This window comes from Tasmannia lanceolata, unplaced genomic scaffold, assembly GCF_043159265.1.
Source record: "Tasmannia lanceolata isolate RefF3 unplaced genomic scaffold, GAP_Taslan_0.1 ptg000025l, whole genome shotgun sequence".
In the NCBI taxonomy this organism is placed as follows: domain Eukaryota; kingdom Viridiplantae; phylum Streptophyta; class Magnoliopsida; order Canellales; family Winteraceae; genus Tasmannia; species Tasmannia lanceolata.
The window spans coordinates 6,001,705-6,108,676 of record NW_027518702.1 but is presented as its reverse complement, the minus strand read 5'-3'; the positions used below and the strand labels follow the sequence as shown (position 1 = coordinate 6,108,676).

The window sequence follows — 106,972 nt, the reverse complement described above, 5'->3', positions numbered from 1 at the left end:
GGGATTGGGTTGGGTTGAGGCCAACCCGATCCGTCCCGAGGAACCCATTTTTCCAACCCGAACCCAACCCGACGAGGTTCAACGAACCCGACTCGAGTAACCCTTTTTTCCAACCCGAACCCTGTCGACTTCAACCCGGCCCAACCCGACATTGCTGTGTTGTTTTTGTCCCATATTATAGTGGGACTTCTTTTGGCTTTTGTTGTCTCCCCTTCTCTTTGAAGTTGGAGTGGCTTTTGGTTTCCCTGTATATCTTTATTTTCTTATATCAAATCTTTTTTTTTTGGAAATAGATTTTCTTATATCAAATCTGGTAGGAGTCTGCCTAACCCAAGATTACCCATCAAAATATTTTTTTGTTTTACTTGATTGTTGTTAATTTCTTGATTTCTGTCATTTCTACTGTTCTTTTCAGTCTTGCTGCTGTCTATGTATCTGTAACACATGGGTGAAGATGATGTATTTAAATGGCGTGTTTATTATTAATAAAGGGGAGAAGAAAACCAGTTTTAGTTCTAATGGAGGTTTAGCTTCCCTCGAAGCAAGCTTACGTGTTAAAATAAGTCGAAAGAAGAACCACGAAACAAATTTGGTATCAAAGCCAAACGATTCAACAATGGCGGACGGTACGAGGATGAGGCAGTGGTTTAGTTTAAGGAGACAACGATACAGCAAGGTCAACAACTCTCAAACATCATAGAAACGGTTGCCGGGCAAAGTCGATTGCTAGGTGAAATAATTCACAAGATCTCATCAATAGATGCCAAGTATGATCAGTTGTACCACCGGGCAAAGTCAATTGCTAGGTGAAATTCTTCACAAGATCTCATCAGTTGTACCACCGGCGGCAACCTGATAAGGAACATTCATCTACGCGGTTAATGCTCCTCCCAACACCTCCATCGGGACCATCCAGGCTCGTTCCATGCGATTGGATTTTCCCAGATTTGATGGGAGCAATCCGCACAGGTGGATTTACAAGGCAGATCAAATTTTTTATTATCGTCAATTTCCAAATAATCACCGGGTGATGATTTCTTCATTACACCTAAAAGACAATGCGTCGCAATGTTATCAGTGGATGAGAAAATTTGGAGCCTTCATAGACTGGGAAGACTTCAAAAGGGCCTTGGAAATTCGTTTTGGGCCCGGTGTATGAGGATCCAACTATGTCTCTATCAAAGCTCTGCCAAACTACCTCTGTTCAAGATTATCAATCTCAGTTTGAGGCACTCGCCAACCGAACGAATGGCGTCAATGAGTATTTCATGGTGAGTTGTTTCATCTCAGGTCTTAAAGATGAAATTTGGATTGTCCAGATGTTTAGGCCTACTTCCCTTTCTGCAGAAATTGGGCTTGGTTGGTTGCAAGAAGAAAAAATTGAGGATGAGTGCATCTCCCATTATTCCTCTTCTTTAACAGAATCAGTCCCTTGCTCAGGGAAGGGATAAAAAAAGAAGAAAATTCTGCCCAAAAGTTGATATTTCACCATCAAGCAACCAAAAAAAAAAAAAAAACTGTCGTGGGGCGCTCAGCAACTGCAAGTATAGTACGAGTAAAACGGAAAAATAGTCCAAACAATCAAAGCTGAATTTACAAGGCGATCCATGTGTTAAAAACGAGCATAACGCTTTACAACGATCCCAATCACCAAATCATTCAGCTCCCAAGATGTTAAGCTAAAAAAATGAGAAAAAAAGAAGAAGAGAATAACTTAGCAATTTTACCAGTCATCCATAATGATCAAACGGGGCATTATCCAAGTACTAAATAGAGGAATAGGACAGTCAAAATGCAACTTCCAATTGCTAAATGACTAACCTACATGTGATGTTTGCCCCAACTTTGATTTTTATCTTTACGTCGCATCATCATCTATCACCGTCGCATCATCCATCACCGTTCTCCTCCGGCTTCTACGCCGCCGCCTCTCAGAATTCCCCGTCCCCATGAGTCGTCTTCTCACTCTTCTAGCTGGAGTGTCATCCTCTCCTTCAGATGTCACAGCAACAGTAGCCCTTGAAGTGGCAATGGGAGGAGGGACACTGCCTCCATCCTCCAAAGTGCGAAAACCCCTCTCAAGCCTCCTAAAACGCGAACTCGAACCCAAAGCAGGCCCAAATGCTTGCAAGAGGAAAAGAACGTTGAGCCAATTCCCCTCATCGACACCCAGATCATGATCCCCACCTTCGTGGACCTCCCCCTCATCGCCCATATCAATGCTATTATTATTAGTACTTCGCTCTATCACGTAATCCCCCAACACAATTGCTCCGGGCATTGACGACCTTATTGTGCTCATCACATCGTCGTGCTCTCTCTCGCGCTCAAGCCTTCTCCATTTCTGTTCAAGTATGGGGTCCACTTTGTGGGGCCGTGCACGTGGGTGTTGGGCCGGTACGTGCTTCCTGAGTTGTTTGTACGTCCCGACGAATGAACATTCATCTTGTATACAGCTTCTCTTCTTGGCGTTGAGATACTCACGTGCACCTTCAACCACGGTCCATCCCTTAACCTGCCCTCTACACAAGGGGCATGGTGGCTCCAATGATCCAGACTTCTCGCCCACCCAACTACGATCCAAACGGAAACCCAGGTTTTCCCTTGATTCATGCCACATGCCATCGCGAACCTGGCTTGGCTCATGGGGTGGTGATATCACTTTGGTATATGCCTTGATAAACTGATTAAGACAATTGGAATAGCGATAGCTTGTGGCGCAAATGTAGGGACGGCAGCCCTTGTCGTGAGAAGAACAGAGGAGGAGCACAGCATTGTGAGGGAAGTCCATGCACACTGAACAGATGCCATCTTCCCAGTCTTTCTTCTCTGACGTTTTGGATGATTTCTTTGGGTTCACTGCCTTCTCTAGACGCTCCCGACCACGAGATGGCAATGGGTATGGGGTTGACCTGTATTGGCGGGAAGAAAGCCTGCGTCGGACCCGGGTAGCTCTCGCCATTTTCGAGTAAAACCTGAACAATATTCAGAGCACATCCAAGCTTGAGACAGACCAATCAAATAAGATAAAACTATGAGTTTCAAACTCAACTGCCAGACTACAGAGAGCTAATGAATTGGGAAATACAAGTAACCAGTGGCAAGAAGTGAAAGTGCACGAATAAAGTAGTTTTTAGACATAATGTTTGTTAGTGCATTCTTTTGTAGTTTGTCCTTAGCAAAGAAACAGAATCTCAAATCAAAATATTTATTAAACCACAATTCAAAATTACAACAAAAAAAAAATCTACTAAGCCACTTCTCAATGCCTCAGTTCAAGAACTTTCAGCTTTTAAATCCCTTATACTTGTCCCAGCAATTCAATACCCCGGAACGAAATCCACCCCATTTCCAAAACACAGATGTGAGGTTCAAAAGTATAGTTATAACATGTGTGCACCACTAATCGCCAAGCAAAATTCTTGTCCTATGTAATATGAGAATCGCAGAATTGAACTTTTGCATGGATAATACTAAGGTATCTTTCTCTTTTTTATCTTTTCCCATTGTTAGAAAGTCCAAACCATAAATATCTTCCCGTCCTTGAATTTAAAAGGAGCAACTTAGTATTTGATCCAAGACACGATTTGCATAAGAATTATTTTTTGATGATATCCCCTACATCAGGGTTACTCATCAAGACAGCAAAGAAAACCCATATGCTCCAAAGTATTCCACAATTCAAAGTCTTGGACCATATAAAGGCCCCAAGTTTATTGAGTCCCAGATTTAGGCTGAAATGAATTGTTTCTTGAATCGTTAATGATAAGAAGCCCAGGCATAAGGATCCAAAGAATATGTGTTTTAAGTTGTTAAATAAGCACAAGTAGGTATAATCGTCATATGAAAATATAAATACGTACTATAGAAATTTGGAATTTGCTAGGCAATTTCTCAGAAAGCCATTTCACGGTTGGATTTTGCACGTGAGAACAGCCCACAGGTTGAATTTTTGGCAGATTTTGTCTTGTTCATCTGAGGTGGCTGTTCTATCATGCAAAAGTCAGCTGCGAAATGGCTTTCTGCAAAACTGCCAAGAAAATCCCTAGAAATATATGTAAAATCTACATCTTAGAAAGGAAATTATCATCACATTATAGCACTCAGTTAAAATGGCGATAAACATGTGCCAGGTTTAAACGCAAGCTCCTGGGTCCAGCAAGGAGCCAACTACTCATATGTTAAACTGCACGTCTGTTTTTTTTTTAATTCGGTATAAAAGTACGGTTGTATCCTCTGGCTTGGTGAAGGAAGGGCCTGGAAGTGCTTATCCTATATCGTTATCATAGTGGAAAACTGAACAGTGTAACTTGAGAAAATTCAGGAGATTTTTTGGTGAAGCAAATGGTGTAGAAAAGTAGTCCATGGCTAACTAAAAAATTAAAGTGTGGACACAGAGAAACTAAAAAAAAACCTTGTGATTGGAAGGCAGATTCCGTTTCAAAAGCTACATCCTCAGAGAGTATATTCGTAGGTACAGATCATAATACACCCTTTTAGTATGCATACAAAAGTTGGTACATGTTGAAGTTTCACAGGGAAACACTGTTGGTACAGGTGCAAAGCTCCACCGCATGTCTTTCAATTCTCTACCAAGAAGCAATATTTTTTAAACATGTTCCAAATATATTAATGTAGGTAGAAAAAAATCCTTCAAGAAGTGAACGTACCTTTGCCATTCAAAACCAAAATAAAAAAGAAGTGAACATCCCTTTGTTGCCATACTGATTGTCTGTGGATTTTCACATTCGGATAACAAAAGGATGGAAACAAAGAAAAGACTAATAATAATAATCATATGTATAATGGTCCCACATCGGAAGCGGAGAAAGAAAGTTCCTGGGTTATATGTGTAGACCCCCATTCCCTGTGTAGACGCGTTTTCTGCGGGAAAAACTGGGGAGGGCTGCAGCCTAGAATCGGACAATATCTACATGGATGGTCGAGGCGTTACAAAAAAATGGTATTAGAGCTGCACCTCCTCTAGTACGATGTGCCAGCGAGGACAATGGGCCCTTTAAGGGGGGTGGATTATAATAGTTCCACATCGGAAGTGGAGAAAGAAGGTTCCTGGGTTATATGTGTAGACCCCCATTCCCTGTATAGACGCGTTTTCCACGGGAAAACCAAAACCAGGGAAGGCTGCGGCCTAGAACCGGACAATAGCTACATGGATGGTCGGGGCGAGACAATATGCACTTCCGCCTGAACATAATTAGAAACGAAATGGTCCAAAAAGGTAATTTTTGTGGGCATTTTTTTGGATTTTCTTTCTTTATACCTTTTTAGTAGTGATTATTTGGCATTTGTTTGAAGGCATTTGATATTTTGATGTCTTTTAACCCTCCCAAACGAATGGCAGGTATGAAAACACATCAAGACTAATTGTTACACTTCTACAGAACCCAATTCTTTCGAGACCCTCAATTTTACAATTTTTTTTTCAAAACTCATTTGTTCCCTAAAACCCTACCCATTTCCCTATTTTCGAATTTTCAACTATTTAAAATAAATTCCATTGGCCGTCACATTGCGAAGGCCCTTCCCTTGGTGGTTAAAGGTGTGCTGGCATAGGTTACTTGATGCAGATATTAGGATTTTATTTCCATGTTATTTAGTTTCTAGGTTTTTATTTTCCATGTTATTTAGAATTAGGGAATTTATTTATTTTCCATGGAATTTTAGTTTAATTGGCTATATATAGGCCTCATGAATTAGGGATTTTAAGTTTTGATGAATTAAAGATTTCTCCCCTCTAATATTCTCTTCTTTCTAGTTCGGTGGATGAGTGGTCACGTGAGATATTTTAATCATCAAGTTACATGTAACTTGTTAAAAGTTATTGTACTCGTGTTTCCACAAGAAAAAAGAAGCACCAACAATATGCTTGTATGAAAGAGGTAATGAGTCCCACATAAGAATGGTAATAGCATCTTTCCTTTTACCTTTGAAGTACCTGTAACTACAGTTTAACAGTTACAAAAAGGCAAAAGTAGGATGTTGCTCTGTTACCTACTATTGTAGATTGATAAGAAGAATAGGGGAAGAAGAGAACTAGAAAGAGAGACTCCTTCTGGTTTCTTGTGAAGGTTTTAGTTGTTCAAGGTTTCAGGTTTCTTGTTCTGTTTTACTTGTTCTAGTTGTTCTAGGCTTTACATGAGATGGCATGGCACGGTGATATGCTTAATGGAATGGAGGTCCGTACAGATGTTATATGTTTTAGATGAGATGAGGGTTTTTTTTTTTTATCTTGATGATGTTGCTTAAATATCGGATGAAACGTTAGGTTTGTTTGATTCAAATTTTTCTTCTTTTATGATCTTGATGTAATTCTACTGTTTTGTTTGATTCAAAAAAAAAAAAAAATTTAATAAAAAAAAAGAGGTAAAAAAAGGTAAAGGTTACGTGCAAACAGTAACTTGCTTTGGAGGGTTATCGTATCCTACACGTTACGTACATATCCATTAGAAACTTGCTACTTCAGTAAGTCGGTACTCCTTTACCAATTAGTTCTCATATCTTCCCATATCTGATTCATTACTAACCTACAATTGTAGGTAACAAAGCAGCATCCTACTTTTGCCTTTTCGTAACTGTTAAACTGTAGTTGTAGGTACTTCAAAGGTAAAAGGAAAATCGATATTACCATTCTTATGTGGGACCCATTAACTCTTTCATACAAGCATATTGTTCGTGCTTCTTTTTTCTTTTGGAAACACGAGTACAGTAACTTTTAACAAGTTAAATGTAACTTGATGATTAAAGTATCTTACATGACCACTCATCCACCGAACTAGAAAGAAGAGAATATTGGAGGGGAGAAATCTCAATCAATCTTTAATTCATCAAAACTTAAAATCCCTAATGCATGAAGGCCTATATATAGGCAATTAAACTACAATTCCATGGAAAATAAATAAATTCCTAATTCTAAATAACATGAAAAATAAAATCCTAGAAACTAAAAAACATGGAAATAAAATCCTAATATCTGTATCACTACTAGAACTATGATCATTATTATATGAAAAACCAAAGGCCATTTTCATTATAAGGTGAAAGCATAACCCCAAAACCGAACCCATCTAGCACCCTTAGCTCTCCTTTCCTCTAATTATAAACAAGGTATTAAATTTCGGGTTCTGTTTCAATTCAGCCATCATGGAAATCAAAATATTTAGGTTTCGGTGGAAATTTCAGCCAAAATCTAGTAAAAAATTCAGTGGAAATATTTCGGTGGATCTAAAATTTCGGTGGAAATCTTGTAAATAGGTTGTACCCCACGTGAAAACAAAATTTCAGCGAAATTTGGGACTTTCCAATTCAATGTATATTTTGTTTCGATTCTGGCCAAAACCAACATTTTTCGGCTGATATTTTAAACCATGATTATAAATTTAACCCTTTTTCATTTTTTTTTCTAAATGGCTCTTAAAGAACTTTGTTAATGATTGAAAGGAAAGAAAACAAACAAATAATCGAGATGGCCACAAACAAAAACAACCAAAAGAAAACAAGAAATTGCAAGGAAGTCAATACCAAAAAAGTTCAAATGTCACTCTCCTCAAAGAGCTTGAAAAAAATATATATATACCACTATTAACACCCCAAGTCTGGTCACTCCCTTTATGCTAGGGATTTCGATTCCACATTAGCTCTCAACCCACAAGCTCGAAAGTTATTTGAAATCTAACCTCAAGAGCCAGTCCACCGATCTCCATGGTTACTCTTTCCCCCCTTTCGTCCATGTAATCACGTTGAGGGAATAACCCTCATCCCTCAATGATGGAATGGACATCAAATGAAGAAGTAAATATCCTACTTAATCCATTTTGCTTCAAGCCTCCACCTTTGCCTAGATTGAGTCCTTAACCCCGATATGACTGAAGAAAGCCAGCCCTCACAAAACCAGTGTTGATGCTATCAACACCCATTTGGGCTCAGATCACAAACTGGAACTGTGAAAGTTCAATTTGATTCATCTAAAGCTCCCATATCTGAATGTATCTCACTGGACCAAAAGTACTCCAAAATCTGCTGAAGTTAGATTTGAATACCCTCTTGAATTCTTTCTTAGAGGTCTCCCACCCACCACACAATCCTATTAAAATGTCACCTTTCAAATTGCAACGCTTTTGCTCTTGCCACTAAATATGCAACTCATCTGTATTTTTTTTCAAATGCACTAAACAGGGCCAAGAAGCAAAGGTTCTATTGCACCCCGCCCCTAGGACTCCATGGACAAAGAGCCCAGCCTTCCAATAATGCCCCTACAAAACATAGGTGTCACCAGACACACTCAAATATAAGAAAGATAAGTACCACAGACAAGACACAAATGACTAGCAATGTAGTAAATGAAGGTGTAGTCCACCGACTCCTTGATAGTGAAACACAAAACACCAATTTGGAAAATGCCATCGGCGAAGGATCTGAGGGTTTATGGCATTATCTAAGCATGTAGTCCAGCAGAGGGTGGAAACTCTCGTCGTCCTCAAGATGGACCAAATCATGTTTGAGGAAGTCAGCCAGTCATCTCTCATAAGGCTTAAATAAAATGATCTCAAGCTCACTATAGAATCAAGCTTCCTATAAAAAAAAATTTATGCAAAACAAGGGCTTCCAAATCTGATGTGATCTAGCCTTAGGATTAGTTTATTTATGTGAACATGTTTGTGCAAAATGTTTATGCTACGTTGGCCCTCCGGAGCAGTAGCCCCAAATATGGCGGCAAAGTTGGACTCGGTCGGAATTGACATGGCAAGGAGAGAGGTCAAGAATGACCCTTTATTGGGCAAATAACAACCATTAAGCGAGATAGCAAATGCATCACATGTAGTGGAGGAGATGACTGATCAGCAAATGGGAATGGATTTCAAGTACTACAGTACCTAATATCGAAGCTACCCTAACCATCAAGAAGGTTTTTTTTCCTAAATGGAGATAAATTTAGTCAAAAAGTAGGGAACACCTAAAGCTCGAACTAAGGAGGTCACACAATAAAAAGGGCAGCCCAGTGCACGAGGCTCCGGCCATTGCGGGGTCTGCGAGGCCTAGATGTACGTAGCCTTACCCCTGCTTTGCAGAGAGGCTGTTTCCGTGTGACTCGAACCCGTGACCACCAGGTCACAATGGAGCAACCTTACTGCTGCGCCAGGTCACAATACAAACTAAAAATATAATTGCCCTGAGGAGTTAGAAAGTATTATAGAGTTCCTGGATGACAGAAAGAAGAAAGGTAAAACTATTTGTATGATTATGGTAATTCTTCTGCCTCTCCTAAGATAAATTAAGACCCAATGACTTGCCTTCAACTAGCTTCATTGTGGGGCCCACCCCCGCCCCAAAAGAAGTTTTGCCAAATCGACATCAATGAATATTACTCATAATAAAGAAGTTTGTCCTCCGAATAGTTCAGGAACATCTCATTTCTCATTGTCTACTTGTTTTTGCTTCCTTTTGGGACTAAAATTTCTCTAAAAAGAAACGAGCAGCAATTGTTGCATCCCAGTCCATCTGGCCCTAGGAAGCAAACCAACTTCAGCCATACTAGGGCCAGAGGTGGTTTTAAATTTCCACTGAAACCGACATGAAAAGACCATAATATTTCTGTTACTATCCCCACCGAAACGAATACCGAAGCCAAAACACACTGAAACCCAAATCGTTAGTGTATCTGTATCAGTATGAGTTATATAATTATATTTATATGAATTGCTTGTGAATTGTTGTGTATGTATTATGCATAAATATTTATATGGATTACATGTGAAATGCGGTATGTACTGAATTATCAGACATGCGTGATAACAAGTGCCACTAGGTGTTGATGTTATTTAACTACTATGGATAGTTGTCTTGCTTATTTGATGGTTTCTAAGTGTGTATTTGGGCTTATTCTAGCATCTCCTGAAATCATTTGCATATGTTTCCATACATTTCTATAATTTTACAGGACTTCCATCGAAATTTACAACTGGAAACGAAACGTTTACATTTCCACGGCGACTGAAACCGAGATTTAAAACTTTCTAGAAGGCAAATAGTCGGGTTACACGAGTTCATAAAATAGCTATAGCTACAGAGGCAATGTTCCATATTCATCTTCTGGGAACTTTGATGTAAGTTTTGCATATTTGTGTTCCAACCCAAACTGCTGAAACCAGGCTAGATCCCTTAACGGCAACAATCATTTGCTAAGGGTAGGAGAGATGATCGGCATCAAAGTTCAGGAGAATAGAGACCAAGCCATCAGCCCTCCTAAGAATCTTGAGAACAAGGGTAAAAGTCTCAGTACCAACCCAAAAAGGAGCCTCAAGTGCTACTCCAAGGGAAAGGAGGTCAAAGACCTCACCTCTAATTTCAACTATGAATGCAAGATTATGGCCATATAAGAGAAGATGGAGGGAAAGATTGTTACCCAAACCATTTAGTTTTCCAATGAAAACTGGAGTTCGAAACAATTGAGGGCAGAAATCCAATGAAAAAAAAAAAAAAGAGGGTTGTGTTGGAACTTGGGCAAAACAGAAATCTGGATGTGCATATTATCGTGGAGTCAAAAATCAAGAAGATGCATGGTGCCCTCATCAAACAAATATGGGGTACTGACCAAATGGATAGCAACTATTTCCCAGAAATTGGTTCTTCGGGTGGTATCATCTTGATTTGGAAGGAGAAATGGGTGGCCCTAGATCACTTTATTGGTATCATCTCCATCTCAGTGCAATTTAGATCGCTCAATGAAGACTTTGAGTGGCTGCCATTGAAGACCGAGGGACCCGAGAAGAAGAGATTATTTGTGGGCAGAGATGATATTGATATCGGATAGTTGGAACCTCCCATGACGCATTGGAGGGGAATTTAAACCAATTAGGTTCATCCATAAGAAGAGTAATGGGGATAGATATACTAATAGCTTGAGGAGATTCTCCTAGATTATTCAAAAGCAGGAGCTGATCGAGCTTTCGAAGGCTAGTGCAACGAATAACCGGACCAATAATCAGATCCCTCGATTATGATTAGTCTAGACATGTTCCTCGTATCAAAAGATTGCAAGGAACATTTCTAAAATATTGGGCCGTAGCACTAGCGAAACCTATTTCAGACCAATGCACTCTCCTGCTGGCCACAGAGAACCAAAGTCATAGGCCAAGATCATTAAGATTTTAATTTGGCTTGGCTAGAGGTGCCAAGACTAAGGAAGGAAATTAAGAAACTAATGAAGGAATGCATGGTTGAGGAAAGGAAAGGTTTTCAGTATGCCTGCAAGATGAAGCTGTTGAAAGAAAAATTGAAGAGTTGGAACAGTACTTCCAAAGCCACGTTAAATACGATGAAACATGTTCGGAAATCCATATCCATGATAGATGAGGCAAGCGAAAATAGACTCCCGACAAGGAGATCGAGTCAAGAGTAGAGGCATAGAAATAGTGCAACAACATCCTCAAGTGGGAGGAGATCAGCACGAGACAGAAGTCTAGTGCCACTTGGCTCAAGGAGGGAGACAAACACCGCATTCTTTCATAGAATAGTGAATGCTCATAACAATGTTGATAGCATTCAATGTGTTACAGATAGATCTACCCTAGTGGAGAAGAAGGAAGAAATAAACAGTATGCCTTTCTTATTATACCTTGCTTTATTCAAGCAAAAAGTTGTTGAAGACCTAGGTAAGAGGGTGTTAATTTTCAGTCTATCTCTGTAGACGCATGATCTAAAATTGAGAGGTGTTTCAATGAGGAAGTAACGAAGGCCATCTTCAGTAAGGCTAGAGAAAAATCCCCGATGAATTTCTTATGGAATTTTACTAGGAATTTTGGGATCCGGTATGTGTGGATCTTATGGATGTATGTGAGGAGTTCCATGACCATGGATACTTCAATAAAAGCATGAGTTCTACCATCATTGCCCTTATTAGTTGTTCCTGAAAAAGAGGGAGTGATGGAGGCAAAAGATAACAGACCAATCAATTTGGCGGACAGTCTCTACAAGGTTATCCCCAATGTCTTGTTCGTAAAGCTTTAGAAAAGTGCTGCCTAGGATTATCTCCCCCATCCAAGGTGTGTTCGTGGAAGATAGGCAGTTCTTAGATGGGGTGCTGATCACACGGGATTGCATCAACTCTCTCCATTGTGGGAAGAGTAGCGGTTCCCTATGTAAAGTCGATCTAGAGAAGGCCTATGACCACTTGGAATGGTCCTTCCCATTGTTTAAAGCCTCCATGCAGAAGTAAACCCCCTTTTACATTGGTCAACTTCTAGTCTAAGTCCGAGCTTTTCCCTATCTAAAGTCTAAACTCACTTGACTCACCTGAGTCCAGAGTCGTCTTCCTTTTACCTTGGACAAGCTCTCGTCTGGGTCGGAGTTTTGAAAGACTAGTCCTTTCTAGATTGCCTCCTTAAAATGGGATTTAGACGGAAGTGGAGAAGCTGCACTCTCCGTTGCACCTCATCGACCCATTTCTTGACTTTGGTCAAAAGCAAACCAGTTAGGTTCTTTAGCAGCAGTAGAATTATCAGGCAAGGAGAACCCCTTGATTTTTTAGGTTATCGGGAAGGCGTTTGAGTTAAATGCTCTCCAAGGGAGAAGCAAATGGGCTATTCAATGGGGTTACCGTCGACCAAGATGCCCCTTGATTACTCACATGCAATAAATTGGTGACATGATTATTTCCACCAAAACAAGTGACTTTAACCTCGTTATATGAGGATGATCCTTAGGTGGTCCAAAGTACTGGCAGGCTGATCTATTAAAGAGCCCCCTGGTTGTCAACAATATAGATTCTATAAGACGTGCGAAGATGGCAAACTTTTTCAGTTGCAAGATGGAATCTCTCCCAATTAGTATTTCAGCCTTCCTCTTGGCATAGGTTCTCACTCAAAAAAAGCTATGGATCACATTTGTTGAAACGGTTGAGAAGAAGCTTGCATTGTGGGAAAAAAAGGTATATCACTTTTAGCCGAAGGATTACAATTACCTCTCAGTCTACATTATGTCCATTTTTAAAATCCCTATGGTGTTGTCGGTAAATATCCTTTAGGGTGGAGAAGAGTCCAAGAAGAACAAGCTCCTCATTAATTGGCAAGAGGTCTGTAGATGAAAGCAAAATGGAGGACTACGAAACGGAAATATTAAGTGGAGGGATTGGGCTTTCCTTGGTAAGAAGATGTAGAGATACGAAAAAGATAGAATTATTTTATGGAGGAGACTAATCCATTCAAAGTACGATCTCCCAGGGAATCCTAAAAGCAAAAATGGATCTAATGTTTGGCAGTCCATCCGATCGATCATGGAAAAGTTCATGGATGAGATCAGAGTCAGTGTAGGCAACAGCAAAGATAACATGTTTTCAAAGGACAGCTGGTCGGATGACCTCCAGTTGATGGAACGACACCCAAGTTTGTACATAATCACTTCTAGTTCTAGTAAATATTCGTGGGTTGAAAACAATATCAATTGGGTCGACTTGAAGATTGAACAATTTTGGGCTCATTCTTCAAGAAGTATGAAGAGATTTGCTTTTTTGAACTGGGTGAAAGGCTAGATCATGTCTATATCTCCTCAACTCAGAAGGATGGGAGATGTTGGATCCGGGAATCTAGTGAAAATTTCTGCCTACATTGTTTTTTCGATTGCTTGCTCGGGTTGACTGTACACCTATTCATAGGGATTTGGCTTGGAAAGCTCCTATCCCTCCATGTGTCTCGGCTTTTAAGTGGAATTCAATTTCTAACAGCATCAATTCCCGTGACATGTTGCAACAGAAAATATTCAAAATGGCCAATTCGTATGTTGTGTAAGGCTGCAGAGGATTCGTCAAACCACCTTTTCATCCACTGTAATGTTGCCTTTGTGATGTGGACTAACAACCTTAAGAGCTTCAACGTGTCTTGGGTTTTTCTAGCATCAATTGGGGAGCTGATTTTATAGCTGGAACCACAAAAGGTTAGGGAAGAGAGGAGTATCATGTGGCATACCAATACGCTTGCAGCCATATGGGGAATTTGGAAAGAGAATAATGCGAGTATTCAAGAAGGAAACCATATCGGCTTGATGATCTTAAACATCAAGGCCTCCATCATCTTATGGGCAATGGCTTACCATCACCGGTGACCTTTTACTATGTCTGATATGCTCACGAAATGGAAGTAGCATTAGACGGATCCTTTACATTTAAAAAAAGTAGCAAGTTGTGTTCCTTCCCCCCCAGCCAACTCGGTTAAGATGAATGTCGAAGTTCTAGGGGCAACCTTAGCCTGGCAAGCATCAACAGTGTATTTAGAGGGACTTGGGATCTATTATATTCTCTTTCTCTGGCCCCATTGGTGTAAATGATTCCAATAAGGCCAAAATTAGAGCTTTCCTTGAAGGGCTAAAACTTGATCGCAATCATCTGGGTAGGCACTTACGAATGGAAGAAGATTCGGCCATTGTTATATAGCGGAGGCTCCCTACAAATTTTCAGGGCCCTGGAAGTTTGGCAATTACATATCTCAAATCAGAAACATCAGTTGAGGCTTGATGCCTCTTTTTCCCACACTGCCCGGCTTGCCAACACTATGGCAGACGGGCTCACTAATATTTGAGTCATTTAAGGAAAATATTGTCATCTCTAACTCCTTCCCCATTGACTAATTGGTTTTTGTACTGATTATATTTTATTTCTTTTATAGTATGCTCTTTGGAGTTTCCTGACACGTTCCCCTATTCGGCTTTAATTTAAATTATATTTTCAAAAAATAAAAAACAGCCACCCCACATCGCATTCCAAACGCCTGAACTGCCCAACCTATTGGCCCTACAATGCCAGCAGCTTCCCTGTTCTACACCATATTTGTGATGCAAGCCGTTCAAAAACTTTCTGAATCCTTCATAAATCTTCAATTCTATTTGTCTAACATAACTATGACCATATCTTTCACTCTCCCTAAATCCCTTGGAAAGAGCAGGTTACCGAACATGTTGAGCAAATTTCTCATGATGGACATTGTTAACTTACCAACTTCTCCAATAGCTTAAGCTGTTGGAGAAAGGCGTTATTTATCTTTTATACTTTAACACTCCCCCGCACGTGTGGCCCACTTGGCAAACACGTGGCACACATGTGGTCCCACTTTGGGCCAACCATCGCATGTGGATTTTTGCTATCCGGGAGGTTTGAACTTGAAACCTTTGGCTCTGATACCATGTTAACTTACCAACTTCTCCAATAGCTTAAGCTGTTGGAGAAAGGCGTTATTTATCTTTTATACTTTAACAGACATCTTTGTTACAGCTCGAGGAAATGTTCCAACATGTTCTAACAAGGTTGCATAGCATGGTCCCCATCATTTGTTTAGGAACTTCTTGTCTTCTTCGCCATTAGTAGGGTCAACTGTAATTACACCATTTCTCAATAACTAGTAAAATATGTCAATCGCATTGAAGCCATAATTCTTGCTTCAGAATCATAATACTCTTCCGACTTACAAATCAATTTCTGAAGATGCCAAATTGGCTGCAAAACTCAAGTGTTGTTTTCTATCCACATTCCAAACCAACTTCTCTAGTCACTTTGGAAAGAAAGAGATAGAGCTTGTTGAAGAAATCACTTGAATGATAATCCGCTAAAAAGAAGAAATATGAGATGTGGGTTATCTCTCTCTTTTCTCGGTTGATATCAGGGCACAGGAAAACAAGAAAATTAGGTTTGATAGCTACTCAACAAAGTGAAGCACCCAACACCAAATATTTTCTATTTGTCTTCGTAAAGAGACACAGATACAAAGCATTTGGAAAATGAAAAATCCATGTAGACATTTGGTCCCCCTGATTTATAGGGAAGGCCTTTTAGTTGAGCTTCTTTTTCTTTTCTTTTTTTGAATGATACCTTTTAGTTGAGCTTCTCTTATTTTGTAGATTTTGTATGGCCCTCCATTAGGGCTCAGAGAAAACCATATCTTTCATTCCATTAGACAAGAATATCTCAGACAAGGACCAAATTTTTCTCCTTTGCATGCCTCCTATATTATTAGTAATGCCCTTTGTTTAAAACAAAAAAAATAAACACAAAAAAAATACAATTATATGATGCTTACACATGACAGGACTTCAGAGAGAGAGAAAAACCAACAGAGTAACACATGCATGAGTAGTTTCTACTAGGTTGTATTTGACTAGGGTTGGTCTGAAACACAGGTGCATTATGTTATGGGATTAATGAAGTTACCGTTTATCAAAAAAATGGCTTGCAAAAAGGGACTCTAGTAGGAATCGACTGATGATTTCTAATGCTTTCCATCTCTCTTAAGTTTTGATCTTAGTGAAGCCATTTGTAATTCTCGCTTGTATTTTCAAGACTTCTCATCACTCTTTACCTTTTAATAAATCTTCCTTTCTCTCAAACAAAAAATTAATGAGGTACGTGCTTGGTTTTGCTTTTAGTTGAATTTAAGTTCAAAACTCATGATTTCTATTCTATTCATGCTCATTTCTGGATATAATTTCTTACTTTCATCTCACACTAATAGAGAACAAGACATTGAAATAAAGATGTATATCTAGATGCTATATTTTTCTCCATTTGGGCGAGAACTCAAGCATGTAATTATAGTGAAATAAATATACCATGCAAAGAATTGCTACATTGTCATGGCCCCAATTACAGGATATGAGCAAAGATTGGGCTTGTCAACAGACTCAATTTGGGTCAGGTCCAAATGTCTAGGTCATGATCCATTTGGCTCCTAATTAGCCGGATCCTAATCGGAGAATTCCTTGGATCCTACTTTCGGTGTCTAGGTCAGTCCGTTTCAAATCGTACAGTCCATCAAATTGCCTAGATCCAACAATAACAAGTTCAGATCGAAATGATGTAGTCTATCAAACAATGAAAGTGAAATTCAAGACCAACTTTTGACTTACAATGGAGGTATTGGGTTCAAAATTTTTTGGAACCATTGTGTGCCCATAGAACTCTTTCTCCATATGTGCTAATTTAATATGAAAAACACACTTTCATTACGAGGTTAAGCCTAAGCCAAAATGTGACAGCACTACAACAATACATTGACTGTTTGTTAACACATTAGATTGTTTTTTTTATAAAAGAAAGTCTAGGTCATTATTTGTCGAGGCTATCTCAGAGCCCACAGAGATAAAATCTGTTATGGAGTACAAAATGTACTACATCAGCTTCCCAAATCCATTAATGCACTCAATGAAGAAAACCAAATAGTACAAGTACTCTCCATGCACAAGAAGCTAAATTAACAACAGTTACCTGAAAGCAAAGAAACACACTCTTCTACGAAATTCTGGATGTGCTTTCTAAACAAGCTGAACAGATTAAACAACATGAAAAGAAGTTTTAGTCCAACATTGCAGTGTAAAAATAGAGAAACAAAGGCAAACATGTGAAGATGTAAAATGAATATATATACATGCAAAAAGTAACTGAAGTTCCAAAATATATCCAGCTTCCCTTAGCTAAAGCACTGCGATGAAAGTAAAACGATAGTAAAGCTGTGATCATTAAGAGCTAGTTTTGAGACATTCAAGAGAGAGAGAGAGAGAGAGAGAGAGAGCTACTTTTGATAGATTCAACTCTGTTGAAGATATGACGAACCAATTCTGACAAAATCGAGTTTGTGATGTACAAATAAATTCAATAAATTGCTATGCAAACAAGTGTATGGATAAATGGCCATAACTATATGTAGTGAAAGTGGGCATTCTAATCACAAATATTTTGGACTAGCAATAACTAGATTTAATGAAAAAAATTAAAAAGACACTAAATGCACAACTTAAAACATCAAACTACCATCCATCAGTAGAACTAAATAGGAAAATTTTGGTTGAAACAACCTTCTAGAAATTACATCAAGGAAATCGTAGTCCTGGAAACCTCAAGCACAATCTATCCCCCCCCCCCCCCCCCCCAACAAAGAATGCCCACCATTCTTGGTTCGGCTTGGGTTGTTCACGGCTTCTGCCTCGTCTCGGTTGATGAGCTTTCCAAGTACGTCTCCATTTCTTCTGCTAAGGGTCTTAGGACCTCTTTTCGATTGGATGGGCTGGGTCTTTGGTGCGTCCGTCATTTGCGAACTACTGGACTTTGGGCCTGTCATGAGCGTACTACTGGACTTGGGGCCTGTCATGAGCGTCACAAATTTTCCACTAGCATTCACCAATCGTTTCGCTTGAGTAGCAGAGATGAGTGATTTGGCACCTTCTGTTGGTTGATTCGCCTTGATGATATAATCTTTCCCATCCTTGACGACCCAATAATTTCTCTCTTTACAATAGAAAATAGCATTGTGGTCACACAGATACGGACTACCAAGAATAACCTTGCAAACATCTAACGATACCACCTCACAGGTGACATTGTCAACGTACTTGTCAGTAATGGCGAACTTGAATGTACATTGACATGTGATCTTCCTTTCCACGTCTTTTTGGATCCATCCAAGTGGATACGGCCGTGGATGTGGAGTGATCGTCAATCCCATCTTGGCGACAAGTCTTTCAGAGATCAAATTCTTCTGGCTTCCTAGATTGATGATCGCCTCCACCAAGTTTTGCTTCACTTGGATCTGAACATGAAAAAGCTCCTCATGTTCGTCTTGAATATAAGGTGTTTCATCAGATCTGGTCATGAGTGTCAGCTTCTCATCTACGGATGTCATCTCCTGGAGTTTCTCGGCTTCTACGACATGAAGGGTAGCCTTAGATTCTTCCTTCGTGCTTGTGTTTTGGAATCTCGTCAGTTGTAGCTCAGGCTGTAGTATCCAACACTCCTTGTTTGTGGCTCTCGACGTTTGCAATGATCACACAATGCCTTACGAACCGTGTTGGGGTACTTGCTCGGTTTTGGATTGGATTTTAAGTCTTCTCTTGTTTTGTCCTCTTTCTCCTTCTGCCTCCGATCTTGTTTCTTGATCGCCATGGCTTTGGTGCTCGCCTCCTAAATATTGGCGATGTGAAGGAGATTTAACTCTTCCCGAATGTACTCATGTAGTCAAACTAGGTATTTCATAAAGGTTTCTCGCTCCTCTAGAGAGATCCCAAGCAGTATGGCTTGTTTGTGAAACTATGTGGTGTACTCTTGCACCGTTTGCTCGAATCGTTGCCGTAGGTATTGCCATCGTACCCATCGGTCTTTCTTGTATCCGAGGGGGTAGGACAGCTTCCGAATCAATGTCTGGAACTGCTGCCCGGTCACGGCCGCTAAGCCCTTACTCCTCGTGTAAGAATTCCACCTTGTAAAAGCGTGACTAGGGAGCTTTAGACGAGCAAAATTTAACTTCTGCATGTCTGTGTACTGGTGGATCGAGAAATATGCCTCAAGCCTATCGATCCAATCGTTCAATATTTCCGCGTCGACTTTACCATTGTACACCGGCATGTCGATCCTTGTGTCACGGGAAAACAGTTCAGGACACAACCGGTATTAAAATCCAAACTTACCTCGTCTCGTTGCGTCTTGAGAAGTCGTCATTTACAGCACATTTGTTTGCCACTGGTGGTTAAAGGGGTTGGTCAGCCAAACTCTATAGGGAGAGTTGGCCCTGTGACCTGTTGACTCCTTCCCCGTTAGGCCCAGCAGGTGTGGGTAGGAACCTTGGCGGTTTGCTCATGGGTTGCAAGAGGACTTGCTTGTGCATCTGACGCACAAAGCAGGAAATCATGCATCAACTCGTAGGCGTGCCCTAAGGGAGCTTTGGGTGCGGACTGCGAGCTATCCACAGGGATGCTCTAGTTTCTTTGGTCGAGGATGGGGGCCAAAGACAGTGCATGTTGGGTTGGGTTCCCACATGCATTGTGTAACGACCCGGCTTCCATTACCTGAGGTCATTACCAAAACCACTGAAACTTCTTTTTTTTAAAGAACAGATAACAAATAGCGGAAGCGATTAATTAAAACTAAATAAACTAAAACCTTCCCATCATCATTATTCTCGTGAACAACTAACAATAAAAAAAATGTCTCCAAATTTGAGACCCACTAACATAATTAAACCGAAAGTCTGAATAACCAAAATAATAAATCCTAAATCCAAAACCACGGAAGTGACCATGATGTCAATCCGCACTATGACTAGTACCCCAAATGCCCGCATTGGTCTCATCAAATGTCTTCATTCGCAAAAGCTCCCTCCTCTTCACCTACCATTCCTGTAGGATATGAGGGTTAGAAGCAAGTAAAAGAAACTCTCTGAATAATGAAATTAAGCGACATGCATTTCACCATAATATTTTCTACAACAATGGAACAATAATAAAACAGAAACTATAGCAGTCTTATTATCAACTTATAACTAAAACAAATAATTGTAAAATGCAATGCACGTGTGAAACTTTAAATGATCTCTCCTTTTCCCCAATGATCATGCGGCAGTTCCCATTGATTTTCTCCTCATGTACTGCGGTGGCTTTCTAGCCTGGCCGGTGATCATTGACCATCAAGGACCCTTCGTTCCCTAATGGAACGTGATCCACTTTAGGATTTCGATCGGTTCACCACAAGGGTTCCTCCCAATGCATCGCCCACCAGCTGTCGTACGCTCTCGGACTGGTTGGCTTTTGGCTTTCCGCCCAAGGTTGGATCTAAGGGTTCTCCTTAGTCCTCCCTCCCATTATTCTCAATCCTAAATATGTGTACAATTATTTTCCAATAAAGCCTTTCTTTTACAATCCATATCTCAATTTTCCAATCATTATCCAATTCCAAGCATTAAATAATTAAAATCGGAATAACATGCCTAGAACAATCCACTCTTATTACACATGCTAAATTATTCATTTCATTATTATGGAAAATAGAATAATAAAACCACATCAACATTAAAAACATTATTAAGTGAGTAACCAAAACTTGCCTTGATGCCTGAACTTGGAAATTTCGAAGTACCTCTAACAAGGATCAGATGGAAACAAATCCTGAAATCATAGAATTACAAACAACTAAGCTTTCCATTTGAATGTTAAGTTTTATCCCAAGGTGAGGTTCATCCCCTACTTATACATAGTTATCCCCCCTCCCTTTTTATTTTTTTATTTTTCCAAACTTATCTGTAAGAGGTCTTACTTATCTCTAAGATGAAAGTACTGATTTAAACTTTTGAATTATTGGACTCATATACGTTTACAAAAATTAAAACACTTAGTGGTAGTACTAATCTTAATGTAAAATAAAATTTGTATGAAATCTCATACTTGATAACATACAGCATACTTAAGAAAATATCATGATTTTCATAAACTTAATATAACATGATGTTGAGATGAAAAACTTTCAAATTTCCATGTACCTACTTCTTACACAACAATACTGTCATAAAGAAAACTTTGAAATTCTATTTATCTAATATATTAATACCATTGACATGAAATTAATTAGATAAAATGAAATTCACCTATGTCTTTTAAGGTACTATACCTTACCAACTTTTTTATTAACAATCCTTTACTTCAAGTCAAGTACTGTCTTGACGAAATTTCTTTAAGTAACTAAGGTATAATGGTATAAGACATAAACACAATTTCTTTTGAATACTTAGTTATTAATTAAATAGATATACATATAATACAGTAGTCCGATATTAATTTCATCATACACAATTTCTCACATAAAATTTTTCTTTTTTAACTAGTACTGACATTCACCCATAACTATAATTTCACTGACATTCACCCACTTATGGGGTGGCATAAGTGCACACGTCCCCACTTGGGAAAGTATACACGCCCAAAATACTTTGTAGAGATTTGTAATTCTCCACTTTTACAATCTTCCTTTAATTCCTTTTATTGGCTTTCCTTCTTTATAAGATTAGATCTTTTAGTCCTTTTTTTTTGTAAATCTTTGCAAAAGAAATATAGTTATCTAAATATGTATATAATACACAAAAATAAAGTTTAACATCAAGATGAACATATGCAGGATAGAAATATAATTATGTCGCTGAAATTATAATTATGGGTGAATGTCAGTACTAGTTAAAAAAGAAAATTTTTATGTGAGAAATTGTGTGTGATGAAATTAATATCGGACTACTGTATTATATGTATATCTATTTAATTAATAACTAAGTATTCAAAAGAAATTGTGTTTATGCCTTATGCCATTATACCTTAGTTACTTAAAGAAATTTCGTCAAGACAGTACTTGACTTGAAGTAAAGGATTGTTAATAAAAAAGTTAGTAAGGTATAGTACCTTAAAAGACATAAGTGAATTTCATTTTATCTAATTAATTTCATGTCAATGGTATTAATATATTAGATAAATAGAATTTCAAAGTTTTCTTTATGACAGTATTGTTGTGTAAGAAGTAGGTACATGGAAATTTGAAAGTTTTTCATCTCAACATCATGTTATATTAAGTTTATGAAAATCATGATATTTTCTTAAGTATGCTGTATGTTATCAAGTATGAGATTTCAAACAAATTTTATTTTACATTAAGATTAGTACTACCACTAAGTGTTTTAATTTTTGTAAACGTATGTGAGTCTAATAATTCAAAAGTTTAAATCAATACTTTCATCTTAGATATAAGTAAGACCTCTTACAGATAAGTTTGGAAAAATAAAAAAATAAAAAGGGGTGGAATAACTATGTATAAGTAGGGGATGAACCTCACCTTGGGATAAAACTTAACATTCAAATGGAAAGCTTAGTTGTTTGTAATTCTATGATTTCAGGACTTGTTTCCATCTGATCCTTGTTAAAGGTACTTCGAAATTTCCAAGTTCAGGCATCAAGGCAAGTTTTGGTTACTCACTTAATAATGTTTTTAATGTTGATGTGGTTCTATTATTCTATTTTTCATAATAATGAAATGAATAATTTAGCATGTGTAATAAGAGTGGATTGTTCTAGGCATGTTATTCCGATTTCAATTATTTAATGCTTGGAATTGGATAATGATTGGAAAATTGAGATATGGATTGTAAAAGAAAGGCTTTATTGGAAAATAATTGTACACATATTTAGGATTGGGAATAATGAGAGGGAGGACTAAGGAGAACCCTTAGATCCAACCTTGGGCGAAAAGCCAAAAGCCAACTAGTCCGAGAGCGTACGACAGCTGGTGGGCGATGCATTGGGAGGAACCCTTGTGGTGAACCGATCGAAATCCTAAAGTGGATCACGTTCCATTAGGGAACGGAGGGTCCTTGATGGTCAATGATCACCGGTCAGGCTAGAAAGCCACTGCAGTACATGAGAAGAAAATCAATGGGAACTGCCGCATGATCATTGGGGAAAATGAGAGATCATTTAAAGTTTCACACGTGCATTGCATTTTACAATTATTTATTTTAGTTATAAGTTGATAATAAGACTGCTACAGTTCCTGTTTTATTATTGTTCCATTGTTGTAGAAAATATTATGGTGAAATGCATGTCGCTTAATTTCATTATTCAGAGAGTTTCCTTTACTTGCTTCTAACCCTCATATCCTACAGGAATGGTAGGTGAAGAGGAGGGAGCTTTTGCGAATGAAGACATTTGATGAGACCAATGCGGGCATTTGGGGTACTAGTCATAGAGTGCGGATTGACATCATGGTCACTTCCGTGGTTTTGGATTTAGGATTTATTATTTTGGTTATTCAAATTTTGGGTTTAATTATGTTAGTGGGTCTCAAATTTGGAGACATTTTTTTTATTGTTAGTTGTTCACGAGAATAATGATGATGGGAAGGTTTTAATTTATTTAGTTTTAATTAATCGCTTCCACTATTTGTTACCTGTTCTTTAAAAAAAAAAAAAAAAAGTTTCAGTGGTTTTGGTAACGACCTCAGGCAATGGAAGCCGGGTCGTTACACATTGCGCGTATGGACCGGTGCAAGGGGCTAGCTATACTGTTTGCCTCCTGCACCGCGGTACGTCTTGTGGGCAGGCCAATCTCTGGGCCTTCCATGAGTTCGTGCCGGGGCGACCTTGGTTGCCCTCGTGAGGTGTACACCTTGCAGATCAGTCCATGGGGCATCTTGCTCCTTGGATGACCAAGCCCCAGCGCTTGGCGGATTGGTGCGTGGCATCATCATGCCTCGTACTCGATGGACTTTGCATTGGGCCCCAAGGCCTTATGTTCGATGTACTCGTGATGCAGGCTGATCATGAGTGTGGGTATCTAGAAGCGCATGTCAAGATCTGAGCCAAGTAGCATGTTGAACAGCTTAGAGTTTGTGTTCACATTTGAAGCATCAAGGGGTGTTGGCGTGTAGGGCCTTTAAAGCCTTGGACGATTGAAGGCTTGCCCTAGCATTCGTGCATGTTGGGGCGCCGCACGGGTTATTCCGCTGCTCAAACATTTGGCCCGTGACACTTGCCTCCATGAACTTGGATTCTCTCTTTCGAGTAGGATGTTTGTGATGCCGGATCTCATTTTTCCTCCCTCTGTCATTCTCGACATCCACCTCTTTCGCACGAGTGGCGGGTTCAGGATTCGACTGCGAGGTTGATGCCTCCTTGGCAGACATCGGTTGCGACATCATCAACATGATAGTCATCATCTGGCTCTCGAACTATGAAAGTCTTTGAACTACTCCATGATCTTCCACCGTATCTCTTTGCTCAATGGTTACAGGTACTGAGCCTTTTTCTTCACGTGGCTGTTGTAGCGAACAGCGGGCATTCACCATTGTTTTGCAGTCCCAGGACGATGACGGAACTGTAGCTCTGATACTACTTGATCTAAAAATTGATTAGAACGGACTAAATCCAAATCCGCAACAACAAGCTCAACAACTTTTTCACAAAGAAAAGAACATTGAGGGATGGAGAAGCATCGTACAAACTTTTCTTTTTAGCGATTATCTTTTCCATACTTTACTATTCTCCATTAATGTTCCAGAACAGGGAAGAAATACATGGCATATGGGCGTCTACCCTTACTCGAAACTATCATCTATTTTTAAAGAAAAGGAAAAACAATCATATATTCTATCTGCTAACTAGAACATTATCTAGGTAAGTCTTATCTCTAGATCCTAAAGATTCAGCCAATTAGTCTCTTTTCCTTGGTAAGAGTGGTTATCAAAATGAGATAATGTTAATCTCAATTGCAATCTAAGAGGACTTGAAAAACGAAAATTGCCACACGGCAGTCCTTGCAATGTCACCTGCTGGTTGTCCAATGCATTTTGACCCACATACCAAAACCCGCCACGTCATCTAGTGGTCAAAAAGACATGTGGGACTGATGGGGCTGTATTTGCCGCCACATGTGGCACCCTCCGATTGGGCCCACTCTTGGCCACGATCCACCTGGATCACTTTCTACAATCTTTCCCTTTTCTTTTCTTTTTTGAGATACTATAAAAATTACAATGGGGACCAGGGGTCCCACCTGGCAAAACATAACATCAAATAAAACAGGCCAGGGCATACCCTGAGCCAGAAAGGCTAAATAAAACATATCGAATGCATTGCTTACAGTCCTTACAAAAAGAAGCTTACCCCGACCATGCGGAGACAAACACCCTATCTTACAGTCTTTTCACCCTTCATCCAGCGTCTTTCGCCACCAACAACCACCAAAATTTCAGGTCTTCATCCAAGACTCAAAGCCATCCCAACCCCGCCGAGTTCAACTAAGAGGAGCATTTCCCAAGCTCGTCCAGAAGACTTTGGAGGTGGGAAGTCGGCAAACCCATGACAATCGCTTCCGGATTTCTTTCCAAAAAGCCTGGGCTTGGTCGAGTCTCAATTTCTTCCTCTAAATAAGAAATAGTTACCTCCCTCGAAAGCTCCCATAATCTCCTCCGGCGGCTCCTATCTTCTGGTAAATCTCCAGAGATCTCTTGAAATGAGGGGGCGTTGGTGGAGGCTATCCTTTCATCATAAGTCATTCTTCTCATCTTTTGAAGGATTTTTTCCAGCACCATAATCTCCATGAGCAACTTCCTCCTGCATCCCCCTGGACATAAAGATGATTCCTGTTGCAAGGGATATTGTTCTTCCATCTTTACTTGCTTAGATATGAAGGATGCCCATAAAACCTTGCAAATTATAATCAGTTAGTGCTATAAATTATGTCACCGCCATAAGATCCCTGTCCTGAACCCGGGTGTCCCGAAAGTCTTTTGTATATACTAATTATTACTTAAGCGAGCCATCCCATCCGAGGGACCCTGCTCACCTTTCCAAGGCGAGATTTGAAAGCAGTTGCATAGATCAGAGATTTGACAGTCGCTTACATAATCCCCTGCCCACCCCACCTTTGACCCAAAACTAACTAAGAAAGAAATTTAGCACTAATCCAACCCTGGACCCAACCCCTATCCGGCTCCATGGTATAGATCTGAGACTAGGGGAATCCATTTAGGGCCCAAAACTACGAAATTAGCTGCAGATGGGACCTAACCTACCAGATTTGGGAAAAGATTTTAGGAGCTTGAACAATCTGTTGTTTATCTTCCTTGATCCTGATTTCGAAGCCAGGGTATTCTCCAGTAATTTCATAAAGGTACTTCCTTGAGATCTTAGCCCCTTAGCCACAGGATTTGAACCATCATAGACACCGCCAGTGGCTCGATAGTCAAAGCTTTTTCTGACTCTTAGGTGCAGGCCAGTTGGCTATGTATTCGTGTCCAAGCAATCAATTTTCCGCCTAGGGGTAGGGTTTCTAGGTTTAGGTATCTCAGGACTAACTGATGGATTTTTGGGTCGAGCCAACTGGGCTTTCTTGGGCGCACCAACCTGAAGAATTGATTGGGTAGATTTGAAATTTGAATTCCCTACTAGGCTCAACGGCTCGACAGGCAAACACCCCTTACTCGCTGGAAGTCGTTCCTCCGGCGAACAAGAACCCAATCCAGAAATAGCTGGAGCGGGGATTTCCTTCGAAAGCTCAACCCCAACAGTATAGGTTTGCTCTGAAATTTTGAGCTTAACGCGGGAAGTAAGAAAGTTTCAGCGGGGAGCTACAATTTTGGCCGAGACATAACTCATGCAGTTCTAATGGTGACCTTCCATCTTGGTTTCTACAACCTTACCAAAAAGGCCCCCTACCGCCTCCACCGTTGAAACAGCCCAGGCGTGCAGTGGGATACCGAAAAAGTGAACCCAAAAAGCCTCATCTCCCTCCTCTGCCTGAATGAATTCCTTTTTTCCATGGTAAGAGGGAGAGCAAGTAATTGTCGAAGGCCTCAGATCCCTTAGCAAGAATTTGTAATGCTTTAAACTCAGATTCAAACATAAAAAGAACTTCATTCGTCGCCAAAATAGAGAGGCAATGTAAAGATGGGATTTCCCAAGACGCTTGTGCCCAATTCCAGAGCTCCTGCAAGGTCTCATTAGGATTCTTCTTTCTCCCTATCAGGCAAGCTCTAAGGGAGCCCATACGTTTCCCCACTTCCCTACCCGTGATAGATAAAGATGGAAACCCTGAATTGCTATGACGGAAGATTTTACCCGAATCAGGCCAAGGGTCATCCTCACCACCATTGAGAACTTCCCTAGAGGATTAACTAGTACAAGGAACCCACTTGAGGGGGGTTCTGGCCCGATCACACCTGCAACATTTCTCCCGCCATCTGAAATTAAGATATTGACAGGGAGCGCAAAGCCATATTTGTTGTCTATTAACTAGGTCATGCCAGAGATTCATTGTGGGTCTCCCCCCTCCTCCTCGAGGTATACTTGGTGAGGGGGTTAGATTTGATCTAGTTTGCTGACACCTTCTGCATCTATTCCTCCATCCAAAATTATGGTAGTGACATTGCAGGCATTGTCAATCTTCCGCCATCCCCCCATGTACACCAATACTATTGCAATCTTCCCCTATCAATCCTTGTTTTCTCCCTTCCCTTCTCTACCTCTCGTATTCTTTCTCTTTCTTGACAACCCATCATCTCTTTTCTTGGTTCCACCATCTCCTCCTCATCTTTCTTCTTCTTATTCTCCATCTATTCTCTTTTTTCTTGCTTCTCTTCTTTTATCTTTACTTCACTATTTTGGAGAGGGTGCTGCTGTCCCGTGTATGGATCGTGCCAACGAGCTTCTCCACCACTTTCTTGGGGCCTCATTCACGCATATTGAGGTGTAGGGACTGTTGTGCCATCGGGTGAGTTCTTTTCTCATATTTTCATACCTATTTCCTTTTCTTTTAGCCCTCATTCATCATAGGATTGATCCCTCAGTTATACTAGTTTAGAGTTATATCCCTTCACATTAGCTTAGGTTTTGGGCCCTAGAAATATTCTTTTCATTGTGGACAGATTTATGCAGATTTTTATTTCTTTATTTTGCACCTATTAGTTTCTTTCTTTTCTCTATTAGTGATGGATGCATGTGTTAGTTGCTTATTGATGGTTTATCCTTAAGGCTAACTCTCATAAATCTTCTACGCTGCAATTTATTGAAGTCTGATATATTTTCTGTTTGGGACATGGTTGGCTACTTTACTCATAAAGAATATTGCCCATTGAGCTCCTAGAGTTTTCGGAATTAACCGCAAACCTCCAGGTTTGCACCAACAAGTGAGAAGTTGCACGTGTATTCCTTGGGGTCACGGCATTTTCAGGAGCCTTAAGCCTAATATGTCTGCTAATGTTATTCCGGGTGACTTTAATCTCAGTCAACATGTCTAAATGCTGATTCAATGTAGCTTGAGTACTTTGTTACCATGCCCCTCGGGGTTGGACTCGACATAGGACCCTACGGACCCTAGAAACAGCTGAGACCGACTCCTAAATAGAAACTAAGATGACACTAGGCTATTGAAATTAACGCCTACTTGACCTAGGAGTGGACCCTACGATCTAAGATATCAATAGAGACACGATTTCTACCGAAAGACGACCTAACAAACAAGAACAACCCAACTAGACTGTAAGGGGAATTTGAATAGATGAACAACCTAAGGCCTACAACTAAGGGGAACCCTCTATCAGGACTTTCACAAACACTTGAAGGGCTAAGAGCAATGAAACCCTACAAGGACTTTTACCAAGCACTTGAAGTGCTACAAGTGATGAAACCCTACATGGGATCTGAGCTCTGATATAAAATTGATGTGAATCATAGATTCGCGGGTGGGGATAACCTCAGCCAAAAGATATAGGGAGAAGAAATGAAGGGGGGAAATGACGTAAAGAAGATGGAAAGAAAGAAAAAAAAGGAGAAAAATATAAGGCTCACAACTGTGAGCTGGGGGACAATTAAAGGAGAACGGGGGAAAGAGGCAACATACAATCTCAACCGAGAGAGATGAGGGACATGAGAGAGAAGAAGAACTAATGATAAGAGTTTATGAGTAGAAAACTAACCTGATATGAAGCATCACACTTCATAAAACGCACTACATCCAATCAATATAAGAAAGCAAAATTTCATTTATATTCACTTGTTTTCAAGGCCAACCCCAACTAGTTTGGGACAAAGGCTTAGTTGAGTTGAGTTGAGTATTCAATTGTTTTCAAGACCAATAGACCTTTCATAATGAAAAAACAAAGGACTCTTAAATCTTTGTTGCAAAACAACTCCTAGTCTAATTAAGACTCTTGTTGTACTTAAACTACTAACTCCTCATTGAAATAAAACTATTACATGAATTCTCCCTACTACAAGTAAACTAGGACGGACCCTTCAAACCTACTAGGACTCCTAACTCATTATGGAAACTAACCCACTTCAAGCCCACTAGGACTCCTAACTCATTATGGAAACTAACCCACTTCAAGTCCCACAAATACAAGGGCTCCCTTATGCTGCAATGTGGGCTCTTTTGATCACTTAACAACTTTAGCGATTAATTACCAATCAATTAAATATCCCCATCATATAAGATTTTAACAATAAACATGTCGGCCCCATTTTAAACACTTAAAACCTAAAGAAATCAAGTGATATTGGTGGGAAAAGACTGTCACACTCCTCCTATAACTTAATAGAGTCAAAAGATACCTAAAAGAAACTTGAAAAATAAACATTGGCCTTGGGATGGTCCCATCACACCAACAGTCACTTTTCCCTTTTAGGCTTCTAGTCATTCACATGGCACTAATAGATTGTCACAACATGGAATGGCTCATGATCCAAAAATATTGCTGGATGTAAAATGCTAATCATCTAATTGATGAACTTACAATTGGATGGCTGAAATGAATGTCCCCACCAATTCCCATTTGACACCGTTGATTGGAGGGGTAGCACTGTCCCGAAACCGTGGGACAGTCCAGTATGGGACCCTTCCGTGATTATTCCTGGTTGAGTGACATGTTATACGTGTATAGTATAAACCATCCAATATGCAAGTACATAGTCATTCCCATGCAAAAATGCACGTGCAATCCAATGAAACCATGTGAAGAATGATACTATGTCGAGATAAAAAACATATGAACAAGGTCCATATAAGGCTACATACATGACATCAGCACCCTCCGAATCAGTCATCCCGAGAGCTACTGCACATTGGTGATGTCATAGACTGAAGACCCCTCCGATTAAACATCCTAACTTTTTTACCAAAGGACTTGGAACATGGAGAGACGCACAATTTTTTCTTTGGCACCAATTTGCAGGACATGAATCAAATGGCCACAAACAACAATTGTCCAATCAGATTAAGATTCATCGAATAGCATCTATAAGGTGCCCCTAGATGAAGGACCTGGATCATGCTGGCATCATGTGATAGGCTCAGACGATCTTGTCAGCGACCTCTCAATATTCATGAAAAACGATTGAATTAATCAACCTAATTGTCTTGTAGCAACCTCTAATTTTTTACAAGACTCAAGGAAAGATAAACCCATCAGATGTAAATGCAAATTCTGGCTGCACATCTCTACACACGAAGAATATTAAACTAAATCTTTACACGAAATTGATGGAAAATAGCATTATGAAGTAAACCCATGGTCAAAAAAACATTTTTATAATGAATTCCTACAGAAGGGCATCTATAGATGCACAATCACAACAATCTTGGCTTTCATCTACACCCAACTAATACTAACAAATAGATCACTCTACCATACAAAAAAAAACACGTAAATCTCTATCCAAAATGTGAAAAAAAAAAAAAAAAAAAAAAAAAACCATAGTCATAATGAAGCAACCCCATGTGATAAAAAAAAGAACATTTTGTAAGGAATTCCTCCAAAAAAAGACATCTACAGCTACACAATCTTCATCTCACCTACCTCTCAATCGACGAAACCCAGATGAATTACTAGCAAGCAAGAAATCCTAGAGCATTTCCCAGACAAAAAACCCAGATTTCAAGATTTCAAACACACCCCTCCCACAAATCAAAAGAACCCACAAACAAAAAAACCATAACAAAGCAACGGCAATAGAAGGAAATGTATAAGAGAATCCAACCCACATGCTTTCGATGCGAAATTAGAATATGAATTTAAAATATGTAGATTAATAAAATCCAACTAGCAACTCCCATTCAAAAAAATAAATGAATAAATAAACCCAACTAGCAAGTAATCAAACACCAAAAAAGTCAAGTCCATAAAAAAATGGAAAAACTCAACTTATTCAAAGAAATCAAAGACATGGAAAAATTAGAAAAATGTAAAATCAATCGTAGCCCTAGAAAAGAAACGGGGGTTTTTGATGGGGAAAATGAAAAATACCTCGAGGGACATAGAAAATGAGGGATTTAGAGATGGGTGAGAGAGGGATTTGAGAAAAGGGATTGTGGGTTAGGGCTTTTGTCGGTAAGATCAGGAGGGAGATGAGAGGCTCTCTATATCTCTCTCGCCTGATTCTTACGGGGTTTGGGAAAGGCTCAAAAGCGTGGAAAGAGAGTGGTCGTATCCATCTTTTTATCTGATTGGAAGAACAAGAGCGGTGTGTGTGATTTTTACGCCATGGTGATGACATATTCCGGGCATTTTTGTCAATATGCAAATGAATGGGGAAGTGGGGCCCACATGGATTATACCCGAAAAAAGTCGGGTCGGGTCGGGTCGGGTCGGGCTTGGGTTGGGTTTTCCTAACCTGGGTTGAGTTCGGATTGGGTTCGGGTTGAGGGCTCGGGCAACCTGACTCGAATGAAACCCGACATTTTTTTATCATTTTCTTTTTTAGCTTTTAGTAAGTTTAAAAAATCAGGTTCGGTTGGGTCTGATAGGAACTCGGATCGGGTGTTGTTCAGGTTGGAAAAAAGAGGTCTTCAGGTTAGAACTGCTTAAACCTCATCAGGTCTGGGTCAGGTCGGGTTGAGTAAATGGCTCCTTGGGTTGGGTTCAGGTTGTACCCAACCTGACCAGAGTTGCACCTCTGACTCAAAGACCTATTTGGATTGGAGAGAGGAAGAACATTTCTTGAGGAAAAATTTTCCTAAGAAATTTTTTTTTTTATTTCCACAATTTAGAGGGAAATGATAAGGTTTAGGGCTAACATTATAAATTAAAGGTCTTGTAAATAAAACTCGAACTGAAGACCACTTTTTCTTATGTGTAATCAGACAATGATAAAGCATGAAATTTTGGATAAAAAATTTCCTTTCCAAAAAAATTATTGTAATCCAAACAATAATAAAGCCCTGTTTGGATTGCAAGAAAAACATTTCTAATGGAAAAGTTTTTCCTGAAAAAAAATTTTGTTTGTACAGCAGCATTGCACATGGGGAGGTAGTTATGGAACGGCGACGATAAATCAACACCCACTGTAACTTCTCTCATTTGTAGCTTCTTTTATGCAGTAAGTTAGGTAAGCATGTGGGCGCACATGGTAGGTTGCTTTGGTCACATCTCGGATGGACATCTTATGCCTAAAATAAAGTACTACAAAAATCAATAATTTAGCTTTTATTAGCAGGAAGAAAGAGAGAGTTGATGGATCAACGGCCTAGGATTATCCTATCAAGCTGTTCTCAATGCAATTTGGTGGTGCTTATGGTTGTTGTTTTGAATCAATGGATCCGATCAAGTCAGCAAAGCACGTGTGAGGCCCATTAATTGCCCATCCAAAAGAAAATAACACCCCATATCTTTTTAGTATGTTATGAGTAAAATCGGCATCTCTTGTATTGGCATGGCGCGTGGCATGCCTCCTAAGTAAGAAACTAGCCTTGTTTCTCTAATATGAGGGCAAGCGGTATTATCCATCTCCGGATTAGCAACGTCTCCTAAACCAGGAAGGCGCTCCAAAAGGAAAGTCCCGACTGAGGACACCTACTCACCCACAAGGTCGGTCAACCAACTTAGAAATCAAATCATTTGAGAAAACTTGGTACTTATCCAGATAAGAATGGAAATTAACTCCAAGGAAGTCTTCCAATAAGGAAAGACTCCCACTAAGGCAAGTCTCTTAAACTCCCTTGAACTCCTCCTCTATGAAAGACCCTCATGCTTAAAGGTATGCATCTTCAACATCTCGAATCATCTCCTTCAATACTCCCATAGCCTTCTAGTTTCATTGTTTGCTTCTCCTGTGTGTTGATTTCTAACTTGAGTGTCGGAAAGGTGTCCCAGAGTCGCAACTCCGGGACCCCTTATGCGTTTTCTATGGAGCAAGTCTACCACTGATTGGAGCTCTACATCAATCAACCAGTGAACCAGATTCCAACATCATTAGATTGACGCCGACCATGGGACCCCTCTTGAAATTCTAAGATGAGGAATACCACATTGTGGACCCCGATCCGAGATAGAGGCGAGGGAACGGGTCCCCGACACCTTCCGGATCATCCACGTGAATGGAGAGCTCTGCCAAGGAACTCTCGAAACGGATGCCACCCTCATAGCATAGCACGAGTGGCGATATAAAAAGAAAGATATATGTCTCAATCCGGAGCCAAGGCTCGAAACCAAGACATACCTGAAATAAACTCAGAGTCGCCATTCATGGATATGCCATGGAACCCTAAAATCAAATCCTCTGTGCAATGGATAACTAGAAATATATATGGGTTCGTGCCTGGTTACGAATGGGGAAGGTCTGAGAGCACCCACAATTCGTCCGAGTGCAAGCACTTGGTCTCTTATGCCATTTTTATTAACTCCAAAGAAGTTTGGATAAAAATCATGTGAAATGGGAACAATCCTCAGGAGTCGTCTACCTAAGTATGCATTTCCTGAGGATAAAGATAATAAGCACATATAAAATAAAATGAAAGATGTGTCACCTAAGCATAGCTAGGTTATGAGTGACATGCCTTATGGGTGTCTAAATTCTGATGTGCAAAAGCATGCAAGCTACAGCTAAAGGTACAGGATCAGTACAAAAAAATAAGAAAACACAACAAAACATACAACAGAAATCAATCATATATATACGACATGACAAAACAAATCCTAACTTTAATGCGACCTGACTCGGACCAAGATGGCCGTCCATCCCAGCTGCTCTACGTATCCCGGCCTCCGGAAGAATCGGAGTCCACGTAGTTCGATGACCTATTCTAACTACGATGCCTATTTATCTAGAACCACTAACCTAGACTCGATCCACTAGACTCGACTGATTTTAAAAGATTTTTGTATAACTGCTTAAATTCATGTGAATTGTAGTTTTTAGGACTCTCTATATGTTCTAACTAATGCAAGTTGATTAGCCTTAAGCTAATGCAGGTGGGTCCTATAACCTATGTGTATCTAGGCTGTGCAACCTAATGAAAATCATGGGCTGACTATATGCTTCCTAGTCTAGCCATCGGTTCGACTAAATGTCTAACCGATCGACTCGAGGTCTCCTAACTCTAGGGACACTCATACGACAGGACACACCATATCAAACAAATCAGGACAGACTCCTAACTCTAAAACAAACCAAACGGCTAAGACGGACTCCTAACTCTAGGGGAAGATCTCTTTGAAAAAGGTTTTGAAGAAGCTTTTGCATTTTTGGAAAGTTTGACAAATTTATTTTTAAAGGTTTGGCTGGACTTGGGATAAAGATCCCAAGCTGCACTACGTACCTCGGAAGAGGATTAAGCCAACGTAATTCGAAAAGAACTCTCCTAATTACTGTTTCCAAAAACACTCAACACTTTAGGCTTTTTCAAGATTTTCAAATATTTTTTATGTTTTAAATTTCTAATGTTTTTGAATTTTAAAGTATTTCAATATTTTTTTGGATTTGTATATGTTTTAACATGTTTTTTGGATTTTAAATTTTTGATTTCACCCTTTTGGTCAAAGACCGGAGGGAACATACAAAGCAAAACCCTAGGGAAAATAGGGGAAACCCCTAAACAAGGTAAACTAAAGATCAAGGATAAAGACAACGATCAAAAAACCTAAAAGGTAAAGCTCTAATGAGACCGTGTTAGTCCCTAACAAACAAGAGCGACGACAATACTAAGGAGAAACTCCTAACAGATAATACCAAGGGATGAGCACAACTGAGACAGAGGCTCTCTATCAATGCCATCCAAAGGACGAGCGAGCCAACGACTCTCTAATAAAAAAAAATACTAACGAAGATAAGTGAGCCAAATGCTCTCTAATACTACAACTTAAAGGAAGAAATAGTCAAAGATTCGCTCTAATATAAGGCTGGATAAGCCTTCTAAAAATGGAAACCCTCTAAATGAGACAAGGCTTGTCTCCAAATAGGGGCTCTATAAATGAGGCAAGGCATGCCTCCTATGAGTATACTCTCTACCAAACTAAAGCGACCTCCCTAAGGGTAGGTCCAAAATGAGGCTTGTATCCACAAGAGAACTAACTCAATGAGACAGAGTGTGTCTCCTAGCACAGAACTCGCTAATAAGACCACAATGGTCTCCTAAATGAGGAAGAGAAACTACCACTTAAAAGTTTCTAAAAGACTAGAGAAGTCTCTAAATAAAAGATGGGAAGCTCTACTAAGACTGAGCAAGTCCCCTTAAATAATGGGCTCGGGCTAGCGCCTTCATCGCCCCTGCAATAAAGGGGCTACTAATGTCTAAGGGCGTCTAAAAGACTGTGTTAGTCTACTAAAATAAAGAGGGGAGTATTACTTGGACTGAATAAATCCCCTAGGGATGGGCTTTTTCTATAGAGACACAAATTGTCTCTCTAAAGGGGAGGCTCCGACTATCGCCATCATTGCCCTCGCAGTGATAGGAATAAATATCTAAACCTATCTAAAAGATTACATGCCCCTAAGGAAAAAATGATTTCAGGTTATGCACCATCCCCCCCCCCCCCTTTTTTTTTTATTCAAAACATAAAGGAAATCATCAAGCTTACCTTAACCAACACTTTAATCACTATTATTACATAACAATATAGCACAGGGAAAGAAATTTTTGGAATTAATTTTAACGCTGGAATTATCATAATCTAAAAGGAATTTAAAGCAATCATTACAATAGAGACCATGTCAACAGATGAAAATAATTAAGATTTGGATCATCAACATATGGAACCAAGAATTCATCTCAAGATTTAGATGAGAGCAAATACGATGGTGCCGTCTAAAACCATCAAGTTAGACGCAACTCAAAATCCTAGGTCCACCTGATTGTGCAATTTCAAAAGGGTCTTAAACCTAACAGGTTATATGCTTTTATTTTGTTTTGAAACAAAAGGAAAATAAAGAAATATTATTGAAACCTAAATGATAGTAACTCGAACAAATTTCTAGCAACTATCCAAGACCTTTCTCAGTTATACCCTTTAACCATTTGATATTAGATGTGGAATTGACATTTAAAACTCAAACAGGAGAAGATAGCAAGTCAGCACTATTATTAATTACCCACAGATGGACCCATACATGGACATACAAGCACTTACTTCTCCAAAAGATTTCACTAATAATTTCTAAAGCTATGTTAACTCTCCTTACCTGCGGTTATTTTTGTATATATATCCAAGATAAATTCTACAAATACTGAAACTAATAATAGCCCAGGTTACAATTTTAAAGCACAAGCCATAAAAATATTTAAAACCAATGAAAAGATTAAAATGATAACAATCAGATGCTGCGCATGTACCATCGTGTTACTTAAACATTCAATGCACACCCCTTATATGAATGAGCTTTTGAAGACTTCAACAGATACTATCTATTCATACAAACACATGCTCCAAACAATTTAAGCGAAAACCTCTTCTGATGACTCAAGCAAAGTCATTGCTACTCATCGAACCGAGTAGAACCTGATGTAACTTATAGTGCCAGTGGTAACGAGGAAAACTGAAATATACATGTGGATCATTCAAATACAATCATTATCTTACACCACAATTATGCAAAACCTATTCAAATTTATGTCATTTAAGTGATCACAAATCCACCCATATAATATAATCTAGAATTTGAACTAGAGAAAATAAACCATTATAATGAACTACCCCCATATAGAGCATAGTAGGATATATACAAAGAACTGATCTCTCAGAAAATCAAGTTTGGATGTGCATGGCTTGACAAAGATTAAACCTTGTTCTCTCATCAAATTAAATCTCCTGTAAACACAGGTATCACTCTTTAAATGAACATGAATGAACAGAGATAAGTCAAACAATGTCCATGACACAATGTCATTGTACAAAAAAAAAATTCAGCCAAACGCACTTTTAAATTAAGAATATCAATGCCTATTAAAAGACAACACATTAGTTATACAAATCATAAAAAAAAAATACTATTATTTGATCATATGTATCCACAAAAAATGTAGTAAAATAAGCTACATGTCTAACTAGATGCTCGTGCTTCATCAGGTAAGAATAAATTCTAACTCAGCGCAGAGGTTAATCAACTTGAACTAATTTTCATTCTCAACATGCTTTCTTTTATAATATGAACATCATAATTTCATATACACATATATAAAGCTGAAAGAAGTTCACTCGCATATATTAAGCCTAATATCATGTCATTAAAAACCATGATCTATCACATATAACCACACACCTTAGCAAATGAATAGGCGTTCAAATTTCAGATCTGACCTTTGATTTCCAACCACACGAATTGATATCACAAGCAATGCTCAATCTCGATCGAGAATAATAAATTTAGGCCTTCACGAACAAATTGAACTTCAAAGGCATCTAGATCTGAAATTTGATGCTAACAGAGGGATAGATCTAGGGTTTTAAACACGAAAAGGGTATAAATCTGAGATTTGAAGATTTAGAATAGCTAGATCTGATCTCGAATTGGACGGTAAAGATCAAGATCTAGCCAAACAACTGGTCGGAGATGCGGCCGCAGTATCGTCGGTGATCGGAGAACTAACCGGATTCTGATCGGAAAAAATGGCTGAGAGCTTGGATCTGGTAATGGAGGAGATGGCTATGGTAGGAATGAGGTCTGGAGAGTGAGATTGGTGGAGATAATGGAGGTTTTTGATGGGGAAGGTTGTCGGATCTGTGATTTAAGATGAAGAAATCACCGGAATTAGAGACGGTGATAGGAAATGGGTATAAGATGTGAATTGAGGTAATGGATGAAGGAATAAAAGGAGAAGAAGAAGGTAGGGTCGGGCTCCGGTGAGGCTTCCCGGAGAAGATGACCGGAGAAGGAAATTCCCTTTTCTAATCTCTCTCTCTCTCTCTCTCTCCGTTTTTCGACGAGAAAAAATGAATAGTCTCCTCCTTTGTTATTCGCGATTTTTTTTTTATATCAAAGATAAGGATGCTGATATCCGCACTACCCATTTGATGGGCGCACAAATTTTGATGGGCGCACGAATCAGCTCCGTCCCGGACGGGCTAATTCACCCCCCTTTATACACAAATGATATATTTACCTCCTTTTTCTCTCGTGGACAACCCCCTTTTCAGATGTTTCACCCCCCTTCTGGTCCGCACTGCGCACATTTAGGGGTGAGCATTATTCGGTTATAACCGAAGAACCGAACCGAACCGAACCGATTTGGTCGGTTCGGTTCGGTTTTTCTCCATTTCGGTTCGGTTTCGGTTAGTTTTTTGGGAAATTCGGTTATTCGGTTTCGGTTTCGGTTATCTAAAAAAAAAATTCGGTTAACCGAAATAACCGAAATAAGGGATGAAACCATTTTTTTTTCAAAAAAAGTTGCTTTATGTGCACTCCGTGGGATGATCAAAACCGTCCATTTGATTGATCACAACTTAATTATGTTGTGCTCAAAAATTCATTTTGATCGGATGATCCTAGCCCTCCGATCCAAGCCTAAATTTTACCTTTTTCCCTCTTTTCCTCTCACAATTCCGAATAACCGAATTTGTAATCGGTTCGGTTTCGGTTCGGTTTCTCATAATTCGGTTTCGGTTTCGGTTCGAATTTTGCGAAACCGAAATAATTTCGGTTTTAACATTTCGGTTTTTTCGGTTCGGTTTTAACCGAATAACCACCCCTACGCACATTCTCTCGGCTCGTTCATTGAGCAAATGCGCTCGGATCTCGACAAAATTTTATGGAAACCTAAGGAAGACATTAAGCTACCCTAGGGTTCAATTTGGGATCCCAGCTCACTGATTTGGCGAGGCTTTGCACAAGCAACGCGAACTCGGGTCCGGTCAAAATGGGGTGTCTACGCACATACCCAAATCAAAACAATATTGTCACTAGAAGCCGGACTAATCAAGCTTCTGGCTCCACTCAAGTCCTTCCGAAGGGAGAAAATCAGCACCCCACATTGATGAATCTCCAACGTCCGCCACTCCATCTCCAGTGGGACCTACTATAGCGCAATTCAACGATTTGTCATGTCGGATGAGGGGCATGACGGACAGCGATTTGCAGAATCTGCCGGTGGGACTCCAAAGTGTTCCTCCATCCACACCACGACTCCTAGAAGTTTAGCTCGCACCCCATGGGGTGAGACGAGGAAGAGCGGGACCATCCTAGTAAAAATCTAAGAAATATTTGCCTGGTGGGGAACCCCGCGCCATCGGCTTCTGCAACGTGTTAGATAGTGTCATGTGCAAGGCCTCCTCCTCCATATTGAAGAATACAACGAGCAGCTGGTATGCTCGCCTACGGTCGAACTCTATTGGCTCGTTTCTAGAGCTCGTTCGAGAGTTCGTCGCATGCTTTGGCAACAACCGGCCCTATCACAAGCCCATTGACTCTCTGATGGCCCTCCGGCAAGCCTAATGGGAGGCTCTAAGGGAAATCATTGGCCCCTTCTACGCCAAACTTGCTCAAGTCAAGGATATTAGCTAAGACCTCTCCATGGTCACCCTGAAGATGATCGTACGTGATCGCGACCTAAAGACCTCATTTGCCATGGATACGCTCTCTGAGATCTCATGGCTCAGGAAGACAGATACATGAATGCCGAAGAATCTTTCACCATTGAGAATGAGGTTGAGCTTTGCTTGGACCGGTGAAAAGCGAAAGGATGAAACTAAGACCTCTAATGGGCAGAACAAGCAGGCTCAGCCAGACAACCGGCCCTCCAACTCCAATCAAAAGCTCGACCCCAAACTTCAAAAAGTTCACACCCTTAAATACCTCAGCCTCCAATATTCTCCACGAAATTGTAGACCAAGAGATCCTCTAGTGATCGAAGAAGATGAAAAATACAAGTATAACAAAAGCGTGACACTAGTAAGTATTGTTGCTTTCACCAGGATCACAGCCACACTGCAGACAAGTGATGGCACCTGAGACAAAAGAACAAGAAGTTGATAGGGGGGGCGTACCTCGGTAGATACCCACGGGACCCGCCAAGGAACGAACACTGACCTCCTAAAGGAGATCATCAATCTCTAGCCAAGTTTGTGAAGAGGAATGCCCCCGACACACTCCTCGATGATCTCCGGAACCCCAGCAAGAGAGGCAGCGTCCCACCCCTACCGGTGTTATTGATATTATCGTTGCAGGACAAGCGGTTGAAGGTCCAACTATGGCTGGACACAAAGCTTACGCTAATCAGATACACTCCGTGGATGGACTAGCCAAAAAGCAGAAGAACGCCCTCCAAAGATTGACCTGCCAAGGACCGGCCTGGTAATCTCCTTCTCAGATCATGATTACAAACGCATCTCAACACCTCATAATGACGTGGTGGTCGTGACACTTACCATCACCACTTTCAATGTTAAGAAGATAATGGTCAATAATGGAAGCTCGATGAACGTCTTACATTACGATGCTTTCAAAAGGATGATGCTTGGGCTCGACCTGCTCACTCTCGTGGATTGGTCACTCTACGGATTCCTAGGGGGCACGGTGAATGTTGAAGGGTCAATCAGTTTCCCGGTAACCTTCGGTACCGAGCCCCACCAAAGGGCAATCTTGCAGACGTTCCTGGTGGTTTGAGTGCCTTCGGCCCACGATGCCTTTATCGGAAGACCCACCCTCAATGAGCTAAAGGCCGTCCTCTCCATCAGTCACCTCAAGATGAAGTTCCCCACAAATTATGGAGTGGGCGAAGTAAAGGATGACCAAGAAATGTTGAGGAGTCGTTACGTCACCACTCTCAAGGGCACCAACAAGGTCACTGAATCTGTCTCCATTAAAGCTCTGAATCTCCGAGATGAAGCTTGGATAATCCAAGGAAAACTTGTAGAGGAACTCACCCAAGCCCCTTTGTTTGAAGGGGACGAAGAACAAACCGTTCATATCTGCTCTCTAGTCTCAGGTAAGCCTCGCACCAAGCTTGTCAATTTCTTAAGGGCTAACGCATATGTCTTTGCTTGATCAGCATCAGACATGCCAGGAATTTACACCGAAGTTACTGTTCACAAGCTCAGCGTAGACTCGAGCTTCAAGCCGAGAAGCGGAAGAAAAGAAATTTTGCCTCTGAGAGGCAAATTAACATCAAGGAGGAGGTCAATAGGCTACTCCAGGCTTGTTTCGTACGCGAAATACATTATCCAGAGTGGCTCGCCAATGAGGTGATGGTCAAAAAAACATTGGGAAGTGGCGAATTTGCATCGACTTCACTGATCTCAATCGTACGTGCCCTAAAGACCATTATCATCTTCCCCGGATTTGATCTCCTGATCGATGCCACCTCTGGACATGAGATGTTGAGCTTCATGGATGCCTTCTCTGGATATAGCCATATTTAGATGTACAGTCTCGACATCCCAAAGACGTCCTCATCACCGAGCAGGGGGCAGATCATCAACTTACTAGAGGCTTGTTGGCAAGCTTTTCTAGGACCGGATCAACAGAAACATGGAAGTGTATGTCGATGATATGCTCGTCAAGAGGCTTAAAAGCCGGTCAGCATGTGGCCGATCTTAAATAAACCTTCTATATCATTCGCCATTATCGAATGAAATTGAATCCCTCCAAGTGTGCTTCGGGCAACCTCGGGAAAGTTTCCCTGCTTCATGGTTAGTCAGTGAGGAATTGAGGTGAACCCTAGGAAGATCAAGGTTGTGTTAGACATGGCCCCTTTGAAAAATATCCTCAAGGTATAGAGGCTCACCAGAAGGATTGTCATGCTAAGCCGATTCATGTCCAAAACCTTAGAACAATGCTTTCCGTTCTTTCAGATCTTGAGGAACATGAAGGGATTTGCCTGGACAGAGGAAAGTCAAGCGGCTTTCGAGCAACTCAAGGCTTACGTTAGCTCACCTCCCATGCCTCACAAGCTAAAGCCGGGAGAAGACTTATACCTCTTCCTCGCTATAAGCCCAAACGTTGTTAGCATGGTATTGGTTCACCAAGATGGGAGGAATGAACAGCCGGTCTACAACGTAAGTCGAGTTCTCCATGGAGCATAAACGAGGTACCGAAAAATTGAGAAGTTCACTTTCATCGTGGTAGTAGCCGCTCAGAAGCTTTGTCCTTACGAAATCAGGCTCACTCCATCGTACTCTTGACCGACCAACCTCTGCGGAAAACTCTTCAAAAAACAGACACATTTAGAAGATTGATTAATTGGCCGGTCAAGCTAGGCAAATTTGATATTTAGTTTAGACCTTGTCCGGCCATTAAATCGCAAGTCCTCGCAGACTTCGCGGTGGAGTGCACGGTACCGCCTTGAAGAATCTGAGGGACAGGAGGCTCCTACGGATCATCAAGAAAAGACCTTCCCCTAGATGTTGTTCATAGATGGATCCACCAATGCAAGTGGGAGATGTGCCAGGCTAATCATGGCCCGTCCCGATGAACTCCTAGCCTTCAACTTGATCTTCAATTGGATTCAAGGCATGCTATGTTCGAACATCTTCTAGTGATGACGTCTCAATGTGTGCAAGCTCTCTTGGCCATTTGTGTATGCTGATCCTCAAGCAACATGTAGTGTGTAGACGTGGTAGGTTCAAATTGAAGAGTGAAATTCCTATCTATAACACAACAATACAAGGCAACATATTAACCCATAAACACTAATCAATTTGAATTTGCTAGCATCAAAACAACAAGGATATGGTAATTAGTTGAACCTATGAGAACCCTTGGGTTAACAATGATCCTAACTCTCGGATCTACAGAGGTTTCCATAATTTGCAGTCTCTATATAAATCAGAGGGCTTGGATCATCCCCATGGAATTGATTTTTGGGGCACAACCAATTTACATTGCGCCCCAACATATGAACGGTTTGGATCATCTATGGAGTGGGCCATATAGCATTTTTTGAAAAAAAAAAAACAAAAAAAACAAACCGTGGCATACCATATAAAATGTCCTCATAAAAAGAGGTTAGAAGTTCAAATGAAGCATGCACAAGAGTTTATAAGATGTGTGCGCATATTTTCAAAAAGTACAAGGGGACCTCTTCAAAGGAAGACCCAAATCGTCCATTAGCCGCACCGCCATGTAAATAGACGGTACGCCAACCGTATATTGCTTCCATAGAATGATCCTAACCCAGCGATCTATGGAAGGACTGCACTGATAGAAACCTATATAGATCAGAGGGTTAGGATCACCCTATGGAAACAATCTTCTATGTACAGCCTATCTACGTTGTGGCCCAACAAATGAACCGTTTGGATCATCCTTTGAAATGGGCCCCACTGTACTTTTCGAAAAGTCATAGTTCACGGGGACACACCAAATAGACTCTGGCAAAATCATGATTGCGGATTGTACTAGCTTTTAACAGTCATTATTGAGTAAAGAAAGAGAGTGGCATTATTAAACTGAGTACAGATTATCACATGCAAATGGGGAAGAAGACCAAGTGTACTGCTGTCAGGAGTTTAACAGGGTGTAACTGTGTAAGCACTTATAGTCCGGTATTTTTCAAAAAATACTGTACGGCTTATCAAAGCCGTTCATTTGATGGGACAGAACATAAATAGGTTGTGTCCAAAATAATCATTTCTATAATTGATCTCAACCCTCCCACCTGTCGAGGTTTCCATAATATGCCGTTCCTTGGTTAAATGAGATTTTAGTGGAAGTAGTAGTCAACAAGGAGGCGACAAAGGTGGGATATGTGTAGACTTGTCTAGAGAAGATTAGAGGGAATTTTTGTGGTGTGTTTGGTTAGATGTGAAAGCAAGTGGGAGAATGGAGGGGTGTCATTAACAAAATACATAGTAGAAGAGAGAGAAAGAGAGAAAAAAGTAATGATTACACGTGGTATATCATATTCTACTCTTCTCCCCTCTAAAATTTACCAAAAATAAGGTTTGGCATTGGAAAAGTAGGGGAGGGAACAATCCCGCTACATAGGAAAAAGCTAATAATGATGTCTCTTCCATGTCTAGTAGTACAATGGGATTTGAGCTAAAAATGACAACCAAACAACATTTGGTATTTCATTTTCCTAGAAAATGCTCAGCCGTCTTCCTTACTTAAGAATTGAGGGTTAGGATCATCCTATTAAAATGATTTTTTGGGCATAATCTATTTAGGCTTTGCCTATCAAATGGAATATTTGAATATCCTATGGTGTAATCCGTACAGTACTATACGGGATTGCACCATACAAAACTCCGTTGTTAATATGTCCAATATTAAAAATATTGACTTATACGGGCTTACACAGTTACACCGCATAAAAGCTCGAGTAAAGAAATGGAGGGCTAGGATCATCCTATGAAAATGATTTTTTGGGCACAACTTATTGAAGCTGCAGCCCATCATATGGACGGTTTGGATCATCCAATGGTATGGGCCTTACAGTCATTTAAAAAAAAATATCGAAAAATAAGAGCTTGCACCATATAAAAGCTAGAATAGAGAAAGTGAGACTGTGACTCTGTGAGTCATTATTAAACAGAGTTTTTATATGATGTAAGCCCTTATAGTCCCGTATTTTTCAAAATGTTCTATACGGACCACACTATAAGATGACCCAAACCGTCCATGTGATCGGGCATAATGCAAATATGTTGTGCCCCAAAAAATCATTTCTACGGGACGATCCCAACCCTTTGATCCATAGAGGAACTGCATATTGTGGAAACTTTTATAGATCGGAGGGCTAAGATCATCCAATGGAAATGATTTTTGTGGCACAACCTATTTACCCCAACGCTCGGATCATCCCATGATGTGGTATGTATAGTACTTTTTGAAAAATACAGGACTATAAGCGTGGGGGGCGCTTAAACCTTAAACCGATAAATTATATGCTGTAAGAACTTATAGTCCCGTATTTTTCAAAAAGTATTGCACAGACCACACTATAGCATGATCCAAACTGTCCACGTGACGGTTGGATGATCCTAACCCTCCGATCTATACAGGGACTGCATATTATGGAAACCTCTATAGATCCGAGGGCTAGGATCATCCTATGGAAAAATCTTTGGGCCACAGCCTATTTACCTTGTGTTCCACACATGGACGGTTTGGATCATCCTATAATGTGGTCCGTCCAGTACTTTTTGAAAAATACGGGACTACAAGGGCTTACACCATATTAAAAACTCAGAAAAGTGAGTGGCATTACTAAACCAAGGGAGTACAATTGTACAAATATCATATATCTAAACGAAGAAGAAGGGTATCACTGTTATGTCCATCTTTCTCCTATGAACACTTGCAGGTGAACAGGAAAACCTACGATAGATAGCACAGAGATAAAAGAAACCCCCCTCAAATTGATATTCCACCCCTCTTTTCCCCCACACCCAAAACCCTCCCACCATGTTTCTCACAGCTTACTAAGTATCGAGAGATGGGTAGTCCCACAGAAGAACAACAAATCGCCCTCTTAGGAAAAACCCTAAAAGAAGGAGAGAGAATTCTTGCTCCAACAAGAAGACCTGATGGTACTCTTAGAAAACCCATTCGAATTAGGGCAGGCTATGTTCCTCAAGATGAGGTCGCGATTTACCAATCCAAAGGTGCTCTGGTGTGTAATAATCTCTTTCTTATTCTTGTTTTCTATGCATTCTATTTCTTCTTTTTTTTCCGCTTATTATTTTCAGGGATTTTGCAGCCTATGGTATTTTGTTTTGATGCAGTTAAAAAAAAACAGTGTACTGGAGGTTCCGCCCGGGTATGATCCAGATTTGGATGCAAAACCTAAGACTAAGTCTGCGAAAAGGAATGAAAGGAAGAAGGAGAAGAAGCAACAGGTACATGGGTTATTTCTTTTTATTCTTATGGTCTCTCTTTTTTGATATCAACACCCAAATTAGAATTTGTTAATTGAAAATATTCATGCCTCTCTACTATTACCATCTATGTGTAGTGTTTAAGAAGAGAAAGAAGGCTTTAGTTCATTCATTCACAAATAAATGTTAAATACAAAAGACTCCACACTTGAAACTAGGGACTCAAATCACTTCAACAAACCATGCCAACATGTCTAATTAGAAGGGTATCTTTTTTTGATATCAACACCCTGACTAGAATTTGATAAATGGAACTAGTGTTCAACTAAGTAAACTACAAGTTCTTGATTTGAGTCGTCTTATTGGGCGAGGAGGCAGCCAAAAGCATTGGCATGAACTGAAATGTATGAGAGTAGGTTGGGTGGAATGATGATGTGGTTTCATGAGAAAGGTCTTGATGGAATCGAAAGCTTGTTGAGAATGTGATGCCTAATCAAATGGTGTATTTTTGCAAGGAAGTTCGGTGAAAAGCTTACAACGCAGGGCTTGATGAGGGATGAACCTACGAATGGCTGCGAGATGACCAAGGAAACTACGCATATCACCAATGCTTTTATGTGGTGGCATGCTATGTCTTGGATTGCTTTTATCTTTAATGGATCGACTTCAATGCTTCATTGACTAATGAAAAACCTAATCGTTTGCCGGAGGTAACACTAAATGAACCATTTTGAGGGTTGAGACAAAGATTATATTTGCGTGGACGACTAAAGTTTCATTGAAGAAATAAAATAAGCATCTCTGGTTTTGGATTTGGCAACTATATCATCTACGTAACTACATCATCTACGTAATCTTTGAGTATATCATGCATTTGATCACAAAAAATTGTACTCATGGCTCTTTGATAGGTGGTCCCAACATTTTTGAGGCCAAAGGGCATGACCTCATAACTGTAGGTACCCCACAGGGTTATGAAGGCGATATTATGTTTGTCCTCATCGACAAAACGTATTTGGTTGTAGCCAGACAAGCAATCAATGAAGGACAACGGTTTATGACCGGTTGTGCTATCTACTAGTAGGATGATATTTGACAGAGGGAAGTTATCTTTAGGACAATCCTTATTTAGATCTCAATAGCCTAAACATATACATATAGGGCCATAGTTCTTGGCAACATTTGCTGTGCTTTCTATCAACCCAGTGTATGGTGTGGCTGTAGTGAATCCGACATCAATTAGTTTTTGGATCTCAAGTTTGACCTTAGTGCCCATGCTAGGGTGCATTCTACTTAGTTTTTGGGTGACCGTTAGGACTTTTAGGGATTTATTTCTATGGTATTTAGTTTCTAGGATTTTCATTTCCATATTTTTAGGTTTTAGGACTTATTTTCCATGTTATTTTATTTCTAGGAAATTACAACTGCAGGCCTTCATGTGTTAGAGATTTTTAGCTTTTGATGAAATAATATTGATTGAGAAATTTCTCCCCTTAGATTTCTTCTGCTTTCTTCTTCTTCTCCCCCTCTTCTTCCTCTATTCTTCTTCTATTATTCTCTTATCCTTCTTCTCTGTCTCCTCATTCTTCTACTTCTCTTCCCTGGCCTGCATCAGTTTGGTATTCGAGTGAAGGATCCCAGCCTCCACAGCGCCGGAGTCCAAGAGCCAAGCCCAGAAAACAGAATTTGTTTTCTCCGCGCTTGTTGCCATATTTTTATCGTAGCGCCGGAGCGGCACACCGCCCATCAAAGACCTACCCTTTCTGCCCTCCATGCAAAATCAAGCCACTCAAAATGAGCCCCTTAACCCCTTTCCTAACCAGTTAAACCCTCTTGAATCCAGCCACCACACAACCTTGCTTCATCGAGAAACTTAGCCCCTTGCAAATCCAAAACCCACACACCACCAGGAGAAACCAACCTTTTCTGGTTCACCCTCCCAGCCACCCACCATCCACTACAAATCCAAAAAAATAGATCCACTGATCCCTTCTCTTTTCTCCTTAAACCCCAAGCCTACCGTCCCTTCCCATCTTCCTCCACACCCATCTCCCACGCCCAAACCAGAACCCCAACACCTGCGAACCACTATCCCCCGGCCTCTTTGGATCGTGCCATCCGCACGCCACCACCGTCCTCCGCTGCGTGCTATGTGCGGCCACCCTCTTCGCCGCCTCCAGGATGTCCTATTTCATTGAGGAATAAAGCATTCTTCTTCCTTAGTTCTTCAACTATCTGCATTCCTAATATCACCAAAGTGTCAGAAGACTAGGGCACAAGTAGACAACCTAATGGAGCAGAAAGAAAAGAAGAACATAGCGAAGTTAAAAAAACTCAAGTGTCTGGTTTTTACAAAACCGTCACACTAAGAAAGGAGGCTAGGGAGGAATTTTGTTTCATAAAATCTCCAATAATAAATCATACTACATCACGTCCAACTTCTCCCTTTTATAACGCTATAACTCCGTGCAGCCACAAATACTAGTGTTTGTTCAGTCAAGTTGACACATTTTGTCGTAATTGTGCTTGGTGAGGGATCATTCTTCTTGATAGTTTATTAACAATCAGGGTATTATTGACCTTTTAAAAGAACTCTACAGTCTGTTTTAGACTCAGTTTTTACCAATGATCAACAAAACAGTGTCCCTGAGGGACTTTTTGGTTGCCACATGCCTTGCATTCTCAAGATGTCCCAAGCAAAAAAATGTACTTTTAGGTAGCTTTATTGTGTTTGGTTGCCAATTTAGCATCACAATCCCTGGAGACTACTAGACAAGATTCAAAGGTAATTATTGCTTGTCTGGTGACGTGGCATCCATGTTCCATACTTGTACCTTCCATGCCAAATTTCTCAAAAATGGTGGAGTTCTTCATGGAAAATTTTGCTCTCTCTCTCTCTCTCTTTCTCTCTCTCTCTCTCTCTCCTCTTCTCTCTTCTTCTCTTTCTATATTGGTAATGGCACCCCCTCGCACTAATCAGCTAAATGTTCTTTAATTATTATTTTTTATGATTGTGTTTGAAAAAAGTTAACCATCTATCCGCAGGCTGCTCTTGCTTCATCAGCATCTGATAAGGAAAAGAACATGGATTCTGAAGCAACTGGAGACACACCTGCTGTTGAAGACACGGGTCCCATAACAGAACCAATAGAATCAGTAGCACGGCAGATTGATATGCTTTCTATTTCTGCTTCTCCTATGGTGGTGGGCCCTTCCTCGGACTCAACAGAGAGTTCAAATCCAGGAGGTCCTGGACAAGATCTTGATAAAAGAATTAGAGCACTGAAAAAGAAGGTGAGTTTCTCAAGCCTTACATATCCCATTTGCGTGTTTTGGACATCTTTATAGGTTTAGTCAAATCATTTGTCTCAGCAGTACATTTGCAGCAGGTTTATTTTTTATTTTACCCTTTCGGAGTTTACCAATATGTGTCTTTTTTTGGTTGTCTTCAATGATCAAATATCCTTTGATTTCTTTTGTCAATCTCAAGGGTTAACTATTCTATTCCTTAGTCCACTGTGAATATATTAAATTAATTTTGCAATCTCTAAAATGTCTAAACAGGGGCATTTCAGTCCATTTTGCATCCATGAGTTCTCTCCCTCTCTGTCTGTCTCTTAAAAAAGTGTAAATGTAGGGAACATGACTGCCAAGTGCATGCCTGAATGTCATAATGCAATATGGGATTCTAGATCCTTAACGTGCATTTTGGACAGGTGACTGAACCCTACTTTCTTCCTAATATCATTCCACTTGTCTTTGGCCAACTGAATATTATCTTTGGTGACCGTGGGGTATCCAATCATTATGGGGTTCAGATCATGGAATGCCCAAAAAAAAAAAACGATTTGAAATACCCTTCATGGTTGTTAGGTTTTTACAGTTTGAAGTGTACAAGTGTCCTTTCATTAGTGTTAGAAGATGCCAATCCATTAATTCCAGAATCCTAATGGAAAGTCTTACAATGTATTCAATTACTCCGGAAACATTTTGGAATTAATGATTTTTATGGTCATCTTGGATAATTTTAAACATTTGCGCTTGAATCTGCTTTATTGGGAAATGATGTGCCTTTCTAATGATTTATAATTTCCAGTGAAATTATTTGGACTGGTGTAGCTCTTTTTATGATCATATAGACTTATTCAGCAATTTTTGTGTATTATTATTCAAAAAAAATAAAAAATTGTTTGTCTTTTTAAGAGCTGAGGTATTGTCTTCCTTTATGAATCTTGTTTGTTATTGATCCCAAACTTTGGTCCTAGTACATAAAAATGCTTTCTCTACTTATTGATTAACACAAGGTATTTATAATGTTTTCTAATTATGTGATATTTTCCAATCCAAAAAGGGTCTGCAAATTAACACTTACATCCTTTGTGAGGAAATGGTGCTCAATATGTGCTATACGACGTGCTATTTAGGCTTTTATTGAGGAATTAATTCACTACTGAGTACTGGCTATTGCTTTTTGGGTTCCTCTAATGTTGGCTTTCTGGAACATCTTGTTTTCCTTCCAAAAGGTCAGAGCTAGAAATCCAATGAGTTACACCTAGATGGTGTTCCAGGTTCTGTTAAGGCAAATTTGGTCTCTGTATTAAATTAATCGCGCCAACAATACGCCGAAAGTAAATTATGTTTCTTTCATTTATAATTTACTCTTATCCGAGCATCGAATTTGCAGATTCGACTTACAGAAGCACTAGAAAAAGGTGAGAGAGACGACATGAAGCCGGAGCAGTTGGATAAGTTGGCAAAATTGGAAGGGTGGCGTAAGGAATTAAAGCTTTTGGAGGACAAAAAGGGGGCACTAGCTTCATGAGGTTTGTGTTAATGGTGTGAAGTTGTTTTCACTATTTATGGTTGCGTTCTAAACCTAGTTGGGCATATGAATGCTTTTGTTTTCAGTCGCATGCAAGCGATGAGAACCTAGGACTAGACCTTCAATGTTTGGGGCCCTCTCGGTTTCTGATTTCGATTTTTGCCCCTCTGTGCCCATTGTGATTCTGTTATAGGCACACACAGTTCAAAACTGGGTGAACTTTCCAGGGCTTGACAGTGTTACAGCTGTACTTGTGTTCAGTGTTAGAGCTGTACTTGTGTTCCAGACCTTTCACTTTTATCACATTTGTGGAACTATTTATGTTACTTTTTGATCCTGATTGGAGTTTTGAGCTTCAGTTGTTATTTTCTTTATCTGGTTGTTTTGAAGTGAAAGTATCATGGCTGTTTTGTGTTTGGTTTGATCTGTTTCCTTTTGAAATATCATGGTATAATTTATTTGGAAAATTTCATTTGGATGTATCATATAACAGCCTTGGACAATACAAAATGAACTGATATCTTGTATAAAAGTCGAAAAATTGCTGTAAATTCTGATTTTCTAATAGCATTATTTTATCTGGTTGATTGAGACCCTGCCGATATGCTGCATTTGGTTGTATTAGTAATGATATTGCCGATGCATTAGATATCTTCTTCACCGTATTTTTTAATTATTTAAGAAGAAATCATAAAAGAGAAAAATGAGAAATCCTCAAAAAGAAACCTAGAAAATAAGGATAACATAATCTTGATCCAAACTAATATAACTAAGTTTGGGTTACTAACAAATCTAGTGCATGATATTTGTGAGGGAATATAAGATGATAATAGGCTTTCATCTATGTAGACATGGCAAACGGCTGGGACGGGCCGGGTTTGACCTGACCCGTACTGGTCCGGGTCAAACGGGTCTTGTCAAAATGACCCGGAAAATTTTACGGGTCACGAATCTTGGACCTGCACCCGGCACGTACGGGCCGGGTCGACCCGTAGGTCACCCGTTTAAAAAAAAAAACCTCTTTGCATGTTCTGAAAACATGCATCTCACCTCCTTCTAACAAGTTTGGAAAGTTGTTCCTCCTATCTTCCTGACGACCCAGCAACCACGAAGCTCCAACCTCCTCTGGTCTCTATCTCTCTCTCCTTCCACCTATCGCCACCGACCTTTCATTGGCCTCCCCCTCTTTGGTTTTACAAAATAGTTGCAGGAAAAAAAATCCTATTTATTCTAACCCCTTTTTTTCCCCATTTCTTTCTCTCTCAACAGGTACCTGTCTGTCTCTTGCCCACCAAAACCCCGTTGTGTTTTCCTATTGAATAACTGTCGTCTCCAGAAGATAGTGGGTTGGGAGGAGAGGAGAGGACAGAGAATAAAACAATGAAAAAAATAAGAGGATTTGAGGTTGCCTGCGCTGGACTGATATGAGGGGAAAGAAAATATGAATATACAAAAAGGGTGAAGTGACCATGGTGGGTGGCGACAAGACATGGAGAGGACCTTTGGAATAGAGTATAATACTTCATATGTTTCTTTGTTTGTTTGTCAGCTTTTTCAGCATGAACCTGACCACACTCTTTCCTTTGATTTGATGGTCCGCAGACAAGACGGTAGCATTCCACAAAAGTTACACGTAAAAAAATATATATTCCGCTTTAACGGGCACCCGCGGGTCCACCCGGCCCGGACTAGTTTTGACGGGCTGGGTGGACCCGCGGGTCAAATTGAAACGGGTCACAACTTTGAGACCCGGACCAGGAAATTACGGGTGGGCCAGGTCAACCCGCGGGTCCGGGTCACTTCTTGCCAGCTCTACATCTATGATTTGGATGACACTTTGAATTTATTGCTTCGACACGTGTCAACACTCCTTTGAACACTTCTAAATGTACTACTAGACTGGTCAAACTTAATGTGGGCGTGTCCACAGGTTTTTGTACCGTGTCATGTATGCCATTCTGTTTTATTATTGGAAATTGTGTTTACCTTTTTTATTATTATTATTTCTGCTTTTATTTAAACTCTTCTTTAACTAATATTTGTTGTTATATCCCCTCTCCTAAACCTAAAACCCTAATCAAACTCTTATTCCAATATTATATTCATTGTATCCTATTGGTCTCCCTTTCTTGCTGTATATTGGAGACTACAGAGAATAGATTAAATTGATGAATGCATTGTTATTTGATTATCTTATGTTTGTTTTAGATTATAGTTGATTAATCCTAAGATTTATTAGTTTGTTAAGTGAACACCACATTTGTATTGTTGCGAAGTATGATAGTAATCAATAATTTTTTATTTACTTGTATAGGTGTGTCACCATTTCTAGATTTTTAGTAGTTGCCATGTTAGACACCTTGTATCCGTGTTGAAACTCAACACAGGAATCCGTGTCCACAAATCATGATTATGTATACTTACTGTTTTAGCCGTGTCCCCATTTTTAAATTTTGGGATTTTGCCGTGTCTGACATTCCATGTTTGTGACTCTGTGTTGACACTCGACACGTTTGTTTCCTCAAATCATAGGCATGCATTAAAAATTAATGTTAAGGAAAAAAAATCCAAAATTTCAAATAAGCATTAAAAATCCCGTTGCTTTTTCCATATGGACAAATCTCTTAAGAAGCTTTCGAGTGGCTTGGGTATTTCAGAAGGGAATCAGATCAGTAATCCTGAATTGGGGCGGTAGTATTTTTGGAAGCACTGGTCAATAATTGTGGAAACTACTCCCATATGCAATAATATGGAATTTATGGAAGGAGAGGAATAGGAGGATTTTCGAAGATAAAGCCAACTTTGCGGCGTGGGTACAACTTCTAATAAAACTTGATCTAATATCTTGGATTAAAGCCAAGAACGAGATTCATTATAACATCGGAGAGATGCTGCGAAACTGGTGCGAGATTATTTGGGAAACGAAGACGAGAGTGAAGATGAAACCCTCGTGGCAAGTGGCAACCACCACCTAGCGGATGGTTGAAGCTGAACTTCGATGGAAGCCCTGTGGGAAACCCCGGAAGGGCGGGGATTGGCGGAGTAATCCGGGATTCAACTGAAAGAGTTATAATGTCTTACTCGGGACCGATTGATAATTACAATGCCAATGAAGCCGAAGTTAAGGCATTGCTGTTTGGACTTCGATTGTTTGCAGAGAACAAAGGCGGCCCGTTGATAGTTGAGGGTGACTCTACCAATACAATCTGCTGGGCCTCGAATCGTGCAAAAGGACCATGGAGAATCAGGCACCTCATATTGGAGATCAGGGATCTGGTAGATCGTATTAAGCCTTTAATTGTACGTCGCAGGAGATCGGCATGCTGACCAGCTCGCTAAGAATGGTGTTCTCAGAGAATCCGTCCTTATCGAGATGATGCCAACGAAAGGGGTCAATGGGACATGACATACGGTTTTTTGTACACTTTCATGGGCTTTTTGTAATTATGGGACATGGGGACATCTTGTCCTCAGTGTAATGTCTTTTGGTATCAATGAAGGTACCTTTCATCTTTCAAAAAAAAAAAAGCATTAAAAATATTTAGAAACATGTTTCAAATGAGTTCAACCAAGGAGCAGCATGTGCATAAGATGACTGTAGCGGAGATGCGAATGCTCAGATGGATGTGTGGTCACACAAGGTTAGATTGAATTAAAAATGAAGACATCCGTAAAAAGGTGGGGGTGGCACCAATTGAGGAGAAGATGAGAGAGCACCGCTTAAGATGGTTTGGGCATATCCAACGTAGGCCTTTGGATGCTCTAGTGAGAAGAAGTGACTCGTCCCAAGTTGATGGAGTAAAAAGAGGTAGGGGCAGACCGAAAATAACTTGTAGAAACAGTGAGGAAAGAGTTGAGGGCAAGGAACATAACAGAGAACAAGACCTTGGATATGAGAGAATGGAAGAAAATGATCCATGTAGACGAACCCAACTAGTGTCAGGATTAGATTTAGTCAATTTGAGCCAGGTAGATCCTTTCACCTTCTTCATGAAATTTTCTAAAGGATTCATTAGCCGACCCCAACTAGTTTGGGACAAAGGCTTAGTTGAGTCAATACCCTCAATCATGCTCTAACTCACCCACCCGTACTTGGGATGCCCGTTTTCATGCAGCCTTATACAGTTGAATGTAATGCAATAGGATGGGGAATATCTACCGGGTTGACAATTTGTCATCCGTATGGCCCAGAGGAGTCTAAAACACCTTTTGGATCAATGTATCACTATTCTGACATAATATTAGTGGCTCACTCCATGGGTGAGTTTCTTTAGTTGGGCAGTGAGTCGTGGTCGTATTCAGACAATGGAATTCCTTAGATAAGGAAGGGGTATGTGGTTAGTGGATCATTGTCCAATGTGCTTGGAAGACGGAGAATCCATTGATCACTTATCCAAATCGCAAGAGAGATTTGGGGTCTGATTCTAGTTCGGTTTGGGATCTCTTGGGTCTTCCCAAAATCGATCCCTGAGTTAATCAAGTGTTGGGAGTGGGTTCCATGGAAGAAGAAAGGTAAGGCCTTATGGGGAATTTGTCTTCTTGTCTCTTGGTGGGTTATTTGGAAAAATAGAAATTCAAGGGTGTTTGATGGGGTATCTAAATCTTCATATTGGCTTTATGTTGAAGTCATAACATTATCCATTTCGTGGGTGAGAAGTATTCCTATGTTTAGATTTGTTTCGGCCTTTGATTTATGGGAGGGGTGGCAGGTTGTTTGCAATGATAGAGGGATTAATGAGGGAGGATCAATCAGATTGTTCAGCGTTGGGAGGCGCCTTCAGAAGATGTTATAAAACTTAATTTTGACGGGTCTAGTTTGGGCAATCCAGGGACGGCAGGTATCGGAGGTCTGTGTAGAGATTCCCTCGGCTTGGTTTTGTGGGCATATTCAGGCCCTATTGGGTTTGCGATTCAAGTGAAGCGGAGGTTAGAACGGCTTATCAGGGTATCAAGCGTCAAGACAAGAATCTTTATGATAAGGTGATTGTGGAAGGTGATTCTTCAAATGTAATTAGTTGGCTTTCGGGGGCGATAGCCCCTCCATGGAGGTTCTTATCCTTTTTTGAGGAGATTTCATTTTTAACTCTTGGCTCCTCAATTATTTTTAAACATGTAAGGAGATCTGCAAATAGCGATGCAGATTCTCTAGCTAGATCAGGTGTTAATAGGGCGGCTTTAGAGTGGTTTGATTTCCTCCCTCCTTGTGAGATCTTTGTATTTCTTGTTTCTTCTTCCATGTAATCTTTGAGGACCTCCTCAGTTCTCTGTTCATCAATATATTTTTTTTTAAAAGGGCAAATAGATAATATTAATAAACGAGACCGAGGGAGTCCCGAGCGAAGTATACAAGATAAAATAAAAGAAAACAAAAAATAGAAAGAGTACAGTAATCAAGAAGCCGGGGAGTCAAGGAGGAAGATAGTCAAATTGTTCCAAGCCCTCCCTGAAAACTCCTTCTCTGGCTAATTTATCTGCAATCCCGTTTGCCGATCTTTTCACATGATATGCGTGAAGGTGAAAGACTCCAATTATGTCTTGAATCTCATCAAAGAAGGCCGCAAATCTCCACGGAGGAGTGTGACCCATTAATCCAACTTATGACATTTTTTGAATCACCTTCAATTTCCACCCTATTTAAGACATTGATAGGAAGCTTTATACCATGATGTGCGGCTCGAACCTCTGCCTCGTTCGCGTCCGAAATTCCGACTGGACCCGAGAAGGCCCATATAACCTTCCCTTGATCATCTCTTAACACCCCACCAATACCAGATGGACCAGGATTCCCCATGCTAGATCTGTCAAAGTTAAATTTCAAGAAACCTTGTAAAGTTGGTTCCCATACTTTATCCACCTTCGGTTTTTCCCTAACTCCATTACATATCACCTGCCAACCATGCCACAAATCGAAGGCCGATACAAAAGCAAAGCTGGGTATGAGTCTCACCCAGGAAATGATAAGTGCTACAACTTTGTTGAAGAGGAAAGAGGGACGCCTGGAGAAACCTTTGAAGACCCTAACATTTCTTTCCTTCCATAACACCCATAATATAGCTAGAAAGAAAATATTCCACAAAATTTTACCCTTGCCTTTCCATGGACACCACTCCCAATGTTCAAAGAGCTGTGATAATTTTTCTGGAAGATCCATGGGACACCAAATCTAGATAACAATCTATTCCATACATGTCTAGCTATCTTGCAATGCAGGAGCAAGTGGTCTACCGAATCTCCCTCTTCTATACAAAGAGCACAGTGATCAACAATAATAATATTCTTCCTTTGAAAGAAATCCACTGTTTGGATTCTCTCTAAAATAGCCGTCCATGCAAAAGCTTGTACCCTGGGTGGTGCTTGGATGCTCCATACCTTGGCCATTTCATCAATATGTTATATTGCCATTTCAAAAGAAAGTGGCTCACTCAGTTGCCCAGTTTCAACTATAGGGTGGAGTTAAAAGATAATCTCGTACAAATGGGCTATCGAAGAGAGGTGATGAAGAAAATTTTGGAGATGAAGAAAGTTGTATCTTGGCAATCTCTAAAGCGGTGCCAACTTGGATGGAGGAGGTGAAGAATATGACCACTTTTTGACGGGGACATCAACAGTGGGCGTTGATTGAAGGTTTACAAGCGCAGACGTTGACGAGACTGATGGTGGAGACTCTAGCATTGGCCATAGACATGGGTTTCTTTTTTTATTTTATTATTATTTATTTTCTATTTTCGTCATTTTAATTGTAGCCTACTTTTTAGGTATCAAATCTCATCTGTTTGGCGTGTTTTTGGTATTATTAGAAAGGTTTTTCAATTACCTATCTAAGGAGCCCAAGACAAAATGATTTGGATGTGATTTGAGCATGTTATGAGTGTCTTAGGAAGTGGTATAGGTCTATTACGCGATTACTATTTTATTTAAGTTTTTAACTTTATTTAGTTTACTTTGGATTAGATGAATGGTTGAGATTAGTTTTTAATCGTAAGTTATCTTCTAGGGTTTCTTTCATTATAAATATATCTTATGGAAGCAGTACGCCAGTAAGGGACTTTTTGAATATTGAATAGAATTGGCGTTTTGCTTGAAGCCAGAAATTTGGGCTTTCTTCTTCTCTCTTCTTCTTGTGGTTTGGAACCATATTCTCGCATTTCCTCTCATCTATTCTCTTCTATTTTTTCAATCAAATCAGCACAAACAAGGTTAGTAAATCAGATTTTCTAGATTCTTTGTTTTTGAACTCTAAAACTAAAAAAACCCAAAATCCATAGATCTCCCTTGTCCTTCAAGATCTTGTTTTGAGATTTTGAGGGATTGTTTTAGTAATTAAACCTCACCTGAAACTCGCAAGAATCTTAACTTCCAAACCTTTTTGAACCCTATTGCAAGTTTTACCCTTTTAGGCCCGGAAACCCTTTTTAAAGATCCATAGCCTAAACCCACCTTCAAATCAGAACCTAAACCCTATAATTATCTTCTTTTACCTACCTAAACCCTTACCTAAGATCTGGACAACAGTTTCCTTCAATTTCCAGATTTGCAGAAATTACCAAATACCCCTACGGCCTAAATCTGGACTGTTTTGACCCAATTCCTGCTGCTGGACATTTTTTTGTTTTTCTTTATTGATTATTATTAACTTCTGATGCTTTTGTTACATCTAATTGATAGGTCTTACATTGTCTTTAAGTTTTTTTAATTGGTTTAGTTTCAGACTAATCCTTCTATTGTCAATTCATTTTACGAAATTTTATCGCTTTGATTGATTTGATAATGTTTAGTTCTTGCCTAATTATGATCTTTACAATTATTTATGCTATTTAGGCCTCATTATTGCTGTTGTCCATAGATTAATTAGGCGTTAATTCAGCCTAAGGTTAGTTGTTAAGTGTTCTTTTAGTTTTCCGCGTAAGCCCTAAACTGTTCTAAAGTCTTAATCACATTAGCAGTGTAGGATTTTCCCTAAATTAGGTATTGTCCTGCATCACTTTTGTTCATTATCTACTACAAATAAAAGAAAACTTGGAGAAGGGTGAATCATACACTTCTAAGTATTCTCTGTGGATTTTTCCTAGAAAGGGTGAATTCTAGTAGGACCCTCATCTCCTCTAAGAGAAGTGCTCCTAATGGAATTCCTTGGGAAACCCATGCTGGACACTCTGGATTTCAAAAGACCCTCCACAGACTCTTTCTATTGTTCAGGGTTGTAAGAATCAATTAAACAATTTGTTCGTGAATGTGACACTTGCCAACATCAAAAGAGTGATAATGTATCATCAACTAGACTTTTACAACCCCTGCCAATTCCCAATTGGGTATGAGAAGACATCTCTATGGAATTCAATCATTCATAGATGGGTTACCAGTTATACAAAGAATGTCTATAGTTTATTGTGGTGTGGATCGTCTAACAAAGTATGCACACTTTATTGCTCTATCACATTCATACACGACAACAACAATGGTTCATGCATTCTTTGTGATTATCTTTAAATTGCATGATCTTCCTTTGTTGATCGTTAGTTGTCATGATCCAATCTTTACCTACTTATTCTAGAAGGACTCTTAAAGTTGCAGGAAGCCACCTCAATCTTAGTTCACCGTATCATCCTCAAACGGATGGACAAACAAAGGTCTTAAATAGATGCCTAAAAACCTGTCTTTGTTTTTTTTAAAGCCATCTTTCTAATGAATGGATGAAGTGGCTCACTTGGGCCGAATATTGGTACAATGCCACCCAACACTCGACTACCATGATTACAACATTTGAAGCCTCATATGGTGTACCTCATCTCACATTGCTTTCATATATTCCAGGCACAACCAAGATGAAGGCCTTTGAGAACAAAATTAGATCAGGAGATCGTGCATCACAAATCCTAAAAGACAACTTGGAACAAGCCAAAGCTTATATGAATCGCCAAGTTGATCTACATCGAATAATAGGGAGTTCAACATTGGATATCGGGCATACTTGAGGTTGCAGCCATATAGACAAGTGTTTGTAGGGTCAAGAAGGCAACACAAATGATCTCCCAAGTATTTTGGACCATATCAAGTGATGCAACACATTGGTCTTGTTGCTTATAAGCTAGAGTTGCCCAAGGATTCAAAGGTGCACTTGGTGTGTCAAGTCTCACAGTTTAAAATGAAGATTGGACTGCTAGTCCAAAGTTCTCCTATTTATTGTTAGATTAAGAACTAAAACGTGTTTTAGGCCATCGCATGATGGTGCGCCACAACCAAGCTGTCATGGAAGTACTTATTCGATGTGGTTCGGATCAATGGAAGCAACAAGAACTCAAGGAGATTCAATCCTCCTTTGATTGCACTAGGCAATCACAAAGCAATTCACTTCACAGTCACAGTAGATCTTTGAATATTTACTTTATTTGAGAGTAGAGGAAGTGGGCCGCCGTCTAAAGACACGTGGGTGTGGAACGAGGAGGTCCAAAAGGCGATTAGGTCTAAAAGAGAGTGTTATACATGTTTGCATAAGTGTAGAAATGAGGAGAACATTGAGAAGTATAATTTGGCCAGAAAAGAAGCTAAGAAGGCAGTAAGGGAAGCTAGAGGCAAGGCATATGAGGATTTGTACCACATGTTAGGGACGAAAGAGGGTGAAAAAGATGTCTACAAGCTTGCTAAGATGAGAGAAGAGAAGAGCAGGGACTTGAATCATATAAAATGCATCAAAGACGAGAATAAAAGATTGTTAGTAAAAGAAAACGAGGTTAAAGAGAGGTGGAGAAGTTTCTTCGATAAGTTGTTTAATGGAGAACCTGTAGGTGGGGTTAGTCGGGAAGGATTTGCGCGACCTTTGAGTGACTTGAAGAGTAACGCATTAGTGGCGCGTGACTTTTCAAAGGAATTTCAAAATAACCCCTTACTCGCAAATCCGCGTACTTTAGCGAGACGGGACCTTAGAGTTCACGTTATGAGTAAAAACAAGTGAGAAAATGTCACGCTTGAACAAGTGTTATTTTAAAAAGTCCGTGTCAATTGTGTGACCAAAAAAAAAAAGGGTCTATCTTCCCCCTCCAACTTTTCTTAGTTTTTCATCTCTCTTCTCTTGACTGTGCAGAGCAGCCATCTCTCTCTCTCTCTCCCTCCTCCTTGTTGTGGGCATTTCACTCCCACCACCAACTACCGTTTTCTTTTTCTTCTTCAATTTCTCTCTTTCTCGGAGTGGAAGGGGCGTTCTGAGGTAAATCCAGCTTCTTTTATTTCTTCTTTTCCTTCTTCTATATGATCCAAGATAATTTTTGGGTTTTAGATTTTCTGTATCCTCAGATTGTAGGATTTTAGACCTCTGATTCTAGGGTTTTACACCTATGATTTTAACCCCATCACCTTACAATAGAATCAGTACATTATCTCTTTTCAGGTAACGATCTGTGTGCTTTGCATTTTTCTTTTTATTATGCATTGCGATGGATTTGGGCTTTGAGGTTGCAGATCTAGGGTTTGTCTTGAGTGTGTTTCTAATTCCTAGATCTGGAAGTTAGCATTCCACTTCCATTTCGAACTTCTTCTCCACATGTTAGAACCAGATGGGGCATAGAATGCTTGTTGAAATGCCTAATTGGGTTATGGTTGAGGATTGGAGAATGCAGGCTTGAATTTATTCATTGGAAACTCATTAAGAATCGTAGAACTCCTGAAGCTATAAGAAAAGCCCCATTTACTTGTCCATTTTTCTGTGCTCCGAGTTCTTCATTAGATTCACATCCATTCAATTAAATCTGGCTATGAATCCACCTCTATTGTTTCCAATACATGAACTACAAAGTTTGTAACAATGCTTTCTCCACCGGCTTGGTCTTGCTTTTGAACCTCATAGTATAGATAGTAAAATGAATTACACATTGAAGATGATCCAAAGCAACCCTATCAAGAGGGCAGTTTAGATTGCCGGCATAGTTGGCTTGATTTTGGGGCTATAGGAGATCCAAACAAAGACCTATCAAGTGGACGGCTAAGATCAAACTAAAAAATAACTTATTATTGGCCTAGACAGATGAGCCTATAACCCTATCCAAAGTGAAATGACTACTTTAACAGGACCCACAAATGCACAATATTACTTATATATTTTAGTAGGGCCCACAAATCCATGGGATCATAGTAAAAATTGATTATTAAAACTCTAGGACTTTAAATTCATGTATTTCTTGATAACTAACGGGTGATTTCAATGTCCGCATGACTCTGAAAAGTCTCCGCCAAAGTCCTGAAAATCCCAAGTGTCCGCACATTAAAGTCCAAGTCCCCAAAGAGTCATGGACAATATGGAGAAGTCCGCACATTAATGTCTGCACATTAAAATCCCGCACGAAAACCCCCCCGTAGCGAATTTGGGAGAACTTGATAATGCTTTTGATGATACAAACAGGAGGTTTGTTCGCAGAATCCGAACATCAGAGGTAAGAGTAGCTATGAAAAATATGAAATTAGGTAAGGCTAGGGGGCCTGCCGAGATTTCTATTGAGACTTGGAGATGCTTGGGTGATGTGGGTTTGGTTTGGTTAACTAGATTATTTAACAATATTTTGAAGACTAAAAAGATGCCTGATGAGTGTGGAGGAAGAGTACATTAGTACCTATTTATAAGAATAAAGAGGATATTTAGAGTTGCACCACTTACTGGGGAATTAAGCTAATGAGTCACACCATGAAGCTTTGGGAGAGGGTAATTGAGCATAGACTAAAAAAAGAGACTAAGGTGACAGAGAATTAGTTTGGCTTCATGCTCGGACGATTGACTATGGAAGTTATCTTCATGATTAGGCGGTTAGTGGAGAGATTTAGAGAAAATAAAATGACCTTCATATGGTTTTCATTGATTTGGAGAAAGCGTATGATAGGGTTTCGAGGAGTGTTATGTGGTAGGTCCTTGAAAGGAAAAAAGTGCCTACTAAATATATTGATGTGATTAAGGATATGTATGATGGAGCAGTAACTAGTGTCAGAACCACGGTGGCACGTCTAGTGAGTTTTCAATTACAATAGGACTGCACCAAGGATCAGCTTTAAGCCCTTATCTTTTTACGCTAGTTATGGATGAACTTACTGAGGGTATCCAGGATGAGGTGCCGTGGTGTATGTTATTTGCAGATGACATAGTATTAATCGACGAAACCAAAGCAGGAGTAAATGCTAAATTAGAGTTCTGGAGAACTACGTTGGAATCCAAAGGTTTTAGACTGAGTATGACTAAGACAGAGTATATGGAGTGCAACTTTAGTAATGTAAGGAGGCAGGACGAGGATGTAGTAAATATAACTGGACAGGAGGTACCTAAGGGGGATATCTTTTGCTATCTTGGTTCAATTCTACATAAGGAAGGAGAGATTGAAGAGGATGTTAACCATAGAATAAGAGCAGATTGGTTGAAGTGAAAGCTTGCCTCAGGAGTTCTTTGTGACCGTGAAATCTCTACCAAGTTGAAGGGAAAGTTTTCTAAGACAGCTGTGAGGCCAGCCATGCTGTACGGCTCAGAATGTTGGGCTACCAAGAAGCAGCATGTGCATAAGATGAGTGTAGCGGAGATGCGGATGCTTAGATGGATGTGCGGCCACACAAGGTTAGAATTAAAAATGAAGACATTCGTAAAAAAGTGGGGGGTGGCACCAATTTGGGAGAAGATGAGAGAGCACCGCTTAAGATGGTCTGGACATATTCAATGTAGGCCTTTGAATGCTCCTGTGAGAAGAGGCGACTCGTGCCAAGTTGATGAAGTAAGAGGTAGGGGCAGACCGAAAACAACTTGGGTAGAATAGTGAGGGAAGACCTGATAGCTAGGAACATAACAGAGAACATGACCTTGGATAGGATAGATTGGAAGAAAATGATCCTCGTAGAAGAACCCAACTAGAGCCAGGATTAGAGTCGGGTAGATTCCTTTCACCTTCTTCATGAAATTTTTCTAAAGGATTCATTTAGCGGACGCCAACTAGTTTGGGACAAAGGCTTTGTTGAGTTGAGTTGAGTTGAGTTGAGAGTAGGCAAATGATGAGCATGAGCAAAGTCTTGGTGGATCGATCGATTTTCAATACTAGAACTGAACTTCAGTTCTAATCATCCTAGTGGTTGCATGACCATCATCCTAGCACTTTAGAATATCCTTCATTTATCTCTTGAATAAATGTTACAAAAAGCAGCATGAACGTTGTGTGCTTGTTTCAACCAAATATTTAAGTCTTAAAATCTTTTAGAAAAGGAAAGGAGCAAGAGAGAGATAGTAAGATGAACAAGGGTTTGAATGTTTGTGGTTGGACCATTTCTGAAACTCATTTGGTATCAGTTAATAAGAAAATTTAGGATTTTCAATCTCTTCTTTCAATCAAAAAATTGTTTTATGTAATTAATAATATATTTTGGCTAGTACCTGGAGAGTTATTTGACTAGGAAATGAAAAACATTCTTCTATATAAAGATTCTTGGTACTCCACAACATATGAGGGGATAACATGATTTAACACAATTTATGTCCATATATTCTTATATCAAGTTCATAATCCACATAAAAAAAAATGATACATTTTGGGTATAATTTTATATCCACTTGTGTGAAATCGGTAATAATCTTTATCATGTACATAAACAAAGCCAAGCTTATTATTCCTTAACTGAAACGGGTTCAACCAACAATGACATAATTCGCTCCTTAGTTTCCTTGTTTGGATCACCAAATCCATCGCCGTATTGGTAATAGCATAGAGAAATCCTTCCAAGATCCAATGCAGCGTTAATAAAAGGTTTAGGAAGTGGAGAAGAAGAGATAGATTCTTTATTCATCTTCTTCCACATATCACTAATTAGTCCTCTTATATGATTGCGAGAATCCTCCCCGAGAGCACCTGTTTCATGACTGAAACATTGGATAGATTTGGGAACTTCACCTCCATCTAGCTCTGCCTAAAATGAAGAAAGAATACAGATAAAATGATATTAATGATTTAAATAGTGAAACATTCAAACATAGTTTTGTGTGATGAAATAAGGTTGCTATTAAGTATTGCTTTTGTACCAATGAAGTCACCAAATCATCGCAAAGTCGAAGAATCATTGATGAGCAATAAATGAGATTTGGATCGTTGTTTATACATGCTAGGGTGTCCTTCGTTATCTTCGCATTTGTTGAAAAATAGGCAGTGGCTAGTGCGACTGACCCTGCAACCGAAATCCATCCATTGTTCAAATACTCATCAAGCGTGGGCGTGTATCTATTGCTATACCATTTTGCCTCCACAAGGGCTGCTTTAGAAAAACCTGCCCACTAGATTAAAGAAAACCGCTCACTAGATAAGATGAACACTTGCAAGTATGATATGGAATTATTTACTTGAATTATTAAAGAGTGACAATTAACTAGAGAAGACAGAATGAATACACTACCAATTTCCTTAGGTACGGGGTGATATTGCATCTTTGTTCTTTTAAGGTGTCATAAGCCAATTCATTGACAGTGTTGAAGAGAGCTAAATAAAATATCTTCATGTACTCTGGAAGGTTTTCCATAGCCCTAAGATCCCACCTGAACAAATTACATAAATTGTTTTGAAATACAAGAATTAGACATGAAGCATTCTGTCCTAGAATATTAGCTAAATCTCCACTAGAAAATGAAAAAAATTATAGAAAGACTACCTATCAATAGCACCGGTGAAGAGCTCTAGTTCTTCAATGGAACCATAGATATCATAGACATCGTCCATGATTGTTATTAGTTGAATCACTTTTGTTACCTCTCCTCGAGAGCGCCCAAACTCTGGTTCGGGCATAATTCCAGTACTCCAAAGAAAGCACTCTATTAAACGGTCTCTGGAGAAGGTCATCTCCTTACCAAGTCCCAATTTCTTCCACCAACTGAAAGATAAGAGCAATAGATAAGAACAATGAAGCGCCTTTTAGAGAAATTCCTGTTAGATGGGTTTCAAATTTTAGGTCGATCCGATAAGAATTAGCATACGAATTGCCAACATGGGTTGACATGTCAAACACTGCATTTTCTTGACAGATTCTTAGTTTTAATTTAGTGCGCGTTTAATGTGTTTTCTTGTTACTTATGGATGGCTTGATTATCTTGAATACATTAATAACCCTTAAGATTGAAGAATAACATAGAATGATTTCATGAAAACATAGACATGTTGTCACAATTGCTTGATTTAACTACATGATTAATTATTGAATTGTGTTATATTCTCATTATTGAACTTATTGAACTCTTGTGTGCCAGCTCTTGAATATTTTCTCCCACACCTCAAAAATGATAGGAATCAAGGCTCTTGAATATGTTCTCCCACACCTCAAAATGATAGGATTCGAGGTTGTAGTTTCTTAAACCATCCGACGGGTCGTACCCTTGCATGAGCATTGTGAACTTGTGCAAGGGTCTTGCCTATCACTTGGACCGAATTCGGATGAGATCGTGTGCGTGTATGGGCCACTTGCATTGTGCATCTCATTGTCATTAATGTCTATTGACTTGTTTATTTATCTACTTGAGAAATGCTTGACATGGATTAGTAATTGACGACTTTATTTGATATGCTAGTCCTTACTAAATATTTGTTTGATACTTAATAGTGGACCAAGCACTTGTTCATTATATTGTGTAATCGATTGTTTATTAACCTAACATGTATGCACACTTGGTTATGGAGTTAGACTTAGTTCCTCCGCGAGCACCTATGGGACCAGTGAAGCAAGCTGTATCTTCATCGTCCAGTGACTCTATGACGAGTCCGCTAACTGGTGATTAAATCTTGCTCACATGCTTAAAAAACCATATAAAATGCAAACACTATAAATCGCAAGCACCATTTTTCACTATCATTCAAACCTTATATCTCCTTTCCTCCCTTTTTCTCTGCTTGATATATGAAGAAATTCGGTTACTGTTTTCCTTGAAATTTTATCCATCATCATTCATTTTTTCATCAATCCGAAGCACTATTTTCACCATCCATTCCAACTTTATATCTCCTTGTTTTATTGTTTTGCCTTTTCTTTGCTAGATATCTAAAGAAATTTGGTTATGGCTTTCCTTAAATTTTATTTTCTTTGCTCTGGTTATCCGCACGAGTGGCTTTTTTGTGTTGTAAATGTATGGGATAATGATATTTACAGTGCAATTTTTTGACAATTAGTTGTTTTGGGGTTGAGCCTCTAGGTCAATTGGTGTGAATATGAGTAAACTATATACATGTATATTTATACATAGAAATGGAGTATCCAAGGGGTGACCTAATTTTATGGTAAAAGTTCCACCCGAATTGCCAATAATGAACTTGAGTTGCATCCAATTTTGGAAAACAGATTTTGCAGGCCTCGTTTTGGGTATGGGCTCCCTCCTATACAAAGAGGGAATCTCATTATTGAAACTTCTATAGATCGGACGGTTGGGATCATCCTATGCAAATGATTTTTGGGACAACCTATTTACATTGTGGCCCATCAAATGGACGGTTTGGATCATCCTATGGTGTGGGCTGTACAGTCTATTTTGAAAAATACAGGGTGAATTCATCATAGAAGGGGGTGAATTTATCACCGCCCTTGTGTATAAATTTAATGTTTTAAAGTCAACCCATAAGTGGCATTTGGGTCCTGAAAAAGAGAGACAGGAGATAGAGATGGATGGATAAATATACATGTACAAGGATTATATCGTATGCTCTTAATTACCTGGATGTGTCTTTAATATTGCTCTGGTATATGGCTTGAACCACGTTGAAATCCAGCTTAGCCAACTCAAATAGCAAAGGATTCATATCAACTTGTCTCACGTATGTTTCAATGTACCACCTAGACTCTAACCTTGGCATCCTCCAATGTAAAGGAAGCTCCAAGGCATGCTCTACTTGTATTTTCAGGTTCTGGTCTGTGATCTTCCCTTTGAGATCCTTGAGATGTTTTGTGGTGAAAGCTCTGGCCTCTTCCAAGACAATCTCCCCTTCAAATGCAAGATGTGAAGCTTCATACTAGCTCAACATCCCCTTTGTATCCTCACAGAGAGATTCCATAAAAGTGTTCTTCTTGTCCTTAAAGCAATTAAAAACATCTGTTTCGTTGCAAAAACTAAAAATATTAGGAGGGTTGCTAGCAAAAAGGAATCCCATTTGGAAAAACAAGAACAGATCTCGCGCAAGAAGAGAACTAATCCCCACAAAAGCCAAAAAATAATTTGGAAATGACCCAATCATCGGTCAATTTCACCATCTTCTTTATTTTCTAGACGGGATCCTGTCCCATTTTAGAAGTGTTTGCCAAAACTTAGGGATCATAGAAAGCTTAAATGCACCATTGTGTCAAATGAGCATACTTACCTGTTGAGACCTCAAATCCATGCTGTCTTAGGAGCCTAAATCGGAGAGAGGTTGCATAGAGTTCGCCCTCCATCTCGTCCATGGATATGATACCTAAAGCTTCCTTGATCCCCTTCTTGAAGTGATATGCCAAACCGAGGCGTTGAAGGGTATCGATCAGCTCTAATCGAGATCTTGGTTTGTCCATTTTTTCGAACAAACGCCTCACATCGTCCTTCAGCTTCTCAACCCGTCTCTCGTACATCTCACCCTGCATAATGAACACTAGTTAGCATGAAACCACCCCATAAATGTAAGAAAAACTCTACTTATTACAGGTTATGGGCCTAAAGTGGAAGTGGGTATCGAACTGTTGGGGAGACTTGGATCAATAAAATCAACTACTTGATGAACCGGATCTCTAAAAGGCGTTGGGGGCTATGTACCCCCATTTGCAATGGGGGAAGCAAAACTAGAGGTCAAAGAACATAGACTTGACCATTGAGCTAGAGGCTCAATCCCGATTAAGGTATCTGTATTTCATTACAATCCGACAATCGGATTGTGATTTATAAGCGATTGTTATATAAGTTAACAGAACACTCTTTTAAGAATAATCGACTGTATAATCGGTTGTTGTGGACAATTGATTATTTATAATCCCAACCGAACATGGCCTTAGTAGTGGACTTGGTGATTGTGTTGATTCATTAGTTACCGTATAATCACTCTTTAGTGACTGAATGAAATCATAATCCCCAAAGCTTTGTGGGTAATTTGCTGATCTCCGAATTATGTGAGGCTCGAACATTTGTGTGCTTAGAACTCATGTAATGTGCTTAGCCATCTTTACATTTCTCCGAGGTGTAGGAGAAGGCACAAGAGTAGGCGGCAAGTGTGCTAAGGAGCAAGAGGTGGGTAGGGAGTGGAGAGGAAGAGCCATCTTTTGTTAGCTATGATTGTGAGACTAATGATGCGATTATTTATAGCCTTTTCCATCACATGCAACACATGAGCTGGGATAGAGTCATCTCACTCTATGATAGTGATTGTTGTTACCCTATTTTGTAACATGTAACACTAGATTATTTGCATTGTATGTGAAACAAAAAACATGACAAATGACATCAATAGAGTAACATATGACTTACGAAATTCTACATGCCAAGAAGTGAAAGGTAAATAGGCTATTACAATGAATTGCCAAACTTAAAACGAAAAGACCAGATCTGCTCACTTGCTCAGCAAAAAATATTTGGTTTATACAATAAGTAAGCTTTTGTTTAACACATTAAAATATACATAACTTGTAATTTGATTTAAACAAAGCAAGAAAGGCACCACATAATAAAAAAGGTGTTGTGACCTGTTGTGTAATTCGTGACTTAGCAACAAATACCAACCACATTCCCAACTTTTTCCATAAGATAGTGTGTGTAATGTACATTAAATTTACACATACACAAAACCATCGAATCATGCAAACCGCAATCATATTTTGTCTTATTCATTTAATTCATCTGAGGTGGCTGCTCTCTCATGCAACAGCCCGCCCGCGAAATGCCATATGCGATGGTCCCTATCGAATCCCTCCTAAATTTAAGACCATCACATCAAATTATACACCCTCAAACCACCCCATCTAGTAAATAAAGAAAAAAAAAATACTGAATGAAAAACTATACGTTACGAGGTGAATCCACATTTAGATTTGGTGAAAAATCCGACCTCGTAGCACCAATTTGCATCACCCAAACAACATGGCCCCACTTTGTTTCTGGTTGACGGAACAGATAAGTTATCTGGTCAAGCGACCAAAAACACTTTTCCACACATACACATAGATATGTTTATATATTGAGAAAAGAGTTTCTACACCCTAGTGTAGATAAGTTATCTACACCTTAGCTTAAAATACAATGGAGGTCACACTGTTTGGGTGATCTAGAGCATTCATTTGATGGGCCCTCACATAGATAGGGTGTGCCCAAAAAATCAGCTCCATAAGATCATCCTAACCCTTCGAACTATGGAGGCAAAAAATAGACAGATTTATGAAGGTTTATACACGTCCATTTTTACCTCCATAAATCGTAGGTTTGGGATGATCCTATGGAGTTGGTTTTTTGGGCACACCCTAATTATTTGAGGGCCCATCAAATGAATGCTTTGGATCACCCAAACAGTGCGACCCCCACTGTATTTTAAGCCTAGGGAGTATATAACATATCTACACTAGGGTGTAGGAACTCTCTCTATATATGGAAAAGTGTTTGTTTGGGTGATGTAAACCATTCATTTGTTTGGGTTGGGATAAAACTAGTTGGTTGGATGCCGTCGGTGTTGCAACTGTTTGAGCAAAAGACGTGGCAAAGGGGTTTTGGTATTTGATTTTTGATGGAGAGAGCATCAAATGGGTATTATAGTGCTAGAGTATATTCAATCTCATTTTCAATGGAGAAGTCATACCAGGACTTTGAAGAGGAGAAGCTTGGATGCTTGAGCATGCTTCTTTCCCTTTTCTAGAAGGGGCAGGCCATAAAAAGTGCATACATCCAAGTGTGTACCGTGTTCAGGAAAAAATGAATGATATATATAGTATGTGATGAAGATACAAGAAGAGAAGAAGAAGTGTAACAACAAATAAGGACCCTTTGAAAGATATTTTGACAAGAGAAGCATGGGTATCTCTATCCATCAGCTGATGCTTGATACTCCTCCATTAAGAGCCTAAATCAGATCCTTTCGTAATCAAGCCTATCTGACTGCATGGTAGCAAATGAAAGACATAACAGTCAGCACTTTATAAACCTACAATATACATTGCTACGCTAAACAGACCATATTGGGTCATGTTAGTTGTTCCCTTAATTATAATTTCTCCCAAGGCTGTCTTTCAACGTAAAATGGGTATAAAACAAATTTTACGTCCATTTAAAGAGTGGAAAATGGGTGTAAAAATTGTTTTACACTCATTTTACTTTGAAAGAAATGAAGCCCAAACAAAAGTGTAAACATTTTACCTTGATTAGCATGTCTGTTGGAAGCCACGCAGGTGCAGTTGGGACCCCAACCCAAGCAATCTGTTAGCCGAATATCGGTGAGTTAGATGGACTGAAATTGTATCTGGGCTTTACAATAAACTGGCGCAAAAATATTCCGTGTTTCAGCATCATAAATTATTGAAGAACTTTACAGAATTTGAAAAATAACAAACTTCATGGCATCAACATAATCAAAATTTCAATTTCAGGTTGTACTTTGAGCAATTATTCAGTACATCAAGCATGGGAATCATATGACAAAGAGATTTCAGAACCTTTGAGAAATATTACATGCTATCAGCGATTGATTGGGAAACTTGTTTAATTGACTATTACATGTCTAGACATTACTTATGCTGTGAGTGTGGTAAGTTAATTCATGCATAAACCATGTAAACATCATTATGACACCGTATTCCCATTCTAAAGTATCTGAAAGGATCAACAGGTAAAGAAATTCCAATCAGATTGATGGTCACTTGTAAAATAATATATTGAAGTTGATTGGGCTAATGAGCCTAATACATGGAGATCAGTCACTAGGTTACTGTGTTTTTATAAATAATTAATCTCATGGATTGGTAACGAGTACAAAACAATTGCAAGATCTAGTGGATTGGTTCGGGTTGTCAGGTTGATTAAATGAAATATTTGTACACACACACACACACACTATATATATATATATATTTGAGGGAAACCTCAGATAGGTTATTTGAGCTAGCAAGCATAAATAGGGTAGGTGCCTATGTTTTTTGGGTTATGTTAGATATTGGTTCTATAGGACCTAACATAGATAGGGTGTTCCTAAGAAATCATCTCGATAGGATCATGCTAACCCTTGATTTGTGGAGGTTTAAAATGGACGGCTATAAAATGGGTCCATTTTGTACCTGCATTGATCGAATGATTAGGATGATCCTATGGAGATGATTTCTTAGGAACAACCTATCAATGTTAGGTTTTATGGAATGAATGGGTTGGATGACTCCAAGTCTCAAACAATATGGCTTGATGTGCTATTTGTAGTGGCTAGCTCAGATAGCTTATCTGAGGCCTATACATAGATAATCTATGTATAGGCTATTGATAACCTGAAAACCATGTTTTGATAATGGCATGAACTCACCTTGTTTTACATTTTCTAACCAGCTGTGAAAGGCTACTGAGAGCTTTTGAGGCAATGGACTTTTAAAATGGACATTATTGTTACAGACATGTGACGACGATGCATGCCATAAGGTTTTGTATCTTGTTAAACCATTATGGATGGTTTTCTTGCTTATATGATGGTTTCCAAGTGTGTATTAGTACTTATTCTAGCATTTTCTAAAGTTTCACGTTAAATTGCCATAATTTGCATGCATTTCCATAAACTTCAGTGATACTGGAGATTTCCACCAAATTAGATAACCAAAACCTACATATTTACATTTTTGTGGCGACCAGCATGCATACCTAACCCAACATTTAAAACCTTTCTTCCAAGATCTATTTACTCTTAAAACATTTCCTAAAACCCACTTCATCCAAATGTCCATCACCTTAGTGCAACTTTTGACACTTTTTGCCCTTACTGTCATTGCAAATTTTTACAGAAAACAGTATAGGGCCTCACAGGTGTGAATGTCCTTGTGACCTCACAGGCCCCAGCAACATGGCGTGCATGTAAATGGTAATTAAAAACCATAATCAAGACTCCTTTGCAGGCCATGCTCAGATCAGTAAGATCATATGTTTGTCAATGGACTGTGAATCTAGACAATACATGTGGTGTTGATGAAGCACGAGTGCGCCCACAGGCTCCACCATAGTTACCAGCGTGGGAAACGGAAACGGGAAACGCATGAAAAAAAACATAGGGGAAACGAGAAACGTGAAACAATAGAAAATGGTACGAAAAACATCTTAGGAAATGATTTGTTTTTTCCAAAATGATTTTCGTAATCTGCACATGTTTCCTACACGTTTCATATGCGTTTCCTACGAGTGTTGCATACGTTTATCACGCGTTTACACATTATTTACATAACTTTTCTATATGTTTCCCATGTGTTTCAGAAACATTTCTCCAATTTTGTATCATATTTTGGAAACGTTTCTGAAACGTGTTTCCCTCATTTTAGGGGAAACGAGTTTCCCAACCGCGAGAAACGCATTTTAGGAGAAACGGGTTTCCCACCCGCCCAAGGAGTTTCCGGCAACTATCTCCACAAACCTCAATGCAATTCATACAACAGGAAATCCTTAAAATTGCCACGAAATAGGTTGTACTGATGGGTCACAACTACGTCATGCTGACTCCAATGGAGAGTAGGGGACCACTATGATTTAATTGATCTGAAAAATTGAAACTAGGGTTGCGTTTAATTTAGAAGACTTTTACATTTATGTGAATCTTAGAAGTCCCTAAGATCGTGGTTCCAAAAAGGCAAATTTAGGCAACTTATTTCTTAAAACTGTATTTCATCAATTGGAGGCTTTTGTATTTGAAAGTAATAATGGCATGAGTAAATAGTATAAAAAAAAGTTCAAAATGAAAGTTAGAAGTCTCTGAAATTATCCTACATTGGAGGGGGCTTTTCCTCGGATGCCTGGGCGAATCATTATGGAAACCTTTACCTTGTGCAATCATATGGCACATTTGGAAGGAACAGAACAATCGTGTATTTTCCGATAAATGCAGGCATTGGAGGCATATTCTACTGGAAGTACAGCTGTCTTTAATCACCTGGGCAAAGGCAAATGGGAGACTCTCACATTCTACTGGGAACGCTTTGAGAACTAGAAAATAGTTCTAAAAGAAAAAAGGCCTCGGCTACTACCAACTCCGCGTTGGGTTGCTCCTGAGGAAGGATGGTTAAAGCTTAACTTCGATGGAAGTTCCTTGGGCAATCCAGGACCTGCGGTTTTGGAGGCCTCATACGCGATCATTCTAGTAGATCCATCATGTCATACTCTGAGACGGCGGGAACATGTGATGCTAATGAAGCAGAGGCAAGGGGATTGCTTTTTGGCCTTCGATGGTATGCCACCCACAACTTAGGTCCATTGATAGTTGAGGGGGATTCCTCGAACGTAATATCACAGGCTGGAAATCACGGCGGTGGACCATGGAGATTGCAGTTCACCCTTGATGAAATTCAAGATCTTGTTAGGAACATTAACTCACAATTAATTCACTAGAGGAGAACTGCCAACTCTTTGGCGGTTTCACTGGCAAAAGAAGGGGTGTTTTGCATCAGGAACAAATGTAATATGTATAGATTCCCTGGGCTCTTAGTCGGCACTGTTATGCCTCATTGCCCCCTTTGATTCTGTAACCGGGACATCTTGTCCCCATTTTATTTTAATAAAATTCATCGTTAAATTTCAAAAATAAAAATAAAAATTGCATGTTTTGAATTTATGAAATTGCAGGATTTCTTGTGGTTTCATATCGAGTATGTTATATGATGCCTTATTTTTTATGTAATATTTAATTAACAAAAAACAAAAGAAGGCAAACGTCAATACAAAAAGGAAGCAGCAATGCAACCCCATTGCCAAAATCTCTTACAAAGAGAGCATTTCATGCAAAACTTCTAGATCATGGAAAGTGCCTCAAAATTTTGGAGGCTTTTTATGAGCTAGGACATTCCCTTCCCTATGGATGTAAGAGCATGAACAATCAGAAAGAAAAAGGTCCATATTTGGAGCGACCATGGATATCGAATGAAGGTATGGGACAATTTTGTTGGGGTATCCACAAAAATGCAATATTTATTTGGGGATACGTGCCGCTTAGCAAGCTAGCCTCCGGTGATAATCTCATCATCCAAAGCATGCCAAAAGAAAGAAATAGCCCTAGGCGATGATGTTGGGGAAACACCGGGACGGGGTGCTAGGGAAATAGAGAAGTAGAGGATTTTACTGAGAAGATACCGGAATTGTTGAGCCTCCACACAATCTCATCTTTACAGTCCTGAGGTGAGAAGTAAAACGAGTGAAGCCTTATGTACACCTTGAGGATTTCATTTAATACCCTAGAACTGGAAGAGTTGTCAGTCCTAGGGATGGGGGAAATGGAAAAGGAGCTTCCATGCATATGCAAATAATTAACCATCGTAACCCTGGCAAACAGGTTTGGGAACTCTCAAGCTAACATGGATGGTCCGCACCACTTGTCGAGCTAGAAGAGGGTAACCATCTGTTATATATTATAAATTATTATATTACTAATAATATAATTGGTGTTATTAATTATATTATATTACAATAATATATTTTGAAGGGAAAAAGCAAAATTTTTGAGACTTGTGCAAGTTCCCTCCATTAATTTGAAGGGAAAAATCAAAGTCTTGAAAGTTGTGCAAAGTTCCCTCCATCTTTTTCATTTGGAATCTTTTCAAATGCTTTGGTGGGAAGTTTGAAATTTGGTGAATCCCAAATGGATATATATATATATATATATATATATATATATATATATATATATATATATATATATATAGAAGAAGAAGAAGAAAGAAATAAAAAGTCGGTTAAGGCCTAACGGCTATAATTGTCATTTAAACAAAAAACTTTTTAATAGCCGAAACTGTTTTTTGTTAAACGGCTATATTTGAAGAGTTACGCCCCTTATTTAGAAGGATGCTAATCTCTTCATGAGAGGGTGTCTTTACACCGATTCTGAGTCTCTTCAGAAGGGTGTATTTGTACCTTTTCGAAGTCCTTAAAAGGGACTCGATCCGAGTTTGTTAATATACTTCTTCAAGAATTTCTAAAGTCTTTTCTCTTCTAACTTTCATACTAGTTTTAAACGTATTTTCTGAGTGGGTTCTGGTTAGTGAGAATACAGGAAGTGCAGTCCTGTTAAAATTCTCGATGTTGGGCATTGTATCCTGGAGGTAGAATTTCAAGAGTCCATCTGCATCTATACGTGGGAAATTACTATCTTAAAGATAGCTTCCTGGAAGTGCCTTGCCCAACAAATTCTACTGTTCTGTTTCTACATTCTGTTCTTATCATTATCTGCAACAATTCTAAGATAGTAAAGTATTCCGAGATGGATTCTGCAATTGTCAAAACACAAGTTCAGAATGTGGAAAGACTTGAGCAATTCAATGGTCTGAATTACAAACACTAGAGTTTGAAGATCTTCTATCAACTCACGATTGCAAAGGTTGCCTATGTACTGAGTACGGCATATCCACAATCAATCAGGAGAAAGTACCAGTGAACTTAATGATGGGCAAAAGAAATGGCTAGAAGATGATTATATCTGTCGATTCACCATCCTGCAGGCTATGACGAATTCGCTCTTCAATGTGTTTCACAAGCACTCTACTGCTTATGAATTGTGGGCAGAAATTCAGCGAAGGTATGTTAATGAAGATGCTGGAAATAAATCTTTCCTTGTTAAGAAATATGTTGAGTTCAAAATGGTTGATTCCAAACCTATCATTGATCAAGTTAATGAACTCAATGATATTGCAACTGAATGTGCTGATGCCGGGGAACCAATTTCAGAAACTTTTCAAGTTTCAACTATTATTGGTAAATTACCTTCTTCTTGGAAGGATTATCAAAAACGTTTAAAACATAAGAGAAAATCTCTGAATTTGGATCAATTTGTTCAACACATTCAAATTGAGAATGAGGCTCGCAATAGAGAAATATCTGTTGATCAAGGAAAGAAAGATAAAGTTCTTAACGTTGAAGTTCCCGCATCTTCTTCCTTTAAACCCCAACCCAAGTTTCAGAAAAATGGAGGCTCTTCAAATAAGAGAAAGAGAGGAGGAGACAACAAGAAAATTGAGAAAAATAAGAAGATAGGTCCCTGTTTTGTCTGTGGAAAGATGGGTCACTTGGCTAAAGTTTGTCGCCATCGCAAAGGGAAGAAATCTGTTGAGACAAACGTGGTGGCTGAGAATGACATGGTTGCAATACTCACTGAGGTTCTCATGGTCAACATGGAAGATGACTGGTGGGTTGATTCTGGTGTAACATGCCATGTGACTCCATTCAAATATGCTTTTAAGAAGTATGATGAAATTCCTTTAAACCCCAACCCAAGTTTCAGAAAAATGGAGGCTCTTCAAATAAGAGAAAGAGAGGAGGAGACAACAAGAAAATTGAGAAAAATAAGAAGATAGGTCCCTGTTTTGTCTGTGGAAAGATGGGTCACATGGCTAAAGTTTGTCGCCATCGCAAAGGGAAGAAATCTGCTGAGACAAACGTGGTGGCTGAGAATGACATGGTTGCAATACTCACTGAGGTTCTCATGGTCAACATGGAAGATGACTGGTGGGTTGATTCTGGTGTAACATGCCATGTGACTCCATTCAAATATGCTTTTAAGAAGTATGATGAAATCAATGAAGACAAGACTGTTTTCATGGGAAATCCCTCCACAAGTGTTGTTGTTGGCAAAGGGACTGTCCAACTCCCTCTTACTTCTGGAAAAGTGTTAACTCTTCAAGATGTTTATCACATTCCTGGTCTTAGGAAGAGTCTTGTATCTGTTAAGAAACTTGATGATCATGGGTTTAAAGTTGTATTTGATTCTCAAAAAGTGATCATAAGTAAGAAATGATCATTTGTTGGGAAAGGCTATACTAAGGACAATATGTACTTGCTTAATATCAATAAGAATGCTTCTATTTCTGCTTATATTATTGATGCAAATGACATGACATATATCTGGCATTATAGATTAGGACATATTGGTAGTAATGCTTTAAATCATATGGCTTCCATGATTTGATTCCTAAATCTAGTTCTGTTTTAACTACTAAAACTTGTGAATGTTGTGCACAAGCAAAAATTGCTAAAGTAACTTTTAAATCTGTCACTAGAACTACATCTTTGTTAGAACTAATACATACAGATTTATGTGACAATAAAGACAAATTAACTAGAGGAGGCAAACGTTATTTTATAACTTTTATAGACGACTTTTCGAAATATACATGTGTATTTACTAAAGACTAAAGATGAAGCATTTGATAAATTTATAATCTTTAAAGAGGAGATTGAAAATAAAAGTGGAAAGAATCTTCCATTTAGTTTTTGGGGTGAAGCTTTATATACATCTTGTTATATTTATAACAGAATTTTGCATAAAAATAATGATAAGTCACCTTATGAGTTATTATATGGTAGAAAACCAAATATTGATTATTTCAAAATTTGGGGATGTATTGCATATGTATTAGATGCTACTGCTAAAAGACCTAAATTAGGTAGTAAAGCTGTTAAATCTATTTTCTTGGGTTATGCTATGTATAGTAAAGCTTCTAGATTTCTTAATCTTAAAACTAATAGTGTTATTGAAACGGTTCATGCTATTTACTTTGAACATTTAACTATTAAAGATGCTGATAAGTTAGAATTAGAAAAAGAACTATCAAGTGAATCAGAAATTGATATTGATGTTGTTTACAATGATTCTTCCATAGTACAAAATGCTAATCATGATCATATTTCTGAAAATTTACTTGATTCGACTCATGAAAGTAGTTCATCTCATATGCATGATAATGTTAATGGAGAAAATGATTCTGAGCCTGTATTGAGAAGAAGTAAGAGACGCAGGATTGAAAAAGATCTAGGACCTGGAATGTTTACATTCTTATTAGAAGAGGATCCTAAATTATTTCAAGAAGCTATGTCCTTACCTGATTTCAAATTATGGAAATTAGCTATGGATGATGAGATCAAATCAATAAATGATAATAATATATGGACTCTTGTAGATCTTCCTCCTAATACTAAACCCATTGGTTGCATGTGGGTTTTGAAAAAGAAACTCAAACCTGATGGTGGTATTGAAAAATACAAAGTAAGGTTAGTAGCCAAGGGTTATAATCAAAAGGAAGGATTAGATTATTTTGAAACATTTTCTCCTGTTACTAAATTTACTTCTATTAGAACTATGTTTGCTATAGCTTCCATCTACAATCTTGAAGTACATCAAATGGATGTCAAGACCGCGTTTCTCAATGGAGATCTTGATGATGAAATTTATATTCATCAGCCTGAAGGGTATGTTTTCAAAGGTCAAGAAAACAAGGTATGCAAACTAAACAAATCTCTTTATGATCTTAAACAAGCACCTAGACAGTGGTATAAGAAATTTAGAAAAGAGAATAAAAATTTTGGTTTTAAAAGAAGTAAAGTAGAAAGTTGTGTTTTTTCTAAGAGCACAAAAGATTTTAAAGTGTTAATTAATTTTTGGTTCCAACATAGATTGTACTAATGAGACTAAGAGATATTTGACTCAAATATTTGACATTAAAGATTTAGGTTCTGTTGATGTTATTTTAGGAGTTAAAATTATCAAAAGAGATGGTAAATATATTTTAACTCAGTCTCATTACATTGAAAAATTATTAAGGAAGTTTAATCATTTTGATTGCAGACCTAGTAAGACTCTTTTTGATCCCCATTGTAAATTAATACCCAACACTGGGTTACCTGTAAATCAAAAGGAATATGCTAAAATCATTGGTAGCTTAATGTATGCCATGAATTATACTAGACCAGACATTGCATGTTCAGTAGGTATGTTAAGTACATTTACTAGTAATCCAAGTATTGAACATTGGAATGAAATTAGTAGAGTTTTGAGATATCTAAAACATACCATGAATTATGGCTTGCATTATAATTGTACAACTTCTGTTTTAGAATGTTATAGTGATGCTAATTGGGCTTCTGATAGACTTACTTCTAAATCAACTAGTGGATGGCTTTTTACTATGGGTGGTTGCATAATTGCTTAGTAATCTAAGAAACAAACGTGTATAGCATTATCTTCAATGGAATCTGAATTCATTGCTATGTCTCTTACAAGCAAAGAGATACTTTGGATTAAAAGATTTTTAAGGTGCATTTCATTTATAGATTTTACTAAAGGACCAATCACTTTATACTGTGATAATCAAGCAGCAATTTACAACACCATAAATAAAAGAATATCAAATAATAGCAACATATTGCTATGAGATATAATCACATACGAAGAGTTGTGAAAAACGGTAAGGTGACACTTCAATACTTACCTATTGATCAAATGTTGGCAGACCCCCTAATGAAACCTTTATCAGGTGATAAGATCAGTAAAACTATGGGAGGATGGGACTATTACCGGTGTAAAGAGATAATACTGGTTGAAACCCACTCTATCAGATTGATGTCAATTGAAGTTTAATACTTTAATTTGAAAATCATGTGCATAAGAGTTCAATGGCAATTCAATCAAGAATTATCCATGAAATGTTAATGCGAGGTTGCATTTCCAGTGCATTATATATTTTGAGAAATAGTGGGGGTAAAACTTTTCTCTTAAAGTCTCATATCTGGTTAAATGCACTGTGTCTCCACAACAAGATAGGTTGAACTTTGTTCTTAACATGACTCATAGCTTTGAAAGTGGAACGATAGAGCGGTTGTGAACGTTCCTTATGAGTATGCCTTTACAAGTAAGAAAGTGAGAGGCCGTTTTCTATGGATTTCTCCGGATAAATCCTAGAGTACTTGTTAAACCAGGATCAGCGCAAGGCCCATTAACGCGCTGCCATTTGAGAGAACCAAGAACCCGTGTATAGTGTGAATATGTTTCCTTGTGTCTCATATTCAATCCTAAGGTTCAAGCCTAGGCCACCTTTGGACTTACACTATACTTATACTTAGTTTTGCATTTCAGGCATTCTACATTCATCATTAGTAATAAGTGGGGGATTGTTATATATTATAAATTATTATATTACTAATAATGTAATTGGTGTTATTAATTATATTATATTACAATAATATATTTTGAAGGGAAAAAGTAAAGTTTTTGAGACTTGTGCAAGTTCCCTCCATTAATTTGAAGGGAAAAATCAAAGTCTTGAAAGTTGTGCAAAGTTCCCTCCATCTTTTTCATTTGGAATCTTTTCAAATGCTTTGGTGGGAAGTATTTGAAATTTGGTGAATCCCAAATGGAGATTTGGGTTTCAAACCCTTACACTCCTTCATCTATAAATAAGAGATAGTTTCTCTCATCTCATTCAAGTTCTTTGGAGCTTTCTCTTTGAGAGAGCACTATGAAAGAACTTCAAGTAATAAACTCGGATCGAGTCCCTCTTAAGGACTTCTTCTTCTTATATATATATATATAAGAAGAAGAAAGAAATAAAAAGACGGTTAAGGCCTAACGGCTATAACTGTCATTTAAACAAAAATTTTTTTAATAGCCGAAACTGTTTTTTGTTAAACGGCTATATTTGAAGAGTTACGCCCCTTCTTTAGAAGGGTGCTAATCTCTTCATGAGAGGGTGTCTTTACACCGATTCTGAGTCTCTTCAGAAGGGTGTATTTGCACCTTTTCGAAGTCCTTAAGAGGGACTCGATCCGAGTTTGTTAATATACTTCTTCTTCCAGAATTTCTAAAGTCTTTTCTCTTCTAACTTTCATACTAGTTTTAAACGTATTTTCTGAGTGGGTTCTGGTTCGTGAGAATATAGGAAGTGCAGTCCTGTTAAAATTCTCGGTGTTGGGCATTGTATCCTGGAGATAGAATTTCAAGAGTCCATCTGCATCTATACGTGGGAAATTACTATCTTAAAGATAGCTTCCTGGAAGTGCCTTGCCCAACAAATTCTACTGTTCTGTTTCTACATTATGTTCTTATCATTATCTACAACACCATCCACCCCCAACAGAATAAAATATGTTCTCAAAAAACGAGAGAAATTCCTTCTTTGAGAACCATGCTCTCCAAACAATATGGGAGCCCTATAGCCATCACACTCCTAGATCTGTCTGAAGTGATACGTGAGTAGCTCAATAGTGCTTCACTACTTGATGTCACCCGCTAGTTCCATATGTGCGAACCCTTGGCCAACCCAGACTCCATTATCTAGTTGGTACTTTGAGTAGATCACTCAGGCCAACAGATCATCTTTGCAGTGAAACAGACACCAAACAGACACCACCACCACTTAGCCAAAAGGGCCAAGTTTTAGTATGGGATGGTTTTAACACCAAACCCCCATCCCACTTTAGTTGATCGTCAACATACTTGCTTCCAATAGCTCAAATGAACACAAGGGAGAAGGGTATGTGGGACATCGAGAAGTATGTAGGGATGTCTCCAACATAGCCTTGAGAAGCGTGATCTTATCCGGAAAAGAGACATATCTTCCTTGATAAGCTCTACCCTAGCTTGGATTTATTTCACCATCGAGTCCCAATCATGCGGGCAATGTTGTTATCTTTAAGAAGAAGACCTACCTATCAGGAGAGTTGTGAAAGAAACTCCCAATTCATTGGCAATATTAGACGTTTGAGACTCATCCATGTTAATATCAGAAATGAAGCATTTGTGCTTATTAATATTTAGGTTGAAGGTTTCCTCAATGAAGGAACACATAACATTGAGGTTTGACATCTGAGTATCAAAGTCTTTAGATAAAATAAGAGTGTCATCAACATATTCCTTGATGTTTGTCAAGCGTTTGGCACTACAGTCTTTTGTATATGGGAGTGAAAAACAAGCTTTGTTCATGCCTTGATTTGTTAGAGTGATATTTTCATTATTCCATGATGTCTGTAAAGTGTTCATTATCCTCTGTTTTCCTAAATGGCACCATAGTCTTTTGGATATGCGAGTGAAAAAGCAACCTTTGTTTGTGGCTTGAATTAATGACAACTCTCCAAAAAATTCGAGTTTTGGTGAGATCATAAATAGTTTTTTTTTAAAAAATGGTAAGAGCATAAATAGTTACATAAATATACACATACATACATGCATATACATGCAAAGACATGTGTATATGTGTGTGAGTGTGTGTGTGTGTGTGAGAGAGAGAGAGAGAGAGAGAGAGAGAGAGAGAGAGAGAGAGAGAGAGAGAGAGGCAATTTAAATCATCGGGGCAAAACAAAACAATGAGTGAAACATAAAAGAGGAAGAAAATAAATGAATGTCAATACATCATCAAACACTTACATTGATGCTGTCGAGGTATTTCTCCTTATCCACGCTCACAATCTGCCCTTTCTTCACTACAAAAAAAAAGGGAAAAAAATCAAATGCTTATTATTTAGGGTTAAGGTTGTACAATTAGGGTTCAGAAAGGTAACTTGTTTAAGCACGCTAAATTTTTCTCTCGGAATGATAAGCAGGAAGTTTGAATCCTCGATCTCAAATCTTTAACTCTAAAATGTCATCAACACTAGGGCAAAATGTAAACTTTAATGAGGTTCTTCAAGAACTCAGCCGAGATAAAAGGGAGCCCACTCAAGCAAATCGACGATTGACGCAAGGAAATATAAAAATAAATCTTTACGTGACTCGTGAACCAGTCTCAATTTGGTTTGATTTTGTTAAACCACAGGTTTACAACTTGATTGTGTCTTTCATGAATCTGTTAGGTACCTAACCAATATGCCAAAAGCTCCAGAGCTGATGGAACGTGCTAGGCTAGGCCCTTTAAACCTGTCCCATAGCAAGCTTGGTCCCACCTAGCCCCATACATAGGTAGGCCCCCACTCAAGACCGTATTATTCCACCACACTTCTGCATCCGATGTCCTTGGCAGCACACTATATGACGGCGATCACTCTGGCCTTTTTTCCAGGTAGCCTTTTCCATAGGATGCCCCTTCCGTGATTCAAACACGTGATGTCGTGGCTGCTCCGATACCAAATGTTAGGTAACTAACCAATATGCCAAAAGTGATGGAACGCGCTAGGATATGCCCTTTAAACGTGTCTCATACCAGGCTGAGTCCCTCCCAGTCCCATAACTAAGCAGGCCCCCACTCAGGATCGTAACATTCCACCACACTTCCGCATCTGCATCTTCGGCGGCCTACTCTGTGTCAGCTTTCACTCTGGTTTTTTTTTTCTTCTAGGTAGCCCTTTCCACAGGTGGCACCCTTTTGCGGCGGCCCACTATGAGGCAACTTCACTCTGGCGACTTTCACTCTGGCTTTTTACCGAGTAGCCTTTTCTAGGTAGTCCTCCCCACAGGTCACCCCTTCTATGACTCAAACACGTGACGTAGTGGCTGCTCTTAAATCAAATGTTAGGTTCCTATCCAATACACCAAAAGCTCCCGAGCTGATGGAACGCGTTAGGCTAGTCCCTTCAAACCTGTCCCACACCACGCTAGTCCAACCTAGTTCCATACCTAGGTAGGCCTCCACTCAAGACCGTAACAAAATCATCAAATTTCTTGAGTTTACCATGTTTTCATCAGAGTCTTTCAATCTGTTGGAAAAGCCTTTCAAGTCAAAATTGGGAAACCGAGAGAAGGATTCATCAGTGAATTGCATCAAAGAAAGCAAAGAAACAGAAATCACTACACCAGCAACATGTAGTACACAAATAAAGGAAACCCAGAACAGCTTTCATCCGTATATTAAATCAAAGAAAGCAAAGAAAGATAAATTTCTAAACCCACCTACATAGAGTAGAGAAATAAGGTCTATATTTCATTCATTGAGAACTTACTTGAATAGATGGGTTTTTTGGGCCGAGTAGTGGGGAGGGGTTTAGAGGGTTTTTCACTCTCTGTTTGAACAATCTTATCGTTTTCTGATTCGGGTTCATTTGATGATGCTTTAATGGAGGGGATTCGAATGGGAATTCTCTTAAAGGAATGGGTAAATGGAGGGAATCTCTGTGAGAAGGAATGGAGAATGAGTGTTGAAGGAGAGGAGGCCATTTTTTTTTGGGTTCAGTTGGAAGAGGGAGGAGGTTTTACCGCCATTGATTTTACAGATAAGATATGTTTCTGTTAAAAGAGATGGCAACTGTCCTACTGTCTTAATGGAAATGATATCCGCACGCCCTTGTTTTAATAACCTCATTCTTCAGTTTATTAAACACCTTTTTAAACATTCTTCTTCGTCTTCCAACTGACTATAAAAATGAAATTAGGAGTGATAAGGAGTGTGGGGCCTAGAGGTGCAACTTGGGCCGGACTCAACCCGAACCTGACGGGTTGGCATTTCATCAGGTTGGGTTGGGATTGGGTTGGAAAAAGCCAAACCGGTTTAATTTCTGGTTGGGTTAGGTATGAGGCCTTGGCAACCCGACTTGATCCAAACCCGACTCTCTTCCTCTAATTTTATCGTGATTTTCATAGGGTTATGTTTTTTCTTGTATTTTTTTTGTTTGGCCCTGGGTGAACCTGAACCAACCCACCCCGATTTGAAAAAAAAAAAGGTTAGATGGGTTCGGTTAGGGTTGAGAGATTTAGTGGTGGGTTGGATTAGGATTGACCATCCTCGACCTAAGGATCAGGTTAGGGTTGATGAAATGCTATCTTGGGTTGTGCTAGGGTTTGCCTCAACCCGATCCAACCCCAACCCTAGTTGCACCCCTATGTAGGGTTTAGTCAGGTTGGACTTTGAGGAACATGGGGGGATTTAAGTAACTTGTTAGTCCCACCTAACTTTTAGCTTTCACTATGAAAACCCGAATTAGTTGGGTGAATGGGTGGTGCGGGTTTTAGCCCAGAGACTCCACCAAAATACGATGAAAAATACTCACCGGGTGATCCATTTTAAACAGGTAGAACTACAAAGCTAAAAGCAGCTCTTTTCTCTCTCATTAAAAATGAAAAAAATATATCCTTATCTCTTAAAAAACCGAGAAAATTTAGAAAAATAGAAAAAAATTAAAGGAAAAAACAATCAATGGTACTCGTGAAAAATGATCACACTACCCTTATCTCATGGAAAATGATAAAAATTTAAAAATTTAAACAAAAAAGAAGAAGAAAAAGAATAGAAACAATCCTAAAATAGTCTTATTATTTTTCATTTAAAAAAAAGTGTGAACTCTTAGAAATATTTTCCTTTCCAAACTTTTCCAGAAAACTCCTGCAAACCAAACATGGTCTAAAGAAGGGTGATCATGATTAAAAGAGGGGGCACATTTATCATCACTCATCTAAGTAAGGCAAATGATGTCACACTCCCTTGTTTCGATAATGAAACTTTTCTGGTTGGCTGTTGAGAGCATTTAGGGAATGTAGGCCACATTTGGACACCACAGGGTTTAGATTTGGATTTCTCACATTTGCAGCTGAGATTTGGAACTTGATCAGATCCTTAGATTTCAAATCAGCTACAACAGTTAAAAAAAAATCCGATTTTCAAACCTGTTCTGCAAGACATTATTTGAAAATCAATATTTGTGGCAATTGCTTTCACCCTCGCTGCTCGTCGACCTTGCTGCAGGAGCAGCCAGCTAGACGTCCCTCCCTCACTCCCTCATATAACATGAGCATGACTGATGAGGATGATTGATGTATTTTGTATCCAAAACTCAAATCCAAATACAAAAAACATGAGGTATCCAAACATGGCCTTAGGGAATTATGACAGCCTTAAAAAGCTAATTAGCATGTAATGCAAAGAGTAGTTTAATTAACAAAACAAGGGAGTAGAATATTAATGTTTTAATAAAATATGCATAACAACTTTCCATTTAGTGCAATAAGAAAGGGAAATGATTTCAGCGCTCCAATGTTTTGATAAACATGCGCTCCACATGTTTGTCGTGTAGTATTTAAAGGCTTTAAGAGCTTTTTGAGAACCGCAATATTCATCTGACAGCCCTTTAAATGCTACACGACAAAATTTTGAGCTCATGTTTATCAAAACATTGGAGCGCAGAAATCATTTCCCATAAGAAAGTACGAAGTACTTGATTTTTATTAGGGATTTGCTAGGGTCCATCACAAAAGGCTTTTGTCTCCATTCATGAGGTGGCTGGTCTGACATGCGACAGACCAGCAGCGAAATGCCTTTTGCGTGGACGCTGGTAATTCCCTTTTTATTAATTGGCTGCTGATAACTTCTAAAATAAAGAGTGCCAACAACGAAACAAGAGAGAGCAGTTGTCATCTCCCCATTGATTTACAGTAATACAACATGTTGCCGAAAAGGGATTTGCCAGGGACTTCCGCAGAAAGGCATTTCGGGGGTGGCTGTTGCATGAGAGAGCACCACACAGGCTCACTATTCCGCAGATTTTGTCTTATTCATTCAATTCATCTGAGGTGGCTGCCCTCTTCTGCAACAGCCAGCCTAGGAATGCCTTGCTGCAAAAAGTCCTTAGCAAATCCCTGCTGATAAATAACTGATTGATATTTTTGGGGAAACGATATTTCCACACCCTAGATTCCATAATAACACCAAGTCTCTTTCACTTTTCTAATTTGCTTTTAAGACCATGTTTGGTTGCCATGAAAGTTTTTCTATGGAATATAGGTTTATCAAGTGGTAGGAGAGGGACAAGGAAGGTGGTAGAGGGAGAGAATGGAGAGGGTATGAGTGAGGAGAGGGTGAGAAGCAGCTGAAAAACAAGGAAAAGAAAAACTCCACTCAGAGTAGTGTTTTTTTTTTCATTAATTTTTCACCCACTTGGCATGATCTACTCACTCATGCCCTTTCAATTCTCCCCCACTTTCCCTCTCCCACTCTCCCTATCCCTCTCTTAACACGTGGTAAGCTAATATTCCATGAAAAAAAATTTCAAATTTGCCAAACATGGCCTAAAGGTTGTTACAATTCCCATAATGCTATAAAAAACCAACTTAAAATGTATAGAGTGCCATTATTGAAACAAGGGAGCAGGAGGATCATTTACCTATTTTGCGGCTCTGTTATGTACAATACCAAAAATCGAGTCACCAATCAAGAGGACAAAAGGCGAAGATAAATTCGCACCCCCTGTAGGATAATTCACACCCCTTTAACGCCAAAAAAAGAGTCTAGCTGTCACATACCCTCCCAAGTGGTGCGAATAAGTGGCGGATTGTCTTGCTAGGTCCAGTGTGTCAAGGCCAGAATAAGAGGTTTTTCGATTTTTCGTCCTCCTTGAGGAAATCTTTGATTTTCATTGTAGTATATTATTCTATGGGTGTGGCTCATGACTGTTGACCTAGCCACGGTTGCTGTCTATTAATATAGATTCACCAGTTAAAAAAAAAAAAAAATACAGGGAAAAGATAAACTGTACTCAAAATATATAGTTTAGGGAAATGTTATGGACCCTCCAATATTGAGTAATTGACGCTCAAGTTTCTTGTCTTTTAGTATTTAAAGGGCTTATCAAAACTCAAAAGGTTATTACAGTTCCCAAAAAGCTCTCACAAGCCCTTTAAATACTAAAAGACAAGAAACTTGAGCGTCAATATCAAAAGCATTGGAGCGCCGATATCATTTCCCATAGTTTATTTCCTATTTTTTTGGGAACTATCCCTCACACATGCTCTCCGCTTAGAAAACTAATATTGCCTGAAAAAAAATTTCATGGTTGCCAAACATGGCCTGAGGGTCTGTTGAATTTTAGTTCCAATTTGTGTAAACTTGACAGTAGACAAAAATCTTGAACCGTTTATACACAAATTGTACTCAAAATTCAATTGGATTGCAAGCCCAGAAGGACCCTAAAAGTTGGTCACACAAAAGAAGTACTGAGAATGTGGAACACCATATAAACCTCTAGGGTTGCCCTTGAGGAGTTACTAGTGACATGATCGATGCTCCATGTTCTTGACAAGAAAGAACCCGCCAAGTAATGATCCACCACTTGTGCTAAATGCTACAATGATAAAATTTATTGCCTTAGCATAGGCTAAATTGGTCAAGGTTTTATAAGGAAGATGATTTTAAGTGAAAAAGAACCTTCTACTCCTATGACTTGAAAACATTAATGAAAAACTCTATATTCATTCATTCATTTAACTCCAAGATGGAATCCATTCCTTCGGTGAAACTCCTACTAAGCGTCGGTTTAACTTCTTTGGCCTTGGTTGTATTAGAAATGACTATTTTACCTTAGTTATTTTCGTGAGGATGGTCGTCCATAATTAACTTTCTAGCTAAATTACCAGGATATGGATATAGGTATCCACTATCCAATGAGGCAAGAACGAAGGGGTCCTATAATTTGGATAGGCATGTACATAGTTTTGAATGATGATCTGATAGAAGTACCCTTGTCCGATCATCATTATGGGATTCTCAGATAAACCAATGACCCCCCCACTTGTACTCAAGGCTGCTATGATGAAAATTTCAACTTTCTGGCTTAATCATCAGTTTAAGGACACAGGTATCCAATGAGACAAAAACAAAGAGTCCTATGGTTTTGATCATCCACCTGCATTATATTGAAAGTTATGACAGAGGTATAGTTGTCTGAGCATCTCTAAATATTTATTTGATACTTAATAGTGGACCAAGCACTTGTTCATTATATTGTGTAATCGATTGTTTATTAACCTAACATGTATGCATACTTGGTTATGGAGTTAGAGTTAGTTCCTCCGCGAGCACCTATGGGACCAGTGAAGCAAGCTGTATCTTCATCGTCCAGTGACTCTATGACGAGTCCGCTAACTGGTGATTAAATCTTGCTCACATGCTTAAAAAACCATATAAAATGCAAACACTATAAATCGCAAGCACCATTTTTCACTATCATTCAAACCTTATATCTCCTTTCCTCCCTTTTTCTCTGCTTGATATATGAAGAAATTCGGTTACTGTTTTCCTTGAAATTTTATCCATCATCATTCATTTTTTCATCAATCCGAAGCACTATTTTCACCATCCATTCCAACTTTATATCTCCTTGTTTTATTGTTTTGCCTTTTCTTTGCTAGATATCTAAAGAAATTTGGTTATGGCTTTCCTTAAATTTTATTTTCTTTGCTCTGGTTATCCGCACGAGTGGCTTTTTTGTGTTGTAAATGTATGGGATAATGATATTTACAGTGCAATTTTTTGACAATTAGTTGTTTTGGGGTTGAGCCTCTAGGTCAATTGGTGTGAATATGAGTAAACTATATACATGTATATTTATACATAGAAATGGAGTATCCAAGGGGTGACCTAATTTTATGGTAAAAGTTCAACCCGAATTGCCAATAATGAACTTGAGTTGCATCCAATTTTGGAAAACAGATTTTGCAGGCCTCGTTTTGGGTATGGGCTCCCTCCTATACAAAGAGGGAATCTCTAAACTTCTATAGATCGGACGGTTGGGATCATCCTATGCAAATGATTTTTGGGACAACCTATTTACATTGTGGCCCATCAAATGGACGGTTTGGATCATCCTATGGTGTGGGCTGTACAGTCTATTTTGAAAAATACAGGGTGAATTCATCATAGAAGGGGGTGAATTTATCACCGCCCTTGTGTATAAATTTAATGTTTTAAAGTCAACCCATAAGTGGCATTTGGGTCCTGAAAAAGAGAGACAGGAGATAGAGATGGATGGATAAATATACATGTACAAGGATTATATCGTATGCTCTTAATTACCTGGATGTGTCTTTAATATTGCTCTGGTATATGGCTTGAACCACGTTGAAATCCAGCTTAGCCAACTCAAATAGCAAAGGATTCATATCAACTTGTCTCACGTATGTTTCAATGTACCACCTAGACTCTAACCTTGGCATCCTCCAATGTAAAGGAAGCTCCAAGGCATGCTCTACTTGTATTTTCAGGTTCTGGTCTGTGATCTTCCCTTTGAGATCCTTGAGATGTTTTGTGGTGAAAGCTCTGGCCTCTTCCAAGACAATCTCCCCTTCAAATGCAAGATGTGAAGCTTCATACTAGCTCAACATCCCCTTTGTATCCTCACAGAGAGATTCCATAAAAGTGTTCTTGTCCTTAAAGCAATTAAAAACATCTGTTTCGTTGCGAAAACTAAAAAAAATTAGGAGGGTTGCTAGCAAAAAGGAATCCCATTTGGAAAAAAAGAACAGATCTCGCGCAAGAAGAGAACTAATCCTTACAAAAGCCAAAAAATAATTTGGAAATGACCCAATCATCGATCAATTTCACCATCTTCTTTATTTTCTAGACGGGATCCTGTCCCATTTTAGAAGTGTTTGCCAAAACTTAGGGATCATAGAAAGCTTAAATGCACCATTGTCTCAAATGAGCATATTTACCTGTTGAGACCTCAAATCCATGCTGTCTTAGGAGCCTAAATAGGAGAGAGGTTGCATAGAGTTCGCCCTCCATCTCGTCCATGGATATGATACCTAAAGCTTCCTTGATCCCCTTCTTGAAGTGATATGCCAAACCGAGGCGTTGAAGGGTATCGATCAGCTTTAATCGAGATCTTGGTTTGTCCATTTTTTCGAACAAACGCCTCACATCGTCCTTCAGCTTCTCAACCCGTCTCTCATACATCTCACCATGCATAATGAACACTAGTTTTGTTGATTTTTTCTGGTTCGGCTATCCCACCTAGCCGAGCCATTTCCTTTTATGACACCAGGCGGGGCCAAGCCATTACAATAAAGAAACAAATCGATTCAATGAGCAAATGTTAGCATGAAACCACCCCATAAATGTAAGAAAAACTCTACTTATTACAGGTTATGGGGCCTAAAGTGGAAGTGGGTATCGAACTGTTGGGGAGACTTGCATCAATAAAATCAACTACTTGAGGGCTATGAACCCCCATTTTGCAATGGGGGAAGCAAAACTAGACCCTCGACCTCTAGGTCAAAGAACAAAGACTTGACCATTGAGCTAGAGCCTCAATCCCAATTAAGGTATCTGTATTTCATTACAATCCGATAATCGGATTGTGATTTATAAGCGATTGTTATATAAGTTAACAGAACACTCTTTTAAGAATAATCGACTGTATAATCGGTTGTTGTGGACAATTGATTATTTATAATCCCAACCGAACATGGCCTTAGTAGTGGACTTGGTGATTGTGTTGATTCATTAGTTACCGTATAATCACTCTTTAGTGACTGAATGAAATCATAATCCCCAAAGCTTTGTGGGTAATTTGCTGATCTCCGAATTATGTGAGGCTCGAACATTTGTGTGCTTAGAACTCATGTAATGTGCTTAGCCATCTTTACATTTCTCCGAGGTGTAGGAGAAGGCACAAGAGTAGGCGGCAAGTGTGCTAAGGAGCAAGAGGTGGGTAGGGAGTGGAGAGGAAGAGCCATCTTTTGTTAGCTATGATTGTGAGACTAATGATGCGATTATTTATAGCCTTTTCCATCACATGCAACACATGAGCTGGGATAGAGTCATCTCACCCTATGATAGTGATTGTTGTTACCCTATTTTGTAACATGTAACACTAGATTATTTGCATTGTATGTGAAACAAAAAACATGACAAATGACATCAATAGAGTAACATATGACTTACGAAATTCTACATGCCAAGAAGTGAAAGGTAAATAGGCTATTACAATGAATTGCCAAACTTAAAACGAAAAGACCAGATCTGCTCACTTGCTCAGCAAAAAATATTTGGTTTATACAATAAGTAAGCTTTTGTTCAACACATTAAAATATACATAACTTGTAATTTGATTTAAACAAAGCAAGAAAGGCACCACATAATAAAAAAGGTGTTGGGACCTGTTGTGTAATTCGTGACTTAGCAACAAATACCAACCACATTCCCAACTTTTTCCATAAGATAATGTGTGTAATGTACATTAAATTTACACATACACAAAACCATCGAATCATGCAAACCGCAATCATATTTTGTCTTATTCATTTAATTCATCTGAGGTGGCTGCTCTCTCATGCAACAGCCCGCCCGCGAAATGCCATATGCGATGGTCCCTATCGAATCCCTCCTAAATTTAAGACCATCACATCAAATTATACACCCTCAAATCACCCCATCTAGTAAATAAAGAAAAAAAAAATACTGAATGAAAAACTATACGTTACGATGGTGAATCCACATTTAGATTCTGGTGAAAAATCCGACCATGTAGCACCAATTTGCATCACCCAAACAACATGGCCCCACTTTGTTTCTGGTTGACGGAACAGATAAGTTATCTGGTCAAGCGACCAGAAACACTTTTCCACACATACACACAGATATGTTTATATATTGAGAAAAGAGTTCCTGCACCCTAGTGTAGTAGATAAGTTATCTACACCTTAGCTTAAAATACAGTGGAGGTCACACTGTTTGGGTGATCTAGAGCATTCATTTGATGGGCCCTCACATAGATAGGGTGTGCCCAAAAAATCAGCTCCATAAGATCATCCTAACCCTTCGAACTATGGAGGCAAAAAATAGACAGATTTATGAAGGTTTATACACGTCCATTTTTACCTCCATAAATCGTAGGGTTGGGATGATCCTATGGAGCTGGTTTTTTGGGCACACCCTATCTATTTGAGGGCCCATCAAATGAATGCTTTGGATCACCCAAACAGTGCGACCCCCACTGTATTTTAAGCCTAGGGAGTATATAACATATCTACACTAGGGTGTAGGAACTCTTTATATATATGGAAAAGTGTTTGTTTGGGTGATGTAAACCATTCATTTGTTTGGGTTGGGATAAAACTAGTTGGTTGGATGCCGTCGGTGTTGCAACTGTTTGAGCAAAAGACGTGGCAAAGGGGTTTTGGTATTTGATTTTTGATGGAGAGAGCATCAAAGGGGTATTATAGTGCTAGAGTATATTCAATCTCATTTTCAATGGAGAAGTCATACCAGGACTTTGAAGAGGAGAAGCTTGGATGCTTGAACATGCTTCTTTCCCTTTTCTAGAAGGGGCAGGCCATAAAAAGTGCATACATCCAAGTGTGTACCGTGTTCAGGAAAAAATGAATGATATATATAGTATGTGATGAAGATACAAGAAGAGAAGAAGAAGTGTAACAACAAATAAGGACCCTTTGAAAGATATTTTGACAAGAGAAGCATGGGTATCTCTATCCATCAGCTGATGCTTGATACTCCTCCATTAAGAGCCTAAATCAGATCCTTTCGTAATCAAGCCTATCTGACTGCATGGTAGCAAATGACAGACATAAAAATCAGTACTTTATAAACCTACAATATACCTTGCTACGATAAACAGACCATATTGGGTCATGTTAGTTGTTCCCTTAATTATAATTTCTCCCAAGGCTGTCTTTCAACGTAAAATGGGTATAAAACAAATTTTACGTCCATTTAAAGAGTGGAAAATGAGTGTAAAAATTGTTTTACACTCATTTTACTTTGAAAGAAATGAAGCCCAAACAAAAGTGTAAACATTTTACCTTGATTAGCATGTCTGTTGGAAGCCACGCAGGTGCAGTTGGGACCCCAACCCAAGCAATCTGTTAGCCGAATATCGGTGAGTTAGATCGACTGAAATTGTATCTGGGCTTTACAATAAACTGGCGCAAAAATATTCCGTGTTTCAGCATCATAAATTATTGAAGAACTTTACAGAATTTGAAAAATAACAAACTTCATGGCATCAACATAATCAAAATTTCAATTTCAGGTTGTACTTTGAGCAATTATTCAGTACATCAAGCATGGGAATCATATGATAAAGAGATTTCAGAACCTTTGAGAAATATTACATGCTATCAGCGATTGATTGGGAAACTTGTTTAATTGACTATTACATGTCTAGACATTACTTATGCTGTGAGTGTGGTAAGTTAATTCATGCATAAACCATGTAAACATCATTATGACACCGTATTCCCATTCTAAAGTATCTGAAAGGATCAACAGGTAAAGAAATTCCAATCAGATTGATGGTCACTTGTAAAATACATGGAGATCAGTCACTAGGTTACTCTGTTTTTATAAATAATTAATCTCATGGATTGGTAACGAGTACAAAACAATTGCAAGATCTAGTGGATTGGTTCGGGTTGTCACACAAGGTTTTAAATTTCGGCTTTGGAATGCGTTTCGGTCCTCTCCGAAACCGAAATTTCAGCCGAAATTTCGAAATCTAACGAAATCAAATTATGGCTATTTTTTCTCATAAAAAATTTTGACTGGATTTCGGATGAAATTTCGGGAAAATATTAAATAATTATCAAAATCCAGATTTTTTGGGTGAAATCCCTTAAATTTCGGATGAAATTTTCGAACAAAATTTTAGGATAAATTTGACCGAAATTTCAAAATTTCGGCCGAAATAAACTACAGTTTCGAGTATAATGAATTTCGATTTCGTTCTCGACCGAAACCCGAAATTTCAGATTTCAGTCGAAATTTAAAACCTTGGTCACACACATATTCTATTGTTATAATCAAAGTGTGACCAAGCCATCTCATAACACAGTTTTTCATGAAAAGGACCAAACACAAATCAATCACCATTTCATTCTAGAGAGAAGGTAGAAAATGGTGAACTCCTTCTGTACATACTGAGCCATGAACCCATGACCAACTTGCAGATGTGTTCACAAAGGACCTTATTGCAGATCATCAATAGAACCATTCAAAAAAAAAAAAACAAAAAAAAAAACACACCTTGCAGACAAGCTAATCATGTTCAGGGAAAACAAGTCAGCTTAAGAAAGAGAATTGATGGATGTGTTACATGCCCTTTCATTTAAGGGTGTTTAATTTTTTTGATCTATACAAGTGAATGTAATGTATACGAACCATGACAGAGAACATGACCTTGGATAGGAGAGAATGGAAGAAAATGATCCATGTAGACGAACCCAACTAGTGTCAGGATTAGATCGACTTAGTCAGTTTGAGCTGGGTAGACTCATTCACCTTCTTCATGAGAATTTTCTAAGGGATATATTAGCCGGCCCCAACTAGTTTGGGACAGAGGCTTAGATGAGTTGAGTTGATACAAGTGAATGTAATGTGAACCCTACAAAGGCAATACACAACACTTTAGCCCCTATGGCGTTTCCCCATCTCATTCCTTCTCTCTTTTAAAAAAGTGTATACAAGATTAAACTGTGTTTCACATAACCATCTCAAACATCAATTTGCATGAACACATTATGAACCCATGTAGTGCACAAGCATACTTAGAAAAATGTGATTTGGCAAAAATGGGGATGGGAAAAATTCGTGTTTAATACGGTGTTGATTCAAAAAAAAAAAAAATAGTAAAAAACAGTCAAATAAACAGAAACATGAAAAAACGCGTTTAATACATTTAAAATTTTGTCATTTACAAAATAAAACGGGTTAAAGTAGAAAAGTTGGCCAAAAAAATGCGCTTTAAACATTTTCCTCAAAAACAAGGAGTTTTTTTTTCCGTCAAAATTCTAAATGGGGTATTGAACGGCAAACCTACAATACACGTTTTTTCAAAGAAATAATGCCGTTTAAAAAGGTGTTTTGCTAGCACAAGGTGTCTACCAAAGCTGGTGTTCATGAAGTGTGAAAAAGTGATTCTAATGATTTTAAATCTGCCCAAGGTAGAAAAATGAGCTACGACTAGATATTGGAAGTGACTAGGGAGAGTGTCCATCTTCTTGAGTTGATACTCCAAGCAGTGGTCATGGTATGGATGTTGGGAGTCCGATTGGTGGTAGTGGTTGCCATCCACCAAGACTGAGGGATCCAATCAGTCAGCTTCTCAGTGCCGACACTTGAGAATCAACATTGAATTCAAAGTGGAAGGAGGAACCAAATGAGGTGTAGAAATAGGGACTTTTTATCTGAATTCATTTAGGAACTAAGATTTCCACCCCCTTTTTTGGCCAATCCACCCTCATTTACCTCCTTTTTTTTATCGATTGAAGGTTTTTGAGAAGACTTAATTTTCGTTCTTTTGGATTGCTTTACAACAAGAACTGAAGGATTATCACCAAAGGATGAGAGCAGAGAGCAGAGAGCAGAGAGCAGAGAGCAGAGAGCAGAGAGCAGAGAGCAGAGAGCATAAGAGACAGAATAGAGAAGAAAGGAGAAAGAGAGAGGCGAAGGCGAGAAGAGCGAGAGTGACATGAGAGGAGGGGACAAAGGAAGAGAGAGATAGAGAGAGCGACAGAGAGACAGAGAGCGAGTTGTCTTCTTACAACTCCAAATTCAAATCCTAATTGCTATCTCCCCTCACCTTCAAATCCACTTCCTCTTCTCTAGGTTTGCCTTTTCTGACTAGAAAGGTTTTAACTCGACCATTTCTCTGTACTTTCTTCAATGAACATCACCGTATTCTCTGATCTAAGCAAGCAGATATTACTAAACACATAATTTTGTTCACTGCAATTTACCGTCTACCACCGAGATGGGAAGTTCGTATCAGAAGGCATTTCTATTCTAACTTTACTAATACTTTAGAAGAGGTTGGCCAAGCATGCATTTCCATCAGCATCAGCATCGGCATTTTAAGTATTATAAGTAAATGACAAAATAATAGAGTTCCAAAATTTAAACTGATTAATAACCTCGAATCAAACAACAGATAGAAGAAGAATGAAAAGGAAAATAACTTACAAGTGCATATTCTCCAGTCTCAAAATTACGTATGTCCAAAACCTAATGCCGCCAAGAAGACAACTACTTAACAAGCAGACAAATCATAATGGAGAAGGAAACCAAGATTTACAAAGAAATTCCATAGAAACAGCCTTTCCCCCTCAAAATATCTAAAGTTCCGCAAGGAAAGAATGGGATGCCCCAATGCCAAATAATGAAGTTCAAGGCAGAAAACATAACAGGTTACCTCACCACGGTCTTCATAAATGTAGTCCAAGCCTTTGTAATAAGGTGGATGCCCGACAGATAAGTACTGCAATTATAAACATAATAGCTGAACTTTTTTTTTTAATAAAATAACAGTACAATGAATAAGGTGTACGGAAACAAAAATAGGATAGAAAACCCAAATGCATGAAACCTCCATAAGGTACGTTTGAAATAATTGTACAGAAGCTTATCTATGAGACCATTCTATATTATGGTCTTGACCATAGCCTCTTGATTCGCAGTATGCATCATTTCAAGTACAACTCGCAGTATGCCATTCACAACGTGGGCAAATGACCCAGTCATGGGAATAGGCTTATAGTCAGTTCAGGTTGATTAAATGAAATATTTGTACACACACACACTATATATATATATATATATAAATGTATTTGAGGGAAACCTCAGATAGCTTATTTGAGCTAGCAAGCATAAATAGGGTAGGTGCCTATGTTTTTTGGGTTATGTTAGATATTGGTTCTATAGAGCCTAACATAGATAGGGTGTTCCTAAGAAATCATCTCGATAGGATCATGCTAACCCTTGATTTGTGGAGGTTTAAAATGGACGGCTATAAAATGGGTCCATTTTGTACATGCATTGATTGAATGATTAGGATGATCCTATGGAGATGATTTCTTAGGAACAACCTATCAATGTTAGGTTTTATGGAGTGAATGGGTTGGATGACTCCAAGTCTCAAACAATATGGCTTGATGTGCTATTTGTAGTGGCCAGCTCAATCTATGTATAGGCTATTGATAACCTGAAAACCATGTTTTGATAATGGCATGAACTCACTTTGTTTTACATTTTCTAACCAGCTGTGAAAGGCTACTGAGAGCTTTTGAGGCAATGGACTTTTAAAATGGACATCATTGTTATAGACATGTGACGAGGATGCATGCCATAAGGTTTTGTATCTTGTTAAACCATTATGGATGGTTTTCTTGCTTATATGATGGTTTCCAAGTGTGTATTAGTACTTATTCTAGCATTTTCTAAAGTTTCACGTTAAATTGCCATAATTTGCATGCATTTCCATAAACTTCAGTGATACTGCAGATTTCCATCAAATTAGATAACCAAAACCTACATATTTACATTTTTGTGGCGACCAGCATGCATACCTAACCCAACATTTAAAACCTTTCTTCCAAGATCTATTTACTCTTAAAACATTTCCTAAAACCCACTTCATCCAAATGTCCATCACCTTAGTGCATCTTTTGACACTTTTTGCCCTTACTGTCATTGCAAATTTTTAGGGCCAAGTTTTAGTATAGGATGGTTTTAACACCAAACCCCCATCCCACTTTAGTTGATCGTCAACATACTTGCTTCCAATAGCTCCAATGAACACAAGGGAGAAGGGTATGTGGGACATCGAGAAGTATGTAGGGATGTTTTCAACATAGCCTTGAGAAGCGTGATCTTATCCGGAAAAGAGACATATCTTCCTTGATAAGCTCTACCCTAGCTTGGATTTATTTCACCATCGAGTCCCAATCATGGGGGCAATGTTGTTATCTTTAAGAAGAAGACCTATGTACCTAATCAGGAGAGTTGTGAAAGAAACTCCCAATTCATTGGCAATATTAGACGTTTGAGACTCATCCATGTTAATATCACAAATGAAGCATTTGTGCTTATTAATATTTAGGTTGAAGGTTTCCTCAATGAAGGAAGACATAACATTGAGGTTTGACATCTGAGTATCAAAGTCTTTAGATAAAATAAGAGTGTCTTCAACATATTCCTTGATGTTTGTCAAGCGTTTATTATCCTTTGTTTCCTAAATGGCACTACAGTCTTTTGTATATGGGAGTGAAAATCAAGCTTTGTTCATGCCTTGATTTGTTAGAGTGATATTTTCATTATTCCATGATGTCTGTAAAGTGTTCATTATCCTCTGTTTTCCTAAAAGGCACCGTAGTCTTTTGGATATGCGAGTGAAAAAGCAAGCTTTGTTTGTGGCTTGAATTAATGACAACTCTCCAAAAAATTCGAGTTTTGGTGAGATCATAAATAGTTTTTTTTTTAAATGGTAAGAGCATAAATAGTTACATAAATATACACATACATACATGCATATACATGAAAAGACATGTGTATATGTGTGTGAGTGTGTGTGTGTGTGAGAGAGAGAGAGAGAGAGAGAGAGAGGCTATTTAAATCATCGGGGCAAAACAAAACAATGAGTGAAACATAAAAGAGGAAGAAAATAAATGAATGTCAATACATCAGCGAACACTTACATTGATGCTGTCGAGGTATTTCTCCTTATCCACCCTCACAATCTGCCCTTTCTTCACTACAACAAAAAAAAAAGGGAAAAAAATCAAATGCTTATTATTTAGGGTTAAGGTTGTACAATTAGGGTTCAGAAAGGTAACTTGTTTAAGCACGCTAAATTTCTCTCGGAATGATAAGCAGGAAGTTTGAATCCTCGATCTCAAATCTTTAACTCTAAAATGTCATCAACACTAGGGCAAAAGGTAAACTTTAATGAGGTTCTTCAAGAACTCAGCCGAGATAAAAGGGAGCCCACTCAAGCAAATCGACGATTGATGCAAGGAAATATAAAAATAAATCTTTACGTGACTCGTGAACCAGTCTCAATTTGGTTTGATTTTGTTAAACCACAGGTTTACAACTTGATCGTGTCTTTCATGAATCTGTTAGGTACCTAACCAATATGCCAAAAGCTCCAGAGCTGATGGAACGTGCTAGGCTAGGCCCTTTAAACCTATCCCATAGCAAGCTTGGTCCCACCTAGCCCCATACATAGGTAGGCCCCCACTCAAGACAGTAGTATTCCACCACACTTCTGCATCCGATGTCCTTGGCAGCACACTATATGACGGCTATCACTCTGGCCTTTTTCCCAGGTAGCCTTTTCCATAGGATGCCCCTTCCCTAATTCAAACACGTGATGTCGTGGCTGCTCCGATACCAAATGTTAGGTAACTAACCAATATGCCAAAAGTGATGGAACACGCTAGGATAGGCCCTTTAAACGTGTCTCATACCAGGCCGAGTCCCTCCCAGTCCCATAACTGAGCAGGCCCCCACTCATGATCGTAACATTCCACCACACTTCCACATCTGCATCTTCGACGGCCTACTCTGTGTCAGCTTTCACTCTGGCTTTTTTTTTTTCCTAGGTAGCCCTTTCCACAGGTGGCACCCTTTTGCAGCGGCCCACTATGAGGTAACTTCACTCTGGGGACTTTCACTCTGCCTTTTTTACCGAGTAGCCTTTTCTAGATAGTCCTCCCCACAGGTCACCCCTTCTATGACTCAAACACGTGACGTAGTGGTTGCTCTTAAATCAAATGTTAGGTTCCTAACCAATACACCGAAAGCTCCAGAGCTGATGGAACGCGTTAGGCTAGTCCCTTCAAACCTGTCCCACACCATGCTAGTCCCACCTAGTTCCATACCTAGGTAGGCCCACTCAAGACCGTAACAAAATCATCAAATTTCTTGAGTTTACCATGTTTTCATCATAGTCTTTCAATCTGTTGGAAAAGCCTTTCAAGTCAAAATTGGGACACCGAGAGCAGGATTCATCAGTGAATTGCATCAAAGAAAGCAAAGAAACAGAAATCACTACACCAGCAACATGTAGTACACAAATAAAGGAAACCCAGAACAGCTTTCATCCGTATATTAAATCAAAGAAAGCAAAGAAAGATAAATTTCTAAACCCACCTACATAGAGTAGAGAAATAAGGTCTATATTTCATTCATTGAGAACTTACTTGAATAGATGGGTTTTTTGGGCCGAGTAGTGGGGAGGGGTTTAGAGGGTTTTTCACTCTCTGTTTGAACAATCTTATCGTTTTCTGATTCGGGTTCATTTGATGATGCTTTAATGGAGGGGATTCGAATGGGAATTCTCTTAAAGGAATGGGTAAATGGAGGGAATCTCTGTGAGAAGGAATGGTGAATGAGTGTTGAAGGAGAGGAGGCCATTTTTTTTTGGGTTCAGTTGGAAGAGGGAGGAGGTTTTACCGCCATTGATTTTACAGATAAGATACGTTTCTGTTAAAAGAGAGGGCAACTGTCCTACTGTCTTAATGGAAATGATATCGGCACGCCCTTGTTTTAATTACCTCATTCTTCAGTTTATTAAACACCTTTTTAAACATTCTTCTTCTTCTTCTAACTGACTATAAAAATGAAATTAGGAGTGATAGGGAGTGTGGGGCCTAGAGGTGCAACTTGGGCCGGACTCAACCCGAACCTGACGGGTTCAACCTGATTTTGGCTCGGGCTGGGTTGGCATTTCATCAGATTGGGTTGGGATTGGGTTGGAAAAAGCCAAACCGGTTTAATTTCTGGTTGGGTTAGGTATGATGCCTTGGCAACCTGACTTGATCCAAACCCGACTTTCTTCCTCTAATTTTATCGTGATTTTCATAGGGTTATGTTTTTTCTTGTATTTTTTTTGTTTGGCCCTGGGTGAACTTGAACCAACCCACCCCGATTTGAAAAAAAAAAGGTTAGATGGGTTCGGTTAGGGTTGAGAGATTTAGTGGCGGGTTGGATTAGGATTGACCATCCTCGACCTAAGGATCAGGTTAGGGTTGATGAAATGCTATCTTGGGTTGTGCTAGGGTTTGCCTCAACCCGATCCAACCCCAACCCTAGTTGCACCCCTATGTAGGGTTTAGTCAGGTTGGACTTTGAGGAACATGGGGGGATTTAAGTAACTTGTTAGTCCCACCTAACTTTTAGCTTTCACTATGAAAACCCGAATTAGTTGGGTGAATGGGTGGTGCGGGTTTTAGCCCAGAGACTCCACCAAAATACGATGAAAAATACTCACCGGGTGATCCATTTTAAACAGGTAGAACTACAAAGCTAAAAGCAGCTATTTTCTCTCTCATTAAAAATAAAAAAAATATACCCTTATCTCTTAAAAAACCGAGAAAATTTAGAAAAATAGAAAAAAATTAAAGGAAAAAACAATCAATGGTACTCGTGAAAAATGATCACACTACCCTTATCTCATGGAAAATGATAAAAATTTAAAAATTTAAACAAAAAAAAGGAAGAAAAAGAATAGAAACAATCCTAAAATACTCTTATTATTTTTCATTTAGTAAAAAGTGTGAACTCTTATAAATATTTTCCTTTCCAAACTTTTCCAGAAAACTCCTGCAAACCAAACATGGTCTAAAGAAGGGTGATCATGATTAAAAGAGGGGGCACATTTATCATCACTCATCTAAGTAAGGCAAATGATGTCACACTCCCTTGTTTCGATAATGAAACTTTTCTGGTTGGCTGTTGAGAGCATTTAGGGAATGTAGGCCACATTTGGACACCCACAGGGTTTGGATTTGGATTTCTCACATTTGCAGCTGAGATTTGGAACTTGATCAGATCCTTAGATTTCAAATCAGCTACAACAGTTAAAAAAAAATCCGATTTTCAAACCTGTTCTGCAAGACATTATTTGGAAATCAATATTTGTGGCAATTGCTTTCACCCTCGCTGCTCGTCGACCTTGCTGCAGCAGCAGCCAGCTAGACGTCCCTCCCTCACTCCCTCATATAACATGAGCATGACTGCATGAGGATGATTGATGTATTTTGTATCCAAAACTCAAATCCAAATACAAAAAACATGAGGTATCCAAACATGGCCTTAGGGAATTATAACAGCCTTAAAAAGCTAATTAGCATGTAATGCAAAGAGTAGTTTAATTAACAAAACAAGGGAGTAGAATATTAATGTTTTAATAAAATATGCATAACAACTTTCCATTTAGTGCAATAAGAAAGGGAAATGATTTCAGCGCTCCAATGTTTTGATAAACATGCGCTCCACATGTTTGTCGTGTAGTATTTAAAGGCTTTAAGAGCTTTTTGAGAACCACAATATTCATCTGACAGCCCTTTAAATGCTACACGACAAAATTTTGAGCTCATGTTTATCAAAACATTGGAGCGCAGAAATCATTTCCCATAAGAAAGTACGAAGTACTTGATTTTTATTAGGGATTTGCTAGGGTCCATCGCAAAAGGCTTTTGTCTCCATTCATGAGGTGGCTGGTCTGACATGCGACAGACCAGCAGCGAAATGCCTTTTGCGATGGATGCTGGTAATTCCCTTTTTATTAATTGGCTGCTGATAACTTCTAAAATAAAGAGTGCCAACAACGAAACAAGAGAGCAGTTGTCATCTCCCCATTGATTTACAGTAATACAACATGTTGCTGAAAAGGGATTTGCCAGGGACTTCCGCAGAAAGGCATTTCGGGGGTGGCTGTTGCATGAGAGAGCACCACACAGGCTCACTATTCCGCAGATTTTGTCTTATTCATTCAATTCATCTGAGGTGGCTGCCCTCTTCTGCAACAGCCAGCCTAGGAATGCCTTGCTGCAAAAAGTCCTTAGCAAATCCCTGCTGATAAATAACTGATTGATATTTTTGGGGAAACGATATTTCCACACCCTAGATTCCATAATAACACCAAGTCTCTTACACTTTTCTAATTAGCTTTTAAGACCATGTTTGGTTGCCATGAAAGTTTTTCTATGGAATATAGGTTTATCAAGTGGTAGGAGAGGGACAAGGAAGGTGGTAGAGGGAGAGAATGGAGAGGGTATGAGTGAGGAGAGGGTGAGAAGCAGCTGAAAAACAAGGAAAAGAAAAACTCCACTCAGAATAGTGTTTTTGTTTTCATTAATTTTTCACCCACTTGGCATGATCTACTCACTCATGCCCTTTCAATTCTCCCCCACTTTCCCTCTCCCACTCTCCCTATCCCTCTCTTAACACGTGGTAAGCTAATATTCCATGAAAAAAAATTTCAAATTTGCCAAACATGGCCTAAAGGTTGTTACAATTCCCATAATGCTATAAAAAACCAACTTAAAATGTATAGAGTGCCATTATTGAAACAAGGGAGCAGGAGGATCATTTACCTATTTTGCGGCTCTGTTATGTACAATACCAAAAATCGAGTCACCAATCAAGAGGACAAAAGGCGAAGATAAATTCGCACCCCCTGTAGGATAATTCACACCCCTTTAACGCCAAAAAAAGAGTCTAGCTGCCACATACCCTCCCAAGTGGTGCGAATAAGTGGCGGATTGTCTTGCTAGGTCCAGTGTGTCAAGGCCAGAATCAGAGGTTTTTCGATTTTTCGTCCTCCTTGAGGAAATCTTTGATTTTCATTGTAGTATATTATTCTATGGGTGTGGCTCATGACTGTTGACCTAGCCACGGTTGCTGTCTATTAATATAGATTCACCAGTTAAAAAAAAAAAAAAATACAGGGAAAAGATAAACTGTACTCAAAATATATAGTTTAGGGAAATGTTATGGACCCTCCAATATTGAGTAATTGACGCTCAAGTTTCTTGTCTTTTAGTATTTAAAGGGCTTATCAAAACTCAAAAGGTTATTACAGTTCCCAAAAAGCTCTCACAAGCCCTTTAAATACTAAAAGACAAGAAACTTGAGCGTCAATATCAAAAGCATTGGAGCGCCGATATCATTTCCCATAGTTTATTTCCTATTTTTTTGGGAACTATCCCTCACACATGCTCTCCGCTTAGAAAACTAATATTGCCTGAAAAAAAATTTCATGGTTGCCAAACATGGCCTGAGGGTCTGTTGAATTTTAGTTCCAATTTGTGTAAACTTGACAGTAGACAAAAATCTTGAACCATTTGTATCTATATGCATCAGGATCCCGATTCATGGATCTCTCGGTTCGAGAAATAAGAGGATCGAACCATTTCTTCTGACTCTTTTTCAAATTCGATAAATGTGGGTTGAATTTATCCTATTTTTCCACTCTTTCTTTTCTATAATCTACCGTCTTCCTTATACAATCATCTGATGAGGTATCACCCCATCGGTGTTCCATTGGTCACAGACCCAAACAGTAGGAGTGAGGATTCAGCCAATTGTCTCGATCGTGGGATATCATTGAGAAATAGGAATCAGTGTTATCAAAGGATTTCCTGACACAAATTGTACTCAAAATTCAATTGGATTGCAAGCCCAGAAGGACCCTAAAAGTTGGTCACACAAAAGAAGTACTGAGAATGTGGAACACCATATAAACCTCTAGGGTTGCCCTTGAGGAGTTACTAGTGACATGATCGATGCTCCATGTTCTTGACAAGAAAGAACCCGCCAAGTAATGATCCACCACTTGTGCTAAATGCTACAATGATAAAATTTATTGCCTTAGCATAGGCTAAATTGGTCAAGGTTTTATAAGGAAGATGATTTTAAGTGAAAAAGAACCTTCTACTCCTATGACTTGAAAACATTAATGAAAAACTCTATATTCATTCATTCATTTAACTCCAAGATGGAATCCATTCCTTCGGTGAAACTCCTACTAAGCGTCGGTTTAACTTCTTTGACCTTGATTGTATTAGAAATGACTATTTTACCTTAGTTATTTTCGTGAGGATGGTCTTCCATAATTAACTTTCTAGCTAAATTACCAGGATATGGATATAGGTATCCACTATCCAATGAGGCAAGAATGAAGGGGTCCTATAATTTGGATAGGCATGTACATTGTTTTGAATGATGATCTGATAGAAGTATCCTTGTCCGAGCATCATATGGGATTCTCAGATAAACCAATGATCCCCCCACTTGTACTCAAGGCTGCTATGATGAAAATTTCAACTTTCTGGCTAAATCATCAGTTTAAGGATACAGGTATCCAATGAGACAAAAACAAAGAGTCCTATGGTTTTGATCATCCACCTGCATTATATTGAAAGTTATGACAGAGGTATAGTTGTCTGAGCATCTCTCTATGGGATCCTCAAATACACTATTGTATACTAGGAATATCAAGTACAGAAGCTTTCTTGACATACTGAAACAACCAGTATGGAGGGGTGGCTTCAAAGAGCCTCATACCCTCCAACAACAAAATTCTCTGGCTTAAATTCTTAGTAGCTCAAACTATATCTAGCTTTCTCCAAAACCAAAAGATGTTAAAGAAA

The 106,972-nt window shown here is 39.0% G+C and overlaps 5 protein-coding genes and 1 pseudogene across 11 annotated transcripts; 1 reads left to right on the top strand and 5 right to left on the bottom strand.

The window, feature by feature from the left end:
• Positions 1 to 1,536: 1,536 nt before the first annotated feature.
• LOC143857702 (uncharacterized) lies at positions 1,537 to 31,819 on the bottom strand. 2 transcript variants are annotated; one of them, XM_077368146.1, is made up of 3 exons: positions 31,595 to 31,819; positions 17,261 to 17,316; positions 1,537 to 2,975 (listed from the first exon to the last, which is right to left on the bottom strand). In XM_077368146.1, exon 3 carries the CDS (start codon positions 2,960 to 2,962, stop codon positions 1,859 to 1,861), a length of 1,104 nt encoding a protein of 367 aa, XP_077224261.1. In that variant the 5' UTR covers positions 2,963 to 2,975; positions 17,261 to 17,316; positions 31,595 to 31,819; the 3' UTR covers positions 1,537 to 1,858. The 2 variants fall into 2 exon arrangements, with proteins under 2 accessions (XP_077224261.1, XP_077224262.1); XM_077368147.1 differs by lacking the exon at positions 17,261 to 17,316.
• A 13,918-nt stretch (positions 31,820 to 45,737) lies between these two features.
• PYM (partner of Y14-MAGO) lies at positions 45,738 to 66,643 on the top strand. Of its 3 annotated transcripts, XM_077367905.1 has the most exons (5): positions 45,741 to 46,110; positions 46,223 to 46,336; positions 49,361 to 49,609; positions 51,000 to 51,138; positions 66,376 to 66,643. In XM_077367905.1, the coding sequence occupies exons 1-4, from the start codon at positions 45,934 to 45,936 to the stop codon at positions 51,135 to 51,137; spliced, it is 678 nt and encodes a 225-aa protein (XP_077224020.1). In that variant the 5' UTR covers positions 45,741 to 45,933; the 3' UTR covers position 51,138; positions 66,376 to 66,643. The 3 variants fall into 3 exon arrangements, with proteins under 3 accessions (XP_077224021.1, XP_077224020.1, XP_077224019.1); XM_077367906.1 differs by lacking the exon at positions 66,376 to 66,643 and having other exon boundaries at positions 45,738 to 46,110; positions 46,198 to 46,336; positions 51,000 to 51,509; XM_077367904.1 differs by lacking the exon at positions 66,376 to 66,643 and having other exon boundaries at positions 51,000 to 51,509.
• On the bottom strand, positions 64,752 to 65,202 carry LOC143857575 (alpha-terpineol synthase, chloroplastic pseudogene; annotated as a pseudogene).
• A 1,080-nt stretch (positions 66,644 to 67,723) lies between the features above and the next one.
• Positions 67,724 to 69,257, bottom strand: LOC143857574 (alpha-terpineol synthase, chloroplastic-like). The gene is made up of 4 exons (XM_077368045.1): positions 69,165 to 69,257; positions 68,468 to 68,717; positions 67,827 to 68,094; positions 67,724 to 67,748 (listed from the first exon to the last, which is right to left on the bottom strand). The coding sequence occupies exons 1-4, from the start codon at positions 69,255 to 69,257 to the stop codon at positions 67,724 to 67,726; spliced, it is 636 nt and encodes a 211-aa protein (XP_077224160.1).
• Positions 69,258 to 71,017: 1,760 nt separating this feature from the next.
• Positions 71,018 to 85,291, bottom strand: LOC143857573 (NAD(P)H-quinone oxidoreductase subunit O, chloroplastic-like). The gene is made up of 5 exons (XM_077368044.1): positions 84,976 to 85,291; positions 83,468 to 83,523; positions 77,038 to 77,151; positions 71,470 to 71,529; positions 71,018 to 71,211 (listed from the first exon to the last, which is right to left on the bottom strand). The coding sequence occupies exons 1-5, from the start codon at positions 85,187 to 85,189 to the stop codon at positions 71,182 to 71,184; spliced, it is 474 nt and encodes a 157-aa protein (XP_077224159.1). The 5' UTR covers positions 85,190 to 85,291; the 3' UTR covers positions 71,018 to 71,181.
• An 8,818-nt stretch (positions 85,292 to 94,109) lies between these two features.
• LOC143857487 (NAD(P)H-quinone oxidoreductase subunit O, chloroplastic-like) lies at positions 94,110 to 102,033 on the bottom strand. 4 transcript variants are annotated; one of them, XM_077367907.1, is made up of 6 exons: positions 101,738 to 102,028; positions 100,229 to 100,284; positions 97,948 to 98,013; positions 97,719 to 97,760; positions 94,562 to 94,621; positions 94,110 to 94,303 (listed from the first exon to the last, which is right to left on the bottom strand). In XM_077367907.1, the coding sequence occupies exons 1-6, from the start codon at positions 101,949 to 101,951 to the stop codon at positions 94,274 to 94,276; spliced, it is 468 nt and encodes a 155-aa protein (XP_077224022.1). In that variant the 5' UTR covers positions 101,952 to 102,028; the 3' UTR covers positions 94,110 to 94,273. The 4 variants fall into 4 exon arrangements, with proteins under 4 accessions (XP_077224022.1, XP_077224024.1, XP_077224023.1 ...); XM_077367909.1 differs by lacking the exon at positions 97,719 to 97,760 and having other exon boundaries at positions 101,738 to 102,033; XM_077367908.1 differs by lacking the exon at positions 94,110 to 94,303 and having other exon boundaries at positions 94,562 to 94,681; positions 101,738 to 102,031.
• Positions 102,034 to 106,972: the final 4,939 nt, after the last annotated feature.

What these genes read in the sequence shown, in the direction of transcription:
- LOC143857573 (XM_077368044.1), bottom strand. Translation starts at nt 85,189, where the DNA reads ATGGCCTCCTCTCCTTCAACACTCATTCTCCATTCCTTCTCACAGAGA. An exon ending in AATACCTCGACAGCATCAAT is followed by an intron (nt 77,152 to 83,467) that starts GTAAGTGTTTGA and finishes CTTGATCAACAG; the next exon opens with ATATTTCTCTATTGCGAGCC. An exon ending in CAACAGACATGCTAATCAAG is followed by an intron (nt 71,212 to 71,469) that starts GTAAAATGTTTA and finishes GCTACCATGCAG; the next exon opens with TCAGATAGGCTTGATTACGA.
- PYM (XM_077367905.1), top strand. Translation starts at nt 45,934, where the DNA reads ATGGGTAGTCCCACAGAAGAACAACAAATCGCCCTCTTAGGAAAAACC. An exon ending in ACCAATCCAAAGGTGCTCTG is followed by an intron (nt 46,111 to 46,222) that starts GTGTGTAATAAT and finishes GTTTTGATGCAG; the next exon opens with TTAAAAAAAAACAGTGTACT. An exon ending in TTAGAGCACTGAAAAAGAAG is followed by an intron (nt 49,610 to 50,999) that starts GTGAGTTTCTCA and finishes TCGAATTTGCAG; the next exon opens with ATTCGACTTACAGAAGCACT.
- LOC143857487 (XM_077367907.1), bottom strand. Translation starts at nt 101,951, where the DNA reads ATGGCCTCCTCTCCTTCAACACTCATTCACCATTCCTTCTCACAGAGA. An exon ending in AGACTGGAGAATATGCACTT is followed by an intron (nt 94,622 to 97,718) that starts GTAAGTTATTTT and finishes TTCGGCTAACAG; the next exon opens with ATTGCTTGGGTTGGGGTCCC. An exon ending in CAACAGACATGCTAATCAAG is followed by an intron (nt 94,304 to 94,561) that starts GTAAAATGTTTA and finishes GCTACCATGCAG; the next exon opens with TCAGATAGGCTTGATTACGA.
- LOC143857574 (XM_077368045.1), bottom strand. Translation starts at nt 69,257, where the DNA reads ATGTTCGAGCCTCACATAATTCGGAGATCAGCAAATTACCCACAAAGC. An exon ending in CACTAAAGAGTGATTATACG is followed by an intron (nt 68,718 to 69,164) that starts GTAACTAATGAA and finishes TTCATTATGCAG; the next exon opens with GGTGAGATGTACGAGAGACG. An exon ending in AATATTAAAGACACATCCAG is followed by an intron (nt 67,749 to 67,826) that starts GTAATTAAGAGC and finishes TCTCTTTTTCAG; the next exon opens with GACCCAAATGCCACTTATGG.
- LOC143857702 (XM_077368146.1), bottom strand. Translation starts at nt 2,962, where the DNA reads ATGGCGAGAGCTACCCGGGTCCGACGCAGGCTTTCTTCCCGCCAATAC.